The sequence below is a fragment of the Thunnus maccoyii genome, chromosome 14 (genome assembly GCF_910596095.1).
Source record: "Thunnus maccoyii chromosome 14, fThuMac1.1, whole genome shotgun sequence".
Taxonomy (NCBI): domain Eukaryota; kingdom Metazoa; phylum Chordata; class Actinopteri; order Scombriformes; family Scombridae; genus Thunnus; species Thunnus maccoyii.
This window is the reverse complement of record NC_056546.1, coordinates 12,536,119-12,679,463: the sequence shown is the minus strand read 5'-3', so window position 1 is coordinate 12,679,463 and position 143,345 is coordinate 12,536,119. Positions and strand designations below refer to the sequence as shown.

The 143,345-nt window shown below is 39.9% G+C and overlaps 8 protein-coding genes and 1 long non-coding RNA gene across 16 annotated transcripts; 3 read left to right on the top strand and 6 right to left on the bottom strand.

Moving 5' to 3' along the window:
- Positions 1 to 744: 744 nt before the first annotated feature.
- LOC121912222 lies at positions 745 to 4,675 on the bottom strand. Its single transcript, XR_006100034.1, has 3 exons — positions 4,617 to 4,675; positions 4,303 to 4,390; positions 745 to 2,392 (listed from the first exon to the last, which is right to left on the bottom strand). It is a non-coding gene; the product is annotated as an uncharacterized LOC121912222 (long non-coding RNA).
- A 32,564-nt stretch (positions 4,676 to 37,239) lies between these two features.
- hmx2 (H6 family homeobox 2) lies at positions 37,240 to 40,835 on the bottom strand. Its single transcript, XM_042434377.1, has 2 exons — positions 38,975 to 40,835; positions 37,240 to 38,268 (listed from the first exon to the last, which is right to left on the bottom strand). The coding sequence occupies exons 1-2, from the start codon at positions 39,246 to 39,248 to the stop codon at positions 37,721 to 37,723; spliced, it is 822 nt and encodes a 273-aa protein (XP_042290311.1). The 5' UTR covers positions 39,249 to 40,835; the 3' UTR covers positions 37,240 to 37,720.
- A 4,350-nt stretch (positions 40,836 to 45,185) lies between these two features.
- hmx3a (H6 family homeobox 3a) lies at positions 45,186 to 67,224 on the bottom strand. 2 transcript variants are annotated; one of them, XM_042434376.1, is made up of 3 exons: positions 67,165 to 67,224; positions 47,714 to 48,017; positions 45,186 to 46,770 (listed from the first exon to the last, which is right to left on the bottom strand). In XM_042434376.1, exons 2-3 carry the CDS (start codon positions 48,000 to 48,002, stop codon positions 46,148 to 46,150), a joined length of 912 nt encoding a protein of 303 aa, XP_042290310.1. In that variant the 5' UTR covers positions 48,003 to 48,017; positions 67,165 to 67,224; the 3' UTR covers positions 45,186 to 46,147. The 2 variants fall into 2 exon arrangements, with proteins under 2 accessions (XP_042290310.1, XP_042290309.1); XM_042434375.1 differs by having other exon boundaries at positions 47,714 to 48,205; positions 67,165 to 67,219.
- Positions 67,225 to 71,256: 4,032 nt separating this feature from the next.
- On the bottom strand, positions 71,257 to 74,709 carry LOC121911418 (tubulin alpha-1B chain-like). Its single transcript, XM_042432862.1, has 4 exons — positions 74,610 to 74,709; positions 73,304 to 73,526; positions 73,063 to 73,211; positions 71,257 to 72,439 (listed from the first exon to the last, which is right to left on the bottom strand). The coding sequence occupies exons 1-4, from the start codon at positions 74,610 to 74,612 to the stop codon at positions 71,459 to 71,461; spliced, it is 1,356 nt and encodes a 451-aa protein (XP_042288796.1). The 5' UTR covers positions 74,613 to 74,709; the 3' UTR covers positions 71,257 to 71,458.
- Positions 74,710 to 74,822: 113 nt separating this feature from the next.
- On the top strand, positions 74,823 to 80,276 carry ikzf5 (IKAROS family zinc finger 5). 3 transcript variants are annotated; one of them, XM_042432863.1, is made up of 4 exons: positions 74,823 to 75,796; positions 75,982 to 76,142; positions 76,969 to 77,142; positions 77,219 to 80,276. In XM_042432863.1, the coding sequence occupies exons 2-4, from the start codon at positions 76,010 to 76,012 to the stop codon at positions 78,181 to 78,183; spliced, it is 1,272 nt and encodes a 423-aa protein (XP_042288797.1). In that variant the 5' UTR covers positions 74,823 to 75,796; positions 75,982 to 76,009; the 3' UTR covers positions 78,184 to 80,276. The 3 variants fall into 3 exon arrangements, with proteins under 3 accessions (XP_042288797.1, XP_042288798.1, XP_042288799.1); XM_042432864.1 differs by having other exon boundaries at positions 75,955 to 76,142; XM_042432865.1 differs by having other exon boundaries at positions 75,952 to 76,142.
- A 127-nt stretch (positions 80,277 to 80,403) lies between these two features.
- cuzd1.2 (CUB and zona pellucida-like domains 1, tandem duplicate 2) lies at positions 80,404 to 88,484 on the bottom strand. Of its 3 annotated transcripts, none has more exons than XM_042432858.1 (21): positions 88,454 to 88,484; positions 87,080 to 87,154; positions 86,783 to 86,839; positions 86,432 to 86,491; positions 85,838 to 85,982; positions 85,460 to 85,653; positions 85,175 to 85,273; positions 84,748 to 84,786; positions 84,545 to 84,643; positions 84,291 to 84,332; positions 84,102 to 84,200; positions 83,848 to 83,889; positions 83,659 to 83,757; positions 83,527 to 83,562; positions 83,300 to 83,444; positions 82,885 to 83,090; positions 81,755 to 81,930; positions 81,397 to 81,627; positions 81,090 to 81,250; positions 80,737 to 80,981; positions 80,404 to 80,588 (listed from the first exon to the last, which is right to left on the bottom strand). In XM_042432858.1, exons 2-21 carry the CDS (start codon positions 87,144 to 87,146, stop codon positions 80,542 to 80,544), a joined length of 2,289 nt encoding a protein of 762 aa, XP_042288792.1. In that variant the 5' UTR covers positions 87,147 to 87,154; positions 88,454 to 88,484; the 3' UTR covers positions 80,404 to 80,541. The 3 variants fall into 3 exon arrangements, with proteins under 3 accessions (XP_042288792.1, XP_042288791.1, XP_042288789.1); XM_042432857.1 differs by lacking the exon at positions 88,454 to 88,484 and adding an exon at positions 87,924 to 88,112; XM_042432855.1 differs by lacking the exon at positions 88,454 to 88,484 and having other exon boundaries at positions 87,080 to 87,442.
- On the top strand, positions 80,950 to 94,965 carry agt (angiotensinogen). Of its 3 annotated transcripts, none has more exons than XM_042432861.1 (8): positions 80,950 to 81,033; positions 90,164 to 90,259; positions 91,638 to 92,092; positions 92,225 to 92,591; positions 92,969 to 93,093; positions 93,267 to 93,415; positions 94,036 to 94,192; positions 94,287 to 94,965. In XM_042432861.1, the coding sequence occupies exons 3-8, from the start codon at positions 91,676 to 91,678 to the stop codon at positions 94,461 to 94,463; spliced, it is 1,392 nt and encodes a 463-aa protein (XP_042288795.1). In that variant the 5' UTR covers positions 80,950 to 81,033; positions 90,164 to 90,259; positions 91,638 to 91,675; the 3' UTR covers positions 94,464 to 94,965. The 3 variants fall into 3 exon arrangements, with proteins under 3 accessions (XP_042288795.1, XP_042288794.1, XP_042288793.1); XM_042432860.1 differs by lacking the exon at positions 80,950 to 81,033 and adding an exon at positions 81,972 to 82,275; XM_042432859.1 differs by lacking the exon at positions 80,950 to 81,033 and having other exon boundaries at positions 88,685 to 90,259.
- Positions 94,966 to 95,974: 1,009 nt separating this feature from the next.
- cog2 (component of oligomeric golgi complex 2) lies at positions 95,975 to 107,385 on the bottom strand. Its single transcript, XM_042434414.1, has 18 exons — positions 107,232 to 107,385; positions 104,586 to 104,747; positions 103,864 to 103,929; positions 103,687 to 103,767; positions 103,344 to 103,447; positions 102,888 to 102,996; positions 102,346 to 102,525; positions 102,093 to 102,217; positions 101,550 to 101,676; positions 101,293 to 101,432; positions 100,266 to 100,327; positions 100,028 to 100,179; positions 99,697 to 99,882; positions 99,463 to 99,535; positions 98,967 to 99,109; positions 97,668 to 97,807; positions 97,139 to 97,322; positions 95,975 to 96,922 (listed from the first exon to the last, which is right to left on the bottom strand). Exons 1-18 carry the CDS (start codon positions 107,286 to 107,288, stop codon positions 96,824 to 96,826), a joined length of 2,190 nt encoding a protein of 729 aa, XP_042290348.1. The 5' UTR covers positions 107,289 to 107,385; the 3' UTR covers positions 95,975 to 96,823.
- Positions 107,386 to 108,637: 1,252 nt separating this feature from the next.
- Positions 108,638 to 130,457, top strand: pgbd5 (piggyBac transposable element derived 5). Its single transcript, XM_042432605.1, has 7 exons — positions 108,638 to 109,671; positions 114,627 to 115,057; positions 119,238 to 119,372; positions 122,914 to 123,094; positions 125,042 to 125,239; positions 129,094 to 129,199; positions 130,243 to 130,457. Exons 1-7 carry the CDS (start codon positions 109,278 to 109,280, stop codon positions 130,436 to 130,438), a joined length of 1,641 nt encoding a protein of 546 aa, XP_042288539.1. The 5' UTR covers positions 108,638 to 109,277; the 3' UTR covers positions 130,439 to 130,457.
- Positions 130,458 to 143,345: the final 12,888 nt, after the last annotated feature.

Below are 143,345 nucleotides of genomic sequence, written 5' to 3'. Positions count from 1 at the left end.
GCTCAATCTGGCTAATTGGTTTCGGCATTTTTTTTAATTGTAAGGTATTGATTACACGAGGTCATCTCTGTTTCACAAATAAGAGAGTCTGTTTTGTTTTGTTTGGAAACTTGTAACAGCTCTTACCCATTCAGACTTATGGAGAGGGAAACAGCAGTTCTGCTCATTAGCCCACAGACCAGCTGGGTTGTGATTTGCAGCCACACACACACACAGTCACATGTGCACGCATACAAAAGTGTGTTTGATACACACACACACACACACACACGCACACACATGCACACAAGACACTATCCCTGATGCTGTATGTGCTTAGAGCAATCGTCTTTTGGTTTTTTAATTAAACAGTCCAGTACAATGTACAACCTGGATGGAAGCTGCACTTTTAACTTCCATTTATTTCAGGCCAGTGGATGTTATAGGGAGACCAATAGCAAATAAAGGGAGAATCAATGGGGCTTCATTAAAAGCAGCAGGCAGTCTTTTGCCTGGACACGGCTTAATTACAGTTTCACTGGCGTTTGCTTTAATTGAGGGAAATAAAGGGAATGAAGTGGAGTGAATGGAGGGTATTAGCATATCTATCACTAGGAGAGGCCACAAGGCCCTGTCTAACCTGCGGCTGTGCGCCTCACCTTTAACCCTTCACACACACACACACACACACACACAGAACCACACACAATTTTTGTCAGTTTGTGTCTCTTCAACATTTTTCTTTCTTTTTTCCCCCTTTTTTTTGTCTATTTCTCTGACATTTCACAGTAAATACACACATTCACTGTTTCCTGGTGTCTGATAAACATAACTCATCAATCAGTTAATCATGAAAATAGATGCACAATGTCATATTTGTTCATATTGTTATTGTACTTTTGATGCAACCGTGATCTGTACAGTGTTTAGCCAGTAGCTTGTTCTATATTTCAATGAAATTCTTGATTTTGAGAAACTCTTTTAAAAAGCTCCTTAGCTTCAATATATCTTCAATATTTCCTGTAAAGGTGTATGTTTCATACATGGCCTGAAGACTCAGCTGAGACTTTTTTCACTGAAGTTAGAAAGGAAAAGTTTTTCAAAAAATGTTTGTACCTTTATTTAACTAGGGAGTCTCTTTAGATGCATTATCTCTTTTACAATAGGTGTCACAAAGTGACATAAAAACACATTGATTAACAACAATCACACTCAACACAACAGAACAGGATCTGAGAAATATGAGAAAAATAATATGTATGTATGTGTAGTACCAGTCAAAAGTTTGGACACACCTTCCCATTCGCTTGAATGAGAAAGTGTGTCAGATACTGTGTGTATGTATGTACAGTATGCATGTGGAAAAAGTGCTCTATACATGAGGTGGCAAATTATGTCACAATAATTGTGTGTTATTGTAGCAGTTGCCACACTGACTTTTTCTGCAGTTCTGCCACACTAAAGTGGTATGAGTCACATTGGGTGTCTGTTTGAGGAAGAAATAACTGTCACTGAAAACAGAAGGAGTCTATGTATTCTCTATGGGGCTCATATAAACAGGCAATGGAGGGATGTCTGTCTTTTTTGTTGGTCCACATCTGTGTGTACCTCAAAAGTTAAAATCACAGGAGGTTTTCTTTTCGGACTTTAGTACCAAAATATTTTTCAAATGTTCTGAGATAGTGAGGTCTGAGCTAGATGTTTTACAAGATGGAAGAATATCAGTCTTTAACAGTTTCCAATAGTTGAAAAAACAAGGACAGAAAACAAGATGGTGGTATTAACTGTTTACTTTTCAAACTAAATTAGCACTTAATTCTGAACCCACAACTAAGAGTTATTATTTCCTTTTGCTGGTGAACTAGGCTAGAATACTTCTTGTGATTACCAGAACCCATTATTCCTTCTGAACAGATTTAATTTGCTTGTGCTTTGTGAAAAACACCTGTCATCCATTTTTGCATGTTTTCTAGTTTAATTCTGTATGAACATGATTTTCAGCCCTGCTGCAAACCAGAAAAACATCTTATCATTGAGGAAAAGGTCATAAGGAAGTAACAGTTGAAGCATTTTGATGACTTGGGTATTAATTGTTGGTATGACAAACAATGACTGAAAACATTATTTCACCAAAGTGTATTCAAAAAGACAATTCATCGGGGTCTATGTGATCCCTCTGTAGCTCTGTCTTTGACAATGACTGATAGCCAGCCGGGATCAAACCCTCCTCAGCGCTGCTTTGGTGACAGGTGAGCGGAGACATTCTCTCCCATAGCAGTTAATAACAATTTGAAAAAGGGTTTAGGGTTAATAACACAATCATTACCTGGATGAGGATGGTAGACAGCTGTAAGCATGTATGTAGATGGACCGCCGTCATTAGTCCTTGTCAAACGAGCTGAATAGGCATGATCTAAGAGAGCACTTCAGGTTTTAGTCATGAATGAATAACAGCTGGGAGAGGACCTGCATTTAGCTTGTTTTGAGATCAGCTTGATCACATGATAGAGGGTGTTATTTTGGTTCTTATCTGCACAAAGTCAAACAAGAATATGTTTTTTGACATGTTTCATCCATCAGTAAGAATTCAGGTAAAAATGGTTTAGTACATACTGTACATGCTGTGCTGCTGCATGTAACAATAGATGTGACCGAGTGAACACACTGTGAGGTCCTTCATTATTGAAAAGATTGATTTGTAATTTGTAGTGTTCCCATCTGTCCTGGTTACGCAAAATTATGGCTAAACCAGTTAGTAAACACTTTGCCCCATTGTCTGTTGTTTTGATAATCACCCATAATAGCATCCAGCATCAGTATGGTCTTTAAACCTGATTTAGGAGTTAATGGAATAAGAGGGAGAGGCAGTCAGTATATGCACTGGGCCTAATGTCATTAGAAATGTTTGCGGAGGCTAAATTAAATCAGTCGTAAATTGTGCTCTCAAGTAAGCCAGAAAAACCCTGCCTCGTTGAGGAGAGGAGGGGGCGGCGGGGATTCATATTTTAACCTTGCGTAGAAAATGCACTTAAACAGATTAAAATAAAATAGGGACCGTGTGGATGGATGGGAATGGTAATTGCTGGTGCTTTAATGGTTTCCTGTTAGCCAAGTCGGGCTGAAGGCAGAGCTATTTTAAAGTTGGAAACCGTGATTGAGGTCATAACTTTGCAAATCTGGTGATTAAGCCAACGGGTGCATGTCACCAAACAGCACGTTACGCATCTAATGGGGCTTTGGCTGAAAACAGATGTTTATGGAGGGGTTTTTCTGTGCTCTACATGCAGAACGATGTTGCAGAGCAGGTGCGGGTTAGCGGATGGCTTTTGACCAAACAGTGTAGTAGGATGTGGACTGAGTGATATAGCCTGCCAAAATATAGAGATCTGTGTGTGTGTGTGTGTGTGTGTGTGTGCATGTAAAGCCCACCCGTGTGTGCCTCATTCAGTTTCCTTATTGCTGTCAGTGCAGGCGTACTGTTTGTCTGGTTGAATCAGGTAGCTCATCACACAATGCAGCCCAGACAGTAATGATAGCCGTAAATACTCTGGGAATTCCCAAATGTAGATTAAATTAAGATGGTGTCTTTCCCAAAATCTGACAAAAAGCTGGGGGAAAAAAAGCACAGTGTCCATATCATGCAGTATAATGTGGTTATATATCATACATGATGATGTTCTGATAAAGTGCATTTCTGGTCACTGCTGTGTGACGTATCTCCTTTTTCTGTAACATTACTCTACCTGTTCATTTGTATCCTCATGCACTGATTTTGCACTTTGTGTCACACTAGATACCTCAGATATTATAATACACAGACTTCACACATGTGTGCATGAACGTGTTTCCTTCCTTGAAGTCTCTGCTTCTTTCTTGCTAGTGTGGCTTTACCTTTCTATCTTGGGTTCACTTGTAACTCAGCACTGTTGGCTCCAGGTAAAACTGCGGCCCCATGCATGCTCATGTTCAGCTATTGTGTAAATTAACAAGGAAGAAGCTGTGCAGATTGAATGGCAAACATGCAGGTGATGACACATCCCCGGCACACACAAAGTATGTGTCATTACTCAATGCCAGTTAAGTTGTCAGTCAAACAACTGTCTGTGATATTCCTCTCCAATCTGTGCATTTCTTTCTTTTTTTCTCTGTTGTTCTCACTCACTCATACTTTGACTGTGATGCCCTCATTACATGCATATTACATGCTCTTTACGGGCAATCAAATCAGGAAAAGAGCTGTTAAGAGACGTTTAAGACATTAAGTCAGTGATCCAAAGATGAATTTGTTTGGGTGTGGAGGATGAAAATAATGTGAAAGCTTACCTATGCAAGAAACTCTATGCAGGCAGGTTTGGTTTCAGGTCCTGACCTCTTATCACCATATCTCCAGAGACCATTGTATTGTCCATTGCTACAATTGAAACCAAATTCAGAGAAGAGAGTGACACCGCCGTCCAAATCCCCTTAAATGTGGAGGCATCTTTCTGTTAACTAAAGCCCCTCTTCATTGATTGCAGCAGATTAGCTCCTGACACTTTTCTTTTTACCTAAATACCTGCATGAATTTTACCAAAAATTCAAACCCTGTTGAGGAAGGTCTCTTTATAGAAAGATAGGAAGGCCTTTTGGTTGCTCACCGTTGCTCTGTAAATTGAAACCTGGACATGGTTGTCATTGTGCCAAAGGTTGATGTCACTAAGTAGCACGGGGTGACAGAGACAGAGAGTACAAGTGTTGAAAAAGCAGGACAGGAGCATGTGTCGAATCACCTATGTTGTTCCCTTTGTGTTTCACGCTGTAGGGCACATAGCTCACTGGGTCACAAGTGTGAGCTAAAACTCTTTTGTCCGATGTCTGCGCCCCAAGGGTCCCGATCTCCTGGCAGGGAAACATATACGAATGCGCTTCTTTCTTTTTTTTTAACACTTTATTTTACCTCCACATTGCCTGTGGCTGAGGTGCAATACACTGAAGTAACCCTTTTAAACTTAAAGGATAACTCTGGTGATAGTGTGTGTTTTTTCTTAGAGTCAACAAATCCCATAAAGAGACCAAAACTAACATTAAATTGATCCTACTAAATCGTATTGCCTTTCTATTTTTGATGTGATGTCCCCAGGGTTTTATGTTTGTGATTTACAAGGCATGATGTGAATAATTTCCTGCCATCATTAATGCATTTGCTCTTCTAAAATCCTCTAGCACATAGGAATTTACTTGTTTTTACATTTAAGGCAGCCACAGCAGCTTGTCCAGTGTTGAACATACAAAGAAAAGAAGAAACTCAAACTTCTAAACCTTAATTCCTGAAAACTATGCCAAACCTGAAATGTGAAAGACTTGTGAATTACCATGGAAAATTTGTTCTTTCACATAAGGAATAGCAAACGTCTTGTTGTGAAGCAAAATCTTTTAACAGAGCAAAATAACTTTGACTCCACAGTATGTTTACATAAATCTACATCTAGATGGTGATGAAGAGGCAGATGTTACTTTCCGAAGAACGCTCACGCCGCGGGCTGACCATCGCTTCTGAGTCACTTTCTTCTTTCACCTTTCACACATTCTTACGCTTGGTGTTTATGACTAAAAAAATTCTCTCAGGTGACTCACGCTTCACAAACACCTTATTCAATAACAACAACCCGAGCTATGATTGAAGGCATGGGGAAATCCGCAGGTAAGAGTAGTCAGCCATCTGGTTCATGTCCTTTGGAACCAACCCAGACAATGTTTAGGCACACAGTCAACAACTCCTGTCCTTGCTTATCTTAAGAATGTAAACCTCTATAAGCAAGCGCTTCAACTGTAATTCTATTGTGAGTCGGCCGGTTGTCTCAAAGTGTCTGAATAATCTAATGTAATGCAAAACCAGCTTTGTCTGTGACATCGAATACTTGCGTTAACGCAGGCGTCTCGACTGTTGGCCTGCACTGTACGGAATTCGCTGGCAGACAGGATGGCTAGACCACACCAAAACCTGCCAGTTACATTCTTTGCGTGATTCAGAAGTATCTCTTTCCCCCATTGGGACCGACTTGAGAGGTTTGATCAAAAGACCCGTCATCTTGAGGAGCTGAGTTTGGATGTGAGGTTGGAGAAAGGAGGAACAGCGAACTGTTGGTTGTTGTGTTGTTGTGTGTTATTATTTCCATTTGTTGGGGAAAAGAGAGATGAATGGAGGGATAAATGGATGATGGGTGGGTGGTGGGGAGGAGGAAATTCCCTTGTCTAGATGGAATTGGATGGCGAGCTCAGGGATGGATGGAGGGAGGAGGGATGGGGGGCACCTGATGTAGAGGGTGCTGTCAGACCCAAGACAGCGGGGTCTTTGTCTTCTCAATAATCACTTGCCGTACCTCTTCTTTCCATTCCTTCTCTCCCCGCTGCCATTCTGCCTTTACTTTTCCAATTCTCACTGCAACTCTGGCTCATTGGTCAATTGTCCACAAAAAGGAAATTAATTCAAAGCCTTTAAAGTAACCTTAACTCTATAATCTTTCTTTCCATGCTTGCAACAAGACAAGTCACACTTAACTTTGCTGCACATGCCAACATTATAATTTTTTCAGAGAATGTTTAAGATACCATAAATACAAAAAAATAGAAGACGAAAATAAATATGCTGCTAAATTGAGTCCAAATCTAGACGTAATTTCAAATTAATTATAAAAAATATGATTAATTTGGGCTTTGAAGGTAAAGATGATACATCTGTATCAGGTCACTTAATCCAGGTGGGTTCATAGCTGGGATACTTGGTTACCTTATACTGTTCTTTCCATCCCAGACATGCTCTGAACAACCAGACACAACATTACTAAATCTGCTCATTCACACTTGCCAGGGAAATGAGCAAAAGATCAAAGTCCTTATTAAATCGATTAAATAGAGTAGAAACCAGTTATTAATTGTTCTGTTATCAATATGTTTATGTATTTGTGTGGTTGAACTCATTCTGGCAGAGAAATAAAGACCAATGAATATTCAATGTCATGTAATGTCACTGTGGTTTGGTTTTCAAGCTATTTAAAGAAGTTGTGGTGCATCTGCAGACATTTGAGGAATGTGAGCTTATCCTCCTCAGGTGAGGTGGTCGGATGGACAGCGGTAGTTAAAATAATCAGACTCCCATTATCGCACAACCCACAGGAGCCGAGACATAATTCATAGCCCACAAGAGCCAGAGAGATGACAGGTGCTTCTTCTTCATGAATGGGAGGACTTGTATTTGATTGAGAAATTCTTTGGGGTTTTGTTTGTCAAATAATGAGACATTTATTTCTGAGACAGCTTTTTCCTCTCTGTAATGATGGCTGTGGTCAGATGTTCTTGCAAAAGCATTCATATTCATGTGTTTGTGATGCAGTTTTTTACTTTCTAGGTAATGCCTTGAATACTAAGGTGCATTGTTTCTGACAAAGTGGCTTTTCGCATTTTGTCATGCCTCTCTTGTTACTTTGTATATTCCAGTTCTTTCTAAAAGCAACTTTTGAGCTCGCTCCTTACAGGACCAATGCCTCCTTCTTAAATTTACCAGACCCAATCAATTCACCTCAAGCTTCTCCAAGCCAATCGTAAATCATGAAAAAATTGCTGAAAAAAGTGACAACAGCGACAGTAAATAAATGTTTGTTGTTTCTTTCCCTTCCTTGTTTCCCACCCTCTTTCTTTCTCTACTCTTTGTAATGGATGGGGTATTGTTGGTGCTGCCCTCTGGGCAGGGAGAGTTGTTTACTTGGGTGTTAAGTCCCCCATCCACCAATGGTCTCTGTAGGGGATGTTCCTGTAGCAGCCTCACTCCTAACCTCCCTGTAGCTCCAAAAGTTAATAGCATGGAGGAGACGTGATTTATATCAGGCTTGCCACCACCACCAACAGACTGACTTCTTTGTGCTCATGGCCTGTTCAACCAGCCCTGTTCATCAATAAAGATCACATTTAGAATTCACTCCAAACTCAGATGGTGATTTGATTTCTAGAGTTTTTTTTTTTCTAAATAAATAGTCACACACAATTTGGAGTAACTTCAGGGAGTATAACTGAAATTTCACTGTTCCTTGTGTAAAACTTTTGCAAGAGGGGATGCAACAAGGTGGTTTCAGAAAAAGAAACAGAACAATGTGTGACACAAGTGCAGATGTGTTAGATGCTGTGTACTTTTAGAGGAAGTTGTCAATTTGTTTTAAGCCCTGCGACCAACAAACCCGTGAGGCATTTCAGCTGCCCGTTCACATAAAAGGTAATTTTTGTGTGGGTTTTCACATAATGAAGCACAGCTGAAGTATTGCCTGTTTGGTTTAGAAAGCCCTTCATTTTTTCCTCACTTTACTGTCATTTTAATTAAGCGAATGAACATAAAAATGCCATAAGACACATACATCCACATAAACCATACTTGCAACAACCTCAAAGCATTTTTTGCAGATCTTTTGTCAGTGTGCTTTATTGTTCATGTGTAAAGACATTGTGTTCCTGCGTAAATACACATATGAACAATGACACATTTTTCACATAGTCATCTGTCATGTAAACATGACCCCTGAATAAGATAAACAAATTAGCACATCATAAGCCGCTTGCATAAAGGTGTTATTTGGTTATCTACTATGACTGTATTGCACTTGTTCCAACAAGCCTTTTAACTGGATATCTTGAGTTGAGATTACAAGGTGTCTTGTTTAGGAATGAAAAATGAGGACTTCATGCTTCTTGGCAGTAATACTTTTCATATTAGGTTATTCTCTTTTTTTGAAAGAAAGAAAGGTCTCCACACTGACACTAATCCCTGTTGTGTCAGCCTGTGGTTGCCAAATGATAGTATATCATCTCCTTGTATGTGAGTGTGTGTGTGTGTGTGTGTACAAGAGTGCATTCTTTTCATTTTGGAGTACGCCAGCACATTTTGTCACTGTAACATAAGCTTTACCATAGAGAACCATAGCAGTGCTGCAAGATTCAATTTAACCACAACTGTTTACAGCTGTCAATATAGGGACCAACACCACAATAAATGCATTAAATTGCATCTGGCCTCATGTCACGGAAAATAAGGTGAGTGGACGGGCTGTGTAGGTGATGCTGGTTTTCAGTATTATTACATGGCTGTGTCTTAAGGGTTGTCTGGGCTGCTGTCCATTGGATTTAATCAGCCTCTATTACCTGCTACCCTTTTCACAGTTAAAATAATCACCCACAATTACTGACATAAAGGGGAGAGCTGACATGAGAGTCAGAGGCAGAGAAATCACACACAAAGTAATTTCTCTCCACCTTGGTTGCTTACGTGGCTTTTGATGTTTTGGGGTGTGTAATAAAAGGATTGAGGGGTGTCTGGCATGACCACCCCCCCTCTGCTGCAGTGTGAACAGTAGATATGGAAATACCCTTTAAAACACACACACACACGCATACAAACGGACGAGTAAACGTACAAAGATACACACATAAAATGCACAGTGCCACATAAACATACAGTACACACTCATATTTGCACTGTATGTACAGTATAAGAAGACGTAAACTAAATGAAATGCACAAAGACAGACACACACGAGTATGCATGCTCACACACATGCACGCAGTACACACAGGCGTGCACACACATGCACGTGGACACCCATTGCCACTGCCACCATTAACTAAAGAGGTCTGTACAATTTATTGTATGTTGCAGATGAAAGAAAAAGTGAAAATAATTTAATAATTGACCACCTCTAAAATGAAGAAAATAGAACCATGAGAAAAGGGGCATTGTGATCTACTTTAATCCTCAGCACACTGCTGAAAAATAAGAGACACCATTAAATGTACCTTTGAAATAAATGGGCCCAATTACCGAGATGGCTGGGACTCTCTAATGAAGCTTTTGTCAAGGCAGACAAACATGTTGGAGGGACACTCAAAAGGGGGTTGAGGAGCAGGAGGTAGATACGGGCGAAATCATTCAAAAATTATCTTTTACATGAAAGTTAAATTCACATAAATGTTAGCGGTAGCAGAGTTGTGTTGCAGGGTCCAGAGAAAACACTGAAACTGAAATTTGCCTATTGGGAAAGATAAAGAGTGAATGATAGCAGTCATAGCCACATAAGAGCGGTGAGTAAAAACTGACCCGCACAATTAAAAAAAAAAAACATGCAAATGTAGACAATATGAACATTAGTAGCAATCATTACCACAAGGGTTGCTCAGTTACATTAGCTGTTATGTGTTCAGGAAATAAGTCATGTTAAATGGGTTTAGGAGAGTTGTTTTGATAATGGTGTTTTGTCGAATCTCTCCTTTTTAATTACCGGGTCAGAGGGTAGCAGCTCAAACTCCCTCTCTTTCATCCCTCTTCACAACAGTGAGTGCTGCCGACCCTTCCCGCAGCGATACAGAGCGCGCTGTACCTCTGGTGTAAAACATAGCCTCAGTTACTTTTGTTGAAGCTCTTTTCTAAAAGCAATTTGTACAAAGAAATGTGGTGATAGCATGGAGAGCACATAAAACTGTTGTTTCTCAACTGACAACTTGCCTTTTCTGGAATTAAAAAACAAGTGTTCAGTTGAAGGATGATGAATTCTCCAAATTAAAGTATGAGAGCCACAAGGCAACGTGTTGTCTGATGACCTTTATATGCAGATGACCTTGTTCTATCCTCGCAAAAGTTCATTCCTTGTGTGTGATCGATCCAGGAAATGACCAGACCTTACACATGGAGCTCATAGATGGTTTTGGACACAACAGCTTGTCAAAGGGTAAAGGTTAAGGCCATGAGTGTCTGTCGAGGCCCAGACAGAGGTCAGAAGGTCTCAGTCAGGGTCAGGACACCAGATGACCCCAAGTCTGCGCCCACAGTTGTGTGTTGCATTAATGTTTCCATTGACTTCCCTTCCTTTCTTTGGTGAAGGAGAAAGTGAGTGAGACGCTATAGACAACTTCTGTTTTATCACCTTGAGACTTCATTATTTTTTCGGATCCTTTGAGAATTTCTTATAAAGATGATTTTTAACTGACGACGTGTTTCAGATGGCTGCTCCAGAAAGTGATGAATTACTTTTGCTTGTGATCTCAAAGATCCCAACAGTAAAACATTGTTAAATCGGATGTTTTTTTATATGCTATATATTGGTGATTGGTGTTGACTGCACCTTTAAGCACAAATACCCCTCCCAAATGCCAAATAAGTCCATTTGTACTTGTGTTATTGGAGTTTTAAAACTGTTTGCTCAAGGGTCTAATTGACCTTAAACATTAGTAATGTCACCACATTGGATAACACACTGTAGATTTCTTTGTCTGTGAATGACTGTCTGGCAGACAAAAGGAATATTTCTTCATGCATAACTCATATAGCTTATAAAACATTTAGTTATTTAGTGTAATAATAATAATGCTTTATGGTTATTTCCATATTTTGTCACCTTCCTCAAATGCATAAGCCCACTTTGTGGCAAATGAAAAGGTTACCCCTTCGATATATTTCTACATTTTGGGTTTTAATGAGAATAAGAAAAAAATAAACACTGTGCCAAGAAAACATAAGGGTCAAGATAATTTCATAAAATCGCCACATTAGCTTGAGAAATCACTTAAAGAGTGTCTAACAGGTTAACAAGTGAAATGTAAGCTGAACGCATCATCTGCAAAGCAGCCATTTCAGTCTCAGCTGGTGCGTTAAACATAACAGAGTGTAATGTGTACTGCCACCCTACTGTACTATTCATTCCTTCATTACTATTTTATATATGCGTATGATTAACACTCATTGCGTGGCTCAGCTTCCAATCTCTCTGTCGGAGGCCTCCACTAAAGACAGCTCAAGCTTGAGAGACTTTTTTTTTTTGCAGTCATTTAAATTTTTACACTTCCATTTACCCGCCTTTTAATTTAGCGTATAATGATGCCATTAGAACAGAATCCATCTGGAAGTTCTGTTGGGAGCGGTTAATGTTCCGTGGCTTTTTGCTGCTAATGCCATCACGGCTGCATTGGCAACAGATGCTCTGAAAGCAACAGATACATTCTCTCCCAACATCATTACAATCATGCCTATGTCCAGGATAAATGTTGCTGCTTGTTCAGGACTATCATACCTGCAATGAGACTGTAAAAAACAAAGGATATATAGCAGACTGTATCACTGCCAATGGATTCCAATTTTTCAAGTCATTTATTCACGAACGCAGGGTGTAAAAATGTATCTCTTGCCCTATACAAAGGTGAAAGGCAGTAACTCTTTGAGAAGTGAAGCTGAGGGAAAGGAATGAGAAAATGCCAAAATGAAAACTTGCTACTGTTTAAACTAAACAGTAGCAAGTTACATACAGTGAACTCAGATCCTTCTCCCATTGCAGCCATTTTAGTGAACCCTCTCCCACCCACCAACGAACAACCTTGGACAGTTCATCTTCTGTGATATGAAAGCTAGAAAAAGGGAAAAAATGTTTTTGAGTTGCAATTTAGGTGATTAAGTACAGTGGATAATTAATTGTAATAACAAACAATATCCTCCACGGAGGGTTACTGATTAGCTGTGCTCCCCTGCGCTGCCATGGCCTTTTTATCCTCTCTGCTTCAATTATGTTAATGCTAACTTTCTCTCCCAGAAATTACTGTGATTAATTTTCTCTTGTTTTGAATTACAATTGCACTGGCTGCTAGCACTTTAAAGCATTCATTAATTCCCAATTAGATTGGTGGGCTCATTTGCTCCAGTGCTGCTCGGTTCTGTAGCACTTTGTGTTTAATGTGCTAATTGGGCGAGATTAAAAACAACTAACCTCTTATGAGAGGAGAAAAGTTATTCAACAGCTACATTAGCATAATTTATCCCAGGATACTTAATTAGACATTGCCACAATAATCATGACAACCAACTAACAACTGTTGTCAACAGTTGGACACTAGAACTGAGGTAAGTTCAGGGTTCAGTCGTAATGGATGTACCGCATGTTGGCTTTCTTCAGTTCTGAACATCTTGCTAATGTGTTGTCTGTGCTTATCTCCAATCATCCAACATGTCTAAGACAGTATGGTGTTTTTTTTTATTTCTGCATTTTATGTCTCTTCAGTGCTTTGTTACAACCACTCGAGCAGCATTAACAGCTCAGTACTCCATTTACCCAAGACTTGGATTGTCTCTAACTCATTTACCACCATCAGAGGATCGACGCTTCAGGCAAACATGAGTGGGGTTGGATATAAGGAAAAAAGAATGCTTTCATGTCCCGATGTGATCTCTTCAAATGGGACCTGGAACCTGGGAGTGAAATATTGTTTAGCTGTGTGCACCGCACAAGCTTTTTCATCATAAGATGAGAGAGGCTGGGGTGTGTAAGCCCGGGAACTGGTCTTGAGAGGTTTGGCAAAGAACTGGGGTTGTCCAGATCAAAGGAATATAAACCTTGATCATTGCATCTATCAGAGCTCCCTATAGGTTCCTGCAGTCTGAACTCTTTTCAGATTAAAGAGGCCGTTCACCTGTAATTCAGTCTGTCTTTTCCTTCATATTAAGTAATGTCGTCATCAGAATTTACACTGTGGTTTGTAGGTAAGTACTTATTTGGTTGCAGTGCTTGCCTCCTTGCATATTTCCAACCTTATCCATTACTTGGGCTTCACACTTCCTTGCCTTATACTAACAAAAAAGGACTTAAGGTGACATCTCTTGGCAGAGAATTACATGCAACTCCTAATATCTTTCTCACTATATGTATCAAAAAAGGTGAAAAATACATTTGTTTTTTTTTTATTTTTTCCAAATTTCTACCACTATGAAAGGTTATCTTGGGTCATATAGATTTTATAAATACTCAATGGGTTTTAATAGTCAATGCATTTCTACAATATGCTCCATACAGGATAAATCCTAGATTGTACTACAAGACCTAAAAGGAACTGGATGTGGTCACAAGTGTGTATAAGTGAGTATAATGACATCTGGTGTGAATAAGACTGAAGAGGGGTACTATCATCTCAGTTCCCATGTTGCTTTAACCTCTTTCATGTCTCAAGTGCTCGGACACTGGCAAAATCTATTAGTACCCTTTTAGAATTACAATGCAATGAATATCATCCTATCTAGTGTTTTGTTCGGGTAATTCTTAGAGCACTTCGAACAATACTGAAGCATCAAGATGAAAACCATTGTGCCTTGTGTACAAATGGACACTTGCTTATTTCATTGCACACTTTTCATCTATATGGAAATGAAATGATGCGCTCTCAAGCCTTGTTTGCTTGTTTGTGTTGTCCAGCAGGGACAATGAAAGGAAAATAAGAATTGCCTGTGTGCTGGGAACTTTTGTAGAGGAAGCTCTCATGGCATTATTTCAGGTCAAGAGGAAACGAGGGCTTGATAAAAGAGATGTCTAGTGTCACAGGCAGCCTAAATTCTCATTTTGGTGAACAGTACACAAAAATATTTTTTTGAGAGTATGATTGCACTGTTTGTGCTCATATGTACATGCTACCTTAAAGATAAATAATAATTTGGCTGTATAAAATAAAATAACTGAGCAAATGATGAATTGCCAAACATTTTAAAGGGGATTTGATTTCATTTTGATACATGCCTGAATATGTACCAGACAAAAGATCTTCTGTACAAATAAGAATTATTAAATTTTATTGCCATATAGTATCATGATTTATTTACATAAGTTTACACAGTCACATTGTGGGGACTCGCCTCCCCTTTGGAGACTGAGTATAATAAGGCTACAACTAATATACTTAAGTAATAAGAAGAAGAATACATTTTATTAAGTAATGCCTAACTAATGCATGAGACTTGATGATTTCATGTATGAATTGCAGGATGCAATGCAAGATGTATCATGAATTTCTGTTGCTCACCATTATCAAATAATTAAATCACTATGACTATGTGATTAGTTAACACTTAATAGATACATTGATTTTTTAGTTAATAGAAAACTTAAGCTAATAGAAAACTTAATAGTCAATTAATGAATGTTAACTAACTTACTTCATACATTAATTGACAGTTTTTATACCCACAGTTACTGTGACTATAAGATTGAAGCATGATACAACCTGATCATGTACAATACATCCATCTCATGTTGCTAGCTCATAAATGTGGCAACTATTAAGTGTGAACTAATCACATAAAGTCATAATGACTTGATCATTTGTTAATGGTGAGTGACAGGAATTCATGATACATCCAGCATGAATTCATGCATGAAATCATCAAGAGCGTGGTTGGGTTGGGTTGGGTTGGGTTGGGTTGGGCATTGCACAATGACAACAATTTCTATTGCATAAAGACAGAAAGTACAGAAAACAATGAGGAAAACTAGTAAGACAGGCAATTCAGACAAACGAGCAGAGTGGAAGGACATACTGGGTGAGGACACAGATACTTCTGATAAAAAGGGCAACGAATAACCACATGAGGGAACATCAGATTGACAACTTGTTTAAGAAAAGAAGATATCTAGAGAGATCATTTCTGTTAAATATCTTATTTGCATGACGGTGCTCTGGGGATTCCCAGCAGCTTGTCATGGGTACACTTTGGGACACTAGAAGATAAAACACTTTACTTGGATTTTTGATGAACATACTTGATAAAAGAGCGTGTCTATTTACAGTTGCCCGTATATGTTTATTTACACAGGTGCATGCTGCTGGTAGAGGTACAGAAGCATCTTCAGACCTTCCATCTACATCTCTTTCATTCCCAACTCCATCTCTTCTATTTCCTGCCTCAAGCAGGGGACAAAGGGACCCTTGTCTGCTGGTTGTGCCCAGTGCCACTGGGAAGTTAAGGCGGGGAGAATTAGGAAGGGGCAGGAACAGGGCTCCCAACTACAAGGTAACAAGGGAAAACCAATCCCTCCTGGAATTATTCTGATACTGGAGACACAGGGCTCACCAGACAGCGGATCAATGGGTCTCTCCGGGGAGGAGAAGGGAAGGAGGAGGGGTCCAGAGCAGGATATTTCCCAAAGAAAGTGTGCCATGCTGTGTCCAAATCACCCACAAAGTTGCAGAGGATCATGTTACTTGTTCAAATGTTTTAGTTTGAATGTTCACTTGCCTATTTTGGCTGTATGCCCATGCCACACCTACCAAAGATCCGGCTTTGGAACTAGTATTACAGATTACAATGACACAGAATTGTCCAACAAGCTTTGTTCTGTTTAGGGCCACCACACAACATAAAACACAAGTCAAGCTGATGTGACAAAACTTATCTCGACTTATAGATAATTATAATATGAATCTAGCTACAGTTGAAGTGTAGTGTGTTAAAATTGTTTCAAATTAGAGGTGAAATTTCCACTGAGTTGCAGTTTCATCAGCCATAAGTTTGGAAAATAAGCAGATTTGGAAACAGATACAATGTGATTAAGATATTAACCTGAATAGACAATCAAACATCTTTGGGTTTGATATAAATGGAAGCTATTCTTGGTTTAAAAAATGTGTTGGTTTTCACAAATAAAGACCCCAAATTGTGCCTCAGACCTCATCATTTCTTCTGGTTCAAACTGTTGGAGTTCCTCTTCGCACATGTTTTTTAATGAAGTGATTTTTTCTGTTTGACGCCCGATAAGAGGCATCACTGATCACTCTTAACTGGTTATATTTACATAAAACATTTAGGAATAGCGCATGAAAAATTATGATTCTGCTGCTAACCCAAACTAACAAAGTTTTCTTTGTCAGTTTCTCCACCACTTCACTCTCCAGAGACTACCTGTTAACCTTCCAGTGCAACCACATTCAATATGACCGAGGTTAGCTTGTTTTCCTTTATCCAACGGCACACATCGTTCTTCCCGTCGCCTGTTGTCTGCCTTTATGAAAGCATTAGTTATCCTCTTTGAGCCAACACGCATTGGAAATGAAAGAGCAGAACACTCTTGGTACTCGCCCTCCCTGTCACCCACCACCATCCCACCCCTACAATGCACTCTTGTCTAGTGCCATATTTCGAGCGAATGTCATCATCCAACATCTATGAATGAGTGGTGCACGCCGCGTCACATATTGATCCACTCCCTTTGTGAGGTCTTCCAAGCTTGTGATAATTAGCATCGTCCATTAGCGACTTTGCTGAGCTAACGTGCCCATTAAGAGTCAAAGCCTCTGTTCTTTTCTGTGAACATTCATTTGGCCTGGATTTTCTTCTTTAAAGGGCATAATAAGGGAATGGTAAAAATATGTTGTGGACAGATGAAAAGTGGAAAATATAAAGTGGGTGTTTAAATGCATTAAAAGGCATCTAGATTTAATTAACACCCTGGATAGCTGGCAGCTTTGTTCGTGTGCTGTAAATGATCATCTTAGCAAAGAACAGAGCTATAATTTTGAGTATGTTTTTAAAAGGTGCTTTACAGAGACATTACAGAGGCCTTTTTCTTTTCATAGCCCAGATGCATTGCGCCTCTTTGCCCACTCTGATACCAAGAGTACCCTGTTGCACGTCTTTACTCATCCTCATCTTGTTTGTAATTTGCCTTCATTAGGCGAAGAATATGTGCTGTCATGAGGGATTTGTTAGCGACAAGCACACAACTTCCTGACTCAAGTCGGCGATATTCATTTCGCAAAAGTGTACAACAACAAATATAACAGGAGATAGAAAAGTTTGCTGATGACACTGTAATACTTTGGCAAGAATAAGGTGTTTGGAGATCATGAAAAAGCAGCTTCAAACAGAATATGTTGACACTTCATGGAATTAATGTTCCTTCGGTTGTCCAGACCTGAGTATTGATTGCAACACAAGAGGTTCACATCTACCTGTTTACTTTCTCTGTTTACTGTTTGCATTCCTCTGGCAGGCAAAGATATTATTTCTGTGTTGAGGACCCTAGATAAGCGGCCACCCTGCGCTCAGTGTTCGACCCCAGCACCCACTGTAGCACTACTGATATAATGAGAGACTGTGGAGAGAAACTACCGGTGCCAGTAGAGGCTCTTGGTGAGGCATCCAAACAGTGGCTTCCACTCTCACCTCTGTGGATGGCATTCTGGGATGCATGCGTGTCACGTTGACCTTACTGACCATCGGCTGGCTAAGAGGGGAAATGAGCGCAGGGTATGAGAAGGAGGGAGCACCAAAGTAAAGTGCTCACCCTGAGCCATTATGATTAACCATCAGCAGTTTTTGTGTAATCATCGGCAATGTGCACACTGCAGAATCCCTTATGGAAAGAGCTGCAGAGAAAAATCAATCACATTATATTACTGTGGACATGCTTTATTGACCTCTGTTGGTGTTCACACATTTCATACTTGATTTGTATCTACTGGCGGGCGTTTAGAACAATATGGGCAATTTGGGCAATGAGGAAAAACAGGGCAGCATTTTCGAGCTCGAAGCCCATGCTTATGGATTGAGTGCTACTTTACGAAAAAGAGCAACCTATTTAGATGCACTTCCTGCATACATTTTATGAAATACCCAGAAGCGCTGGATGGAGCTGTGCCCTCATTCAGGCCCATCAGAGAGTATTTGTAGTTTGGACTGACTTGCCGTATATATAGTATGTCTGCATAGAAGCCAGACTCGTAGTACAATGTGTGAAATCTCCCGAAACTCAGGCAGACAACAGTAAATAAGAGTTGGATGTCTCATTATCTGAACACCAAGCCATGACAGCTGCATTCATCCAAAATGTATTGTATCTAAAGGTTAAGAGTAGTTATGAGAAAAGTAATGTATTATATTTATACCTTTCGGATTGAAGTACCTTCTGATATATTTTCTTTGGTAATGAAAGCAGGATTCGGTGGAAATTTAGTAATTTGGAGGCCCATTTCTTCAAGCCTTTATTCCCCCTCTCCCACTTCAACGATTTATCTGGGGCGACTGAGGAGCTCACAGCTAGCGAACAGACAGTAAACATTTTGTTATAGTCAGAACCATCTCTTATTACTGGTTTTTCATTAAAAAAGAAAGCCTTTTGAAGCATTCAAAGCATTTCGGCGGATGAAGATGCTTCACAATTTTCTCCCTCTCACCCTCTTTCTCTCCTCACTATACCTGAATCCTTTCTCTTTTTGATGCTGTTAAGGGAGTAATTGAGTGCAGAAAATGGCTTGGCTTATTTGGACTGAGTCTGATCCAGAAATGATTAAAGCTAAAGGGGTTTGAGGTATTCAAAAAGAGAGAATGACAGAAGGAATATGGTTAATGTTTTTTTTTTTTTTTCCTTTTTCCATTTTGTGAGGAGAGAAGGAGATTGGAGGGGTGGTCAGGCTGAGCACCGAGCAGCCAGACAGGTTGGTGTGTGAGGGGAGGAGGGGGGTGGTTGCACAGAATAGCCCCTACTCATACCCCTATTAAAAGCATCAGGATTGTCAGAGATGGTAAAAAGACAGGAAATCACTGCAAGAAATGAACCTTCTTTTACCAATTACTGAATACCGAGTGCACACCTTGGAGCTCTTTGTCCTCTGTAGCACCAGTTCCTTGTCTCTCTCCCCCTTTCTCTCTCTTTTTCTTTCTTTTTTTCTTTCTTCCCACCTCTCTCACTTTCTCTCTCTTGGTCTCTCTCTCTCTCGCCGGCTTACAGCTTTTGAGTCAGATGCATTAGCACCAAGGCCTGGAGAAGAGGCAGCATTTTCAAAGCCCAGTTGGACTCACTTCTAGCCTGTCGTTGTGGCTCCTTTTCAGGCTTTTATTCACAGACAGTAGGGGCAGGTCTGAAAGAGACGCCCTCAACCTCTCCACTCAAACATTTATCTCTCCCTTTTTCCCTTGCTACAGCAGAGATGATTAGCGAAGGGAGCCATTTACTGATCCGCAGCGCCTTTCTGTGCAGCGTGTTAAAAAATAAAAAGGGAGCACATTCGGCTTGTCTGATTAACACACACCTACACACTTGCGCACATTCGAACATGTACTCTCAAAGACACAGCTAGTACACAAATACACATAAATCTGTATCATTCATTTCAAACAGTGTAGCAGTTGTATCTGTGGTTATGGATGACTGCAGTATTTTTTAACTAAAGTCTCTTTTATCTTATCAATAATTGATAGGATCTGTCGTGTTTGGATAGATGGGCTCTATCGTGCCCTCTCACCTCAGCCGTGACTCCAGGGACCTATAAACACCTTGCAGACTGGCTCTTCATCCCTCCTATTGACCAAGTCAGTTAATTACTTCCCAGTTAAAACAATACCAGATAGCTAATGTGCCCAGAAGAGACCATTTAATGCCTGTAGTTGTGTGTGGGTTTGTAGGCTGTTCATGTGTGTAACAGCACAGCAGCACTGCTCCACGGGAGCCATCTTAACGTGGTTTCACATTATGGGTTTTGTGAGGATTGTTGCTATGGATGCGGTTATGGTGATAGCCACTGGTAATGGTGTCGTTAAAGAAGATATAGCTGCCAAATTAGAGGTTCACAGAGCATATTTGCCGGGGCTATAGCTGCCTTCAGGATCCATAACGTTGTTAGTGAGTTTTCATAGACCATGCTGACGGATGCTGTCGGCTTGTTCTGGGTTTGCTCTTATCAAGACACATGAGGATATTATTATGTAAGATTACTCATTTTGGAGGAATTTAACTCAGGGTCTGTTCCTTAGCAGCCGCTCTCTACATCCCAACCCCACCCCTGCTCCACACCAATCTCTTTACATCGTCCTCACCTCATCTGTCATCCCCACTAGCAGACAGCAGGGGACACTTTTCAAATCACCCAGTGTTTTGCCACGAGCGCTGTTCTGATGTTAATAAGATTTTCATTTATTTGAAAACATATTACTTCATTTTAGCTCCCTGCATGAGTACAGGTATTTTTAATGGTTCGGGATTTTTGGCTTGGTGTTAATGTCAAACATCAGGAAGTTGCCAGAGTTGACAGCAAGGGTGTGTGAGGCATCGCTGCTCTCTGGCAGCCATTTGCAAGGTTAATGTTGTAGAAAACAACATCCATCTCCTCGCTCCCCCCCGTTCTCAAAACAGTTTCATTAGTCCTAGCGCTCTGACCCCTCTTCTTATAGTGTTGTCAGATGTGACATGCATCATATTATCAGTGAGTGATGCAATCAGTAAAATTTCAAAGTCCCCGCTGCTGCCAAGTTGCCTGGCCTGGTGTTCAAGTCGTGCATATTTTAAAACATACGGCCAGATTGTATTGTATATGCCGCCTGGCCCTCTCCCATTCATCCCCGGTTAGCTAATAAATAAGACAGGCTGAAGGCACTGTCTATCAATAATAATAACGGAGTGAGTTTAGTTTGGGACCCTATGATGAACGAAGCCTGCGTGCTTTTGTACAGCTTTGTTTGGTGCTGACACATTGGCATTCTGAGCGAGTGAGTCTCAGACAAACACTTTGATTCAGGGGATTACATTAGTTAAATAAATATCCAACTGAATCAAGACCGTGGTGCTCTCTCTCTTTACCCTATCTGGACTGTTCAGTATGCTCTACATATTTAAACCTCTTTGATATTAAATGATATGCAACGATCTATAGTCGTAGTCAGCCACATATCATAAAAAAAAGCTTCTCGGTTTCGTATAGGTAGAAATTTTTATCCTAATAATGAAAAACACCATTTTAGTTTATCTTGTTATAGCAACTTTTTCTCATTACATGGTGGTATGCTGTTATAAAAAATGTCATATATTTAATGTTATAATGACCAAAAGATGCATTCAAGTCTAAAGACACTGTAGCCTCTGTTGGTGAAATTAACAATAGCTCTTTAGATTAATTGGTTTTGTTTCAAGCTTGTGAAGAGACACAGTAAATTTCTGCTATTATTGAGAACAGTAGATGGTATTACCTTGGTAACGCATACACTAAGAAGAAATTTTAAATGTTTGTAGGGCTGCCAGAAAAAATAATCAGTCTGACCTCTAAGAGGCAGAGGAAACAAAAGGTTGTAAGGAAACTATAGTCCTAGTCCTTGATTAAAGTCTTTTCTACACTGAGGATTGTTCTTGGGACCACAAAAGAAAACTATGCTCACTATACAACAAAGCATGACATATTTCATATATTCAAAGCTGTATCATCTATAAAAAAAACTCAATAACTGATTATTTTTAAAAAGAGCACCTCTTTAATTTCTTAACTATAATGAAAAAACTAATGAATATTCATCAAACTGTATCATGCCTTATAATTTACCTTGCACCAAAGATCCATAAAACCATTCACTGCTCAGTAAATCTCATTAACAGATAGAAAAAGCACAAAAAACATCAGCATAGGAACAAATGCACACTATTGAGCACATCCACACCACTCACTCTATCTATAGTCTATAGACTACAATCTCTTTTCTTTAGGCTTTGACTTTAAGTTTCTCTCATTACAACAATTTACAAATGTTTCTTGTACTAACAACATATGAACTTTTCTTATTTACAAAGAAAAAAAATATTGAATAAATTAAAAGTTATGTTGTTATAACAAGTTCATTTTTAGACAATATTCTTTCTAAAAGAGAAATGTCTCATTTATAACATCACATATTTTGTTATAACCATAAACAGAACACAATAATCTGCCACAAATTTCAGTAATTATCAATCTTTGGGTTGTGGATTGATGGTCGGGACAAAACAATACATTTTAGGTTGCATCTTGTGCTTTGGGAAACAGTGATCAACACTACTCACAATTTTCGCACATTTTATAGACCAAATAACTAATCTATTAATCAAGACAATAATCAACAGATTAATCAATAATGAAAATATAATCGTCAGTTGCAGCCCTAATCAATAAATAAAACCAATATGTGAGAGATATGCACAGAGACATGCAGACATACTGTAACTGGCCTTTTGTATGAGCATCCATCTCTTTAAAAATCTAACTTACAGCCTGTGGGCTTCAGTGAACCGCCGGCTGGTCTACACACTCTCAAAATATTGATGCTGCTGTTTTCTTACTTTTCTGTGTGTCAAATGTATTTTTAAAATGGACCAAACAATGTAATGAAGGTCTCATGTTCAAAAAAGTTAGAGCCTGACACATTTATAAAATGACCTGTGGGTAATCAGTAAGTAAAATATGCTTGAACAAAAAAGCAATGATAAATTGCTGTGCTCATTGTGAATTCCATACTCAATTGTGGCATTTTCCAGGGTAAATGGAATTGTGCATTAAAGTCTGAATATGCCTGACTTTGGGGGAGTGATACATTTTATTTTCCCTCTTCTTTTTTTTTTTTACCACAGATGTGGCCTGTGGAAGCCACAGTATTGCGGTGCTTTCAGTGAAAAGGCCATCTTTAGGACCTCTTGATCAATCTGTGACCTTTAAGTACATAGCCATCTCGTAAATAGGAGGGTGCGCTTACAGAGACTTCAAAAGCAAGGGGACCCGATAATTTCAAAATGGAGCGGTGTGGAGTGGCGCTGGTGGGGAGTCCATAAAAGCCTGCCTTGTTCTCTACACACCTCCTCTTTGCTCCACAACAGCCAGTTAGGGTAATAGCTCAAGGGAGAAAGGGGAAGAGAGAGAGAGAGAGAGAGAGAGAGAGAGAGAGAGAGAGAGAGAGAGAGAGAGAGAGAGAGAGAGGAGGAGGGATGAAGGGACGGAGAGAGGCAGAGAAAAACAGGTAATTACTGGTAATCATTGGTCGAGGAAGAGCTGATGATCACTACAGTATAACAGATTGTACTGTTCCCTGTTGAAAAACACTGAGGAGACCGGATGTGGTGCTGTCGGCAGGTAACGACTGGGAAATTAGTCGGTAACCTTAAACTCCCTTCGCAATCATAGAGAAACTCTGTTTCCCTCTTCCTCTCCTTTTCTCTCTTTCTCTCTCATTGAGAGGAGTTATATAAATCTCAATGTTCCACTCAAAAAGTAGTGTATATAAGTAGGGACTATGGGTCCTTTATTATATTACAACCTTTTTTATTTAGATTGGACATCAAGTAGAGGCAAGTAGTTGCGGTTCAACAAGGAGACAGGGTGATACAAACTAGATCATGATACAATATTAGAATGAGAGACAGAAGTACTTGGAGTTGTACCTCAGTCTTGATTTTTAAAGCTGAAATGTATTCATGAAATACTTCTGTCTAAAACCTTTCAAAAATGTTTAGTTAAGACAATTCAGTTTGGCTCTGATTTAAACAAAAGCAGTGAGTCAAATTCAAACTGTCCACTTGGCAATAAAAGCTCTGCAGTGAAATGTGATTTTTTTTTTTTAATCCATTCACTGCAGTGAGATTCCCCCGTAATTCCCCTGTAAAGAGCTTTAGTTTTCTGAGCTGGGCTGTCCAGCAACATTGTCAATTTTCTGCTAAAACCATGTACGTTAAACAGAGACATACAAAATTAATTAAATGAAAGTACCTCCAACCATTTGGTAGAATGCGACTCAACCTTTTCCAGAAATTACTGTGCATTGATTGCTACCACAATTACGTTTTTTTTAAAACCCAAACAGCAGATTTTAGTCCCTTTACGGTAATAGATGAGAGAATTGCAATGCAGCTGACATATCCGTGAAAAGTGTGACCTTTGTTAGGTCACAAAAAATTATATTTCATGCCAAGGTGTGAAAAATAAAGTATATACCTTCTTCATCACCCCTAGGCCTGAATACATTCTTTTTTGTTTTTTCAAAATGTAATCAAATATTATTGGTGACTATTTGGTTTCAAATGTCTTGGAAACAAACTTCTGCAATTAAAATCATCAATGCAATTTTATTGTGGCACAGGGTATCGTTTCTATTTCAGTGATTTCTTACATTACATGACCCTCACATTCATAGTTATGTGCTGCTAGAAGTGTAGACTTTTTCAGACCCTGTGTCACAGGGAGACTTATTGATTTTGAGCAGTCTCTTCCTTGGGTTCTGTGTGACTAGACAGTGGCCTCCTCACAGTGAAAGTCTTTAGCGGATCAATTGGGAGCACTTGCTCCGCTTGTACCTGTTTGTAACTGATAAGACAACACTTCAGTGAACTGGTAATGATTAGCTGAGGATAAACACAGCAAATCAACATACTGAAGGAGTAAAAGGTAGAAAATATGAAAGAGAATTAGCCTGGGACATTGATTGTCTATTGTTTATACAAAAACTACTGTGTTATTTTGCTTATTCACAAATATTAATTCAGTTAGAGATTGGTGTATTTAACTGCAGACAAAGAATCACAATCCAAGTCAAGAACCAAATTCGTCAAGCTGAAAATGTCATTGCGAGAACTGCGTGAGAAGGTCATATTGTTCTTGTCACTTAAGACTCATGAGATCATTGCCGTTTCATCCACATCCCATAATGGTGACACGGTGAGCCCATATACAGATCCTGTCCCAGTTGAAAAGGAAGTCATGAGATCATTCAGTCTTGACCTAGATGCTAAAGAACCTACCGGAGATGACCCTGCCGGACACAATAGTTATATTTAATGCGGTTACAGTACACTTGGAGACTACCTTTTCTTGGTCGTAATAAAAAATATGTATATATACAAAGGAAAGGTCCATAAAATATGGATGAAGCCAGTGAGGGAGCAATGTTTGAGGCCGATGCCTCTTGTGTTGACATGTGACAGCACTGACTGTTGTAATGGGAAGCCCATCACTTAAAACAGGTCAGATCAAAATATGCCGCTGGGAGTTATGCCTTCCGTCAGTACTGCCAAACAATGCCACACCAGTGGAGGAGTAATTCTCACTCTCAGTTTGTTTTCAAAATTACAGTATCACTAGCACATCACCCACACCCATGCAGTATCCTGTTTTTTTGAAGTCCGCCTGAGCCAATGCATAGTTTTTGTCACAGCCATTCAAAAGGAATTACCAATAACACAGCTAATAATAAAAGGCTTGTAATGGATACATAGAGGGTTTGTCATCTTGCTACAGTTTAATCTGGCCCGCAGGTACTTCGACAGTGGAGGACAGGTAACGTGAGACTCAAAGATTCGCTGCATTAGTTCTGCTTAGCTAACCGTGAATGCTAATTGCAGGAAGAACAAACTGCTACTCTCCCCTCCTTTTCCTCTCTCCTCCCCTTCTGGCCAACGGTAGAGCCTGTTGAGAAGCACAAAGCGCATCATACAGGCCTGCTTGAAGAAGGAACAAAGAGGGTTGTTCTGCGAGCGAGATTCAATATGTAGAGGAAAAACACGGTTGGACATACAGCCACTGATTTCGCCTCAGCTTTTATGTTGTCCTCTGTAGGGCATTATGGCAGTGTACAGAGATAGGCTCAATGGCTTATCTGCATGATAACTCTATCCACCTAAATGGAAATCTTCCCTTTTTTAAGCAAAGGTATCAATTTCAACTTAACCATGTCAGGTGAAATACATTTATTGGTTGTCTTCTAAGTGGCAGCTTTTGAAAACCCTTGTCCCTTTGCTGCTCGTGTTATGCCCTCTCAGAGAGACCAACAGAATATTCCGATGTTTGAGATTTCAGGTATTATTAGTAGACGTAATATCTACTAATATATCTGCTATACAGATGAGGTTGTCAAAGAAAACAAATTAGTTAGTTATTTAGTCAAAATGTCAAAACCATCACCCCACACCAGTGATAGGCAGCCAAACTGCATCTAATGAAACCATCTTTTCAAAATAATCAAGTATTGGTGACCATGGTGACCAAAGAGATTAGAGGGCAAATTACAATCACTAAAGTCCATAGTAGAGGGCTCCAATCTCAATTAAAAGAGTGTTCTCCATTCAGAGGAACCCAACTGTGACATGCCTTTGTGAGAAAACAAGACAATAAAAGAAAGAGGACTCAGAATAGGAGCGTTAAATCCAGGACTAATACTGATACTGATACTAATCTGTGGGCAAGGTCAAAGACCCGGTTACACACCAGAGGCTATAAAGGCTCATAGGTGCTGGTCAGCCTGAGCCGCCAAAGCTGTGATCATTCTCTGAGGTTCTGACCTGGGCAAATGAGAGGCCACCACCCTGGTGGAAACCACTATCTCCTATCAGTCTTCTATCCAGACATCTATAGGCTACCTGCAGGGCCTTGGGCAAGAGCTATCATATAGCCACTGTACCAAGCACTCCTGTCTTTACCTTGCAGTGGAGATTTATTGTAATTAGAAGATTCCTTTACAAAAGCTTGGGATCAGCGTTTCTTCAAGGATCTCTGTGCGGTCCCATGGGGGACACCCTTTGATCCCGACCTTCCAACCCTAAGGGTTAAGCCTTCCCTTTGCAAATGAGTTTGACATGATGGACCACTTCCTAATTGGCCAATTGCTCTGTGCCATTTCTGAGTCCTGCTGGTTTAACAAGGGTATGTTTTCCTTTCCACTCTCCAATGTCTTACCACATCAACACTGATGGCTTTGAAGTGAGTCTCTTCCCCCCATATAGATTTATACACTTTTCTGAAGAAGTCTACAGTGTCATCATGCATGGAAAAGGTTCATTTGTGAGTAATATGCCATATGATAAGTGTAATAAGATACAAATGCTTTTGGGTTCCACTACGATTTTAGATGAAAACAGAGAATATTCCCTTGAATGTGTACAATCTCACAATTCAGTAAGGAATTAAAAACCTCTCAAAGTCAGCGTTGTTTGTGTATTCCTTTAGGAGTGTTTTCTCTCTTTTCTCTGCCTCCTAATGTGTGTCAGCCTGATAATTCTGAAGGTTATAGTAGCTCTTAAACCATCAGAAGCATTGGAGAAGAGGACTGGTGGTGTCGAGTCCCACCCTGCAGCATGTGGTTTGTAAGTCCCCCTTCCCACTCCTCCCCACCTCCATCTTTTTCCCAATCAGATTAGTTTGTCTAATAGTGAGAGGAAAGGTTGCTGCCAGTGGGCCCTGCAGGCGTGGAAGAACAGGTGGCCAAGTGGTGAAATGGTTTCTCTACATTTATCTGCAAAAAAGATGCAATGGTCTGCATCCATGTTAGGCTCTTAGATCACCAACATCTTAAAGTTTGTGCAATCATATAAGATCAGAGCTGATCTGTTTTTTCAGTGATACTTCTGTGATAAAATTTTTAATTGAATCAGTTGTACAAACTAATTGCAGTAATGTATTTAATAACCCCCATACTATAACAGGACAAATAAGTCATCTGGTTCCCTCACATCTCGACTACAGTTAGGTTCAACATTTACCTGTACCCGATCTTACAAATCTTCCTGCAGACCGTTACTCAGATGGATTACCTAGTAACCTTTCCCGATGACCTCTGTAGGGTTTGTTCACCTGCAGGACCATGGGAATCTCCCCTGCCAAAATACCTCCTCCCTTGTACACCGAGAACGTGCCTCACCAGCCGCCTAGCACCAAGACGGATTGTTTAGGGGTGCAGAATTAGTCAGGTCAGGGAATCCTTGGCCTCAGGCCGGGCTAATTACTTTCTAATGTGACGACTATTCTTTTGAAGAGCTGTTTTCTTGCTGACCAAATCTCTTTAAAAGCATCTTGGGGGTGCAAAAGGGGCCGAGAGGGAGTGCGCTGTGGCAGGCCACACCAGGGCCAGAGGGGGGGCTCAGATTACACCCTGCCTGCCGTGATGCTTTGTTGGTGGGACGCCTAGGCTCCAGTGCTCCCCCTCCTCCTCCTCAACCACCTCCATCCTACTCCTCTCAGCACTGTCCCTCCAGCTGGCCAAGAGAAGCTGCCGCAGAGCCTCGCAGAAACTCTGACACCAGTCCAGAGGATGCACTCTGCACATGAAACCTTACACTCAACTAATGGTTACAAATGTGTTTTCAAAGAAATCCCAGGTCTCCTGTATAAACCATAGACTCACACTGCTAGATGTGCATATATGTACACACACACTAACTGCACATACACACATTGGCAGACAAAATTGGAGACAATTGGTGGTGCTGAACTGGAAGATTTAAAAAGGACTATGAATCTTGAGATATGAGGTTCTTATTTTAATTCAATCTTGTGGGACACAAGACAGAGATACCAAAATAGTTTATATCTGAACTGTCTAATGTCAGGTCATTTGATTTTTGCCACCACAATGACAGAACATTAACAATTTACTGCAATGATAACCAAACATATCAGCAAGCTGACAGTGTTACAGTGTTCTCGTCAAGGAATTGCCTTTAGAAATTGCAGGTGGCTTCTGGCTTTGACTGACACTTCACACAGATTTCAGCGACCTCCTGCTTTCTTTCTCTCATTCCCTCAAAGACAATGTATTCCCTTCCAGGGGAGTGATCCCTAATTAGCTGTCAGGTGATAGCGTGCTGCTTTCATTGTGCTCCCTGCTGCTGCACTGCAGGCTATGTGGTCAGCAGTCAGTCTCAGGCTGAAGTGACAGAAAAGACAGATCATCTCTCTATACACCCTGCAGCTGAAAGAGACCACTTGGTCCTTACAAAGAGACCCCAACTCTCCGTATTAAAAAGAACTCAATATCAAATCTCATAACAAACAGATCACTGACCCAGCAAAGACAAGAGGATCACTTGAGAATCTGTCTGTGGTCACTCAAATAAAAACAATATGTTTGTGTCACACCAACAGACGTCTGATGACTGGATTCAGACCTGAATTATTTAGTGCCCCTTTGTGTTTGTCAGTTTTTTCAATGTAGGTGATTTTAATGGAGAAAAGATAATTCTTATATTATGTTCCAACATTCAGTGAATCCGATAAAAGCTTTTGGAAAACAACATTTTGCCATATACAGTAAGTGCGAAAATAACTATCCTTTCCTGTATTTCCCAATAAAAGCCAAATCTTCGAACTTCACAGGATATGGCAGGCAGGTCATTCCTGATATAAAAGATATGATTTCTTCCTGTCTGTCTGTTAGTTTCACTGCAGGTCTCCTCTAGACAGTTCCAGTATCCACCCAGGCAGCAGAGGGACCTTGTTTGAAGGTCATGTCAGCACCGGGGCGTAAACGTTAGACCTTTTTGTGGTCAGGGTAAATGTACAAGGCCGCCCTGCGGGAGCACTCCTTCCCTCTCTTTAATCGGCGTATAACAGGCCCTTGTAGAGCCAAACTGTCTGCGACACATCAGCACTTAGAAATAAAAACCCCTCAGCCAACCCTGCGACGGCTGCGGTTGGAATACGGCAGCTGGATCATTTCAGGGGGGAAACAGACAGGTCTGCCGGTGGAGGGGAAACAGGCAAAGGGAAAATCCACTGTGAGAGAGAGTTCATACATGTTATTTTCTAAATTAATTTATTCATTTATGTAGTCCCTAAGATAATAAATGGTTTACAGCGCTCCTTTGATGATATTATCAAGATGAAAATTAGGGAGCTGCTCTACTGGTTTTGTTGGCACAGTGACATTTCCAGGTGTATTTTATGACACTGTTGATGTCTGTATGCACTACGATAAATTAACCTTGTTTGTACTGTATGATCCAGTATTCATGGTTTTTAACAATTAGACTTTTTAAGGTTTTGTCCCTACAGTTTTATCTCTCTGATTTTAAACTTCTGTCTTTAAAAAACTTTAATGAACCATGTAAAATCACAAGAATATATAATATAAATGCTTTAATATTAAATAGTCATTGTATTTATCTGTATGTTGCACGTACCAGTCATTTCAAAACTGTGGACAATTTTTTAATGCTCCGACCTTCAACCGTTTTAACATTTGCTGTATACTCTGTAAATAAACAGTCTGCAACACTAGTGAGACAAAACACAGAATATACAGACATCTCTCTGTCAGTGAAGCCAATCATTTGAAGGAGCCGAGAAAGCAAACTTAACCGTTCTAATGCTCCAGCCGAGAAACTTAATTTACCAATTTGCAGGAAGACAAGATGGCAGGAAACAAGCCAATTTGCCACGTGTGCAGCGCACAACAAACCCCAGCCTTGCTCCTCGGCCTCATGAGAGGTAATTATCCCTAAAAAAGAATGCCATGCTGTATTAAGATGTAGTCCCATCAAAACGAGGGAGACAGCCTCATTACAAGTAATTATGAGGGAATTAGAAACATCATTTAACTAAACGAGCAAATAATGTCCAGGATATTGAAGAAGCTGCCTGCACTTCTGCCGACCGCTGCAAGTCCCATTACAAAAATTGTAGGTCTTTAATAGAATAATGACATGCTTTATCTTGCCTGCCTCTCTCTGAGAGGGTCTTGGAGGAGAGGGAAGGGTTGAAGGAGAGAGGGGAGGATGTGAAAACAACTGTTGCAGGGCTCTCTGTCCTCAGTGTGGTCTCACTCTTGAGTGTGTAGCATAAGGCCTTCAAGATAATCCCCCTATTATCCTTACAAATACAAAATGGAGAGCAGAAAATTGTATCTCACATCCATTATTGTGTCAAAGGTAATGCTAATGGACTTATCTCTAGAGTAATAGCTGAGTTCTCTTCACGTACTGTAGCCTATAATAGTTTGATGCATATTGGACAGAGAATGGCACTTCAAATCAGGCAGTTCAGGAAATCGCTGCCAAGAGTTTGGGATTTTAAGAAACAGACCTCGTTACATCTATAGAGGCTCACGCCGTGGTTTCAATGTGGAATTGCGGAAGCAAAACAAACTTGGGCGTCATCATTGGAAACATCGCCAGACTACCCTATACCAGGCGAGATGCAAAATATGGAGTGGATCACAGTGTACTACGGAGCACAGACTTCCATCCTCAGCTTTGTCTCCTGCCACCACGGAACTATTTAATACACTATCTCTCACCAATAAATCCCTCCTCATACACAACCACATCTTGGCCAAGGGGCTTGATTTCATGTGCCTGACTGAAACCTGGCATGAACCAGGGGACTATTCTGTGCTTAATGAGGCCTGCTCTCCTGGCTATTGTTACATGGAAAAAGGCCACAGCTCTGGCCGTGGTGGTGGTTTAGCAATCATACACCGGGCTGAGCTGAAACTGTCTCCTCTGCCAATGCCTGATCTTTCTTCTATTGAATGCCTTGCTCTAAAATGTAAACCTCCATACTCCATGACGATGCTTCTCATCTACTGCCCCCCCAAAACAAACTCATCTTTCCTCACTAAGCTACATGACCTCCTCACCTCACTCTGCTCCATGTCAACTGACATTGTCATTGCTGGTGATATGAATATACATGTCAACAACCCCTCCTGTCATTTTGCAGTGGAGTTCCTGAGTCAGATTGAGTGTCTTGGCCCGAGGCAGCATGTTGATGTCCCTGCTCACACCAGGGGGCACACACTGCCCCCATCAATAACCTACAGGTCTATGATCTGGGTGTGTCCGATCACAGGGTGGTCTCAATGGATTTGACATTCCCATCACCCCCTACTAAACTAAGCGTCAAATGCTTTTTCAGAACTGGAAAAGCATTGACCCAGCCATTATGATTATGGACCTCCAGTACATTGCCTGCCCAGCTTCTGCATCAGTGGATGAACTGGTGGAACTCTACAATACATCTCTGAGCAGCGACTCTAATCTTCACGCCCCTGTCAAGATGCATGAGGTCAATTTTTCATGCTCTGTTCTCTGGTTCACTCATGACCTGCGGAAAATAAAAACAGCTGGACATGTTCTGGAATGACGCTTCAGACACTCTGGCTCACTGTCCATAAACTGGCCCTCCATGAACATCAAAGGACTTACTCAAAGTCTCTTAAAGATGCTCAGTCACAGTTCTTCTTCAACCTAATTAATAACAATCCTGGCAACCCAAAGCATCTTTTTCCGCCATAAATCATCTCCTGAAGCCACAATCATCTTCCCCAATTGAGGCTAAAGAAGAGCAGTGTAACAGCTTTATTGAGTTTTTCAGAGCCAAGGTCAACAACGTCCACTCTCTGATGTCCAGTTCTTCCTCTCTGCCTCCTCCTGTCATTTTAAAAAAACTTCAATCAGGTTTTCGTTCAGCACACAGCACTGAAACAGCTCTGACATAGCTGATGCGGGGTCCCCTTCTCTCCTGATTCTCCTTTACCTGAGCGCTGCATTTGACACTGTGGATCACACGATCCTCTTACAGCACCTCCACACTACCATTGGACTGTCAGACTCTGCTCTTAAGAGGTTTGCAGTTATGTATGTCTCAGGAGGATGCAGATCTAGATCGCTCCCTGTTACCTGTGGTGTTCCACAAGGATCGGTCCTCAGCCCCATCCTGTTTACTCTCTACATGCTCCCCCTTGGACGTGTCATCAGCAGACAATATACAGCTGGGATAATACCCAGCTGTATATTGAAACTGCTCCAAGCCCTTCTGCAGACATGTCACGCCTCAGCACCTGTCTTAAGGAGATAAAGGACTGGATGAGCACAAATTTCCTCCAGTTAAACAGCAGCAAAACTGAAGATCTCCTTGTTGGCACTCCACACCAGTTTCAGTCATTCCCCATACCTCATCTTACTTTGATGGGCAGGACATCCCCCTTTCCTCCTAAGTCACTAATCTGGGTGTTAGGTTCAATCCTCAGCTGACTTTTGATGACCATATAAGCCATCTGTGCAAAACCACTTTCTACTATCTCATAGTCATTTCTAAAGTCTGCTCCTCTCTAACCCTCTCAGATGCAGAGAAACTTGTCCACACCTTTATCTCCTCAAGACTGGACTACTACAATGTGCTCTTCACAGGAATCCCTGGCAGGAGCATCCAGAAGCTCCAGTACATTCCGAACAGCACTGCCAGGATCCTGATGAGAGTGCGAAAACATGAACATACCAATTCTGTTTTTATTGCACCGCCTCCCTGTCTCATTCAGGATTGACTACAAACTCCTGCTACTCACATACAAATCCATCAACGGACATGTGCCTCCCTACCTACAGGAACTGATCATACCACAAACCTCCACCTGCACCCTCAGATCTGCCAGCAGCTTGCTACTCTGGGCACTAAGTACCAAGCTCCGCACCATGGGGGGATAGAGCTTTCTGCTCTGCTGCTTGAGGAACAGCCTTCCTAACCATCCAAGGGCAGCACAGACCCTAGACTCTTTTAAAAAAGGCCGACAAACCTTTCTATTCAGGAAAGCTTTTTCATCTTAACTCTCATTAATATTTTCTTTATGTTGTGTGTTCTATGCTATTAATACTATAGCACTTAATAGCACATTCACTATGAATGAAAACTATGGTATGAATTAAATGTATTATTTATTATTATTATCTAACAATGATGATTTTGCCATTAAAGCCCTAATCCAGATTTTTGGTTAAATATTGATCTTGGGGAGTTTAACTTGGAGATGGAAAAGCTTTCATTGTAGTTCAAATAACAGATCTGTTTGTGCTTGAGTTTGAGTTTTAAAATATATAGTCATGTTGATACTGTCAGTTACAATATCATGAGTTGAAATAAATAGATTTTAAGACTAAAAAAGTTCTCAGACCCATTCTTTGTTTTAGATTGTACCAAATGTATTTATATACATATTTATTCCATTTGCATAGGATTGTTGGAGGTACCTTAAATCATTTCCCCAAAAACAACAAAAGCAATGGTTTTACCATATTTTACTTAATATACTTTGTCTATATATTTGCCATTTCAGTGTGCCTGGTAGCATATTCCTCCCCTGTTAAGGAGAAGGGGTGGTGACTGGGGAATGGGGGGTGGAGGGGGGACAAACACAATTTCCCTTCAGCTCCTTCATTTCCAGTTGATATAAAACAGAATCATGAAAAATCACTTCTGGTCCAAGCTCTCCTTTTTAACCATTAACCCATAAATACAGAAGCTGGTTAAAGCCAGCGGATGACAGGGCCTGCCTCAAAAACCTTGTTACACTCCCCTCAAATTCATTTAGGGAGCAAACAGGTCTTGAGAGTTGTCTGGCTTAATGCATTGCGATCGCTTTTAAAACTCTTGTCTTGGGGCAGACCCGAGGCTCTGCATCTGCTCGTGGCGCTATACTTCATAACCTTCCAACTCTAATATGAAGCCACACATACCCTCTTTAAATCAAATGGCAGTAAATATGTTAAGAGATAGTTGAAAAGCCCTGGATGGAATATGTAAAAAAAAGAAAAAGAGTTTTTCAAATATTGGAAGGGAACATTATAAATAACCCAAAAGTAAGTGATAGATAATGTTGTTGCAGTCTGTTTAAATTTAATAGGGTCTCTATTAAGTTAGTTTTGATCTACATCGTTTTATCTCAAGATGTAAAAGAGGCGATATCCGGAGGTTTTAGTATAATTCATTATGATCCTGTAAATATGCTCTAAAAACTATTCTGAGAATCAATTTGCCGAGTGCTCTCTGTCTTTGCCTCTCCCTCTCCACACTGTGTGTAGCCCACAGTTTCCATTACTCCCATCATAAATTATACCACAGAGTGAATTACACTTGCTTTTCACCTTACCAGGCAGGTTTGATGAATCCTAAGGCACAACACATCATCTCAACAAATCTTCATCACCATGCCAGTCGCTGTCTCTTTGCAGTTTAAACCACTTCAAATCATTTTCATTGCCCTGCTATTAAAATTTGTAATTCACACCTGCCATTGCAGTGATACATAGTTACATCAAACCCCTCCTCCGCCCCCACCTATTCCCCTCTTTCACTTTCTCTCTCTGGCTCCTATTCTCTCCCGTGCTCATCGCTGCATCTCCACACATCTCTCTCTCTGCCTGTCTTGTAAATCAAACAACCTCAGGTGACAGGTCATGCAGATTTCCCTACAAGTCAGTGGGGTGCAAACATCCATCCAAAAGAGCGGCACATTGCCGTCACACCTGATGACATAATGACCACTTGGAAACTAATAAACAGCTTCATTCAACCAAAGCTATTGCTCCTTTTCATAAGCGTTACGGTCCCCCATCCCTCTCTCCCTCTTCCTCTCTTTTCTCTCCCTCTCCTATCTGTCACAAATTCATCCTCCTGCATCTCACCTCTTCGCTGGTGCTGGAGTTACCCATAAATCACCGCTGTTGTCTAACTAACGCTATCCATTTTCCCAGAAACACAGGGCGGCTGTTGCAGAAATTGGGTCAGGCATAATCTGCAGGGCAGCAGAGCCTAGCTAGTCCTGATTCTGCTAGGTAATGCAGCCATTAGCACACACTGAGAGATTGGTGGGATGGGTAGAGAGGATGGGTGGGGGGGGGGTGGGAGGGGGGTCCCTTGTACTGTACATGATGTGACACCCAAGAAAAGCTGGCAAATGACATGGTTTTATCGCTCCCCATCAACCACGGGACATTTGTGTGTGTGTGAGTGTATGTGTGTTTGAGTGCGTGTGTGTGTGTGTGCAGCCTCTATTCAGCCTTGTGTTTGATATTTGCATGTATTGAATTAATAAATTGAACTTTGACAACGTGTCGGTACACCGGATCATTTGAAAATCTAAATTGAATTAACAAGACATACTGCTGCTCTTTTCTCTTTTTTCACAAATGGAAAAAAGCTTCGATCAATGACGACAAGAATCTTGAACTTTGACAATATGCCTCTTTATTATAAGGTTTCCTCTTACAAGGCCTGATGCTTGAGAGCTATAAGACGCAGACTTCAAATGAGAGAAAATCCCGCCCAGAGGCATGATTGGCTTGTGATGGTGTGCGTCTCTTTTCCACCCTGGAATGTGTTTTACCTGCTTCTATAGTTACCTCTGCATTACCTTTATAAGACAGCAACTCAGGTCATCCACCTTTTGATTTACAGCAGAGCGCTGCGGCTACTAGCAGTGTTTATGAATTAAAAATGTACCTGAAAGCGTGCCTTAAAACTCTTTGAATAATGAAAACATCTGCAATTTTAGAAACACTGTGGTATTTTGTTCTGCTTGTATGCTAGTGTGCATAGGAACAAACAAATATGGAAGCTACAGTATGAGTCATGCAGAAAGAAGACTGCATTGCATCCTTACAAATGCAGCTTTTTCCCTCCACAAATTCAAGCTGCAATTAAAATCCACCTGTCAAGAACCATATAATATTATTTAATGTAATAATGAGATGTATATGCGAGCCAACAGCAAGGTTAATTAAGTTAATTTACATCAGTGTCTTCCATGTTTTTTCCACAGTTAAATCACAGATATACTTAGTTTTAAACACCTCTAATAAAAACCTTTTTTTAAAAAAACAAACAAACAAACAAAAAAACACCTTTCATTTCTGACTTCATGATTAGCTATTAACACATCGAGATAATCACACTGGACTATTACACTTGAATTATGTCCCATGTTTGTAATATAATTAATTTGTGTACTGTTTGTTTGCTCTTCAGTGTCAAGTAATGTTAGCCTTGTTTACAACTGCCATAAGTGTTTGCACATTTTGTGTTAACAAAAAAATTAACTATATCAATAGTTATTTTTTTATATATATAAGTACACAAAAAAGTGCATGAAATAAAACCAAGCAAACCCAATTTTCACTGAAATAGAAAATTTATTGAATGAGAAGGTTATTCTTGAAGGTCTAAATTACAGAATAGAAACAATGATGTTTTTCCTGTCAGCATTAGGGTTCATGTCAGGTGAAATAAAATGACTGATGCTTTGCAAAATATCTGACAAACCAATTATGGATTTTAAAAAAAAAAAAAACAGTGTAAACGCATTTCTTGTGATATGAAGGCTAAACTCCAATATTTTATCAGTAATGAGGAAGAGAACAAAAATAAAATAAAAAGTACAAAATTATTATAATTAATTATACACATGGTGTATTTTATACATATAGGGAAGCTTGATTGCTTTCTTGTGAGACGTACAGTTGCTGCATAATAAGAATTTCCTCAACAAATAAAGTGATACAATCAATATACAGGGGTTATGTCGAGACACTTATAGGAATGTATTGTTTTGTAATATGTTTTTACGTGGACTGCAGTGGTGAACATACTGTAGAGTCAATCAGTACTCAATCTTGTTATACAGGTTGTATAAAGGTAGCGCTGGCAGGTTGCTCCCCGGGTAGTACAGGGGCGTCGGAAAGGCGATAGACCGGGGAACTGGAACACGCAGTAAGGAGTTATCTCTGAAAACCAGCGGCATCCCCACTAGTGTCTGTGCGGAGGCGTGGGCCATGTTGGCCGCCTCCAGTTCAGCTGAGAGCTGCCGTTTCCATTTGTTCCTCCTGTTCTGAAACCACGTCTTGACCTGAGTCTCCGTCAGCTGCAGGCTGGAGGCTAAGCAGGCCCGCTCCGAGCTGCTCAGGTACCGCTTCATGTCGAAGGTGGACTCCAGCTGGTACACCTGACTCCGGGAGAAAACCGTGCGCGTCTTCTTCTTGGCCGAGTTGCCCTGCTTGTCCGCACCGTCTGTCTGTCTCTCCTCCGACAGAGGTGACATTTGATGGCACGGTCTCTCCTGCTCCTCCTTGTAATCCTGCAGCAGAGGCTGCGGCAGGTGCGGCCGCCGAGCGAGCCCGTCATTTCCAGACAGAAGTCCTTTAGCGGGACCTGAATGCCAGCAGGAGAGTAGGAGATGATGAAAATCATAAGCCACATATGTTTAAAGCATGCTTTTTAAACCAGGCGACAGGAGAAAAATCATTTTACTTTTTTTTTTAACATAAGCTACTCGGTTTGAGAGTCCGTCGAGTGTGAACTCTGACTTTCTGAAAGCCGGTGACTTTTTAAATAAACAATCCAGTACGAGTATACTCGGTGTACAGTAAACTATTAATTAAATCCCGCTCTATTTAACGCTCAATTGACGACGTGTAGTGCAGCCATTTTGGAAACATGTTTCATCAATTAGCAGGCTCAATTAAATTTGAAATGAGAGAGAAAGACAGAGGGCTAATTATTTGACCCTCCACTCTTCCGCTGCTGCAGCGGTGATAGCCTACACATGGCAAACAAGTGGAGGTGGAGGGGCTGCATGTGAGTGTGACAGTCACAAACACAAGCTAATGATATGTGAGCTGAAGTGCAAACAAAAACATAAAACGACAGGCCTGGTTATTTTTATTTACTTTCAGGCCATCTTAGACAGTAAATAAATCAACAAGAAGTGTGGTAATGAAAAGGTAAAGTAGTAAATTTAATTATTATTTTGTACCACTAGATATCATTCACTTTTCTGTAAAATAATTATAATAGCATAATAATTTAATAACAATAATAATAACAATAATAATAGTAATAATAAAATATCCCTCACCTAAACATGAGAAGTTATGGGCTTGGTGCTGGGTGCATGGCTCGCTGTGACCCGTGTCGGAGCAGAAGCAGTCTGCTGAGTCCTCCCCGCCGCTGCACTCCTCCTCTGAGGACACAGACAGGGAGCGCCTCCGCGGCGCCGGCGGCGCTCCCTTGGAGAGCTCCTTGGTCCCGGAGCGCGGCGCATCCGACGGCGTGCCTAAAATCGACTGGATGGTAAAGCTGGAAATCGGGCCCGACGAGCACTTGCTCCCGCTGTCTTCTGCGCTACTCATTCTCGCTTCATACCAGTATTGAAGTATTGACTGAATCTGTCTGTCCCTTGTATTCCGTTATTGGTTTCTACACGATTGGTGCGTAAAAAAAAATACGAACGCGTCTTTTGTCCTCCTTTTTCCCCCTAGCCTGTTTAATTGTGGAGTTTTACATTGGAGGAGTTGGAGGTGTTTTTTCTAGAGCTCGGGGAACATGAGTGTATTCCTGGTCCTCCTCCTCACGCTCTGGATCAGAGGCAGCAAGGCTGCGTTGCCTAATTTGCATGTAGGTAAGCTCCTCCTGGGCCAATCCCAGACTCCGACATAAGCCCGGAAATTTCAAACTCCTGTCAACGTTTTGTGATGGGATGAGAGCGAGAGAGCCGAAGAAGAGCAGCAGAGCTCATTCCTGCATTCAGTTGTGCTTACAACATTTAAATTATTACAACCTGTCAAAACACGCCAGAAGAAACCTTTAGGCTACTTTTTATTTTATTTTTTACTGCACAGATTCCATAAAAAATGCAATATAGGTTGTGTAAAGTATTTCAAATTAAACAAGAGGGGCAATGTCCATTACTCAACACTATTACGGACTAATATGGTTATGAAAAGGAATAATTATGCTAAAACATAACATTTATCAGTCTTGAAAATCATTTTTGTGGCTTAAATGTGCCACGCTGATATCTTTTTAAAAGTCTGGTGTGACTCGTGAAAATAACATGTCTGTTATCTTACCTTAACAACCAAAGAAAGGTTCACTCAACTGAGCATGACCTCATGCAAGAACTGTCATGTCGGCTTTTTCTATTATCCTATGCATGCTAAATTGTCCGGGTGACGGTAAAACGCATACAGCTTTGGAACTAATACAGAGGCCTAACTCATTTTTCCTGAAAATAATAAACTCATTCCGCGTCCATTATCTGCGATTAAGAATTAATTTGATCATTACTGAGCTAATCTGCCTCGTGATGACCGCGCGTGGAGTGGAGGCCGGCTAATTGATTGACTAATTGATTGGAGGTGGTGGTGGTGGGGGGGTGGGGGCTGAGGCGCACGCGTGTGTGTGTTTGAGAGAAGAGGGGGGCGCGCTTCCCACCACCGCCCTCCTCCCAACTTCACCACCCATACTCAGTGTGTCTCTCTCTCTCTCTCTCTCTCTCTCTCTCTCTCTCTTTCTCTCTGTGGTTGTGTCTGGCTGCGGGACAGCTGCGGGGCTTGAGCTGGCGGTTCGAGGCACATTATCCCTCTTTTACTGCTTTGTAAGGGAGCCCCAGACACATTACAAATGGTCAGCTTTAATCATCATGTCAGCGCCCCTTCCCGGTAGCTACACAACCGGCATTTGGTATTAAGAGAGGATGGGGAAAAAAAGGGGAGAAGAAGACGACGACTGTGGACGGTGGTGGTGCTGATGGTGATGATGATGATGATGTTGACAGCAGATTCTGTCGTCATCATCATCATCATCATCATAGCAGCCAGACTGAAGCATCTGGATCCACGCGTAAATATCGTCAACTGGCAGCGAGGCCAGCAGCTGCTAAACGATCTTAACAAAACGCTTACGCAGGGGAGGCTTTACTGAGAGGAAAGGGGGGGGGGGGGGGGCAAATATATGAGGACAATCAGGGTGGATGCTGGATTTATGGTGGTTACACATAAGGCGTGAAATCTGCAATGACAGTTAAATGGGTTTATTTTATATGCCGCTCTTTTCAAACAAAGACCTTTGTCAGTGCAGCCGCTTTCATCACTTTCAGACGACTTTTGCAAAGTGAGATTAGTTCATCATAGAGATAGTGGACATAGCAGGCTGCTATTGTGCTCCAGAGAATGGATTGTTGTAGGCTACACGTTGTGTTTTTTTTTATGTCAGAGTTAGCGTTTTATGGGCCCGGTCGCACAGGCCGAGCAGGCAGTGTATAGTTGCCTCTATTAGTATGGAAATGTTCATCCTCGACCCCCATGTTTTCACCGAGGCCTGCACAGCGAGGCCCAAACAGCGAGCAGCGGCCCTAAGTTCGTGCTCTATCACAATGATAGGTGGTGTATGGCCGCCCTACCGCAATAACAGAACAAGATCTTTACCAGGAGAGAAAGGTCTGAGAGAGACAGATGAAGTTATGAGGCGCTTTGATCTGGGAATCAAGCTTCGATAAATATTAAACAAAGACCCTTTACACGTGTGTATTATGATATATGGCGTGTCCAACTCTAGAATAAGGAAATTACCAGAGAAAATGATATCAATAAATTTTCTAAGTATAAACGTTGATTATGTTTCGATTTTCATTCAAGAAAGCGGGGCCTGCTCTTTTTTCAGGAGGCGGTTTGTGTGCGTCCTTGCGCGCGCATGTGTGTGTGCGCGTGTGAGTGTGAGGGAGAGAGAGAGAGAGAGAGAGAGAGAGAGAGAGAGAGGTGTAAACGCAAGCAGAGCGCCTGAGCCCTGGAGGTGTACAATTTATGTAATCTGAGTGTGGAAATGAACTGGGTAATTTATTGGAAAACACAAAGTCAGGAAGATTGGATCAGTACAGCCTATCCAAGGGCTCCTATCCATCAAGTTCCAATTAACAACCTAACCATTGAGTTTTAATGGCTTTCCAATCTACTGCCCTGATAGACTCATCAATTCCTCGGGGAGAAATTAAGAAAATCGACCGCCCCTCGGCGTTTCAGTGTCATTCTTCACAGCAACTATATGTCAAATTAAAAACACAATTAAAATTTAAACTGTTCCAATCAGACGGTGCCCCGCAACCTATGTTTCACTTAATAGAACTTTGATGAAAATCTGATGCTCGCATTCAATCAGGAAAGCAAATGATACGGGTTTAAAACAAGATTTCCTCTCCGAGAAGTGTCAAAAAGAGTTGTTCAAACACACGAGCCTTGACGCGTCACAGCAGGTGCACGAGGTGCTCACACCACTTCTGTTTGGCCTCTGATTATGAAACTATACTAATGATTTCTACCAAGGCCTGTATCAGGATCCATTTGCTCACGCACAGAGCCAACGTGAAAAAGTGTGTTTGATCTGCAGCTTTTCTTCACACACGTTCACTTTTTGGCACGTTTTTGCCCGAAGGAGCCAAAGGAGGATGCTTGTTGTTTGACATGATTTCTTAAATTATTCATATGTGATGGTGTAAAAATATATTTTAAACTCATATCTTACTGCTTCAATTGAAATATCACTGGAATCACATGGTTTCTGTCTTGGCAGGGGATCCTCTGCCAACCTCTCAAGGACCTCAGTTGGGGATCTGAACCTCATTTCATGAACCACTGCCAGAAATGGTTCATAACAGAATCCCCCCTTTGATGCTGTAAATAAATGCGTTAATCTTTAATGCAGCCTTTAAGTCGCGCTATAACATTCTTTAATTGTCCTGCACACATGTAAGCAGATGCCAGTGGCTGCAGAAAAGAGGCTAGCGTTACGCAAGGTGGTCGGGCCCACTTGTGTGTTTCCAAACTGGCACTAAAACCATTGATATGGCAGAAAATTACCCATTCAGCTCTCCATTTTAATGTAATACACTGAGCGCTGTCCCCGGTCACGTCCGTTTGCCCCCGTTCCTACAAATGTAGGCTACTTTATCTGATTTTGGCCCCGCTCCCTATTCTCCTTTACATAAAGATGTCGCACAAATGGAAATTATCGAGTGGTAATTTTTTCAATTTATGCGCGCAAATCAAGGTCATAAGCTGAGCCGAAGCGGCCTGTGAACGTTGCTCTTACTTGACGCAATGTGCTGCAGACGTTTACAGATCGATATGTGCCAGAGGAATAATGCCATACTAATCTATTAATTTGCAGTAATGGGGCCGTGTTGAGTGTGCATGGTAGGTACACGTCAATACTTGGGTGATCTGACGATATTTTGAATGAACCCTTTGTCTCTTGATGAGGTCATCATATGGAGTTTATAGCTGACTGATTCATTTCCAATAACTGTATTAGCCCACAGATGAAAACAGAAAATGGCCTTTTAGGTTCTGACTGAGAAATACACGTTGATTTCACCCACAAGCTCGTTTAAAATGGCAGCAAATTTCTTTATGGTAGTAATAATTTGAATGCTTGGACGATCCAGGTGCGATATTATGTATTTGCTGTATCCTGCAGGTAGACTGAACCTACAGAGTCTCTTAAAACTGTCCTGCGTGTCAAACACGCTCTGAGCGCACTACTGAATCAGGCTTTGTCGAGTGTTGGTGTTTTAATTAAAGGAAGCATGCACAGGCAGGTTGTATAGATTCTCTGCAGATGTCTACAAGTCTCCACCTGGACACCGTCACCTGTTTACAGTCTGCAGGTGGATGATAATCAAGCGTAAAGAAACGTTTAAACCGTTGTTTAAATAAAATATTATATCTTATGATTATTATTTATTATTTCATCATTGAGCAATTCATTGCTAATAGAGAAATGGTCAAAAATAATTATTACATTATTGCTGATTATTGCTTTTTATAGCTGCGCCCAGTTCAACAGAGGCTGAGTGTTCAGCCTCCTCCACTTGGATCTGCATTGCTCCCTTATAACTTTATGACAATTTACCCAGTTCTGTTTGAAGAAAACAAAACAAACAAACAAACAAACAAAAAACAGTATATACAGTAACAGTGCATATAATGATTGTAAAAATGTCATGCTTTAACTGGATCCTGCTATTATTTTGAAAATCTAAATGTGATTCTGAAACTTTTTTTTCTTAATATTAAGATCGGGATGGGGTAGCCTGTAATATTTTTTAACGCAATTTTATTAATTTCCATCGATCTTTTCAAATCACGCAGTATCTTGAATCAAAGTGGGAGGCAATTAAAATCCATCATATTCGCTCAGAGGTTGTTTCCTTGTTAAAGAAAAAATGCTGAAGCAGGATAATGTGTATAAACACCGGCAGCATCATCTTATTTTTATTCGTTTCTGACTTTGAACGTATTATTTACTTAAATTACATACACACCTAGACATGTCTCCAATGAGACAGTCGCATCAGGTGTCCAGTGACACTTGTAGGATCGTATGTGTTACAAAGTACCACTTTAATCATTTATCTCGAGTTTCAAATTTTACACTTTGTTTTTTTTTTCTTGTTTGTTTGTTTGTTTTACAATTTCTGGAGATAAGCCGTTAATGTAGGCTTTTACTGTGGGGTAAGGATATGGTGTTTTTTTCTATCTAATAGCAATTTAATTGGATTAAGACATATTTTAAAATGTGCTTAAAATACGGAATTTAAATAAAGATAAAGCTGTCAAACTGAGAGCTTGCTGCAACACCAAACAAATTGGAGGTGGAAATATTTGCCATAGATCTTTCCATCTCTCTACTGAACATACAACACACACACACACACACACACACACACACACAGAGTGAGAGAGAGAGAGAGTGAGAGAGTGAGAGAGAGAGAGAGAGAGAGAGAGAGAGAGGAGAGAGAGGAGAGAGAGGAGAGAGAGAGAGAGAGAGAGAGAGAGAGAGAGAGGAAAAATGTTAAAAGACAGCAGCTCATATTCAGGGAGTAATGTCCTCCTCTGAATACATTACTGATAATTTTGGCAAGATGGTGGCAATTACGCATCTAATTGACCGAGCCACTTTTTATGTAAAATAACGTTTTTAAAGTGCATAACAGTAAGATGATTACAGAAACCCACCTGCCCAACCTCCAAGTGTGTGTGTGTGTGTGTGTGTTTGTGCGTATTTTTTCTTCTATATCAGATTAAAGATGAATTAGTTGTATCATAATGTGAAGACTTTTTGTATGCCAATGCATGAAGATAGTGTAAAAAAAATGAAACCCGTTGTAGTGACGAAAAATTAAATATGTATTAATTAAATATGACTCATTTCACCTCCTCTGGTTTAAAATCTTCACGAACACAGTAGAAATTATATAGATCTGGGATACAGAGCACACGATGCTGCACTCCTAAAAATGTAAGGAATATTCTCCATTTATTTCACAACATGGTTCAGCAATACAATATCAAAACGTTGTTTTTTTTCTGTACAAAGAAGAAGCCGCAAGTGGCAGCTCCTCTCCCCGCTCCTCATTAAATATATACATTTACATATTTTGTACACCAGTGTAGTCGATATTTTTAGTAGATTAAGTGACAGTGGAGCTCACACTTGTGCTTGAAGGACGTGTCCGTGTGGAGGGAGCAGGAGTGAGAATCACTAAAACTAAACATAAAGCTACATGGCTATTTTTACAGTTGAGAGTGTCTTGATTGTCCCCCGTCAAGCGCTTTGAAAAGCAAAAAAAAAAAAAAAAAAAAAAAAAAGGGAAATATTACAAAAAAAGCAAAAGAGCCTCATCAATATTCCACCGTGGATGACAAAACATGGATTCATTCATTCACAGCACACCGTCAGTGTATTGCACATATTCGTGTTATCAGTTCTGGAAATGTAAATTAAACCAAATAACTGTCAGATGATAAGCAGGCCCGCGCCTCTAGGCCGCCAGGTTTTGTAAACAATGTAAATTTTCTTGTACTTTACACAACATTGTCCTGTCAACAACAGTCATGGTGTAGAACTAGGGAGAAAAAAAACCAAAACACTCATCAGGCAGTGTAAGCAGGTGGACTCCTGAGGTGATAATTACATATAATCATAATAATAATAATAACAATAATAATAATAATATGAAATTGAATTGTCGGATCACGTGTAAACTGCAACCTTATGGAAAATGACACAACATATTTGCCTAAATAGGTCCATGTAGGCCTGACAGTGTGTCTCTTTTCTTTTCTTTGTTTCTTCATTTAGTCAGTTGTACAAAAATATTAGGCTGTGTCCTTTTTTTTTTTTTTTTTTTTACTTTTCGCATTAGTTGATTTTGGAAATAGACACCAATTTGTGCCGTAAAACTCAGTTATTTTCAAACCGGTCTGAGCAGCGGCACGGATGTGACGATGGGGTGGGAGTAGTAGACGCCGGGGTGCGGGAAGGTGAGCAGCGGCTGGCTCACGGGTACGTTGGCAGCGGCGCCTCCGCTCTCCGAGGCCGAGTTCTCGTGGTAAAGGATGGGCACCCGGACTATCCTCTGCGCCGCGGCGTGGCTGAGGTTGGCGGCCTCCAGCTCCGCGGCCAGCTGCCTTTTCCACTTGTTCCTTCTGTTCTGGAACCAGATCTTCACTTGAGTCTCCGTCAGGTGCAGGGACGCGGCCAGGCCGGCCCGCTCCGAGCTGCTCAGGTACCGCTTCATGTCGAAGGTGGACTCCAGCTGGAACACCTGGCTCCGGGAGAAAACCGTGCGCGTCTTCTTCTTGCGACACGGCTTCTTGTCGTCGTCCATCTTCTTCCACTCCCCCAGCTCGTCTTTTTTGGCTTCTTCCGTGTCGCTTTCTTCCAGTATGATCTCGTCGCCGCTTTTGTTGTTGTTGTGCTCGTCGTCCTCGTCGTCGTCTTTGGCGTCTGGCTCGGATTTGAGCACCAGGTCCGGCGAGTCTCTGTCCGTGCCCGAGGTTGGAGAGGAGTCTCTGGCTCCTGGTTTCTCGGTGACTGGAATGGGGGACACAGGGATATGTGGTTATTAACACTGGGGCCTGATGGTGTCTGACTTTTTTTTACAACAGCCTGTTGATTCTGACAGCATGTGGGCTTTAGGAAAACCAGAGTGGTCCTAAATAGCACCAAAAACTGTCTTGTAACATCAATATCACCCATTTTTGGAGCCACACAGGACACCATGCCCAACTGACACCGTGTTCAAATATAGGCCTATTCAAACTATTATTTATTAGCCTGATAAAAGGAGCACTAAAGAAATAAACTATTCAACATCTAGGTCTGTGTTAGTTTTTATTTTAACAAATTGGTTATATAACCTCTCTTCTAACAAGGCAAGCAAAAAAAAAATCCCTTTTGACTTTGCATGAAGCCATGATAGTGCCGTTCATATCAGCGTGTTTTGAATCCCGCGTGAATAAATCACAGAAACGGGCAGGTAAAAGCTTGTCAGTGGTCAAACCTCTGGGGTAAGATGTTCAGAGTGAGCGCCAATAGACAAATCAAAAGCACGCTGCGCATCGTCACCCTCATCCGATGATTTGATGATGTCTACTTCATTTTATGCACAGTGTGTCACTTTATTGATCTATTATCCCTCGTGCATGGCATAACAAAATAGGCCTTCATACGGGACAAGGCGCCAGTTCACTCGGCGGTGTGGCAAAGACAACCAATATTATTACTCATCACCAAAACATCCCAAATCCTCCTCTTATCTACTGAATATCTGAGGAGGAAGTGCAGTGACATTACTAGATATATTAATAGACATGTGCACGTGGTCCGGAAAGGTCATCTAATGTGTTTGTTATTAAACAAACAGTTTTCCTTTAACATTCCCTTGCTATTTTAATGGTCAAGAAAAAGAAACTCAAAAATCAACACTGGCCATAATGTATAATAAATATTATTGTTTTCTGTCTGTCGGTCTTACCTTCGGTTCTGTGTAGGTGGGCGGATGAGCTGAGGGCGTAGGGGTACCACCACGCCGAGGTGCGCTCCAAGTAGTGAGCCGGTAGACTGAACCTCTGTGCGGGCAGGTCAAAGCGTGGAAAGTTGAATTCCCCGACCTGGGAGAGGGAAAATCCCCCCTCCAAAGCCGCCTTAGCGGCAGCCAGCACGGGTTTGGGTTTGGACGGTTTGTTATCACAGTTCAGCAGATTCTTAATGAAGAAAGGAGAGTCCTTGGCCGAAGCGCACGTCTCTTGCGTTGTCTCTGGCATCGCTGTGGCTGTGGTCTGGACGCAAAGGACCACGGAAGCAAGAAATCAAAAAGAAAAAAAAAACCAAAACAAAACAGCGAGGCTGACTTACAGTCTGCTGATATCCTGGCTACGATGACTCCCTGTTTTATTCTTCTCGACGATTTAACGCGGAGACTCGATTTCACACCCGGAGAGCGCGTCAAAACAGACGTCCTTCTAGGCTAGAAAAATAATAAAATAAAGCTGTTTGAGCGGTAAAAACATGTACAAACACAGGAGATATATCATCCCGGGCTCTTTCGTCAAAACGCAAACTGTGTCCACCGTGTCAGTCAGTCTGGCGTCTGATGCTAATGATGAAATAAAAATGTCATCCAAGTTAAATGCGGAAAGTATAGGCGATTGGGCATGTACAATGGCAAATGGGATTAAGGGAGAGACGGTGAGTACAGAGAGAGAGAGAGAGAGAGAGAGAGAGAGAGAGAGAGAGAGAGAGAGAGAGAGAGAGAGAGAGAGAGAGAGAGAGAGAGAGAGAGAGAGAGAGCATCCTCCCCTCTCTGTGCGCTCTGGCTGCAGGCTGTGTGCGCTCGCCTGTTATTGGTCTCATATAGTCCAATTAGGCAGCAAATGAACACAGGGCTGTTAGCGCCAAAAAGGAAGGTTTGGGATAAGCGCCTCAACACACAACTAACATTACAGCCAGCCACAGATCGACTGCATTAGTTTACTCATAATTCTGTGGGGTTTTTTCTTTTACATTTAGTGATAGGCTACATTTTCCATTCAGGCCGCAGGGGTTTTGTTGTTTTTTAAAATTTGGTTATCACTATAGATAAATATTATTTAACTTTCTAAAATTATCCCCAGAACCTATGCGGTTCAACGAAATAAGAAAATAATAATAGCCTACAGCTTACAGTCTACTCACAGGCCTACCTAAAGCTTGCATTGGTTATCCAGGTCTGCAATGTATTTGTGTCCGTCAAATAGATTAAATTGAATAAAAAGCAAATTATCTCAAAGCAAATCCTGTTGTGTGAGATTAACAAACCAGCCATAACAGCTATCCAACAGCACATATACTAGATTTAATACTCCAATTGAAAGCCATGTAGACTCATAATAGTAATGTTAACATAAATAGAGCAAAAGTCTCGGGAATCGCGCTCTATTTTAATAATAATAACTAATAGTAATAGTATTCGTTTAAATTTTGCACCCCAACACGCTGACAAAACGAATTAAACATCACCAAGAGTGTGTAATCACTGTAATCGTCAAATTATCTCCAAACTGTTGCTTATCAGACTCTCAGACACAATATGAAAAAGGCCTGAGATCAGGCTGCAGCTACTCGACGTGTCACCAATGGGCGATTAGATTCATATTTCTAATTCATTGATTTCCAGCGAGGGCCACTTCCACCATGTCTGCGGGTCGCACAGTCACTTATCCTCCCTAATCGATTTGGTTAATTCATCCCTCAGATTGCACTCTTTGTAAATGTGCTATGTATATTCGCTCATTGATATTAATTGACTTGTTTAAAAAAAAAAAAAAAAAAAAGCAGCCGGATGGTGGATGGTGTAGAAGAACGGGGAGACAGCGTCCTCTGTGGGCCGTGAGGAGGAAATGCAAGTTTGTGCGCATGTGTGAGGGGAGTGTGTGAGTGTGTGTTAGGATAAGTCACCATGCAGGGAATAAATACAAGTAAATGTCCTCTAAAGTGACAAAAAAGTCAAAAAATTGGACAACTTTCTTCTTTTTGTCCTATAAAATGTGATCACACGTGTGACCTAACTGAGATACTCATTCCAGTTATGAATTATCATCATCATCATCTGTTCCCTGAAGACATTCATTAGCCATGTGATATGCAGCCATAATGAGGGGTGTCAGTGACGAGGTAAGGGTTGTACTGAGGTGCCTTTTTTTTTCCCTCCATCATCTTGAGAGTTCCTACATGCGCCGGTATGTCCGTGTATTAACTCGTGTCATTCATTTAGTGTGCTGCTCAAGTGGAGATATCCTGTTACTGTGATGTAATTACCACCTTTCCTTACATGGTCACCCTCGCAGGTATTTCATGGCACACCACACAGGCTGTGGTGCAAAACGTGTATCTCTGGTTGGGATTAGATGCTTTGTGAATAAGGACAGTCTGAATCTAAATGGAGGTGTGATGGACAGAAAGCCTTGATTCTTACAATTGAAATTTTACATCCAGATGCAGTCATTTTATTTTTTTTTATTATTTTATTGTAATAGTGTATCAGGTGCCACTTATGTTTATATCCATAAAACCATTTTGGATACCATCAGTGTTCAACTCTGTTCACATTTAGTAGCATTAAAGGAACAGAGTAAATCCAGCTTTACACATATAACATACAGTAGTCCATATATCAAACAAGAAATTTTAGAACAAAAAAACAGACCAACGTGGTGAAATAAAGATAGTTATTATCATTATTAAAATGATTAAAATAATTGACAACTTCAACACAGTTTACTCAACCTATACTAATCCAACAGGGCAGAATATCTGTCAGTAAAGCAGACATTTGTGATTCACTCACATCACATCATCCGTCTTCCTTGACAAAGTACATTTTCTTCGTGTCAAAACTAAAAATATAGTTGTCTGAGATTATTGTAAATAATTCCAGTTGTTTAAATTTAAGTTATGGATGTGTCACAATATTTCAGAAAGATGAAGGTTCAGGTGGAGGGATGTCAGGAAATGAACGATGCCTGGTGAACATCTGTGTGACCAAGACGGTGCAAATAGAATAGTGCAGATAAATTACTCTCCTCTGTGTATTATTATTTAAACCGTTGAATAAAAGTGATTTTTTATGACTCGTTGTGTTTTTGAATAATATATCAATATTTACTCCACAAATAATACTTTACTACAAGACTTCTTATTGTGGCTAATGGCAATCCAACACATACATAGCTGGGGATAAAAAGAGCAAAACAGATGCTAACCTTGAAAATAAACTGCACAAACTAAGATCCTGTAGTTTGCACCTTAGAAAATACAGTTCATATTTTGCATTGATTAAAAAATGCAGTAGACATTGCCCAAAGGCCATATTGGCCTTCTGAATGCTCCATAAGTCTATTTTTGTTGCTCCTCGGGTAGGTTACTATGACTTTTATATTATTTATTTCAAAGCGCCCAGATATTGATTATTTCACAAGGAAAAATGACAAATGGCAGGAGGGAATGACACGGTCAGCAGGTTCTATTAGAGAAATGATAGTGTTGCTCGTGGTTTGTTAAAAGGTCCAGTTTAGATACTTTATAGGTTTACATCCATCATCGTCTAATGACCTATTTGATGAAAAACACGCGCTCTGGTGACAACGGCCCTGTGCAGCCAACTTCGCTTTGTAATTGCTCCCATATTAAATATAGATTTTTGTTTTGATATCTTGTGAGAATTCCTTTCTGTGGGTCAAAATTGTGGTGGCATGGATGCAATGGCAAAAGCTCAGGGAGAGAAAACTGGAGGGAAAAATGGAGAAAAAGAAGTGGGTATGAGATGTTGAAGGTGGAACTGTGAGTTCTGAGTGGTGGCGGAGGGAGTATTTAGATCCTTTACTTATGGAAAAGCAGCAATACTGCATTATGAAAATACTATATTACAAGTACGAGCACTGAAAATGTCACTTAAGTAAAAGTAAAGAATTATTGGTAAAAATGTGCTTATATCAAAAGCAAAAGTACTCATAATGCAGAAAAATGTTTTACTATCACAGTATACTGTATATTACAGTGTATTGTTGGACCATTACTGCTGATGCATTAATGTGTAAAAAGCATTTTCCTTTTGTAGTTAGTCAAGGTGGATCTAATTTTAACTACTTTTTATGCTGTTTTGTAGTTTAATCTACAAAAATGCATCTTATTTTATAAATGGTTGATAGTAAAATCCTAATCTTCAAAGTAACTAGTAGCTAAAGCTGTCAGTTAAATGTAATGGAGTAAAAAGTACAATGTTTCCCTCTGAAATGTAGTGAAGTAAATGTATTAAGGAACATGAAATGGAAACACTCAAGTAAAGTACAAGTATAAATGTGTGCTTGAGTAAATGTAATTACTTTCCACTGGTTCTGAGGTTGTGAGTCTTTGTACCAATTTAGGAAAATTTCAGTAAAACTGAAGAAAAAAAAGGGGGGGGTTTAATTTAATAAAAATGTGGATCACATTCTGCTGTATTACAGACCTTTGTTATGACACAGTCTAAACACAATCTTATACCGCAAAATGACTCTGGCTTGAGTAAACACGGATGTCAGCTGATGAAACACAATCTGTGCATGTAACCTTTCCGAACATGATGTTTTCAATTGGAATGAGGATTTGAAATGGAGAGTTTGTACAGAATCCTGTTGGACAACAAGATCTTAGTGTCAAACTGCATTAACAACAGACGGCAGCATTCATCACCGAGAGCTGTCCACCCCCGTGTCCTTCCTGGACTTTTAACTGGACACTCCTGTTGGGACGAGCCATTAAACCGGCGAAGGCCACACTGAGATTGCTTAGATTTAAGTATTGCATTTAACTTGTAAAGGAATTGGTGGCCCTCCACTGACCCGGCAAGCTTTAATTGGGATTGTGCAGGTATTGATTGTAAGTGGCCAGGCGAATCTTGAATTACAGTGTGATTGGCTTTTACTCGGCACCTTGCACCAGCCAGTCGAAGGAGCTCAATGTCATTCGGGTTGGAGCACTTCAGCTGCCACTTGACTAGAGGGAATCTTGTTACTTCCTGTGTAAACAGGAAACAATATGTATTTAAGATGAGGATGACAGCTCTTCTGGCAAATGTAACACAAGGCTGTAATACCTCCGATAAATATATGATCGCTCCCTTTTAGAAATATTCTGAAAACATGTCGCTTAGCATGCTATGAGTTGATATGGGCTCATAGAAGATGAATTCTCCTTTTTATCTCCCCTGCTATCATTTTATCTACATTTTATCACTCCTTCTTTCCCTTTATTGTTTCTCAGCAGAGATGATGACCTCTGTAGGGTTTGGATGGAAACAGTCACAGGAGCAATGTAGCCCTTTTTCTCTATTACGAGCAGCTTCGTCCAAGCCCTCAAGGCACCCAGCCTCAATATCCACTTTCTGTACCTCCAAAAATCTTCCCTGGATCGTCAGTGAGTCTGGGCTTTTTACCCAGCCTGCCTGTATGTGTCATTACAACTCAGTAATCTGGAGAGGGCAACAGAAAAGTTCTCATCAGTGTCAGCCTGAGATATAGATATGGGCTGGGTAACAAATGGCCAAATGCACAGGCAGCAGAGCAGACCATCAATAAAGCAATTTCTTGTGTCATAACAGCCGCGCTTTTCCTAAAGCCAACCTTTCAAAACTTTTCCCTCTGCAAATCGCTGCAGCCCCACCATTAGAGTCCTGCCTTGTGAATTTAATGGATTCCGTACAAATAATATTCCACCATAATGGAAAAGGTTGAAGTCACTGAAGACAGATGAAGTCATAAACACGTATAATTGAGAATCAAAGACCGATAAATTTTAAACTGCTATCCATTTTCTCTTTTTAGATGATGATCTATGTCACCGCGGCTGCAGGAAAATGGAAGAGATTATGGGGGAAAATTATAACAATAAATTTTCTAAACATACACCTTGATTATGCTTCGATTTTTTGGAGGGGTAGAGGGGCGAAGGAGGGGGGTTAGAAAGAAGGCTGGGATTGCTGAAAGCTTGCTGGCTAAATGGCACCATAAAATAGGTTCCCTGCTCTTTTGCCTGCAGAGCGTAGGCATGCCTGGAGGTGTGATTTCCCCCCTCCTCTAAATGGGGGGAAATGAATTGTGTAATTTATTGCAAACGTGCACACAGTGAGATTAGATCAGCATATCCCATCAAAGGAACAACAATCAATCAGCCTCTAGTTAACAGCTTGAAACACATAAACCAGGGCACCTAATGGCTTTCCAATTTAACAGATTGATAGACTTATCCGGTCCTAAGGGATGAATTAAGAAAACCGGGTACTTTCACACAGGCACTGGCACTTTTGACAGGACCTTTCCCCCCCTCTAGCTTACTTGCCATCTTTACTCCTGAATATAGAGATAAGGTTAACCTGAAAATAAAGAGAAAGTTGGTTTTCCCTCTTTCTCTTTTTTCCCCCCCCTCTTTCTGTTTGAGAAAGCACTCCACAGCTGATTTGTTATTCAGATGAGGCGGGAGTGGAAGTGTGTCAGATGTGGAGAATGGGCTCATTTTAATGACCTGATTATCGCGGGTCATTTGGAACTGTGAAATCAAGGGAGCTATTCAAAGCCACTTAACAATATCTAAATGTGACCCGGGCGACCCATTCAACCGAGGATGTAGTTTAAAAAAAAGGAGCTTGTTTGTTTTATATCACTTTAATCACATCATTGATTAGTAATCTTGCCAGCGACAAAATTATTAAAGAAATAGTTTGACATTTTGGTTAATACACTTAGTTGCTCTCTTGTGCAGAGTTACATGAGAGGAATGATAGGCTAATGGTCCTATTTCTGTATGGCAAATATGTTGCTGGAGCAAGCAGTTGGTTAGCTTAGCTTAGCACAAAGACTGGAAAAGGGGGGGGGGGGGGCACTAGCCTGGCAACTCTAAAGCTCACTGATCAACACATTATATCTTGTTTGTTTAATTCGTACAAAAAAAAAAAAAAAAAAAGAAGTGTGAAAACCACAATTCACCGTATTAATGGACCAGTTACTAGGCAACCAGCAGAGACTCAAGGAAGTTATTGCTCCGAGCCAAGGAATAGTTTGGCACAAGACTCGGAAAATGATGAACTGACATTTCAACACTTTGGTTGTTGGTACAGATTAAACAAACAAGATATAACATGTTGATCGGCAAGTTTTAGAGCTACCGTACAAACATGAGAGTAGTATCAATCTTCTCATCCAACTCTCAGCAGGAAAGTTAATAAGAATATTTCCCAAAATGTCAAACTATTCCTTTAAATACAGTCTCTTTTAGAAGATGCTGTTGACTGTATTTAAGTTCCACAATTTCCTAATATCAGAGGGCTAGAGGTGCTCAGTACATGTACGAACAAATCTTTAAAGACCAAATCTTCAAACTACAAAACTGAATCATTGCCATCACTGAATCAGTAGCTTTTAGCAGTGGAGTTCTCCTCAGCTGTTACTGAAAGCACTGTTGTCAGCTCAGCCGTGATACATGGTGTTACTGCCTGCTTAAAAGCTTACTGAATGACTGCAAAAGCCACATTAACAATTATGATGTGATAACTCTGTAACAGACAGGCGGCTGCTGAGCTATTAAACCTTATAAACAGCTCTCGCATGAGCCAGAACAGAACGCCACAGCTTGAACAGCCAACAGACTGAACATACTAATCAACTGCAGACAGTCAGTAGCAGCGCAGAACGACACGGTGTTATGAATGGTGATGGGTTTGCTTAGCTTAAAAAAGTGAACATACTACGAATCTTTGAACTGAAATGATTTAAGTCAGTGATTCAACATTTTTGCCTCTACATTCACATTCAAAAATGTTTAACTGGCAGTACAGTCCTCTAAAGAGCTTGGCTATGAACCCAGAGCCTTGACCCAGAGAACTGGTGTAATGAATCCTCAGTGTCACCATATTATCTTGTCCGTGTCCAAGGAGTCAGCCGATCTCTCTGTGTCACTGCATAATTGAAGAGCTGTTGCTATCAAGGATGTGATCCTGAGAGGGATGAGAAAGTGTTACACTAGACCCCTGCAAGCAGACCAGAGGAATCGACTCGAGTGAGGCCCGAAAAACAGACGGGGTGCATCCCTAGGCCAGACAGACATAAGTCACATCTACGTGTGACTGACGTGTGCACTCTATAGTAATGTGACGGAACTCCGCATTAAAGGAGGAACCAGATCCTCTCATCAGAATTAAGTAAAAGGTTGGGGTACATTTCGTCTTGACTCAAGACACTTCAGGAAATGGATTGAGATTCAGCTCCTGCGTCGGAAAATAGATTACTGATGGATCAATGAATTGGCTAATGAATAAGAGTCCATTACATGCCGATCAAAACTAATAGCACTTTAACTGCCTCTTTGTTTCTGCTTTTCCATCGGCTTAGTTCAGAACCTGCAGCTATCTGACACACACGATGGGATAAACGCTCTGAAACTGAAGAGGATAACAGAGGAAATACCCAAACACAAAACAGGAACAAGACTATTAAACTCAACAAGAGTCTCCGTTTCCACTCTCCGGGTCAGAGAACAAAAATTGTGTGTTCCTACTTGACACTAATACTCATGTCTTCCCTGTGGACACAACTCTGCTGACCCTCTTGTTTGGTCTGTTGGTAGCAAGGAGCGCATGATCACAAAGAGAGCCCAAACATTATTGCCCCCCCTCCCCTCGCCTCCTCCGCCTCCTCCTCGTCCTCATGACGGACAGTAATTGGTGTTTGTTTGCTCTCTTTTCTCCCTCTCTTATGTCGTGGGGTGGTAAAGAGTGCTATTACTGTCTGTCAGCTGATTAGTATGGCTCCTCTGCCTCTTCCAGCAGCTGTCAGGACTGCCTAATGAGAGGAAACTTGAGCAGAGACAAGAGAGGCCTGCGCGCACACACACAAATTTAAACAGGCACAAAGTGAGAGATAGACAGATTAATTTGATGTGTAGAGTTATTTCTCCTAAACATTTAGCTATAGTCAGAATAGATAAAGATAAAGACTATATGGCCAAATTTTTCATGGTGTGGGGTAGGTCCATTAGTAACAATTACGGGAAATCTTAAAGGATAGGTTCGCAATTTTTCAAGTCTGTCTTAAAACAGCAGTCCGGTGCCCAAATGAACATTGACAAATGTTGTTCTTGCTGTAATCATTCCTCCTGCTCCTAGTGGCTATTAATAGATCCCTTCATAATGCACTCTCAATGTAATCTACAGCCCTCCTTTAAAGCAAAAATGTATTTTAAAGTTAATTTGAAGCTTCTGCCATCCACATTAGTCAAATCAAGTCAACATCTTTCAAAGTTACTGTCTATTTAGTGCCAAATTCCCTCTTTTTATTACTATCCTTCCACTGCAGCTGAGCAGTATCCTTTAATGCTATAGCATATAATGATATTTTAGACAATAGTGTTCTTCCAATTTTGTGGAAACAGTTTTGGGGAAAACTCGTTCTTGTTTCGACATGAAAATACCCCCATGCACAAAGCCGGGTCTGAGTTAGATGTGGAAGGACTTGACCGGCCTGCACAGAGCCCTGACGTCAACCGCATCCAATATCTTTAGGATGAATTGGACCTGGCCTTTACTGCCCAACATCAGTTATTGACCTCACTAATGCTCATGTGGCTGAATGGGAGCAAATCCTTGCAGCTGAAAGCCAACTCAGAAGAGTGGAGGCTGTTATTGCAGCATGTTAATGGTCATGTTTTTGGATTGAGCTGTCCACATACTTTTGGCCATGTAGACATAGCTATATAGCTATAAACAGAAAAAACAGATATAAATATCATATAGATACTTACTCCCCAAACATGAAATTAAATAAAAATCGTTTGAGTCATATCATCATTTTCCTTGTTTAAGTAAAAGCGGAAAATGTATGAGGGACCAGAACAAATCCCTAATGGATCTCGCAAAATTGCTCTCCTAATACATCAAGCATTCACACCAACCCTTGACAACTCTATCTTCCTCACATCTTAATGCACCCCAAAGTCCTCAGGGCACCGGGAAAATTAACCATTTAATAGCAATAAATAACAGATTCTGACTCAAGGGGACTTCAGATCAGCCTCTCTCTCTCTCTCACACACACACACACACACCCAAACACACACACACACACAAATACTATCCTCAAATAGCTAGATTAACATCAAAAAGCCCAATCAAATGTTTTATGGCTGGGATAGCACACCATATGTGATGCCCATTTTTTCCCTATTCTCACAGTCCACATCCAGACTTCAGGCTTCTAGGATGTGACATCTTAATGGAAACTTGTATTTAATGGTAAAGGTAACGCACGCAGTTTGTTATTTGGAGGAAACAAGCATTTTAATCAAGAGCTGCAACAATTAGTCAATTAATCAGTTAGTTGCAAAAATGAAATTAATCGGCAACTATTTTGGTAATTGATTAAACATTTTGAGTCATTTTTTAAGGATATTTTCAGATTCCAGCTTTAAAAAATGTGAATATTTTCTGGTTTCTTTAGTCCTCTTTGATAGTAAACTGAGTATCTTTGGGTTGTGGACTGGTGCTCGGGACAAAACAAGACATTTGAAAACAGTTTTTTACCATTTTCTGGCATTTTATGGACCAAACAACTAAGCAATTAATCAAATAAATAATCAACAAATTAAATGATAATGAAAATAATTGTTAGTTGCAGCCCTATTATTATCGAACATCTTCATATCCAGAGAAATAACTGTAAACAGATATGATACTGTACAAAGGTTACCTGGAGGGCTCTGTAGTGCAACCACAATGACTCTCTACTATTTTAGTCTCGTTAAGACCACCCAGCACTCTTACATGCTGGCGTTTATCTTTTCTGTCAATAACATACCCATATATGCCTCTTACTTCTTCCCTTGTTTCTCTCTTTTTCCCCCCTCTCTGATGATGTACGCTGTTACAGGCCCTTGTATTAGTCAAAATGTGAGCATTGATTATTTGTAAAAACATGAGTGCAAATCAAATCAACATTGCGCAGGGACAGATGAGAGCTGCCTACCTGTGCACATGCAGGAAAAAGGGGGGGGGGGGGGGGGCAGTTATTGACCAATTGATTTGATGTGAAGAAGGGGCATTCTTTTCCCCGCAGTGGAAAGACCTTGACTGTACGGCGAGCAATCACTCCCCCACCTCACCTCCAACTACAACTACCTCTAACACCCAACTGTGTCCTCAATCTCCACTGTAACGGGCCCAGGTATGCAACTTTTCCGTCAGCACCGTTATGTATTTGGCTTTCTATTTCACTTTAATAGGGGAGAAATTGGCAACATATTCTTTTACAGCCCCCTGGCACCATTAGAAAGCCTGCTGTCATTTGGATTATTTATGAAAAACTATTTCATGCTTACTTACATTTGCCGCTTATTTTCCCCCAGTGTGACCTGCAGCAGATTTAGTTCCATTTCGAAAGCCTTAAAGCCAATTCTTTATGTCTCCAGGTCAGCCTTCTCGATTGAGCCAAGATTGAAATACCAGTGTGTAGTGGGAAAGGTATGGCAAGAGGAAACCAATAGTCTTTTATTGTGTAGAGGGCTATAGTGAGGAGAAAAGGAAGGGGGATATTGAAAGAGGAGGAAACGATAGAGGGGTGAGAGCAAGGGGGGAAAAGGGGGTGATTTTTAGCTTGATATAGAGCTGGAGACACCTGCAGAAATAAGAGGCAATGCAAAGGCAGCAACAAAAGTTGAGGAATGAATAGGCCACAAACATCCAGCTGCTCCTGAGCAGCAAAGACAACAAAGAGGGGCCAAGAACTGAGTCAGCAAATTGGCATAGAAAGTACAAACACAGAACACATAAAAAGGAAGTGGTCTTAAATCTACAATATTTTATATTTCATCCAAAAACATGTCAAATACCGTCGTTTGGGTGGTGTTTTACAAGGACTACAATGATAAAGTTTACTGGAGGTTTTTGTTTGTGATTTTTTTCCTCTAGAATCTATACTCATATCCTTGTCTGTACAAGAAAATTGGCAATCTTTGTCTTTCAACATATCAGATAAATCAAAATAAACTTCCCCACTAAGGAGCTCGACAGGCCAGGACAAAGCAGTCACACTCCCCTTTGGAGCATGCATCTATACTCATAATCCCATACTGTATGAGATGGGGTCTTTCACTCCTCATTGCACACACACACACACACACACACACACACACACACACACACTTTTGATCTGGGTTTGGCCTGGGCTTTATACAGTGACCCTAATAAACTGCGGCGTGGCCGGGCAGGTTTGTCACTGTCACAGGTAAATGATGTAATTAATGAGTGTGTAGCGGAGTGGATGGGAGCCGGGGTGTTAGCTTTTAAACACCTCTCCAGCTGACTGGGTTTGGGGAGGCCCAGCTGGACACAGCCAGCAGATCGATACGGGGTCAGGGGTCAGTCAACCCTCCCATTATGGCCATTGTAGCTCCCATCATCGTCTGGCTAACGATGCCTGCAGGAGGGCCGGAGACAGAGCCACTGCAGGGAGAGGAAGCAGCTCCTGGAGCTTGGATCTGAGGCTGATGTAAAAACAAACTACATGTAATCTGTGTTAATATTGTTTTTGTACCTATTTGTATTGAGGAGTATTGTAAAAGACAATAACAAGCATGTTTGCTGTGGTTTGAGACGCTCCATCCTCTGCTACTGAGAAATGTGGATCAGTTTGTTGGGTCACACTTGGTTGATAATGTGACATGTTTGGATTTTCACACACTGAAACTGAACAGCATAAATCCAGCAGTATAGTGGAATATTTCTTCATGTTGTTAGTGCAGTTTTCTCTGTTTCATGATTTTTTTTTTTTAATGTATGTGTGTTAAAACGAGACAGATTATGACAGATTGCTCAACTAGTATCAAGAAAATGAGTCTTCATTCTGCAATTAGTTGACTTGATTGGAAGCAGGTGAAAAAAATATCACCCCATAATCAGATTTATTTCATTTTTTCAATAATTCAAAATATGATTTTCTAAATAAATAATAGTCACCATTTAAGATGAAGATAGTAGATGATAGTAGAAGTACCGGAGCTGAGTAATGCTGCAAAACTGAACTGCATGTTACTGTTATCATTTGTAAAGTGCAGATTTTCATAAATTCTGTAAAATGGAAAAAATTAAAAACTATATCTGCAACGATGGCCTCTGGGCTGGCTGATGTCAATAATATCACTGACTGGAAAAGGACAAAGAGAACAGCAGGGTGCCAACGGAAATTGTTCTTGGTCAGACTGGTTTGATCAATACTATGAGTCTATGTACATCTGGAGGATTTAAGTTTATCTGGAAAAACAAAAATCAGCACAGCACAATATCTCTCCACGTAGGTATATACAATGAAAAACTGTAACATACTATAAGGAAACAAAGGCATATTCTTCCCTTATAGGTTTATCAATATTGTGCTGGTAAGACAGTTACTTAGTTCTGAGGTGTTATATTGAAATATCCTGAACTTCTGGTGTATATATTCTGTTACTGCAAAAGAATTTGATATTATAACAGTTATCAAACGCTGAATCAGCCCTTTAATGTTTTTCTTTGGTTTCAAATTAGACCTCATTCAGTAAAATATGCTTGTTTTTTGTTTTGTTTGTTTGTTTTTACCTAGTCCTGTAATCTGGTGCAGATTTGTCTCAAATATTTAGTGGGAAAAAGTTTGGACACTGCCATTAGATAGTCAATTATAAACAAACTCAAATAGGTCTGTTTCTAAATACGCCTTAGTTTCAATCCAGCAAAACATTATTTGCAGAAAACAAGAAAAGACGAACATCAAAATACTTGCTATAAATAGTTGTTGCTTTTTCTGTGGTTTTAATGTTGACATGTTTGTTTTCTAGAAAATGTCTCCAGATTCATTAGCTGTAATATTACTGTTTAGAGTGATGTTTATTTTTTATATCTAAAACAACAAAACAATATAACCTTGTCATTTCTTGTAATACTCCTGAAAAGCTATGTTTGACTGAACTGAATTAAAGCAATATTTCCAAACCATTCTGCTGCTCTAAGTATTACATTTTTTATGATAATTATCTGAGGAATGTTTTTTCTCTTTTATGAACCCCAGGCGTTTTGTTTTTATTCCTCTCTACAATGTAACTGTAAAATTTGCAATTTGTTTGTCAGCAATAAAACTAATAAAATTTCAAAGAATTTCAAGAGTTTGGCCTCAAAAGGGCAGAGGTTTCATTAATCTAAAACTTCCCTCACATTAGCAGCACTATCCATTGCAGGACACTCTTAACTCCGACTCAATAGCCACTCCAACAGATCCATACGGAGATCAAAACTCAGCAGCTCATTCAAAGTGTGCCTCACATTTTCTTGGAGCTTTGAGTTTTTATCCTGTAGGTGCCCCCAAGGAATACAGAGCCAGTTTTGTTCGTGATGTTGATACATTATTAATATTACAGCAGGGGAGCATGGGAAATCGTTCCTGGCCAGATTGGGTTTGATCAATATTCTCAAAGGGCAGAAGCCTCATTAATCTAAAACTTCCCTCACATTAGCAGGACTGTCCAATTCAGACCACTCTTTACTCAGACTCAATAGCCACTCCAGCAGATCCATACAGAGATCAAAACTCAACAGCTAATTTGGAGTGCGCTGGAGTTTTTAATGTTGTGAGCTCCCCAAGGAATACTGAGACCAGTTTTGTTCACGATACTGACGCATTATGATTACTAAAGGGATTCTTAATGTGCAAAAAGAAAAAGTAAAAACATGTCCACTCTTCAGAAAGTAACCAAATATATCCTTGTTTGACTGTGAATTATTGAGTTTATTCAGCACTTTGTGAAAGAATCTCGTGAACGTAAAAGGGTTAGTCTGGTATCCTACAATTTAAAATTACAAACCAGTTACCAAAGATTTTGCTTATTCTTCTTTCATTAAACTCAAACTCTGGGTGTCCTCATTATGGCACAGAAAGTTGATGTGTATAATGTAGCTCCTTTCAACAACAAGGTAATTCAAAGTGCTTTACTTAAGACATAAAAAGGCAATAAAACACAATGTTAAAAGAAACACGAGGTAATAAAGTGACAGATAAACAGGATTTTTAAGGAATAAAATAGAATATAAAGAATAAGGTAAAATGTAATTAAGTGTAATTAATTTATTGATGTTCATATTTTAGGCAGTACTCGTAAAATGAAGTGGGAAAAGTAAATGAAGAGTAGAGCTGAAATGATTAGTTTAGTTTTTAGTCTATTTTGATGATTGATTAATCATTCGAGTCATTTTTCAAGCAAAAATGCCAAACTTAAAGAATAATTTCACAAATTTTCAAACTTGTCTTAAAACAGTATTCAAATGCCCAAATGTACACTGAGTTTTTGGTTTCCTCCATCACTTAGCCTACACTGAAATCACTTTAAGAAGGGATATTTTGCAGCCAGTATGGACAGGACACCAATAACCCTTTTAATGTCAGCTAAAAAAAATGTAAGCTATCCTTAAATATTTTTGGGCTCTGGACTGTTGGTCTGACAAAACTAGCAATATGAAAACATCACATGGACTCTGAACTACTTTAATACACATTTTTCACTATTTTCCTACATTTCAAAGACCAAACAATTAAGTGAGACTAAAAAAAAAAGAGATCTTGTTTTGTTTTAGTCAAAACTATAAAGATGGCTAAGATCAGTACTGACTGTGTACAGCGTGGCAGACATGCTGAGAGTTGATACTCTTCGTGTGACCACGACCCATTGGTGTTTAAGGATGTGCCAGTGGGCGCACTATATTATCTTCTCATGGACAGGCTAATCCATTACCAGCCTTCTTGTGGTGCGAGTGAAATGCTCATATTAGGGCAACTGTGCGTTCAGAGGCATCATTCAGGACAATGAGCTATAGCCAGAGAGTGACAAGCTAGAAAAATGTCCCCACTTTTCAGGCTGTACAAATGACGTTTGGCCACGATAACTCACAACTGGACACTTCATTTCAAGTCGGGAGCTAGCTGGCCAGTCAAAAGCTATTATACCATCTTCTTTATTTGTAGCCCATGGTTTTGGTAGTCGGACCCTCAAATAAATACTGCTAAAATGCCACTTCAGTCAAAAATATTGGCCAATTCTTTCTGTCGTGACTGGCTCCGGATGGCAACCTGTTTCTGATGGTATAAACCTTTAAGAGTCAGGTGGTCGGGGCAGCCGGCATCCATCAGGCCCAGTAGCATCAGGAGTTAGTCTTGGATATATATGCAAGTGAATGGAAGTGACCAATGCTGCTGATCCCTTGCGGCCATTCTCAAAGCGTGATAGTCAAATGAATTGATTACCAATTTATCACTGGGGAATTGCTTGCTTAGAGGAATAATCACTCACCGATAAAGAAGAAATGGCTATGAATACATTTCAAGGATGACAATCTTTGAGGAGTAATAGTATAATTTGTCACTTGTGACAGTCTATTTGATTGTTCCCGATATTTCAGCCTGGTGGAATATTGGACAGAATCACGCCGGGTTGTCAGAGCCTAGCTGAGGTGTGTGTGAATGCGTCGAGTGCTGCTTTAATACGATAATAAGGCAGTCAGAGGAACACTTAGACCTCCTAAGGTGACAGCAGCTTTATCGCGCATCGCCTCATAAAGTCCCATCATATCTGTTCACCACTATTATCAAATGGGTGTTTAGCGTGTTTCTTTGTGTGTGGGTGAGTGAAATAGAGAGAAAGAGAATGAATGAACAAACCATGTTTGTGTATGTGTGCTGAAGGTGATGACATGAGACACAAAAAGATCAGCATGAAAAGAGGGTGGGGAGAAATACTGTCGAACACAACAGATTTTGAGATTTTTGTGTGAAAAATAAGCCCATCTTGCCACGCTGAAGTGAAACATTTCTCTTTTTGCTCCTATTCCCTCCTAAAGCCCAGGCAGCTGTGGTCAAACTTAGGTCAATAAAATGTCTGTCTGTCCATTGAGTTGCCACATTTATCAAAAGATGAAAGTTTGTCTTTAAAGGAGAGATAGAATTCAGCGCGGAGAGAGTGGGCCCTTTCTGCGAGGCATGCAGGAAATTAATCAAGGAAATGGGGTTTTTGGTGTGCCTATATCACATCTAATCTATCCTTTGTCCACATGTAGCCGGCTCCAAGCCTCACCAATCAAGAGCGACACGCTGGCTTTATGAAAAGCCACTTGTTCCCTGCATAATTGGGAGGTCTCATTGCTGAGTTAAATGGGAGGTGGAGGTGGAGGGAGGGGCAGTCTTGTTTGCCGATGTAAAGTGTGATCCAGATAATAGCATTCTCAATTACATTCATTACAACGGCGCAAGGCGCGCCTGCAAGGAAATTAAGTGGTGTGAAGAAAGAAAAGCTTAATATATACCTCCTTTATCCTATCCCCCACCTCTCAGTTCTTTTTCAAATGCTCCACGTGGAGCAGGGGACCTCAAGAAAGAAACAGTCTCAGTAGAAAGAGAATAAATCTTGTCAAAGTCCCCCTTCACCTTTCTGCCTCCAAGAGGCTCCCGTCTACCGTTACTATGGCTGCACTTGTCTAGGATTAAAAAGCTTTTCCAGAGGGGTAATCTCTAATGCAGCTTTTACACAAGCCCAACAAATGACACCAAGTCTTAAAAAACTGCTTAAGACCTTCTCCAAATTAAATTCCAATTTCTTTCAGGAGAGGAGGAGCAAATGAATTGTCTTGTGTCGCGTTAAACCACAAACAGCCCGTAGATCAAGCGGTTAAGAGGAGAAGGGAACCTTTTCATTCAGGCCTTTTAAATGTGAATCAGAGCAAGTGGATAACAAACCTTCTCAAAAGACAGGTGTTGTCCCTAAGCCTATTCTACATGCAGCAGTGTGTGTATTCAAACTCGCTCGTATAATTTGGATAGTCTTGTAAAGGTTTTGAGTTAAAGTCAGGCGCTTAAAAATGTTAAGTATATGAATAATTGTATCAAAACAGTCAAAAAGTGTTTGATTTACATTACATTATTACATATTACATAATTACCTCCATACCTTAAGGTAGCTAATTCAACATCCAACACAGTTTTTCACATAATAAATTTGTAGGAAGTCCTTTCTATGTAAGTTTCCATCAGTGTGACCACGGCATTATTGGGTGTAAATGCCAGCCCCAGTAATCCCTATTAGAGTATTACCTGCTCTCAGTCTGATTAATACATGCTCACTGCCCTTTAACAGAACTGCTTAATATATGGTGCAGTGGACATGTCATTAATGTAAAATTAAGTTTGACCAATTATTCCCCTTAAGTATTTTTAGGCTTAATAAATCCCTCTTTCACACCAAAGGCTGCAGCAGTTCTTACTGCAAGAAATACTTAGCAGAAAACACAACATAAGATTATTGTTTTAGTGATTTATATGATGAGAATCAAAAACAAAACTATTGTAACAAATGAGAGCACAGAGAAGTGTGCACTTTGTCTTTGCATGCCGACAAATCATTGTGGCTGTGTGTAAATTATTCAATAGGATCTGGCCCCAGTGGAAACCTGAGCATAATTAAATTGCAATAAAATAACATTAGTGTGGACAGGCTGTTCGAGCTGTTGGAAAGTGATGTAATTGGCTGCTCCGGCGGTCATGGTTCAACTGATGAGGTCGACTGTCATGTCTACCCAAGTCCTGTTCTTGTTGTCTCAGGGGACAGACAAGTGACACAGACACTAGCTGTCTGTACACTGAGCATCCTGTGACTGTACACAATGATAGCACGGCCATGATCTGTGTAATCTTGATTACAGCTGCAACGAGTAGTCGATGCACGATTAGTCGATTGACGGAAAATTAATCGGCAATAATTTTGATAATTGATTAGTAGTTTTAGACATTTTTTGGCTGGACCGCAACAGTAGGGTCAGTGCCACAGAGTATGAAGTTAGCAGTGCAGTGTGTGTACAGTTTAGGCTATTTTTTCAGACGAGAATAGTGCTACTATTACCGAGCGAAGTATACTGTTTTATGACACTTACGTGAGCGGAGAGGATCTGTGTGCCGTAGCCAGTGTAACTTCTTGTCAATTTCCATACGTCAAATGAAGTTGGTTCATCTGCGGACTCGCAGTATCTACATGACACACCATAGACCGTAAAAAATATGGACGTACTCACCGTGCCGGTCGTCACCCATTGGTTTGAGGACTGCCGTTTTGAAGCATGGATGTACATCATAGATGTATACAGAGATGTACATCCATGTTTTGAAGCCTCGAGTTTAGCTATTAGACCGCCGCCATCTTTGATTTTTGGAGCCAGATGGAGCTGATCCTAGCGCTAGCTGCTAACTTGGTTAGCACGGTGCATTTACAGCCTATGGTTAACGTTAACTGTAATAATGCTAATGCTAATGCTAATTTTCGCTAGCGAAAAACATGCCTAAAACCATTAAAACAAAATGTACTTACCGGAAAAGCCGAACAGCCGACTCCTTCGAAGGTTATCACAGCCAAACGCTGAACAAGACATTTCAGGCAACCAAAATGTGATTAATTAACTTCCATAAACGGAACGGAACACAACACAAACGGCGGCAGCGACATCTGTGCCCTATACTCTGCGAGTCTGCGGTTGCCATGATTACGTTACGTAACGTAACCAGCGTTGTCGCCGTGGTAGCGACTTGTCAATCACAAGGCAGCCACGCCCTAACGCATACGCTGCTTTATTGTCTATTTTACTTTAAATGGGATCATAGTTTACAAGATGAACATCAGGTTGTATTGCAGAACTAGCGATTGAGACCAAAAACGCATTAGGAAAGTGTTTACTGGGGGTAATAAATCAAGTGAGAAGTAGGGTCATTTTCTCATAGACTTCTAAATAATCGGACTTCTTTTTACAACCAGTGGAGTCGCCCCCTGCTGGCCATTAGAGACAATGCAGGGGGTTGTGGGTAGGTGAAATTATATTAAAAAAAATAACCCAAATCTTAACTCAGCCCTTCTTACAACAGCACCACATAGTCTACACTCAAAATCTGCTGCAGTGTTTTTAAAGTATTTTAAATGTTTTTCTTATGTTTACAGCACTTTGAGTTACAAGTACTATTTGAAAAATGCTATACAAATAAATAACTTGAATTTACATAAAAACAAACATCTTAAAAATGCTGCAAGTGACATCCTCCAGTGTTTCATACACGGCCCAGTCATATATTAGGCTTTGACCTAGTCTTGTGAAGCAAACATTTGTGTGGAGCCTGCATAAATTGCTATTATACCAAAAAACTGAAGTCTTTTAAACTCCCTACCAATGAAAAAAAATTAAGGACTTAAAAATGTTGTCTATATGATACAGTGTCCATGTGGTAAAAAAATATATAAATGAGACATCTTGTTCCTTTAAAGAGCGAATCACTGAACATAGGAGCTCCATTGAGAGGAATGATGTAAATTGTCCTGTTGCAAGACATTTCAATGAAAAGCAACATCACATTTCATCTCTATTTTTTATAGGCATAGAAGTTATTAAGTCAAGCCAAAGAGGTCAATTTTCTCAGGAAAAAGAGAGAAGCATTTTGGATTTTCTATTTCAAAAGTTTATTTCCAGGGGGCATGAATGAGGACTTCTCAATTAATGAGTTTTTATAGTGGTTCTTAAATATCTCTCATTTATGTAGTTTTATATAAAAAAAAGTTTTTTTTAATTAAAGTATTTTTAAAGTATGTCACATCAAATAGGCACATTTGGGGTTAAGGCCTCCTCTGTACAAACTGAAGTACCACCTCATAGTTGGATCAAATATGGTGTCACTCATCCTTATTGGACAATCTTCTTGCCTTTCTGCCAGTCTGGGACGACGATTGGCCTGAAGCCACATGACCATATACCCAACCCATCTTTGCAGGTGCCCCATTGGCTGATATGTGTGTGGATGTATATGATTGGTTGTCTTTTATATATTTTTTTACCTTTTTGAATTTTTTTTCTGCTTCATACCTACCCTATTTGAAAGTTGTTTGTAATATGTTTCATGATGACCAAGTTGTTCTATATATACTACAAGTGTTGCTGGAGTTTCAACTTCTCAAATGTGAAGATTTCAAGCTTTTCTGTCATACATTACAGTAAACTGAATATCTTTGAGCTCTGGACTGTTGATAAGACAAAATCTTGATGAGTTACATCACAACTGATGAACATTACTACATCTTGTAGCTTTGTATCTCCTGTCATGTGGAGTATATGTGTGTCTCAGGACAGTGTGTGATGTGTATGATGGGAGGTAGCTGAGTGTTTCACCACTGAGGCATGTGCACCATCTAGTGTCCAGATGTTGAAATGTACTCACACAGAGATGAGCAACAGCAGGTGTACATACAGGACCAAATGCACCTGTCAAAAAAAGTTAGAATAGTATGTTTTAATGCTCTATAATTTCCCAAAATGACACACAAACACACCATACACAAGCCTGATTACTATATTATAATATAGTATAGATAGACGGATAAATTGTCAACAGCAAACGAGTGACTCATGTTACACAGTTAAGAGTTCACTGGTAGCAGGTTTACATTACGGCTGTAACACTATTGCTCTGTCAGTGCAGTTGTAACGTGGTAAAAAGATACAGTGGCCTCACGCAACTTGGTCATTTATCATGTTCTCCTCCGTGTTTTTCCTACAACTTTGACACAAATAGGGCAATGTGATCTTCACCAAGGCACTTACTTGTAAATTATTGATTGTGATAAAACATGAATGAGTCAATAGCTTTTGAAAGTAATGCAATTGTTGTGCCTCATTTGCCACTTGCACATAATTGCAAGCTGTACATCTGTAAGTGTGTCATGTCACAGATGTCAATGGATAAGCTATCAGTTAACTTCATTAGCTGGCGGCGAGAGACGGCTGCTTCAAATCCACATATGTCTAAAAAGATGATCTGATGACAGGTGCATGTTGCAGGTGTCTCAGTCATGGTACAATTTTTGACAAATTATGAAACAATAACAATGTGTTTGATATTACAAATACATACAGCTTCATCTAAAATATGAGTTTCCAGAAAATAAATACATGAACAGTTAAAAGCTGATACTGATCAGCAACTACTGGAAAAGACCTCATGATAAGAGCTGTGCTGAGAACTAAAATTGTGCTCTAATCAGGCTTTAAAGGATGGGTTCACAATTTTTCAAGTCTGTTTTAAATCCCAAATTAACATTGAAACAGGTTTTTCTTGCTGTAATCATTCCTCCTGTTCATACTGGACATTAGAAGATCCCTTCATAATGCACTTACAATGTAAGTGATGAAGTGGGACTATTTGTAAATGATTGATTATTTAACAAAAACTGTATCTTACCAAATCCTCTGTAGGACCTATTAGTCGACAGTCACAAGTTGATAACTTCGGATAACTTTGGTCTTCAGACAGGAAAATGTTAAGTAGGTATGGAGACAGAAAACTGCATTTAAGTTTTGGCATTGAAAACAAATCCTGAACTAAAAAAAGAAACATTGGCATTGAAACACTTGCATTGAAAAACGTTGCACTGAACGGTCGTGTTCTGGCTCAATAAGTAGGTGCCTTGGTGATTTATATTGTACTCTGCAAATGTTTATTAATACTTTGTCCTTTGTAGTGTAGGATGTAAACAATCCTCCTCACAGAAACCTGTGACCAAAACTGACGTCATATGTTTTCAAGTTCAAGTTTCAAGTAAATCTTTGAGTCGGGATGGTTTATATTTATCTTTATGTTCTTGTAGTAATCTAAAGTATAGCATGGGAACTTTATATTATAAGGATGTACATACAGGATAGTCCTCTTCTTTTTTAATAGCAAAACAGGAACAGACAAACGTGTTGTACTAAACCTGACGAACAGGTAACATGGAGTTGAGTACAGCTTTGAAAGATTTATGAGTATCAAAGGTGTAAGTTGTGATCAAATAATAGTAGTTAAATAAACATATTAATGTAAAAACAAAATTCAAAGTACTCAAAACAGTGTCAGAGGCTACCTACTACTATGCCAGAAGCCCAAAAAATGTTTTTTTTTTTACAGAGGCAAAGTTTGTTTACAGCCAGGTCAGTTTAGTCTGTGATAAACAAGCATTTTTGTGCCTGTTTTTTCCATCATAAATTAATGTGGGAGATATTTTTTTATCTTGAGAGCTCCGGGGTCAACAAATGTAACTGTGTATAAATAAAGATATACAATATCTCCATCTAGTGATTATACAGGTATAAGTATTCAGTTTATGATATAAAGACGTAGCACCATGGCATCTATGTAACTATTTTATATCAAATATAGAGCTTTGTTTTCTATAAATCTAAGATTGTAAAAAAAACCACTGGAAATCTTATGAGGGCAGCCATAGCTTAAATACACAATCACAATTTAAATATGACATTTCATTATAAATAAATGTTAACACTGTGGGTACTGTATACACTTAAAACATGCATGTTTTGAAGATTTTAAAGGACTAATGAAAAAAATTTCCATCCCCCTCAAACAGATAGAGAAACAGACACACAGCTTCACATGTCACAGAATATATTTAGAATATAGCCCTCTGGACCTTCACATCTCAGGAACTTTAAAACATCCAATTTGATGTTTTGACTTCTTGTGAACATAACCAAACTAGTAATTTAAGAGAAAAATATTTCTATTCTGAATGAACTTAAGAACACATTAAAATAAACACATTTCTGTTCAGGCAGTGCTGTTATTCATTCTTAAAACTCCTCGCCCTCCTCCTCTCCCTCACCCCCAACAGAGTCCAATCCAACCTCCTCATAATCCTTCTCCAGAGCTGCCATGTCCTCTCTGGCCTCAGAGAACTCTCCCTCCTCCATACCTTCACCTACATACCAGTGAACAAAGGCACGCTTGGCGTACATCAGATCAAACTTGTGGTCAAGTCGAGCCCAGGCCTCTGCAATAGCAGTGGTGTTGCTCAGCATGCACACAGCCCTCTGGACCTTGGCCAGGTCTCCACCAGGAACTACAGTGGGCGGCTGGTAGTTGATACCGACCTTGAAACCAGTAGGGCACCAGTCCACAAACTGGATGGTGCGCTTGGTCTTAATGGTGGCAATGGCAGCATTGACATCTTTGGGCACCACATCACCTCGGTACAAAAGGCAGCAGGCCATGTATTTGCCATGTCGAGGATCACATTTTACCATCTGATTAGATGGCTCAAAGCAGGCGTTGGTTATTTCTGCCACTGTTAACTGCTCGTGGTAAGCCTTCTCAGCAGAGATGACAGGTGCGTAGGTGGCCAGAGGGAAGTGGATACGGGGATATGGCACCAGGTTGGTCTGGAACTCCGCAAGATCAACGTTAAGGGCACCATCGAAACGAAGAGAGGCAGTGATGGAGGATACGATCTGACTCATCAGCCTGTTCAGGTTGGTATAGGTAGGACGCTCAATATCCAGGTTCCTACGACAGATATCGTAGATGGCCTCATTATCCACCATGAAGGCACAGTCAGAGTGCTCCAGGGTGGTGTGGGTGGTCAGGATGGAGTTGTAGGGTTCCACCACGGCAGTGGACACCTGAGGAGCTGGGTAGATGGAGTACTCCAGCTTGGACTTCTTGCCATAGTCTACAGACAGACGCTCCATCAGCAGGGAGGTAAAACCAGAGCCGGTACCACCTCCGAAGCTGTGGAAGACCAGGAAGCCCTGAAGGCCAGTGCACTGGTCAGCCTGAGGACAGAGGAACAGACATTGATCAAATATAAGAAACACAGCACCCTATAGTGGGAATTAGAGCAGGGACCAACTGATTTATCACCAATTTGAACATAGAAATAAAATGTTACTTGACCTGACACAAGACACAATCAAATAAAAATGTGAAATTAAGCTTAGCTCTGTGCACTTATTCTGTGAGCTGGCCAAAATACAAAACAAAGCTTTGCTGTTTGGTGACATTAAACTTCCTGCTCATTGGTATCTATAACGTTATGCTCTGTCAAAGACAATTCCTTCAAGTAATGAACATTACTCTGCTAGCTTGATAGTTCTGTTTGCAGCTCAGTAGCCCCGGGGCTACAAGTTACATAGCCAATACAATGGAGGAGAATAGGATTTACGGGTCATGCTCACATCATTCGAAAAACATATCTTAAAAGTTCATTTAGTAGTGATGGATAATGATTTTGTGCCCTCTGCTGGCACAAAGGTAAACTGCATAATGTGAGTCTGAATTAATACACAGCATACTGTATATGTACTGTTATCACTTTCTTTATACATCAGTTATTTGGAATTGTCCCAGACTTTCAGTCTTATTAGGAAGAAACTCCCTCTGCTCTGAATTTACTCACTAGTTTACGGATCCTGTCCAGCACCAGGTCAATGATCTCTTTGCCAATGGTGTAGTGTCCACGGGCATAGTTGTTAGCAGCATCCTCCTTGCCAGTGATCAACTGCTCAGGATGAAAGAGCTGGCGATAAGTCCCAGTTCGCACCTCATCTGAAGACACAGGTTCGATCAGAAATTATTCAAAGGTTTGACTAACAAAATCAAGCTGTAACTATGGTTTCTATATTTAATCAAGAGTTTACCGATGACAGTGGGCTCCAGGTCCACAAAAACAGCTCTGGGGACATGCTTTCCAGCTCCAGTCTCACTGAAGAAGGTGTTGAAGGAATCATCTCCTCCTCCAATGGTCTTGTCGCTGGGCATCTGCCCATCAGGCTGGATTCCATGTTCCAAGCAGTAAAGCTCCCAGCAGGCGTTACCAATCTGGACACCAGCCTGACCCACATGGACTGAAATACACTCACGCTGGAGAACAACAGGCAATTTGTAACTTGACCTGTGACCTACTGAGGGATCGCAATTAAGGATCTCAAGGTGATACTGAAAATCATTTAACCTAAGCAGCCACATGTGATTCTTTTTGTGGTTTTTATGAGACAGTGCACCCTCAATGGTACAAAAACATAGGAGAGACAGACAGTCAAGTTAATTTGTATAGCCCAATATCACAAATCACAATTTTGCCTCAGGGGGCTTTACAATCAGTAAAGCAATACAACATCCCTTATCCTTAGACCCTAGATTCCAATAATGAAAAACTCCCTAAAACTCAAGACGAAGAACAGAGGAGGGATCCCTGTCCCAGGACAGACAGACAAGCAATAAGTTAGATGTTGAGTAACGTTATATATAATAGACCAAAATTACAGAAACACAGCATAGCCAAACAGGATGGCAAATAATTGATGGATTGATAACATCCATCTGAGAATGCTAAATTTCTAGAGCTATGAACCAAAGACTTAATTTACAAATTATTATTACTGATATTAACTTGTCTGGCCATTAAATGAGTCGTGTGTAACGTTAATAGGTACATTAATTTGCTAAATTAACACTTTTCAGTAGGGTTAATTGTTTTTTTTCAAAACTCGGATTTTAAAACGTCTTTAGCTTTGTGTCTGTTCAAGACATTTGTGACACACACTGCAAAGTACCTCCAACTAAGGACGTGACAACAGAACCGATTCCACAGTAACGTTACTCCCGCCATTGAGGATCCAACCGTTATTTGAGTTCCGCCATGTTGTCTATCTTTACAGCCACTATTACTAGCAGCCACAACTAACACTGAAACACCAAAAACACGATCGAACTAAGTTTCATTTACAAATTTACCAAACATGAAACTGCTATAGGTCATGCCTTAACGCTTGACTTTTCTTTCAGTTGACATGGCATTTCTTTCACTTGCTTTCACTTTGAAGCCAAATATTCGGCAAAAATCGTGCCAATTCAGTAAATTGATGGCTAGTTCAATCAGTCGTTGACGTCAATCGTAAACCTGGTTAAATTAACTACATAATACAACTACACATTCGTACTCACCATGTTTCTCAGGACTTTGTGAAGATAATGAAGACTTTGCTTGTTGGCGAATCGATTTAACGATAGTTGCTGCTACCTCGTTTTACACCAGGGCCAGGCGGAGGTTTTATACTGGATTCTTCTGGAAAGGCGCCGATTAATCTGATTGGTTGGCAGTCACAAGAGCTCTTTTCCTATTGGCTAAACTTAAAACAGTCTCTAACTGGCGTGTGTTGCTATAGCAACCATTCTTCTTGCCCTCGTCAGAGTTGGCCAAAAAACCCTCTTTCATATGGTTGAGGAAAGACAGGATAGGTTTTTATACAGTTTATGGGATATACACACTAGAGGATAGTTTAAGAAAGTTGGAGAGTGAAATTGAAAATGAGAACGAGGACATGAGAGAGATTGAAAATAACAAGAAAAGGAAGAAGAATAGATTAAGTTACCGAAGCAAATTCAGTCAGAAATCGAGAAAAGAGGAGACGTATCTCGTTGGGATGATAATCATGACAAACACAGACGGGATTTTCAAGAACCCACATGCGGTTGGAAAAACAGCAGTGCGATCGATCAGGATAACTAGAAATGGGATGGATGGTTAATACTGTGAAGTTGTTCCACTCCAGCAGATGGCGGTAATGCAACGTTTATTGTTGCCAGACGCCGTAAAACAAATCAGAAGAAGAAACGCAAAGTTGGCGCTCTTTCTTGGTGGGAACCTTTCTTCGCGGGACGGTTTACACCGGTGCACAAACGGTGAACCTTCACCCCTCGAACAGGTTTATTGTTTTGATTTAGCAGATTGTCTTTTCACGTGAATTGTAACAAGTGGGTCGACGGAAACAAATTTAAAAACCAGCAGCGCTCTGGACGATTTACTCAAACGCGTACAAACGATGTAAATAATGACCGTGTTGACGAGAAAACGGCGCTGTTGTTGACAAAGATGCTTTCTCCGAGATAAGCTAGTGTTAGCTGTGTGGCTAACGCAGCTACGTATCTTTGGTAACAACATGACGGTGATGAGGAGCAGCGGTGTGTAGGAGCGACCGACCACACACCTGATCGCGCCGATTTCCTTTTTGATTGCCAATCACTGATTTCCCGGATTGCTCCGTTTGTGTGTCTGGATAGCTATAAAACGGCTTTTCCAATCAAACAGAACAAAACGGATTACCTTTAACCAGCTGGTTATCTTCGAAGAGGTAAGTGTGCATCTTAGAAAAGCAGCTAGCTTACGTCACCGAGAGTGATACGTTTCTAAATGTAGTTGGTTGTATGTTTGTGATTTATGGTGTTCTCATATTTTGCTTCTATATTTTTTTACCTGACCTCCTGTCTATTAATCTGTGTTGCCCAGTAGGTTAATACTTGTAAAATGTGATTGCAGCGTTGGATATTTGCACCATTTCTTTTCAATGGGTGAGGAAAAGCCGGACACGCTGGACTTTGTGAAGGATTTCCAGGAGTACCTGAGCCAGCAGACTCAACATGTCAACATGATATCAGGCTCCGTCAGCGGCGTCAAAGAGGCGGACGAGCTGCCAGCCGGTAACGTTGACATGTTTACAGCTGCTCTGTATGAATTCAGCAGTTTGGTACCATTTGATTACGTTTATTTCAGGCAAACAGATGCCAGATGTACTTCTAACAATGACCTGATACGTGACTTCAGATACTTAACACTTGATGATTGTTATAGTAATGAATAATTGCTATAGTCATCTGTAGGGCTGCAACTATGTGTCGGTTAATAGATTAGTCGATTGACAGAAAATCAATCGCCAGCTATTTTGGTAACCTATACATTGTTTTTTTTTTTCATTCATTTTTTAAAGAAAAAAATGCAAAAAATTCTCTGGTCCCAGCTTCTCAAATGTGAATTTTATCTGGTTTCTGTAGTCCTTTTATGATAGTAAACTGAATATCTCTGTTGTTTGGAACAAAAAAAGACATTTTAGGTTGCATCTTGGGCGTTGGGAAACAGTGATTGACATTTTTCACCATTTTCTGCCATGTTAAAGACCAAACAGTTAATTGATTTATTGAGAAAATAATCAGCCTTAGTAATCAGGCATGGTCATCCTTATCCACATGATTCTACAATACATATGTGATCAGTTATTATTAGTTATGGTTACAACTTCAGTGCCAATGTCCTGCTTGTATTACATTGTGACATGTTATCAGCAATAAGTAGCATAGTGTAAGAGTGTTGTACCACAGGGTATTGTAAACAACTAGACTGGAACATAAATCATCATTGCTGGATCATATGTTTCTCTAGATAGTGAAGTAAAGTCAGATTTTGTATGGAATGTCATGTCCTACTTTCTTAGCATAAATTATTTACCTCTGTAAATGTCCCTGTATGCAGACTGCAGTCAGAATGGGCTGGATCACCCTGCAGTGGACATGTCACTGGAGGACAACTCAGGGATCCTAGTGGATGGTTTTGAGAGGACCTATGATGGCAAGCTCAAGTGTCGATACTGCAACTATGCCACCAGAGGCACAGCGCGACTCATTGAGCACATCCGAATTCACACAGGTAAGTGTTAATAGTTGACTTTCAGATTAATTTTCACAAGGTTTTATTATTTAGCCTGTTTTCTTTGATCAAACAGGAGAGAAACCTCACCGCTGCCACCTCTGTCCATTTGCTTCGGCCTACGAACGCCACCTGGAGGCCCACATGAGATCACACACAGGCGAGAAGCCTTACAAGTGCGAGCTGTGCTCCTTCCGCTGCAGTGACCGTAGCAACCTGTCACACCATCGCCGCAGACGCCACAAACTCCTGCCAATGAAAGGTGCTCGCTCACTTTCCCATAAGAAGATGTTAAGTGTCTTGCAGAAGAAGGCCAGCTCACTGGGCTATGGCCGCCGACTCCTCATCAACTTCAGCCCCCCATCTATGGTGGTGCACAAGGCTGACAATGTGAATGACTACTCCCATGAACTACCCCACTTACGTCAGGAGACCTATGATAATCAGAGTCAGGCAGGCGAGGACGGGATCTCCGCGAATCAAAATCATCATCACCATGATATGGTCATGGATAACCCCCTGAACCAGCTGTCCACCCTGGCAGGCCAGTTGGCCAGCCTCCCTTCAGAGTCCCAGGCCCAGACTCAACCTCCCATGTCTCCCGGAGCCGAGTCTATTGTCGACGAGAAGCCTTTCCTCATCCAGCAACCCCACCCTGCCACAGCTCCTGTGGCTGTCACAGCCAGCATGGCCCATGCCTCCTCCTCTTCCCCAATCACCCCAGAACCCCGAGCTCCGCCACACAGCAACTGCAGCCCTGGAGGGGGACCCTGCAGCGAGCACAGTGGGCGCACCAGTACCCCTAGTATCTCCAACAGCCAACCCAGTACACCAGTCCCAGGCCTGTCTGCCCCACTCCAGGACCCCCACATGCTGCATCACTGCCAGCACTGTGACATCTACTTTCCCGACAACATCCTGTACACCATCCACATGGGCTGCCATGGCTACGAGAACCCATTCCAGTGCAACATCTGCGGATACAAGTGCAAGAGCAAGTATGACTTTGCCTGCCACTTTGCCCGCGGGCAGCACAAGTAAAGTGAATGAATGAGGAAAAGAACTTTAAACGGACAGCTTTGTTTTATTAATTCCATAGTAATTTTATTTATTGGTCTTTTACTTGGCCTTGATGTAGCCTAGCCTTTTGAAAGTTGTACTTATACAGGAAAATTCAACATTCAGATGGTTTCTTTTGTATAATTAATGGTGCCCATTCAAGTGTATTATAAAGGGATGATCAGTGTTTTCCACAGGTTGAGAATTTACTTGTGGTGGTGAAGGGAGTCACTTTCATTGGCTATCAGAAAAACACCTCCCTAACTTGGAAGTTAGCAAGACTAATATTTGTCACCTTATTTAATGTAGTAAGTTACCAAATTTACATTAACCATTGGTTTTTACAAATCCATTCTTTAGAAGTGCAATGCTGTGCAAATGTTGGAGGGTCTCAAAAGCACATAATCTCAGCTGATGGGCAAACTGTTCAAATACGTCTGCATTTTTAAACACAATGCCATGCAGGCCTAACATAACTGACAAAATAAAGCCAAGCAGGACGTTTTTTTCAATCTATATGGTGATTTTAATACACTACTGAGGTCACTGGAAACCAGTGGCTGCAGGAAGGGGCTCATGTGGCTCAGGAGGTAGAGCAGGTCATCCACTAATTGCAGGTTCCCTGCTCCTCCTGTCCATATTTTGAAGTGAATTTGAGCACTTTCCTTCTGAGTGACTTTTGATGCACAAAAAATGCAGGTGTAGTCCTTTTTTTGATAGGACACACTATAGATTTTGACGAAATCAGACACATCCATTTGCTAAAATTAATGTTTTTATTGACATCCTTGAACATCACCTGATGGAGGACTGTAGCTCACCTGTGCCTGCCAAAGAAGTTAAGGGGCGAGGAGCTGCTCATATAGCAAAATGGCTCTTACACTCAATAGCATCTCCCATTTGAAAAACTACAAAATGCAAACAACAAATAAACAAATCTATATGAGTGGGCCACCCAAATAAATTCTCAACACTCCTGTAGCTATATCTAAAGATTGCTCTGATGATACTAACACAGGAGTGACACTGTTGGCCTAGAGTGATCTTACTTGAGCCTTGTTGAAATTATTTCAGTGCTTTGATGCATTACAACTATTTCTTTGCAGTGCCTGACAGATTCACTTTCTTGTGTGTCCAAGATCAAGAGGACTGTTACTTTGAAGTTTAACAGATATTATTACAATATCCTATTCTTCTTCTTTGCCCAGGACCATAAGAAGAAGGTTTTTGCCATTGTAGTTTTCTATGGTAGCCATGATTTTGCCAAAATTCTGCTCCATGAATGCTGCTACGTAACTTTGGAATCAATGCCAGCTGTGGCATCCACAGTAAAACCTGGCCAAACTTTATATCAGTGGTTTTTGGTCAGCCAGCTAACACGTTAACTAGATTGTATTGAAGTCGTATTATTTTTGTAGTTCCTCCACACAGTGCCCTTCCGTTACCAGCACGTTACGGCAACTTCACTGTTTTTTTTGTTAAATTATGTTAAATTACATTATATCACATTCTGATATTTTGATATTGTATGAAGTCACTTTGATATCCAGTATCTTCATGTTTAGGACAGAATCACAATGTCTTGTGTGACATGTGAACACTTTTTCAGAAATTGCCACGTAGCACAGGGGATGCCACGTTTTAGCCTTTTGTGATAACACACACTGAGATTCCCCATCGATCATATGGATCCCAGTGCTTTTCTGAATATTTACTGCGTATTGTATTCTGAGTGGTTGGATAGATGTTCAGTGTAAAAAGAAAAAAAAACATGTTGCAGTAAGACTGCTACTTTAGCAAGATTGTTCTTTGTCTCGGGTACTGTTGTCTGTTGCTTAGCAACATGTGTGAAGAACATAGTTACTGTTTTTAGGACCACCTCTTTGTCACCATGCTTACCAGTAATAGGGGCATCCAGTAATGACTGCCTTATGTTCTCTCAGTGTGTCGTAGGTTCATAGGTAATGGTGAACGTTGAAGCCTTTTGGCGATCACTCTCTCCCTCTGGGATGGCAAATCATTTTATTGTGAGATGGATTAATCTAACTAATTTATAAGTAAAGTGTTTTCTAACAGAGCTGTGCTGTCTTTTGTTTTCATTTTCTCCATCTGCTTTGCATTCATATCACAAATATTTATCCTGGGACATTAATACTTGAAGTTCATTTACAAGTATGACATAATGAAATACACAAACACAGATTGTCTTTTGATGATGCTTTTAATCAGGTAATGAGATAAAGAGAAAATGTTGAGTATAATTCAGTGTCACCATAAACACAACAACAAGAGCTGTAATGATTAGTAAAAATGATCGAAGCAGCTCATTGCAGTATGAAGTTACACCTTGTCCTCCTTATGCGCCCCGTCTTCCTTTTTCTTAAGGTCTAGAAATGACAAGAAATAATTGTATGATGATCATGTATGATTATCATTATACAATAAACACAGGAGATAACTTCTTGTTTCCAGCCCAACAGAATTCTTTCATTAATCCTCTATTGGTATAAAAACCAGGTGAAAATGTGTACAGACCTTTAAGTTTGATGGGACCCAGGACCAGAGTCTGGCTGTCGTGTTCTGACCCCAGGTCTCTGGCCTGTCGTCTGTTGCAGCCGTGGCGGCAGCGGGAATTGTAGTCAGAAGCTTGGCATATCAGGACCTTGCACTGGATGTATACAGACTCTGTGGCTCGCAGGAACTTGAAGGACTTGAATGCAAAACGGGCGTAGGGATGGGTACCAGTGAGGTAAGCCCGGTAGGTGCTGTCAATGGAACATCTGAAAGTGCAACAGAGACATTGTGACTGCAGAATACAGGTACTATGAATATGTAAGTAACACAGATCTCAGAAATCAGCCTATAACACTCAAGATCTTTCAGCTTACCCGTTACGGACCAGGTCGTAGGATCTGGTCTGGAAATCATGGGGTGATGGTGAGGCCACACAGGTGTCAAGGTAAACGACCAGGGAAGAGTCACCCCTTCTCAAGTCCACTTGGACATACAGGTTCTGGTTCAGTGACACCTCGTATGGAACTTGAGACACCTGACAGAAGAGAGTGTAAAAGCAATGTCGTTATGGCTGCTCTGTTGAACTGTAATGTGCATGTACATGTGTTATGAAGTAGTTCCAATATTAATTTATTTATGAACAGACACCACTTTACTACCTGAAGAAAAAAGTTTTCACACCTTGTAGTAGAAGCTGCTGGATGTGTAGAAAGCCATGCTGGTATTGAATCTGCCTGTGCCTGTAATGCTGCTGTTATCATGATGATTGACGACATACATAATCTGCGACACTGAGTCTTGCTCCATTCGACAGGCAACGTTCAGCTTTAAGTGAGTCTGGCGCGTGATCTCTCCGTAACTGGAGGTGTAGGCACGGAGAGTGTTGGTGTACACGGCTCTGCCATTCTCAAACTGTTCCAAGTAGAAGATATTGGAAAAAATGTCAAGATTTCTGTAATGTCTGCATCAAAGTCCCTACCATCACAGTAATTTGTGTGAGAATTCTTAGAAAGTTTTCAGAAGGCGGTGAGTTGTCTACCTTTCGAACGGTGCCACAAGTGTTAATGGGGAAACTGAAGACCACCTGGTATGAGGAAACCTGGGGTCTGCAGTGTGGGTCGTTCACGTACAGACTGTGGCCGTCATAGCCGAGAGAGTTCAGGTAGCTCCTTTGAATCACAATGTTCATGTTGTCTGAGGAACAGTCCACTCGACCTGACAAAGGACCATGTTCACAAGATATTTACAACTTGACTGATTTTCAGGATGAAGGTGTAAGATTATACAATGTTTTAAGTAGGGATGGCACTGGTGGTCAGTCAGTTGGCTGGATTACCACTTTTGTCAAAACTGAAATATCTCAATAACTATTGGATGGATTGCCATGAAATTTTGTATAGACATTCATGGTCCCCAGTGGATAAATTGATTTTGGTTATTCCTTTCTCACAACCATGAGGTTTAGATTTGTGGTTTTGAGCAAAAAGCCTTGACAACTATTGGATAGACTGCTATGAAATGTGGTATAGATATTCATTTTGCATCCAGTGCCACCATCAGGTAAACATGTTTAATTTGTCCAATACTGTGGTTTATGACCAAATATGTGGAAAGCCGACATCCTATTAGCCTCAGCTGTACTTTGTGTTTAGTGGTAATTAGCAAATGTTGGCATGCTAACACATTAACACACACACTATTACATGCTACACGTCAACATGTTAACATGCTAATTTACAGTATTATGGTTGATTTAAGGATGTACTACTAGGGTGACATTTAAAGTATTACTGCAATGATTGTTTTGCACTTGCATAAAGTTGAAAGAATCAAAACAGATTAAATAAAACGGTTGCAGCAAAGGCAAAAATATCCTAACTTTTAGTCACTAGAATGTGACTAAAACTGTCGTAGTACATTACTCCAAAACTGTTTAATCCTACATTTCCTACAATACAACCAATAGCATCTTTTTGTAAAATCCTCTCCACGTGGTTAATTCTTAAATCTTACAAACTTCTGTTATAAACAGTAGACATTATACAGTTATGACATGACAAGTTCCTCTTGAAATAAAATGATGCACAAGAGCTAAGTCAGTCCCCGACATGTAACACACATATAACAACTATATCAAAACTAGACGTCTTAAATCTACCACAATTTTACCTGAGCTTGGTTGCAGAGAGCTCATGAACTCAGCCTTGAATCCTCGGCCGACCACTGAACTGTCAGTGCGGAAGAGCACAGTCATGTAGTTGGAGGAGGAGTAGAAAGAGCTCTGACTGTCATTGCACACTTTTCCCAGAAATTGTGAATTAACAGACGGCCCATCATAGATTGCAATGTAGTCACAGGTGCAGCAGTTCTCCAATCTGTTTTTTAAAAAGATGATAAAAGCCATAAATCACTGACTTATTGAAGTAAAACTCAAAAGAATAGTTTAGTTGAGAGCCTTATTCTGTAATTGGTAGGTATTTTTCCCACAAGTTAATGATATTCTTGAAATATAGTACGTGATAATGCCACTTATTTATAATAATAAAGTATATAAAAGTATAAAAGTAGTCTACTCTTCACTCACTGCAGGTATGTGAATGCCAAGTAGATTCTTTGGTCATACGATGCTCTGAGCTGCCAGACACAGTAGGCATGGTCGTGGTAGTAATTGGGATGGTTGGGGCTGGAGATGTTACCAGAGCCATACAAGTGGCCTCCACAGGGTGTTTCTGAAGAAGCACAAAATTACATAAGAATCACTGCAATTAACTATATTTGCTGCAGGCTAATTTTGTACACTGAGGATCCTACCTGTGCCTGATATGTCGGTTGTATATGAGCAGTAGGCTGTTTAAAAAAAAAATTAAAAAAAATATGGATTTCATTAGTGTGATCATAGTGAACAGTGGCTTCTCTGCCGAGCTTTGAGGGACATATACTTACAGTAGTAGTCATAACAACAGTTTCCATTGTATTCACAAGAGCTTGAGCAGGAGCAGCTTCCCAGGTGCCTGCCGCAGTTGTATTGACATGAGGGCTGAGCTGGGAGACACAGGAGGATATGAAAACATTTCAACAATTGGTGATATGGTTTATTCTTTTATATTTAGGTTGTTGACAGGGTTTTCTTACCTGTGGTTTCAATGGGTAAGTCAGTGGTTGACAGGCAGTAAGCTACATGACAGAGAGAGGAGAATAAAGTGATCACTATCTCTTCGTACTGTGTAAAACACACATTCCGATACACCTACTGTTTATTCTGCAACTGTGATTAACAAATATTATCACATCATGTCCACATAAGCAGTGAGGAATTTGACGGACTTCAGCAAGAGAGGGACGCAGAACCTGTAAATGCTGTTGATTTGTTAGGACTTGACACTTACAGTAGTAGTCATAGCAACAGGTGCCATAGTATTGACAAGAGCTCGAGCAGGAGCAGCTTCCCATGTTGTAGCCGCAGTTGTATTGACATGAGGGCTGAGCTGGGAGACACAGGAGGATATGAAAACATTTCAACAATTGGTGATATGGTTTATTCTTTTATATTTAGGTTGTTGAGAGGGTTTGCATACCTGTGGTGTCAATGGGTAAGTCAGTGGTTGACAGGCAGTAAGCTACATGACAGAGAGAGGAGAATAAAGTGATCACTATCTCTTCGTACTGTGTAAAACACACATTCCGATACACCTACTGTTTATTCTGCAACTGTGATTAACAAATATTATCACATCATGTCCACATAAGCAGTGAGGAATTTGACGGACTTCAGCAAGAGAGGGACGCAGAACCTGTAAATGCTGTTGATTTGTTAGGACTTGACACTTACAGTAGTAGTCATAGCAACAGTTGCCATAGTATTGACAAGAGCTCGAGCAGGAGCAGCTTCCCATGTTGTAGCCGCAGTTGTTTCGACATGAGGGCTGAGCTGGGAGACACAGGTTGATGTTGACATTACTGCTTATTACTTAAAAAACGTTACATATCAAGAACTTTAAGGTAAATTAGGTGTAGCTTGAGAAGTTTTTATACCTGTGATGTATGGATCCATAGTAGTTGTTGAGCAGTACGCTGCATGACGGAGAGAAAAATAAAGGTTATTCCTTTCTTACTTCCTTTTTCTTAACATATTCACCATGTACTCACCAATCACTTTATTAGGAGCTGTGCAATCTAATGCAACCACCATATTAACACACATGAGGGGAGCAAAATACTAGGAACACCTTTAAATATAATGCACTCCAGTACACCACCACCACCCACTATTACCTCATTAATAAACATAAAGTAGAATTATTACCTTTCTGACAATATCAACAAAACCGAAAATGTATGAACTTCATAAAAGTAGAATTTATGGCAAAGCTGTTGTATTGGATTGCATTAGATTGAACAGGTGTTCCTAATAAAGTGCTTGGTGAGTGTAGACCATTTTACTGCTACAGCCTGGTTTTACCTCCATAATCTGGACAACAGTTCCCACCGTATTCGCAGCCTGAATAACAAGAGCAGGTTCCAACCTGGTAGCCACAGTTGTATCTGCAGGAACCTTGAGCTACAGAAAGAACAGATAAAACAATTCCCATCACTGAAAACACATAGTTTAGGTTGATCTCTTCAGGGTTGTAATAGGATTTCTTTTGGTTTTTATTGTTATTAAAATTCTAGATATCATTAAAATGGTGATACTACATATTTTGTAAAATGCATAAACATCTTGATCATAATCATTGTGACTTACAGACAACATGGTAGTTAGCTCGAAATCCTTTGTCGTTAACACTACCATCAGTCCGGAATCGCACAGTTAAATAAGCACCGGTGGAGTGGAAGGTGACATTGTTGTCACACACCTTCCCAAGAATCCTGCTACTGGTACTGGAACCATCATAGACGTAAATATAATCAAAAGGGCACGATGCTTGATTCTCCATTCTGTGATAAGAGCAAAAGAAGAACAGAGGATTGAACATAGAGCCACAAATGATATAGCAGAAGCAGTTAGAGATTACAGGGGAATGTTTTTATCACATTCATCACAACTTTCATTAATCTTTTAATCATCCAAACCACATGTGAACCAACACGCATCTGAGTTGATAATTCTTGTTGGACTTACTCTATAGAAGGGAACTCCAGCTGTATGATTTGCCTGCCTGGTCTGATATACCATGTGCAGTGGGCGTTGTGTGGGTATGGGTTTGGATAGTTGGGGCTTTGAAAAGTGCCACTGCTGCCATACAGGTAGCCGCCACAGTCCCAACCTGAAGAAACATAGGATCATGAGAATGAGATGAAATTACTCATTAAGAATGGAAAAATGACAAATGACCAGAAGAAAGCAGATCACATGATACAGTGATGAAAAATGCAATCATACAAGTGAATTATTATTATTATTATTATTATGTTTTTTTTGTTTGTTTTGTTTTTGTCTTTTTTTTTTTAGAAAATTGGCCAATGAAGCTAAGAGGATTTGTCTCAGGTAGCACAATTACACAACAAAGGTCTGCAAGTTATCCAGACCTGTAAAATTTGTTTTCTTTTCTCTTTTTATAATGTTGTTGTCGTTATTGAATTGAATTTTCAGCCTGGAAAACCTCGGCTTTCTATTGGTCAGTATTCTCTGGCTTGATAGTTTAGAAACAAAGCCAAGTACACCCAGAAACACAATCTGACACTATACTTCTCGTTTTAGTGGCACTTAGTTTACCTGCGTCAGTGGTCCAGTAATAATCATCAGTCACACCAAATGTATATCTTGCATCCAATTCTGGAAAAGTTAAAAAGAGGAAACTCAGAGAGTACATTTGACACTTAAATGCAAGCGAAAACACATTCTCACTCAAACTGAAAATCATTTAAAAATAAGATAAAAGATATTTTAGGTATCCTGATAACCGGAAATCTATCTTTCCACCTTGGACACACTCAGTAAATGCCACTGATTTAACTGAAAGTGTTGGTTAAAACCATCTGAAAGCAACACATCAAGCCATTTAGATTTCACATTTTAGATGTATGCTGGATAATTAAAAATGTAGTTTTTTAAGTAACTATGTACCTTGAGATTTTGGTGGTGCTGTATTCGCCTCCTCAGTTGTTGGGGGGAGACCAGCACCTGATGGATTATGACAAAAGCAAACCAAAAAGGAGTTCATAGTACATATGTCGCTTAAAGACCAGTGACAGCACAAGTAAAAATATCTAAAAAAAAGTACAACCATATAGACAAAATATCAAAACACATACTGAAAACTGCTCAAACTAATGTTGCCCAGAACTGCCCTAAAAATAAAAATGCAAAACTGATATTTTGAATGAAAAATACACAAACCGATAAGAAAGTAGTGGACAATACCTTGCACTCCATGTGAGGTGATCACGCTGCAAAGAACCAAGAGAGTCCACATGGTGAATTCTTTCATCTTCGAACCTGAACATGCAACAATGCTGAACATGACAGCTTATATACCCTGTAGCCAACAGAGACTCTGATGTAGCACCCATAAAGTTTCTTATGTCACTGAATGTTATAGATTACTCAGTAATCATTGGGCATGAGAAACACACAGTTGGTTAACTATCATAAAGAGTTTGCAGTACATGTTCACCTCTAGTTTCAGGATGTGTTTTAAGGTATTTGCTTAAGATATACAGTGAAACTTCATAATGGGTTTTGGGAACTTGCAATTGAGCAGCTAATAAAGTATACCCAATAATGATCTTACATGTGTAACTGACATCTGCTACACTAATTGTGACTGAATATTGTCATTACACCCTGTTGCATAAGTTGCACCATTTTACAGTAAAATTGTGTGCTCATATGGGCAACGCTTCACTGAACTCCAAACATTTGTACATTTTTATTTTAGAACTAGTACAAAAACTATAATACAGATGCAGCGTAATGTATGTTAAAGCCCTTCAAATTAAACCTCACCATTCAGTAGCCTGGGACAGTCCTGCACACGTATTGTATAAGTTAAGGACTTGATTTTTTAATGATAAAAAATGCATCATTTTTGCAGCTGAAGATTCACATATTCTTAAAAAAAAACTGTTCTTGTGTTTGTGTTTCAATGGCAAATTATGTCATAGTTATCAACAGTCAAAGGACAAAATTATATACATTTATTTTTTAGCCATGGTAGTGTGTGTCTCTCATGTTGGCAATTAAGCTCAGTCACTCAGTCACTCACCACTTTGGCCTGAAATATCTTAGCAACTATTGGATGGACGGTCAATTTTCTACAGACATTCATCGTCCCCAGAAGATGAATCCCTCTTATTTGAGATTGACGTTTGTCTTTGGATGAATTGCCCTAAATTTGGTACAAACATCCTGCCCCCCTCAGGATGAATTAGTGCTATCAGGTCCAAATTTTACACTTTTGTTTACAACCAAATACCTGCAAAATTACCGACATTCAGCCTCAGCTGTAGTGTTATAGCGCTAATTAGCAAATGTCAGCATGCTAACACACTGAACTAACATGGTGAACATGGTAACAATTGTACCAGCTAAACATCAGCATGTTAGCATTGTCAGTGTGAGTAAGTCAGCATGCTAACATTAGCATTTAGCACTGCTGTAGCCTTCATAAGCCTCTAAGAGCCACTAGCATGGCTGTAGACTTTTAGTCTTGATATTTTAAGTCAGTAGTGTTTACTGAAAATCAATATTTTTAAATATGTATATACAGTAGGCTATATTGGCATATAAACTCACCAAGCACTTTATTAGGAACACCTGTGCCATCTAATGCAATCCAATTCAACAGCTCTGCCATAAATTCTACTTTTACGAAGCTTATACATTTTCAGTTTTTGTCAGTAAAAGTATAAAATATTTAAATAAGTATATGAAATATGGTGTATATATAAACACACCATATACATAAAAGTGTTTGAAACACTCCAAACACACATTATTATAATACATCTTAAGTACTATAAGTTGATGAGAGACCAGAAAAGATGAATGAATATTGTTTTATTAGTTTTACATTGTTAATAGATTAAATTTTACAAATATCCATCTTATTTCATTTTTATCTTAAGACTCTTCACTTAGCGTTATGACTTTATTAATATAACAGTGTTTAGAAAAGATAAAATCGGGGCCATAAAACAATCGACACAATACACTGTTTCTCTTTCTGATCAGAAAATCTTGTCTACCTTGCCTTGTTTAATCAGGTGTGTGTGAAGGATTTTCCCTGTTACATTCACGGATGTCCCTTTTTAATAGCAAGCGTGAACTGCGTGGCATAGTACACATGTTTACCCGCCTATAAAGAACATTTGAAAGCTGTTTGCTCTTTTCCCACGACACATTTCCAAATCCATCTTTTGAAGAGTGTCAGTTTGATTGTGACACGAGAGAAAGATAAAGGGAGGATATAAGAGACATTGTTTTTATTTATAAACATACATTTGCATTTATTGGACATTTCATTACTTCTTGATTTAGAAGGGGCTCATCAAAATAAAAATGCAGGTCAGCAAAATGGTTTAATGATGTAAAATTATAGTAAACAGTAAAAATGCACTAATGACATGGAATGAATAATGTGATAAGTACAATAAAATAAAATAATATCCACATGAAATACAATACCAGTAAAAAGTTTGGACACATTTTATCATTCAAGTGAACGTGAAAGTATGTCCAAACATTTGATTGGAACTGTCAGAAAGTGAAACACAAGAGAAAGTTAATAGAGATGAAGACAGGATAACTTAACTTAGTAACATAATAGCAATATTAGCAGAAAAATAAATGTAAATCGTATTATTTACTAAGTTCTTAATTCATTTTAACTCCTGCAGTTTTGTTTTTTAGGGAGTTTTTCCTTATTTGAATTGAGGGTCTGAGGATAGAGGACGTTGTATTGCTGTACAGATTGTACAGCAACACAACGTCAACCTGAGGCAGTTTTGTGATTAATGATATTAGGCTATACAAATAAAAAATGACTTGATGTGACTTTTTGCCTTCCATCTCATAAGAATATAAGTAATTCAGGTTTGCTGCGAGACTTGAGACTTGTTTACTTGATACGCGTTCAACTCCTTTGTTTGTGCAAAATTACAAAGAACATACGTAATTTATCAAAAGCACTATTCCCCCATCACAAAGAAACATCTCCACAATATTGTGACATTTCAGTGAGTCACTCTCAAAAGACAGCAAACACAAACAAGCCAGGCTCTCCCAATGCTTCCCACTCCTCCTTTGTTGAAGTTGAGCTCTCCTTTCACCCCCTCCAGGATGTGCTTGCATCATCCTCCTAAAGTCAACATGTAGAGGGACATTGGGTGGTCTCTCTCTTCTCTCTGTCAGACCTATTTATCTATAGCAGTAGATCGTCAGTACAAAGCGGACTGTGAGTCATGGCAGCAGAGCCCCTGAGTCAATGCTGTTTTGGTTAATCAGTAACCAGAATGGGAGCACTGCGGCTGGCCGCCGAGGATTAAAGTAAGGGAGCAGAGGAGTCGGGACCTCACTCAGCAGCAGCAGCAGACACACACGGTAAGAGCAAACCTTATCTCAGTAATTGCCTTTTGATTGTGCAGTACTAACTTGTCAGGGATAAAGGAAAAAATGTGTTTAGAGTCCTATAATTGATAAGACTGATTCATTATATTCTTCATTACCATAAAATATTCTAAATGTCTAAAACTGTTGTGCAGCAAAGTGTGTCTTTTCAGCCTTTTCCCAGATAAGCTGAAACTTTTTAGTTTAATTTAAGGGTTCGCTACTTCATAATGATAAATAGTGCAACTTATTTCTGTGAAGTTACTACTTGAAGAGAAGTTTATTATGAATCAGATCATATGAAAAATTTAGTCTAAACTCTGGAGCTTGATAGAAAACATCTGTGATCATCAACCAGACTGTTTTCTGACCTCTGTCATCTTGTCATTGGGTACATAAGTAACCCACTTGCTTGTGTATCTGAGCATTGGAGTGTACAGGTTTCATTGATCAGGGACCAAGGCCATGTCCTGGGTGCATGTCCAAACAGAGGAAAATCTAGTGTTTGCTCATCTCCTCCAAGAGTCCACCAGTCCACATTTCTGCACGTTCAACTCAAAGGATAAAGTCCCATTTTTACATAAGAGCACTCAACCCAAATTATCTTCCTTCAAGTTAATGCATCCAAAATTATTCAAAAGGGTGAGAAAGTTGTCAGTTCAACTTAGAAGGAAAACTACAGTATTTTAATGAGTGTTGACTCTGCATTTGTCAGGAGCTCCTGTGACAAAACTATGAACTTGTCAATAGTCAAGCAAATTATTTATTTTCATTTTAATTTCATTTCATACAATTTGTATGTACAATTTATGATTTGAAACTTACATTTATTCATTCTACATATGTATTTATTTTGACATTGGTCAAAAGTGGCAAAATAAGTATCATATTTTCCAGTCACAGTCTGCACTGTGATACGTTCAGCGTGTAAATTTGTTTGTTTACTGTCTGAGCATGCCCAGATTGAGTCCCCAATCTGAGGATCCAAATAAACAATCAACAATATCCAAATGAGACATTCGTCTTATGTTAGTGAGGGAACACATACAAACACACACAGATGTGCGTAGATGCTCTTCATTATCTATGCGACCTCTGCCGTAGAGGGTAATGCCTGCTCTCATTCACTGACCAGCAGGAGAAAGGAAACACAAAGAGCAATCAATCAATCACTGACATGCTGCTCTATGTTCAGTGTTCCTGCCAGCCAATCCTGTCAGGGACAGAAAACCAGATCCAGCCAGATTCCTAACGAAAGCCACACTAATAGTGATGTAGCATTCACAGACTCCCCGATACTAAGTGATCTCATGCTCACGAAGGCTCAAGAGGTTATACATCTTAAACTAGAAATATCTGTCTTCCCCCACAGAAGGAATCATTTTAAGGTGACCACCAACAAAAGGTAAAATGCAGAGCCTGCGGTCGCCTATTCTAGTCCTCCTACTTGGCTGCTACCTATCAGGAAGTCAAGCCAACCGCGTCTACGTTCACCCCTTCTATCTCTTTGCCGGCGAAAACGTCAGCTGTGAGACCCTGCAGACCCAGACTGCCAAACCTCTGCAGACACTTCCTGTGGCACCCCTTGACATTGAAGTCCTGACACCGGACAGCAGGGATCCATCAAACCAGGATGGCCAGAGGCAGAATATCACGCAGAGAACAGCGGTTCTGGCAGAGCTGCTGAACTCTCTGGGCCTGAGGATGTACCAGGATCTCAGCAGCAAACAGCAAAGCACCAACACCCTCCTCTCTCCAGTCAACACCTTTGGATCCCTCGTCACCTTCTACTTGGGGGCCTCCAAGAAGACGGCAAGCTCATTCCAGGTCTTTACTTTTGATTTGTTCTTGTTGAATGAAGAGATGATTAATTCAGTCCTAACCCATTTATCAGATTATCAGGTCTCGTACTTTAATTCAAAGACACAAGCTTTTCCTAACCCACTTCTATTTTTCCAGCTTCTTCTTGGCCTGAGCAGTGGCACCGACCGAGAGGACTGTGTGTCCTTAGTGGACGGACACAAGGTTCTGAAGACCCTGCAGAGCATTAACTCTCTAGTGGACGATGGACCCAAAGATGAAATCACTACCCAGGTGTGGGCCTTCACTCGCCAGGACGCTCAACTATCCAAGGACTTTATTCAAGGCACACAAGACTTCTCAGACGCATCGTTCATCCGCGGCGTGGACTTCTCTAAACCACAGGAAGCTGAGCAGCTGATGAACAGCTTTGTGGACAAGACGTCAGACGGGAAAGTGAAGAGCATCTTCAAAGATCTAAACTCCAGCTCCAACGTTGTGTTCCTTACTTTCTTCAACTTCCAAGGTCTGTCTCTTCCGTCTCTCCGTCTTTTCTCTAGACTTCTGTAAAGTTGGGTTTTTTTTATAGCACATACATTTATAAAGACTTGCATCATAAGACTTGCTTCAATCTTAACCACACTGCCAGGATGATAATACTGAATCAACTACTCACTCTTACTTTAAATACAGCTGAAAAGTACAGTATGTGTGGCACCAAAAAATCTGACCACTTATTATCATCACAATCAGATTTGATTACTTTTACTATACAGTATAAAAGTACTGACAAACATACAGGGATTTGACTTTGTGCAGTTTGCCTTGATCTGTTCAAACAACAAATTGAAATCCTACAAAAATGTCACCACCTTACTTGATGGTCTGGTCGTGTGTGTTCAGGCAACTGGAGGACAGCCTTCCAGCCAGAGAAAACCTCCTTGCAGGAGTTTCACGTGGATGAAACGACCACAGTAATGACTCCACTGATGACCCACACGGGTCAGTACCACTACCTGAATGATAAGGTAAATCTTAGTTCAGGAGATCTGTCTTAATGTTGATTTGTTGGAGCTATTTTGTGTATTTCTACTTTACACATATTTCCACCTATAAAAAAAGTGAAATATTGGCAGAGTTTGCTCTTATCTTAATGACCGCACGCATCTGTAATAAATATTTTTGTTTGGTTACCATGAAGGTGCGGCGGTGCACAGTTGTGAAGCTGTCTCTGAGCAAACGGTCCTACATGTTGCTGGTCCTGCCTCACGAAGGGGCCAACCTCCACGATATAGAGTCTAAGCTGCGCACTGAAGTCATGTCTGACTGGCACCGGAGCCTCCAGGAAGGGTAAGAATTGTGCTTTTCCAAACTTTATCACTAAATTCAAATCAAGTATCACCCACAAATCATTTGACAAACTGTAAATCAGAATCATATCTTGTCTTGTAACCATTTTTAAAAAAATTTATCAACTTAATGTGACTTGCAACATTGCAACATTTCAATGGACAGTAATTGTGTAATTTCTGTTCAAATGTCACTTTTTCTTGGTGAATAGCTCACTTTTAAATACTGGATGTATTACAACTTATTGCATGGGACTTCTCTAATTATTACAATTTCATTTTTGATTATTTGTGATAACTGATCAAACCTACATACATCTAATTTAGAAGATATTAGCAATATTAATTACAATTGTCTATGTTTCTAAGATCTTTTTGGCGTTTATTATTTTTCATAATTTCTCCAAAACAAAACTTTTATCACTTTTGGTTTTTGACTGTAGAAACAGATCCAGGATATACAATATTTGCCATTTTATAGGTTAGTCAATCAATGATGTGTCATCATATCAAAGTAGAGCAAATGAGGCTAGGGATATTGAAGAATCAGGTACAATCCCATTTCAGTTCAAATACTTTTCATCTTAAATTTTAAAAGCAGTTTCCTTCTCATCCCTCCAGTCTGTTGGAGCTGTCGCTGCCGAAGTTCTCCATGTCCTCTGTGACTGATCTGCGTGACCTGTTGACCAACATGGATCCAGAAATAGAGGCCAAACTGTTGGGCTCCCAGGCTGAGTTCAGCCAACTCAGCAACACTAAACCTGTCACTATAGATAAGGTGAACAGGCTGCGTTGTCAAGTTGTCAAATCATAGTAAGAATCATTCACTGTGTGCATCATGAAGTTAACCTGCCGTCTCTGTCTCCTCTCAGGCAATCAACAAGGTGTCGTTTGAGATGTCAGAGGAAGGTGCGGAGCTTCAGGACAAGATCCAGGAAGAAGGCGTCCCTCTGAAGCTGTCCATCAACCGGCCATTCCTCTTCACTGTCATAGAAGGAGATTCTAACGCCATCCTCATGCTGGGAAAAATCACCAATCCGACACTCTAAAGTCATATCGTACTTAAAACCAACAAAAACCTCTGACATGAAAAATCTGACCTACTAGACCTATTTCTTTACTAAGTACTTTATCCCCTGCAGCTTGCGTTCCTTTAGTGGCTGATATCAATCATTTGTTTTGATCCTAACCTTGTTGTTTAACTGAATTAAAGGCCACATACAGTATATGAGGAATGAAGCACAGCCTCGTTCAAGAAGGATATTCTACAGTATTATTGTCTTTCACCACTGATCTCTCCACAAACTCAAAAACTGTTGGGAGTCACTGGGGAATCCTTTCTCAGTATTTATGAAAACTTGTTACTTTAAGCTGAGTTGTTTTCAAGCAGCTGGTTAAAATCCTAATTTTTTTCTGTAAAATTTATTATAGCAGAGTTCTGTACAGTATTTTTCAGTAGAGTAGGTACAGTAACCATGATTCTCTATGATGAAGACTAATACGTTGTATATTGTAACTAAGAGTTTATTTTTGTTTTGTTACGATTTGTGACTGCTGAAATAAAAAAAAAAGATTTCTCAATATGGTTGAAATGTCAAATGTGTTTATTTCATTGTTTGGGAACCATTTCAAAGCCTCTAATGAGTCTTGTATTAAGATTCATCACCACCTAAACAGTTCAGACGTGAGCAGCCTACAAAACTGGACTGCAGGAAAATGCTGCACTAGAAGTCATTTAACTTTCTGATTACATTTGTAGCTGATAGTATTAGAACTGAGAATATATGAAGAAATCACTAAAATTATCCTTCTGACAATTATTCATTTTGGTAAACATCATATTTCAATTTCTCAGTTGTTAAAACATACACAGTCAGTTGAGTGTTTTCCTTTTGTCCTGTTTCTGTATCTTGTGCTTTGTCCAATATATTATGAGCATTAAAAGAAAGAAGAGAGCATTAAATATTTGAGAATCCTGGAGAACGGCTGCTCTTCTTTCTCCATCATTTTTTCGGGGGGAGTTTTATGATGCTTGTGTGTGAAAATTTGATCACTGCTGTAGATCATTGGTTCCCAAACGTGTTTTAGACCTCAGCCCCCCTCCGTACATTTTCTTTTTGTCATTGTGTCTCTTCTTACTGCTGAGCACCAGAAAAACTCACAAGCCACAACAGTTGTAACAGGTGTGTTACTATGACAACCAGCAACCCTAAGTTGTCATTAGCTGAGGTGTTACTGCATATTTTTAATACTGTGGTTTTAAGATTTTTTTTACCTCTTCTCCTGTTTTAATATATTTGAAAATATAACATAAACAATGCATGAATCAATATAAAAAGGTATCAGTATGACAGAAACAACCCAGGCTAAATCTGAAAGCAACATTTGGCATTGACTTCTACTTGTTTTATGCTTATCAATTTATAGCTAAGTTTGAGTCCTTTAGCTTTCATGGTGGTGGTCTTCAGGGGAAAAGATGTATGCGGTGCAAACAGATGTGTCTAAAGTACTGCTGCTTGTAGCTTACTAATGACCTTTGCTTTACAACACACAAATCAAATATGGTATCCAAAGTTCTTTATTTTAATCCCAAGGTAATTATGTCAAACATATTATATTATATAAATCTGATTTTAACAAAAATGTACATGAGACCCACAAACAGACTTCCTTATCTTTGCTTTATCCTTCACCAGGTAGCAGAAAACAAACAAATGTTGTCTGACTGACTTTACAACTTAGAAACTATTGTTATGCAGCATTCTGGCCCAACATAAGATCAGTATATTAGTTTGCATAGAGCAGTGCATATCACCAGCATTCAGCATTGATTATTATGTGGAAAACATTTCATGAACATGATACCACGCAACAATCCATTTTAGTCACATTTCCTACAGTAGATCCAATGATAATTCAGTCTCGCAGACAGACAGACAGTACTGTCTCTGCTGTGTTTCCAACAACACTTTAACACTTGATCAGACAGATTTCAGTAGTGTCCAGTAGTACTTATCCTACTTTTGTTGTGGTCAGATCATTGTAACCCAAGCAATGACTTCGGCCTGGACTAGGACTGTGCAATATGACGATATATATATATCATGTGATGATAGAAAAAACATCTATCATTGCATATTATGCTCTATCGTTTATTCCGTTGTGTCACAACCAGACCAATGCATTGCACATCAGAAACTATTTATTCATTGAATTTACAGAAAATGTGCTATATTGGGATATGTATCGCTATCAGGATAAAAAATGACTTATGGATATGAGATTTTGGTCATATCGCACAGCCCTCGCCTGGACTGGGACCATTTTTTCTCCTTCACACATCCTGTGGAAATGCAAGGATGAGCGCAGCATATTAATGGGTTTCAGTTACTATGGAGTCAACCAGAGTCTACTGGTTCTGATCAGCAAGCTCTCGGGCCTCTTTCACCAAGTCCATCAGAGTGGAGAACATCGAGATGTCAGTTGGCTGAAGACCCATCTTCTGGATCTGAGACACACAACAGTACAGAGCAGGTTAAGAGAGAATAATTAAAGGTATCTCAGGTGACACTGTGTGCGTAACGCAATTTTGTAGGTTTGTGTATTCAGATAATTTGTCTATATATATGTTTTTACCAGAGAAATCTTCATATGATTGTTACATGTGCATATCTGTCACCGCACATGTCTGCATGTGTTTGTGCACCTGTCAAGCACCACCCACCTGTTCCCCGAGGTATTCCACATCGAGCGCCAGCTGAAGGCGGATCTTGCTGTCGTCTGTGGGTCCGCCGTTTGCTCCTGCTGTGGTAGTCGTGGTCGTGCCCTTCCTGGCTTGCTTCAGACGCTTTAGACTCTCCTCCATCTTCCTCACTGAGCTCAGCACCTCAGAGATGGTCTCATAGTACCTGAACACAAAGCACGGACACATTAAGAAAGATGGAAAATGGCAGTGATTCAAACTCGGGTGCGGTTGGAAATAAATCTTGATCAAATAAAAAAAAAAATAGGCTACTACCACTATACTGACTGGAATGAGAACAAAAAATATTGTATTGTAATTTCACCTGGGTACATCTACTAAAATTCCGTCAGTTTCTTTTAGTCAATATGAAAGGACATTTTAAAATGAAGCTGACGTTCTTTCATTTACATTTAATGGATGAACGTCACACCGCAGGCCTTGGTAAATACTTCTTTAATTCTTCTCACACTAGTACTATATTTGGGTGTATTTGTGTGTGTGAGCTCACCTCTGTGTGCAGTCAGAAAGTGCAACTCGCAGCCACTCTTGTGCTGTAGCAGGCGTGACCAGCCCCGTTGAGTCAGTCAACACCTGATGTAACGGACGTAAGGCGTTGTCCATGTACGCTGATGCGCGCACCGGCAGATCCTGTCCAGGAAGGAAGTAGACTGTTGTATTCAGAACAATCTATATGCTACTGATTGGTGGCGAAGATATACATTTGATATGTGATTTTGTTCATGTTGGAGATGAGGAGTGGCTGAAATCATCCGAACCTTCATGTCACAACAGCTCCAGCCTTACTACCCTTTCTATTTAACTATTAAAAAGAAAGAGCATGTTGTAGGCTTCATTTTCTCAGTGTAGAGCTATGCAGTTGTTGTGATAAGTCACAATGAAAAGTCATAATGAAATTGCTTTACCAGATATAATGTGCATTGTACAGCTCAACTGTGTAGGAATATATATATATATATATATATATATATATATGTGAATACAGAATCAGTCTCATATATCAGCAGATACTCAGAATCACATTCAGGGGCAATAAAACTTTATCAGGATCAGTTTTTCCTTTATATTCACTCTGCAATAGTGACTCCCAATAGCAAGGACTTTGCTAACAATGCTACAGAACATGTTGATTAATAAGAAAACACAATATCATAGATGCAGCTATACACAGTTCAGCTGCAAAGCAGTGATGCTGGACATTAGGGGGCAGACAGGCTAACCGTGAGTGGATGAATGAATGAAAGAAAGAGTAAGATTTATGAATACATTTGACAAAAAGTTGTTGGCACGAGTTCAACTTGAGTCCAGTAAGTGGACCTTGAATTTTTTTGTCAAACTGCCATTTACAAGGTCAATAATGAACCTTCAAGTTCACTTAAAATTTTCTTGGAACTGATGTGCTTCATATATCAATATCTTAATAGTATGTCCATCGTCACCCTGAAACATCACTTAGTTTATTAATAGGCTCAATGTTAGAGCCAATAATAATAAAGTACTCCACTTGCATTTGTTCGAATGCCAGTGGAGTACTTTATTATTATTGGTTCATCTCACCAAGTTTCATTAAAATATGACCGGTCAATGCATTTCAAAGCTAAAATTCTGACTTTTAATTATAGCATGTCTAATAAAAAAATAGTCACAACACAGTTCCAAGTGAATCAACCCTCAAGGTTTTGTCAAAAGCAGACAAGTGTCATGTGCTGTCAATGTTTGCTTCAAGAAATGTTATCTGATGTAATATAGGAGAAACATGTATGTGTGCACGTTGCTAAGCTTCACTGACCTTATTTGTCCTGCGGTAGAGTCGTGGAACCTCAGAGGCACTCTTCAGGAAGCGACAGCAGCGTTCAGTCAGATGCTGGGTCATCCTACTGTTGAGAGTGGGAATGCTACTTGAGAGGCAAGCCTTGGAGTCCGCCAGAGCACCTGACATAGAAGAGAACAATAGTAAATGCACAAGTATCATACACACACAGTCTGATTTATCACTGTGTTACAGACAGGGATGGAGAGTGACACACAAAGAGGAAAGAATGGCGTCATTTTCTGACCACGATTTTGTTGACGAAGATGTCATGTTAGCCTGCTGGAGTTTTTGAATGTTGACATTTTTTTAAAAGTCAGTGAACACTGGCATTTAAGATTGCATCACCACTCTAGTCTTTCTGCACGTTTCTTCCACAGTTTATGACCAAACAGTGCAGAGTGAGATCAAGCAAACACTGCACGTGAAGTGAAAAGCTAAAATGATTTCCACACGCACTGCATGGTTCGTTTACCTTCCACAACAGCAAAGTTCTTGAATCCAATGGCTTCTAACCGCTGTCTGACCATCTCTGACAACTCTGGTATCTAATAGATAGACAAGAAAACATCACGGAATCATTGCAAAATACTCAAAAAGTGACAATTTGTCATCTATGTAATATTCAGGCAAAGGTCAATAACAACTTGTCTAAACTTGTGAAACAGCTGTGCTCTGATATGTTAATTTAAACGTTCTGTAGCTGCACCTGCTCCTGTAGTTTTTGGATGTCCGCTGCGATGTAGACCAGCTGTTTGGTGGACAGAGAGGTGGGACTCCCGCTCTCGCTGCCGGCCTCGTCCATTGAAGTTCGACTGGAGGTGGACGAGGCTGAGCTCGGTAGAGGCCTGGTGGGCTCTTTAGTCACCTCAGGGGCTGGAGTTTTAGTTAACACCTGTGCATGATACCGATCAACATGAGGAACAAGATCAAGTAGCAGCAACATGTTTATTAAATTTGATGCTGCTTGTTTGGACTTCTTTTTCTTAATAATGATTTTTAAATCATTACAATCCTCTATCTGTTTTATTGACGTTTACCTCGTCAAGAAACTTGGCGTATCGTGAGTAGAGCTGCAGCGTGAGCTTCCAGAAGCGATGAGCCAGAGGTGAAAGGTAGACTTTGTCTGACCAACACTTAACTAGGCAGGACCATAACACCACAGACACCTGCAGGTGATACGCACTGCCAGCTGGTCATAAACACACACAGACAAAGTGTTACTGTGGGAGAAGTATAGGTGCACACTGGTGTTCATGAGAGAGAATAAATGAGTACCTGGTGCTGCCTCTAATCCATCACTTATGGCGTTCTCCAGACTTCCGGCTACTTCCTTGTACCTGAAAAACAAAGAGAGACATTCAGAGGAGAGAAGGACAAAACAATCAATGTGTTATCAGCTTATTTCTTGCTTCAGCTCTGATATACACATGCTCATGACATGAAACAACACTGTGTACTGGAAATTATGGACTTTCCAGAAAGGCTGAACTGTGCAGGTTTGTATTGTGAAATGAGGACACGGGCTCTAATCTTTGTCTTGACGTGCAATGGTGAATCTGTCCACTGTGTACTTTACAGTGTGCGTGCATGCGTGCGTTCGTGGGGGCAGCAGGTTGACAAACAGTAGACGACACAGTGTCCAACTTCTCCATGGTTTCACACAGATCAATGGCTATTCTGTCAAGGTCCAGTGTCATGTTTATGGGCTATGTTTAGTAATACGCTGACACATATTCTCAATTTACATTTTGCTTCTTTTCATTGTTCAGCATTAAGCTCACACCAATAAGCAGTTTTCAAGATTCATATAAGAATGGGCTTTGTTCAACTTTTGAACGTCTGCCAACTTGTCTTTTTTCTCCTAAAAAATGCTGACAGGCTGGATGCATTTTTAATTAAAACTTGTCTCTTGAGCCCTTAAAGTCAGATCAAGCAGTTCTTCAAAATACATGCTGTGCAGAAATCCCACCTTCATCACTGTCTGAACATATCAATTTAAGCTGAGGGATCCAAATTCAAAAGAGAAAAACATGTATTGACTGAATGGATGCAAAGATGATTATTAAAATAAGAAAAGTATTAGTTAGTATTTTATTATTAGTTATTTAGTATTTAATTAGTATTTTGTATTTGTTAAAAACTATGTTGGGTTTCCAAGATTAAAGACATTATCCAACTTTTTCAAAGACTATAGAACATGATCATTGGTAATGCCTGCAGTTTACAATATATGGAAAGCGATGGTGTGTGTGTGTACATGATGTAAGACAGAGTTTGTAGGTTGTATTGAGGAAATATGTACCGTAGTTGAAAGTAGACAGGCAGGTTCCATTTGTTGTGGAAGCTGGTGTATGAAGGATGCACTCTCAGCCTCTTTACACTGGCCTGCGAGCTGCACTGGCGTTCGAACCTCCGCACAAACTCCATACTCACGCTGTAACGCTGGAAAAGAAGGCGCCCAGGTGAGACTACAAAATCTAACATTGAATCATGTGACAGCGTATGATACGCAAAACCAAAGTGAACGCATCAGCGCCCGTTGTGTTACTGTGGATGTACCTCGTAGAACATGTCGGGGTTTCCGGGGTTGAAGAGGTAAGACAACCTCTCCTCTATTCCTTTGATCATCTCCGGCCACACAGAGTTCACCAGGAAATCATAGCCTGGCACTATGTCAGCTTTGTCACTGAGGAGAGAAGGAACAGCAGCACATTTTAAATATGTTATAACATATTGTCTACTGTACTGTTGGCTCTACTTAAGCCAGTATAGCTTATGTGCATGATTGTAGAGGAGAAGTTGTGGAACCAGTAGACAGAAATTGTCTAAAAGTTGACACTCTTTATGAAAGGAAAGCAAAATGTACAAATCTGTTTGTAATGGTGCATGATAATTATATTAATATATATTCAGAAAACAAAATAAATACATATCAAAGTGTGTGAAAGCAGATCACACAGCTCGGTCAATACTCAATAGCTCAAGAGATGAAAGCAGACAATTTGCTTTTCTAGTTGAGACAAAAGGATTTCAATACACAACAAAGAACTAATTGATCTATGAGTGTTTTGAATCAATTTGCCTCCAGAATGATATTAATACCTGGATATCGCTCCTCCAGTCACCTCTCTGAGGAGTCTACAGTGATGAGGAACAAACTCCAACAGTCGAGTATACATCAACTGGAGACCGTTTGGATTGGACTTCACCACTTCCTCCACTATCACCTGAAAGGAGGAGCGGAGATTTTCATGATACAGCATTCATATCAAAGCAAGATATAATGTTCCAACATTTAGTTGAGGAAGCTCCGTATTCAGGTAGTAAGTTCTCTTGTTGTCAGCCTCATGTTTACCTGGTCCATGTATGGTTTGACCAGCACCTGTCCTACCAGGGCCTCAGCGTCTCGGGTCTTGTCAATGGTGGCGTATGTCCTCAGGCAGTGACGTACCATGTCCACGTTGGACGTCTGCAGCCCCTCGATCAGCAGACCCTCCAGAGACTGCTGCAGCATGGAGGTTATACCTGCGATACGCTGGCAGAGTACAAAAGCTCGTCACATACGCAGTTAAACGAGTATGGAAAATATACTGAGAGTACATTCCAGGAAACTAGAGTGAGCGAACCATGAATCAAAATGAAAGCTGGGATCAATTACTTTAGAGATCATTTGACTGTGCAGGATGCGGTGCTGCATGGAAACAGGAAAACGCTTCTATATATCCTGCATACTTAGTGCCTTTACCACTTACCGGAAGGACTGTACAGAAGCTGATCATCTTTGTCAAATAATTACAGGACTTACGGATTGAAAGAAATGCAGGCAGACACACTGATTGACTAAATGAGAGGCTATTGATTTATCTGCTGTCTGACTGATTCACCCATAATACTTACAGGTCTGACTTTGTCCAGTAGGGGCATGCCTTTACTCTGTACAGCGTGGAACTGCAGCTGGTTGAATTCTGTAGCTATCCTCTCCAGGATCTGACCTGCTAACAAGGGGCTGAACACAGACAGACAGAAGTTAGACTAACAAACTGTTCTCTAGCACTTTTATTCCTGTATAGCTCTTCATATCAACAATTTGGACATTTGCCAGAGAATGGTATGAAGTGCACAAGATGACAAGACAGAAATATACCTTTGGACACTGCGGCTTGAAAAAAATAGAAATGCAAAATTACATCTAAGACATGTTCCATCTACTTTAATTTTCTGCAGTCTGTTGACGGGCACTGTGCATGTAATGGCTGGTTGAGTAAAATATCATAATTCGTCCATCTGCCCACATTCAACTGCAACTGTTATCTACCAAAATGATGCCAGCATGTTTATTGGCCTGTTTCCCACCTGCTGATTTCCAGAGAGCTGGATTCCTTGGAGTTCTGTGAGTGGAGGATTTTCTCAATCTTCTCCACTGAGCGCACCACTTGGATCAGCCTCAATACACATACCTGACAGATGGGATGATGTAAGGATGATGATAATTTATTGAGATCATCCCACAGAGCAGGAAACTACAATTACATATCTATATCTACTACTGCGACAATATCGTTGCATATTATCCTCCGCATTAAAAGTTAGAAAACCAGTGTTTCATTCAAAAACAGGTTTATCTTCTGTACGGAACCAAATATAATTTGCTGAAACAACATTAAGTTCAGTCAGACAGCTAGACGAGGAGCCAAACCTTTTTTTTCTGCAGATCTTCCTGTTTGGACAGCTGGTTGTCTATAGACTGAATCACCTCACTGACGCAGGACCGCAGGCTCTGCAAACAGATAACAGCCAGCAATATGCATGAACACTCAGTAGCAGGAATTAATACAGTAGTAAAAAAAACAGTACACTTCATCAGAAAACATACCATAACCTCCTCTCGTAACTGTCCCAAGGGCACAGAGAGCTGATTGAGGGCCTTGTCCATCCCCACCTGAGACAAGAGAGAAGAGGTGTGAGATGAGAAACAGTCTATCTGACGTACTTTTAAACATTATCGCTGTATTGTTTGCTCCCTTTATTATTTCCAGGGTAAACATAAAAGCATGTTAAGAGCCCAACTGATACTGGATTTTTGAGGCTGATGCTGATATTGATACTTGAAAATAATAAAAATCCATTAACAGTCAACCGATACTCTTCTTCTGACATAAACACATAATATAAACAAATATTTTGGGGCAGACACGTCTTTGTGATGATATTTTTACAGTTGAACAATAAACTATATATAAGCTTACTGTCCATTTTGAACAACGTGCATCATGGATGTTTAACTCACGTGAATTAACAATAAATAAAAACACACTATGTTTCAGTTAAATTAAGACAAAATTCAATCAAATATGTATTAATAAAAACTACCAGTAAAACATTTATTGCTGCATTTTCTCTTCCAACATACACACAGAGACATATCTGTGATGTTCTCATTATTATTTTCATTATTATAAACGGGCTTGAGATTCATCAAGCCACTTAATTAAAAAGGTCAAGCTTTCCTTTTAGACATTATGAGACAATATTTCTGCCCTCTCCCTGTATCCTGTGGACTACATGCTGCTACAGGCGACAATGACAACAACTGACCAGGTTGGTGGAGAGGTTAACAAAGTCTGCATAGTCCTTGTTGATGAGCTCCACCATGGCTGTTTTCAGCAGCTTGTAGTAGAGCTCCAGGTCCTCTCTCATCTCCTCCAGCTGGACCTGCTTCCGACACTCCGCCACAAACTGGTCAACGTCAAAGTCATCCTGCAGAGACAGAGAGAGAGAGATATATAAATTAGAACCAAAAAGATAAACCATACCAGACCTTATTCAGGCCAACACCACCAATAACTGACTTAGAGACCAAACAAATACTTGAAAAACTACTAAATATGGAATTGTTAATCAAAGACAACAAAACCCCCTAGATTTCCCCATTACTATGAACAATTTGAAAACAGCATTGAAGACCCTCAAAAGCAAAAAAGCACATGGTCCTGATGGAATATTAAACGAAATATTCAATCTAAAAAAATATTCAATCTAATTCTGAGTGTGGGATATTTTCCTGAGAGTTGGAATAATGGTTGTATTACACCTATATTTAAAAGACCCTCAGAATTACAGAGAGATATGTGTCACCAGCTGCATGGGCGAGATGCTCTGCAACATTATCAACTCCGGTGTAGTTGAATTCCTCAATGAGCACTGGATAAAAGTCAGCTTGGATTCATGCCTAACCATCGCACATCTGACCATATCTTTACCCTCACCATTCTCATTAACACACATGTGCACAAAAATAAAAATAAAATGTATTCATGTTTTGTAGATTTCAAAAAGGCCTTTGACTGTATATGTCATCATTTATTGATTATTAGAGAGTGGCACACGGGGTTCTACCTACGATTTAATTTAATTAATATATTTGAATAACAGATGTTCAATTAAAATTGGAAACAAAAGAACCATGGGGTGAAACAGGGCTGCAGTTTGAGCCCAACCCTTTTCAACATATATATATATATATATAAATACATTTGCAGAAATCCACAGCCTCTGGTGTGACTCTGCAGGACACAGTCAAAGGTCAAAGGTTCAAATGTCTGATGTTTGCTGATGACCTGATTCTCCTGTCTCCCTCCGGAGAGGGCTTACATCCTCCACAAGTACAGTCAAACATGGGCACTAAGCGTAAATATGAAAAAGACCAAAATATTGACACCGACATTTTGGCATGGCTGTGAATGAGCTGAAAGAAAACGCAAGAAGGGCTTTTTATGCCATCAAAAGACAAATTACAATTGACATTCCTATTAGGACCTGGCTCAAAGCTGTAAATTCAGTAATAGACCCAATAATGTTATATGGTAGTGAAGTGTGGGGTCCATTAACTGGCCAAGAACCTCCCAAAATGAGAAAAACATCCTCTGGAAGCGCTGCATGCAGAATTGTGCAGGGCACAACTTGGCCAATACCCTTTAATAATAAAACTTCAAAAGCGAGCCATCAAATTTTATAAACACCTCCAATCTAGCGACCCCCACTCCTACCAGTACAAAGCCCTTCAGTGCCAAGAGTTGAACAAACGTAAGAGTCCCCTCTGCCAGCTGGTCCTGAAGCTCTGCCCACACACACCATGGCTTCAGGACAGACACCAAATAATCTGGCCCAACCAAACCATCTCAAAACAAAAAGAAAATAGTATCAAATAGTGGAACAAAACCACGAAATCACAAAGTAAATTAGGATTCTATTTGACCCTAAACAGAGAGTACATGGTGGCAGAGTACATGACCACCGTGACTGATAGAAAACTAAGGAAAAAGGTGACAATGTACATGCAGAAACAGGCCGTCACAGGCTGAACAGGCCACCCAGGGAGGTCAGGCTGTGTTCACTTTGTCATGAAAAAGAGGCAGAGACAGAATCTCACCTCCTACTATATCATGAGAAATATATGGATTTGAGTTTTCTTTGAAAAAATAAATAATATATATCCCAAGTTCATCCATCTCCTCGATCCTTAGAAACTGCTCTATCTATGTGGGGAGAAAAGTCAGTGTGTAGTCATAGTTGCAAAATATGTTACATGTTGTCTGTCATACACTAAGAGAAACAAGCTCTGTAGTAAATGTTTCTGAGTGATTACATCAGTAAAAAAAAGTGTATTTTATTATATTGTATTTGATATGATTGTTATTTGCATATTATTGTATATTAATTGCTAATCATCTGTCAATATTCATATTTTTCTGTACTGCTTTGGCATCACAGGTTTCTGATCTGTCATGCCAATAAAGCTTATTTGAATTTGAGAGAGACAGAGAGACTCACACACACACAAAGAGAGCAAGAGAGAGAGTGAGGGAGAGAGAAACAGGCAGAAAGATGAGACAGACAGAAAGACAGAGAGATAAACAGGTAGAAAGATGAGACAGACAGAGAGAGAGAAACAGGCAGAAAGATGAGACAGAGAGACGAAGCAGAAGGATACAGAATTATAATCATAACAGCTGCACACAATAATCAACTTGATACCCATAATCTAATCCATACTGCGATTAAAGCTAGAATGCATGCTAAATTGTTTAAGTATTCATACTGTCTGACAAAGAAGAAATGTTTAAGAAACAGGATTAAGAAACAGGATGAACTACACCAACACGTCAACTAGCTAATGCTAGCTACTTTAACAGCATTACTCTCGTTAGGGCGTCGACAAACGAAGCGTTTACGGATTCTCACCTTCATAAAAACATCTTTGTCGAAGCACAAAGAGTCTGGTCCCTTTGGTAAATTCATGTTGAATTATAAGACGTCGCTACAACATTCACAGCGATGAGCGACAAGCCTCCAAGCAGCTAGCTGTGTAGTAGTGACCGAGCTTCCGCAAACATGGCAAGCGCACCACCGAGGAATAATACTACAGCGCCCCCCGCAGGCCGCCAGAGGTAACTGCACTGTGATGTTTACAGCCTCTTGCATTGATTTGGTCTTTTAAAATATTAAATTATCACATTTAGTAGACTATCCGCACTTAAATGCATTATGAGTTATTCCACATGACATGTTGCTGTCATATTACCTGTTACATTTATCCTATTTACAGTTTCACCGTCATTCCTTGTGTATATTTCTGAGGATTGCTGTGTTGTTATTCTCTATAGACTAAGTATACTGGGAGCCACTAAACCAGAGTCAAATTCCTTGTGTGTGTAAACATACTTGGCTAATAAAGATGTTTTATTTAGAAATTGTCACATATTTAGGTCCACCTCAGGCAAAGTCTATCTGACCAAGACACACCACCCCCCACCTGTACCACCAGCAGTTCCACCATAACACAGAAAAAAACCCAGTGATGATACTGGTAACTCAATTCTGTTTTTTTTTTCATCAGGTTCTTTTAAACTAAATTTTTAAGGAGTTGGCTGCAGTTATTTATTTAGTTGTTATATATGTGTATACCTTTTTCACTTTATACCTTTAAGTTGTTTACATTTATTTCTTTAATATTTAACAGTGTTTCTATTGTAACTAAGGCATTTATTACATTCTATAAACACTTTTTGATTAATATCTGATTATTTACTAGTAGTTCTGGGGAATGTAATGGCAGTGAAAGTCAGTCAGAAGGGCTTGTGGGATTTTCTGCCTGGGACCCCATCAGGTTCTGGCTTTCAGTGCAAAAAAGGATTCTGAGTTTTGAAATGCTTGTATTTGACAATCATTTGCACATAGTGTACATGCTAATTGAAATGCAAAGAAAGGAAGACAGTGAATAAAAAAGACAGACAGCTTAGTGCTTTTTATAGCTTATAGATGACTCACTCCATCCGGACACTGATCAGGTGATGATTTGAACATTCAGATGTCACAGAATTGCCAAATATGTTTGATGATGTTCGGATGGTGCATCTCATAAAAGGTCAGGAGAACACACTCCTACAAAATCATCATATTTGTTCTTTTTGTTGATCATTGGCTCTGTTTTTTTTTTTTTTTTTTAAATTTTGACTGATAAAATAATCTCAAGAGAGAACAGCAAAGCCATTAAATAAGAGTGCAAAAGTGATATTTTTTTCTTGAAAAAAAGGCCCATGACACCATGAGAAAACATATTCTTATATGTTTTTATTTTATTACATGCATTGCCTTTTTAAGGGGGAGTTCCTCATGACAATAAACTCGAGATCAGGGTTTCATTTTCATAAGCTCTTTCTTGAGTTATAATTTTTGTGTTTCATCCTAACATTGGGCCTATGTTGCTATTAATTAATTATGATTTATTTCTCCAATCAGTCGCTCCTTTCTGATTTTGGATGATAAAAAAGCATCTCATTGGATGGCAGGGCAGGGCTGTGGTGTCAGGTGATGCAGCAGCAGCCACTACTCTCTCTCTCTCTCTGTGGAGAAATCGCTGGTCTCTCAACCCGGATGCTGTGCCATGACTATTGATCATTTTGCCCAGTGCGCAGCGCTGTAGGCAGAACAGGGGGGCGGATATATTTCAGTACCCTTGAAGCGGACAGCTCTCCCCGGATCCACACGCTGGTCACCGCCGGGCTCCAGCATCCGAGCCTGGAGGGGCAGAGGGGAACCACAATTCATATCTCAAGATAGAGGGAGGGTGCAGCCGCGACATTAAAGGCAAACACCTCCTTCTTTCCAGGATCGTGACCACTTGCACGCCGCTGAAGCCGTAGCGGAAGGGTGAGAAAGAGGGAGGAAGAAAGCAGAAAAAAAGAGGGGAGTAGCAGCATCACCACAGAGAGAGAGAAAGAGAGAGAGATGGCTGAGTGCGGGCGGAAGGCGCTGTCTCTCCTGGAAGCGGCCCGCTCCCGGTACGAGAGCCTGCAGATATCCGACGACGTGTTCGGCGAGTCCGGGGATGACAGCAGCGACAATCCCTTCTACAGCACCTCCGGAGACTCCGACTCCGACAACTGCATAGCCGAGATAGGCGAGGAGGAGCACCACCACCACCATCATCACCACCAACACCAACACCACCACCAACAAAAGCGGGGCGATAAGGAGAGCGGGCACAGCGGGGGAGCGGGAGGTGGCAGCGGCGGAACCGGAGCCGGTCCCCCGGGTTCTCTGTCCCGTAGTCAAGCAGAGGAGGAGGGCTGGACGGAGAGTCTGCAGGATGTCACCGTGCCGCCGTACAAAGAGACATATGGTGAGACATGCTGCACGACGAGATGAATAAGGTCATTTTTTTGTGCAACGGGGAAGTGTTGCCCCTGGGTGTGAGGTGATTGGATGGAAACAGACAGGAAATAGTGCAGTTCACGTTCATGTTTTTTTTCAGGTCAGGCAGGCCATCACTGTGGCTCTCCCATCTGGTGCCAAAACAGAACACAAAAGGCTATTGCTCTGGTACAACTGGATGCTTGTTTCACCGTGCATGCATTTCCCAGTACGTGTCTGTGTGTGGGTGACAGTGAGACGCATGACACTGCATCGTTAATTGATGTATTAAGTTAATGGCAAACGCTTAGCCTTTGATACTTCACCCCTTGGTGCTGTTATACACATGCTGTCCTGTGTGTGTGTGTGTGTGTGTGTGTGTATGTGCTCATGTTTCAGGGCAATGCAGAGACATGCTGTTTAATTTAGAGAAACAGTAATGTGTGTGAGCCTCCTGGCTCACACACATTACTGTTACATTACATATAGTGAATGCATGCAGAATACATGCACACGTAGTCTTTTATCCTCCTGCAGTGAGTTAATTAACAGAAGTGGATTGGCATGAGACTTAAGGTCAAGGCACCCCGATTTTGGCTGCACACTTTATAATAGAATATGTGTGTGTGTGCGTGCAAAGCAGAGACGCACGCGCGTGTGTGTTTGTGTGTGCGTGCATGTGTGTGTGTGTGTGTGTGTGTTTGAATCGTGACAGTTAAACAGCACCCACACTGCTCTGTCTCTTTCTGTCTCTCTTTGTCCCGTTCTGTCTTTGTGATAAATGTACAAAGCCATCATCCCACAAATTGTTCTCTCATTGTTTAAACCCCTCTGCTAGCCAACTTGTACCAAGCTGTTGCTGTCTCCTAAGCAGTTTTTATCCATTTATCTACCACTAAGTACAGTATGCATCATGGAGCGGAAGGGGTGGGTGGGGGTGTGGGGGGGGGGGGGCAGCTCCTCTCTCCTTCTGTCAGGCTTCATTTGGATCTGTTCTCCTCTCTCGTCTCTTCAGCTGAAGCCAAGGCGATTTTTGGGAATGCCATCCTGTCCTATATCCCTGCATCCACTGTGACATGTTGTACTGTTGCACCCTTGGTGGTGAACCAGCATATGGCTGTAGCAGATATGGACCAAACCCCAGTCTGCTCACACACACAGGAACCTTCATATACGCATGAATAAAAGCACGAAAGTGCCAGAGATTCGCAGCAAATTAAGCAAACTGAATCGATTATATGCTGTTCTAATACCAATTGAAAAATGTACTAGAATTATAATGAAGATCACGAGATGGAAGTTTTTAATGATTGCATCTACTGTTGAAACTGTGTGGTGCCTAAATTGAAATCCGTGACAGCTGGGGCCTGTCTCACGATGCAGGATTACTGAGTAAACAGGACACCAAACAAAAACTGGAACAACTCTGTTTACTTCTGTTCATGCTCCAGATTTGAATGGTTTCCAGGTTTTTACTCAGCCCAGTTATCCAGCTAACTTCAGTAATCCTGCTTTGTGAGACAGGGCCCAAATATGGAGTGGCGCCGCTTTCACTTATTCAAAAGAACCTGAACCAATCTGAGCCAAGCTGGGGTGCCAAAAAAAAGGTTACAGGATGTTCTTTGCTCCCACATTCAACTCCGTCCTGCTCTGTTTGACTGTGTCGACTCTGCTGACCAAAACTAAGGAAGCAGCAGGTGTATCTGTCTGCTTTGTGTGTTCTGGCACACCGGCAGGCGTGTTTGTTAAAATACAGCTAGTGTCTGTTTGTACAAGCACAGCCAGTGTGGGTGTGGTCCCGCCATCCTGCATCAGGGTTGGGATGATTTAGAGCTGCATGGCTGGATGGATGCAGGACTGCCAGGGAACATAATCACACTTCAGACCTCAAGTAGCCAAGACTGTAGTCTGATTTTATCGGCCTGAACAGTATAAAGACTGACTGGATCCTGAGCCTTATAAATATGTTTCTCCTCCGATTTAATGGCAGGGGATGGGAGGCAGCTTAAGCTGGATGAGGTTTCCGCTAAGTCTGCCAGTGGCGGACACAGTGGAAATATGGTTAGTGATATTTTTTTATCAGTCAGCATGTGTCTGGATCTGTCAGTCTGTCCATCTGCCTGGTTTGTCTTTTTGTCACCTGCCTGTCTGTCTGTATCTCTGTCCATTTCGCTGTCCGTGTGTCTCACTGTCTGGCTGTGACAGTGCTGACACAGACATAGCGTTGATTTGACAGCTCCTCTCCTCAGAGACTGTGCACCCTCCTACATAAATCATCAGCCACCATCAAAGAGCATCGAGTCAACCTCATGCAAACTCTCAAAGATTCCAACTAGTTTGTGTTTTGGGTTTGTTTACAGTTACTTTACTCCCTCTTGGTTTTTGAACCTGGAGGTTTTGAAACCACTCCTGGTTTTTGGCTTGCATGAAAATGTGGCTTACTCAAGGTCAGGTTTATAGGTGATGTGTTATCTTCATGACAGTGTGAGATTGCTTCCTATGCAGGGCGAGGGGATTGGCAAAGGACCAAGCTGAGGATTATGATGCATATATCCACATCTCCGATTATATAACCACCTTATCGTGATGTTGAAAGGAATTACAGAGCTATTTATTCATTCACTTTGCTTAGTGCCTCTTATAGATTACTGGTACACCCCATATGTCAGTTTATCTGCATGTCTGACCCTATATTTCTCACTGTTTATGTCATCTCTTTCTCTGTCCCTCACCCAAATATGTTGCAGTGTATCATTGCAGACCTATATGGAAAAAACACACAGGTACACAGACTCATGCAAAGTGAATCTGAAGTGAACTGCTAATTACAGTAAATAACCCATCCTGTCTTCTTTTCCAGGTTTTTGGGACAAAGTTAGGAAATCAAAAAACATGAAAAATTTTGATCATCTGTACAACAGAATATTAAATCTTAAATCAGTCAAGTACTGTAAAGAAACAGGGACTGATAAAAAATATCCCAGTAAAAGGTAATGAAAAACAAACAAAATGAGTTGTTGTATGTTTTCCTTCTACAGATTATTCATATGCATTCTAAATATCTTTATATACTGACATCAGAAAATTATTCATATTCATATTGTGATAGTAATTTCAGCCATAGACAAAATAGTCTAGAAATCAGACTCTGAGTCTTTAATTTCCTTTCAAAACTGAGCTGAGAGCACGCAGGGTTTATCCACTCCAAATACACTGTAATCTCTCATTCTTACAGTAAATCCATGGCTATAAAAGCAGGCAGATGTTTGTCCCATGACAATAGAAATACAACAACAGCTGATAATCATGAGGGATTATACGTCTGTCTGTATGTGCAACATAGGTGGAGTTCGGTAATGAGTAATGTGGGGAATTAATATTTGAAAGCTTCCCTTGTAGACCAACATCAGATAATATTAGCAGTCTGCAGTAAAATTCTGTAAATGTTTGATGTAGTTCTATCAGAGTCATATAGGCTAGGCTGAAGATCAGCTGGCAGGAATGCATTAAAAAAAAAAAAATGAAGGAAGGGCATATTTGCTCAGCAGCAGATGAAACAGTTTCATTATCTGTAAAAATGATATGTCTCTCCTCAGGTTGTATTTTTGGCACACTCCTGAGGCGAGTCATTTTGCCTCAGCGGACCTTCCATCTGAATTTCTGATGTTTTTATTGAGGAGTGGCTCTCTCCGAGGAAGTCACGCTGGATTTTACATTCAGCTTTCAAGTCTAATGGAATGCAAATGAGTGGATTTTGAGCCGAGCCCCGGTTACTTCTGCTGTCTTGGCCACAAGCATCGGCTGTGTGGGCGTGCTTATGCTGTACTCGCTTTTTTTTTTTCCTTCCTGTCTTGTCCTCTCCTACATGTTGCTTTGACAGAGCACCATTTAAGTTCCCGTCTTGTACATGTTGTCTTTAAATCAACATCGGAAAACTGAAAAAAATTCCTTTATTATTTCAGTTGCAGCCGGCCGATCAGGAGTAGAGACAGGACAGATAAAGAGTGAAAACCTTGTTCAGAGATAATGAGATTGTGTTGTTCAATTGAGCCTGAAGTTGTTCCGCTCGACATTCAGATTCCCGCTCACGTTTTCCAACAACCACAGAGAAAATCTCTAATTTACGAGAGCAAACACATCAACCCAGTCACTGCATTGTGTTCTGACTGTGTGACATGAATGCTAAATACCTACAAACTTCTAAATGAGAGGTAAATGTCAGTAAACTACTGGAAGAAAGGAAGAAAAGTTTTTAAGTCCAGCCTTGTTGGTTGGGTCGATTAACAGGTTTTCAAACCCACAATCTCTCATCAGCTGATGCTTTACTGACAGTATGGCTTAAGAGGCCTTTCATTCATGGCTCACGTCTGACTCCACTCCATCAGAACAGGATTTTTGACTCATTGCCTGCCATAACGCTAAAGCAACGAGACACTGAACCTTCCGCAAGCATGGAAACGCCACGCTGTGACAAGGATCGCAGTATGGTTGCTGTCAAGTTGTGTAAACTTTCGAAGCGCCGCCCTGGGCTTGTGACATTCACACCAAAAGCTGCAGTGCCTGATTCACGAAGAAGCCCAGAGATTAAACGTGAAAGTAGTATGTTCTTAAACTTCTCATGTTCTCTCTGCTACTGGTTCCTCTCATCTTGAGCGATAACAGTGTCGTTTATTTAAGCAAAAAAAACAGTTTGCATGCTTCCCACACAGCCTTGACAGTGACAGCTCGACTAATTCAACTTTCATCCTGTCTTGCAGTGTCAAAAGAGACAACTTTTATTGAGCAGTCACTCAAAGTGAAGGCCTGGTGCCAAAGTTTTAAAAAACTTGGATTAAGTGACAGCTGCGTCTATGAGTTAGCCCATATGGGACTCACTAACTGTCAATCTGTCTGTTTTCCTCCATCATAACGTTTCACTCTTTTCTCCTTCCTGTCCTGATCCAGGCCCTGCTCAGAAGATGCCGGCCACCGCCACAGCTCTGGACTTCTTCCAGCTCTTCGTTCCAGACAACTGCATCCAAAACATGGTCACCCAGACTAACATGTACGCCAAGAAGTTCCAGGAGCGCTTCGGCTTGGACGAGGGCTGGCGCCCCGTCACTTCCCAGGAGATGAAGGCATTCCTGGGCTTCGTCACCTCCACCAGTGTGCACCGCTGTGAGTCGGTGCTCAGCATCTGGAGCTCGGGCTTCTTCAGCAACCGGAGCATCGCCTTGAAGATGAGCCAGGCACGCTTCGAGAAGATCCTCAAGTACTTCCATATCGTGGCTTTCCGGCCGTCGCAAGGAAGCAACCAGGGCCTGTACAAGATCCAGCCCTTCCTGGACTCGCTGCAGCAGTCGTTCAGCTGCACCTTCAGACCTTCACAGACGCAGGTGTGTGCAGGATTTCCCTAAAGCCTCTTATAATGCTTGCAGACAGCTATGAGTGCTCTCTTATTCATTTATTCATCACCATTCACTGGTTTGACAAAGCTGGCATAGCAGCTGCAGCAACAGTTTTAAACACCACAGCAAACTCTCAGCACAATTGACATCATTGCAATGCATGCATTGTATCAATTTAATATCTATAATTAGACATACAGTTAAGTTTTAACGTTCCAAGAAAAGTTGCAAGTATGAAACAACCTGATAAAAGTATAAAATACATCTATGTAATAACACAGTGTTGCAACTTGCAGAACTCAACTCATTTGCTTCAAGTTGTCAGGTCAAGTTGACATAAACTTAAGTCTTTAATGTACCAAGAAAAGTGACAAGTATGAAACAACTCAACAACAAAACAATTAAAAACCTTTACGGACAGAATATTGGATACAAGAGATACTGTCTGAGAAAGTGTGTCCAAACGTATGACTACTGTATATTTCTTTTATAGACATGCAATGTCAACACAGTAACTAAGAAATTCTCCAGTTACCTTGTAAAATAAAAATGTAAAGCTTTCTTTCTCTTGAAGTATAGGGCGAACCAACTAAGTGGCTCCCACGAGGAGGAGCTCCAGTCTGAAAACAGTCTACACAGCAAGTATCTGGGCAAAGCACTCATTTTTCAACAGACTTACCCTCCAGAAGACTTTCTTACTGCAGCTTGTTTTCAGTCGCTCTGTATGCATCAGATCTACATTAATGCAACTGGGGCAGTGGAGCGCCAGCCTTGCTTCTCTATTTTGGGTGGACTGGAGTTAATTCAGCCTTTTTCTGTAGATGAACAGCAGGACAGCAGATTTGAAAGTTGAAGACTATTGAAATCAAAATAGCGCCATCAGTGTTATGCTCCTATCCAACTTGATTACTGTATTATCTGAAAGTGATGGTTGAAAGAAAAAATAAAAAGACATTTGCTCTTCTTGAGCAAAGAGAGACAGCAGCAATCACTCAGCCAGCCTTATTTACTTCAACCTGATTAAAATCACATATAAAACGCGTCTAATTAATAGCAGAATGTTACAATTTGCAGAAGTCAAAGAAATCATGTCATTTGCTCCTGAATGTCAGTTCAACTTGTCTTCACTCCAGAATTATAAAAGAGCAGTGACACATGGAAATTGTTGCCATAAAAGTCACACAAAATAATGAGATTTCAGCTTAAAACTGTTTAATTTGCTTCCACTTCATTTACGCCGTCATGTTCAGAATCTGCAGCCACGATTGAGCTCTCAAAAATTAATGACGCATTTCTGGGAAGTAGTTGATTAAATTGCTTTTGGTCTTTCTACAGTACATGTGCCATAACTTCGTCTTTGTGCCATTGTGAAATATGATGTTAGTGCTGCGATGCATTTGGGGATACCGGCTCTTAACAGCAAGCCCAGACTTCTATCACATCCAAGTCCACGTGTAATTTTACAGTACACTAAAGCTCTCTATCTACTTAAATCTAAAAACAACTAAACTGAAACAACGAGGGCAAACTGTGTGTGTGTGTGTGTGTATGTGTGTCATTAGCAGTGACGGGGGTACGTGTGTATCTAGGCCAGTTTGTTTTATCTGTTAGATTTCTGTGCCAGGGGCAGAGAGTGGACCCAGATAGTGAGAGTGGCACAGACTGAGACTGTTGCTCCACAGACAGCGCAAAAGTAATCAACCCATTTAATAACGACTGACTCAGAAGGAAAGAAGGTAGAAAGGAAGGTGATGTACTAGTTTGAGTCGGGCCTGCAACTAACCAATTCATCTGTTGATTATTTTCTCCATCAGTTATTCATTTATTCTAATTTTGGTGCATAAAATGTCAGAAAATAGTGAAAAAAATGGCAATCACAAGACCAAAGTCCTAAAGTGACGTATTCACGCTGCTTGTTTTTTCTGGCCAGTAGCCTAAAACCCAACAATATTTAGTGTGAAGACAAAGAAAACTAGCAAATATTACCATTTCTGAGAAGCTGGAATGATAAATGACAAGTTCAGTTATCAAAATAGTCAACATTGATTTTTTTACCAACTAATAAATTAATTGAAAAATAATTCAATCTCTAATTTGAATGTTTAAGAGATGAACAAAGGGAGGAAACAGTAACGAAAATGTTCAAATACAGGATATATCTTGAGACTGACTGTCTGCGTGTGACCTGGATTCGTCTGAGAATCAGTCGACATGATGCTGTGTGTCTGTTTGAATATCAGCGCTAATGTGAGAATAATATCAGGGCTGAATAAAGCAGGTTATGCCAGCTTCTGCTGACGGTGATGTGTGACATTTTCTGTGTCAGTCTGGCAGTTTTGCAGTCGCTAAGATGATCTGTTGACACTGCTTTGTATTGATTTGCAAGTGTAAAATCTTTAAGAGCCCATGTCGCAGCCTTCACACAACATCCACTGCAAGACAGCCAGTGGATAGATGGATTTTTTTTTTCATTCACATACAAATGTAACTATGTATATCAGCTATTAAAATAGAGAAATATTGTCAGTTTTTCTGCACAACATACAAAGAAGCACACTGCAGTAGCAATCGCTCTGCTGATGTGTGGCAGTTACAGGATGAGATATTTCTTAAAAGGCCATTGTGGTTTTGGGTGATGTCATCCATCCAAAGGCTAGATAGCCTCATTAGTCTTCCGCTTGTATAATCCATAACTCTACATTTGACTGGGAAATGGCTTGTTGCTCTCGTTCCAGGAGCAGGAAAGAGCTGTTGGTCGGTGCTCACTTCAGCTTCAGTCAAATCATGATGGAGAGGGAGGAGAGGAAAGCACCAGAGGAAAGAAAATTTGAAATGCAAATATTTGTTGTGTGGTTGGAAGCATCTCCAGGGAAATATTTGGCCAGGTTTGAGGTGTATCATGCCAGTTTAATTGTCGAAGAAAGGGTTAGAAAATGTTTGTTATGTGTGTTTCTGTTAATCCTTCTTTTTTTGTATGTGTTTGGATTTGTTGATGTGTGTCAGTTTTTTGTATTATTTTTATTTTATTATCACTTTACTATTCCCTGTTGGGGAATTCATGCTCTGCATCTCATCTGATCAGTGAGCAGACATTGCACAGCACTCAGGAAATAATAAATATACAGGAGGAAAACTATTCTAAATATACTTCTTGCATTAATTCCATCAGTTCGACGGTAACACTTGCATGTCGACATGCAGCCCTTTTGATGATATCCTTACCACAACTGCAAGCAGCATCGATTTACATAGTAATGTTTACTTGTTTGGGGTGACATCTTCTCGAGTGCTTGTTTTTCGAGATGGAGAATCATAAAAACATGTTCCAAAACTTGGAACTGTGTCTCTGTATTATATATATTATAATACATATATGTTATATACGTATTATATTATATACACACACACAAACACACACACACACACATATATATATATATATATATTTTACCATTTTAAAATCTTAATCCATTTCCACCAGGCTCAGCATCCAGTAGAGTCTGCACTGTTCATGATAACCTCTTTGCCACAAATACCCACAGACTTTCTTTTCCCCCAAGGCCCACCTGGCTTTATTGCATCAGTCAAAATTCACACTCAGGTTGAAAAATTAAAGTAACATTTATTCTAATTTCATGCCATCTATGTTTTGTAGATATATGTTTAATTTGTCTATATTTTGTACGGGGTTTGGTCTTATTTTGAAACAGTCAAGCACAGAACATGAAAGAAAACTGTCCAGGCTCATAGTTTGTATGGAAAAATGGAGACAGAAAAAGAGAGAAAGAAGGAATACATCTTTAGAAGATAAAATATATATACTAACATGAAGGATATCTGCTGAATTAATGGAGGGAGAATGAAGCTGACGATGGAGAAGTCATTTTTCTGCAAGGTTTTGCAGACAGAACTGTATGATACAGAGTGTTTCTGCTTAGAGGTGTTTTTTCTCTCTCCATGGTATCACACACAAACACATACACAACTTGAGAGGATCTTCGATTGGCTGCCTTCTCTCTATAACCCTCAGCTGTAATGTTACATCATAACTAACCTTCAGGCCAGCTATTTTTCCAGCAACACATTTTGTACTTTTCTTATGACGCGGTTATATAAAAATCCACTCAGACAAACTCACGTGTACAGTAACTTTGCGTGTATGTTACAGGTTCTTCATGAACCCTTGATAGACGAGGACCCGGTCTTCATCACCACCTGTACGGAAAGAGAGCTGAGGAAGAGGAAGAAACGGAAGTTCAGTCTCTGGGTTCGACAGTGCACCTCCACAGGATTCATCTGTCAGGTAGCAGCAACACTCAGCTCGTAGGAGTTTGTTATATTAGTGAATGAATGAAAGATGGGAAACATCAATCAGCAGCAATCAGAGTCACAATTGTCAGGTCCTGTGAGTGTGAGAGAGAGTGAGTAGATGAAAGAGAGAAGAGAGTTTGCTTGTGAGGCTGTTTGAATTTGCTGCTTTCAAACTTTATAGCAGAAATCTAATATTTTGCATCAAAAATGTAAAAAAGTATTGACTGAAGTAAAAAAAAAATCTGTCATGAAAACATCAGAGACTTTGATCTCCGCCCAATTTGGAATCTTATTCTCAGGTTGTCAATGTTGCATCATTTTGCATTCAGCCAATTATGTGTCGACACAACAGAGAAGAACATTTTTTTATAAATTTATTGTGAATATTTGTGAGCTTTACATGCAGAAAAGTTTGACTTTATGAAATGATCAAACTGAAACACCTTCTGGGCAAAAATATTGGTTGTCAGAATCTCCTTTTGATGCTGTTTCAGAGCAGAGTAGCTTCTGACTCATCATTAGATCTGTGTTTGATCTGTGTTAGATCTGCTCACTAACAGCCTTGCCCTTACCACAACCTTCCACTCCTACACCGGTAACTTATATAACACTACTATTTGACTGTGGCCCAGCACTGCAGGACTGTCAGACCTGGATAACATTCTCCATCATAGAGGTCGTTACAGAGAAAAAAACAACTCCAAAACTGTAAGAGTCTTCAGTATTTATTTTGTATTCTTAAATTGGTGACAAGTGCATGAGGCAACCTCTTAACCTGCCAGTATTTGTGATACAGGATGGCAAAACTATAGGTGATACCACGAAATTTGCAGGTTGCAGGTTGTTAACATGTTTTTTTTTTGTTTCTTTTTTAAACTCGAACATAGATATTGTGCAGGTCTTCCATCCAGCCACCCACACACATGCAGGCACACACAAAAACATGTGCAGTGCTCTACCTAAAAGGACATAATGCACTTACCTCCAGTGGTATCTGGCCATGCAGGCTTTCTTGACAGCACTTTTATGTGTCCCGGTTTTGAAATATCTGTCTCTGAGATTTTTGCTTCCTCAGTGGAGGTGAATACCAGCATGTCTTTCAAAAACAGTGTCCCTGACACTGTTTTCATAGGGACTATTCCCTTGGTGCAAAATGGTTAAATCACAAAGTGAGAGCATATGTTTATTATGGCCCTTCAAGTATTACAATAACATGTCTAACCTCAACTCTTACCCTAACCTTAACCTAAACCTTATTCTAACCATAAACCCTAAAATAAAGTTTTAACCTTCAAACAGCCCTTTGAGGAAGTGAAGTCTGGCCTCATGTTCCAAAAATATCCACTTTTTCTGGGTCTTTTACTGAAATTGGTCCCCACAAAAACAAAGTTACAAGAGCACACAGACATACTGTATGTGTTGTAGCATGGCCTGGTTTTACTGACAGTTTATTAGCAAACTGTGCATGGGCTACTGTGGGCTGTAACCAATGCCAAAACAACAAAAACAGTTGCTGTTAGCTCTGAACTAGCCTCCTGCTTAGACTCCCGCAGCAAGGATACCTCCTGCCCCTGAACCGAACTAGCAGGAAAACTAAACCCATTTCCTCTATGGTCCTGTTACACTACCTGTATCTCACACAAGTCACTGTCACAGGTTGCTGAATGACTGACAGGCTTTACAGCATCTAAACTGACCACATGTTTACACACTCACTCTCATAACTGCATAACAGTAACTCTTACCATGCCACCCAGTCCGTAACAGTATATATAACTGGCATGACACTAGAAATAGACTAATGAAGAAGAATAAAGCATGTTAGCAGTTTCTTAGGTTTCTCACTGACCTGCTCAAGGACAAACTTTAACAGGCTTTTGGAGAAATTAGGTAGGATGAACTGCAATAAAATAATACAACACTGTAAAGAACGCTGTAAAGGTGCTTTACGCTGGACAGAGTCCATAAATAGACAGATCTTAGGCACAGGACTGCTGGAGGAGCGTTTCCTTCTTTAGTGTGGATGTAGTCCAGAATCATATTAGTGGAAATAGGAGTAACCATCAGAATTAGTTAGAAGAATTAGTAGTTATCAGTCGTTTATATCAAATAAGATAACAGACAAATGTAATGATTTATAAATGTATTAAATATTAAACTATTCATCATTTTGTTCCTTGGCAAAACAAGAAATATCACAGACTCAATCATTTAAAGCCATATTCCATTATCTCATCCATTGAACAAATAAGCATTAGCATTCATACTGACAGTGGCCATTTAGCAATCACTCAGTCTTTACCAGTCCGCTGTACGCTGGCGTGTGTCAGCACTGAGATCTTCTTTCTCTCAATGAGTTGTGTCAAGGGGGAGAAAAAAAAGATCTAGGAAATAAAACGAGTTAATGGAGTGAATCAATGAGATTCCATTAGCCAGGGCAACACACGAGGATACACACACACACACACACACACACACACAAACACAAACACACACACAGCAGCATGGACTGACCACTTAGTGTAATAGCCACAGGCCTGGCATAGATGTTGGTTAATCAAGCTAATGCCATTCAGCTCGTGAACAACAGCAGAAAGGTTAGTGCAAGAGGATACCAGACTTTAATAAAGTGTGTATGTTTGTGTGTATTTGATAATGGTTTTCTTTGCCAGCTGAGCTCTTCTTTATATTTGAGACTTGCATTTTTAAGTGCATGATGCACCAGTGTGTTGAACTAAGAAGAACAGGTCAGTCTGTCCTGATCCAGAGCAACATCTCAACAGCAACTGAACAGATGCCCAAACTTGTCCTTTAAAAATGTATTCAAATGTAAAGTGAAGATTACCATAAAATTTACACTCCTACCGACAGGATGATGGTTTTCCATCTTGGACACTTGTGAGTTTTCTTAATGCACCAACATCAGACCAAAATATCTTCTTTACACACCAGATATTTCATAATAGAACTGCAACAATTAGTGGATTCATCAATTAGAAGTCAGAATTGACAGAAGATTAATCAGCAGCTATTTTGATAACCGGTTAATCTTTTCAGTCATTTCTCAAGCACATATACAAAATAAATCTCTGGTTCCAGCTTCTTAAATGTGAGAATTTGCTGTTTGTCTTCAACATATATAATAGTGAATATCTTAAGATTCTGTACTGTTGGTTGGACAAAACAAGCAAATCAAAGGCATCACTGTAGGCTCTAAGAAATGGTAAATGGCACTTTTTCATAATTTTTTACCATTTTACAGACTAAATGAGACAACAATCAGCAGAGCATACAAGTTGATTTCAGCCAACGCACTGCTTTTCCTCTTGTGCCGCCTCTGGACAAACTCTTTGATGCATAATGAACACTGTATTCTCATTAACGTTAGACTCGTTACTGTAGGATTTTCTGAACTAGAGGTCAAGTAAAGGGCACATATGTTAAGCTTTCATATAAATTGAAGCAAAAATTGCCTGTTTTCCACTCATTTTATTTACATGTCTTGTTTCCCCCCCCCCCCCCCGACTCTGCAGATCTCAGTCCATCTGAAGGAGGGTCAGGGTACAGACGGTCTGGCCACCCTGAAGAACAAGCCTCAGCTCCACAGCCTCGTGGCCAAGCAGCTCTGCCAGAACATCTCCGGCAGGAACACCATCATCTTCACCGGGCCGTCCATCACCAGCCTCAGCCTCTTCACCGAGTTCAGCAAACAAGGTACACAAGCAAGCTGCAGCAGCAGATATTATATCTTTTGTTCTGTCTGAGTCATGCTGCCTAAAGAAAAAAAACACCTTTTCTTCCTCTGATTTGTGTTTCATCATATCTCTCCTGCCTCTCTGCACTCCTCCTTTGTCATGTCTTGTCCTCTCCCTCCTTCCTCACCTTCTGCTTTTGTGTACTGCTTGTAATCTCTCTCCTCATCTCACATGTCCCACCCATTTCTGCAATTTTTGTTTGTTTATTTATTTTTAATCATGGTGTGATGATAACATCCCCGGGCTAAACAGCACAGAGGATGACTGTAGTCTGTTGCACCTTCACAGCACTACAGTATGCAGCTAGAACGCTCCTTTTTTATTTTCTTCAGCTGTCCTTACAATGTGAAACATGACCGCATATAAATATGCTAAAGCACAAGCATGCCTCTGTCATACTTACTGTATATGCTGGTAGACTGTGTTTGTATTTGTCGGTTCATGTAGTAACTTCTTCTTTTCTCATCTAGAAACTTGGATTTTTTAAATTAAATATAATATCTTAAAGAAAGGTTCAGTTTTGCAAAAAAATAGCCGTTTTAAGCAGTGATTTTGCCTATTAGTAAAACAAACTAGTGCAGCATCTTTTCCTGATATACATCAATGTGTTTCAAGGATGCTGTAGAATAAAGTGTAACTGAGTTTACATCAAAGCACAAAGTTGCCTCATTCTGTCATGTTAAAAGGAGAACTCGTTCTGAAAAGAAGAAGAATTATCACACTCTATTTTTTCTTGTAAAGAAAAAACACATCTGAAGACCGAATCTCAGACTATGTGACTTGTTAAGATGGATGTTTTTTTGCTTACCAACCAACATCGACCATAACAGCCCCGGGATGAGCAACAATAGACCGTTTATTGTCACAATAAATCATGGGAGATCCTGTAGGGAGTGTTTAGCCAGGTCACAGCTCAAAGAAATCAATGAGTTTTAAGTGGACATTTGCTCAGAAACACCATTTAACACTTGGCGACTTGAAATAAATAACTTACAAATATCACATTTTCTGCATATCTGACATTTTGGAGGAAATGGTGATATTCTATGCTGATCAGCAGCTCTGATTTTCATGCTTATTATGCCAAAGCAATCTTTTGGTTATGAAAGCATAATCCGATTGTGGAAGGGTGAGTCACATTTGAATTCTCTTCAATGACCTGTTTCCTTCTTTCATAATAACAGCGGATGTGGGACAATGTCATCATATCAAATAAGCTTAAAAAACAAGTGAATTTGTGAAGGCAGAGAATAAATAGTCGGCCTAACAGATTGTGCTCCTTTGACGATATCATCAGCACAGCGTGGAAAAAAGTTTTTATCACAAGTGCTCTTTCACTCAACAATAACAGTGGAGCAATTTTAAACTCAATCGGGCAGAGCTACAGTACAGCAAGAAAAGAAAAACAAGTCTGGAGATATAATCAATATTTTGTCATCCTAATTGGGTGAAGCTGCCATGAGGCATTCAGCCAAAAAAAAAAAAGCTCAGCTCTGTGCTTGTGAAGGCATTATCCGACATTTTTCTTTCAAATTTATCATGCTGGATTAATTAGCTGAGTTAATTACCCTGCACACACACACACACACACACACACACACACACACACACACACACACACGCTCTACACAAAGAGAAATCCTTCTCCAAATTGAGAACGGTAACAAATCAGCAACAGTCAGCAAGCCAGAAGTTTAACTTCTGCTCATCCATGTAAGAAATAAAGAAAGAAATGGGTGAAAAGATATGAATAAGAAGAAAAGATATAAACAGTCTACAATAGTTTGTTCTGTAAGTTTTGGTTCAAAGCCGAAGCAGAAAACACGAAAAGCACAATTAATGCACCAGAGTTACATGTGGGTAGAGAATAGAGAGAGAACATGTCTTTGTATTTGTCCCTCTGCAGATATCTTCTGCTGTGGTCTGCTGAGCACCAGGAAGAGCGACTGCACAGGCTTACCCCAGAACATGCTGGTCTGTGGCTCCACACCAGCACAGCGCGGCCAATCACGAGTGATGATGAAAGGCAGCATGTCACTGATCAGCTGGTACAACAAGGGACACTTCAGGTTCCTCACCAACGCTTACCCCCCAACAAAACAAGGTAAACGCTGCTCTGATGCACTTATGTAATACCCACATTTTGGCTGAGACTAGAATTGCATAATTGTAGGAAATTTGTCATAATATTAGAAAAGACTTTGGACTTAATTTCAAATCTCAGAAATCAGACATTTTTAATGAAAAGAAGATTAACCACAGTCTGGATACAAGTTACCATCAGGTGAAATTGGCACATCGTTAAGCATTCATGTCAGGGAAAATCACTGAGAGCTGCTAATCCATGATAATCCATTTCCTCTTACAGCATAATCCACTCTCAATGTAACAGTTCTGTTTTGGTTTTAAAGGTTCAATGTGTAAGAATTGGCCACCTGATCCAAACAAAAAGGGGGCAGCACATCCTCCACCACCCTTTCCCCCAAAGAATGACCCCACCACCATTATCACTCACTGAATATAGTGTAAAGCTTACTGTTTTCAGTTAATCTGTTCATTGTCATCAACATTTCAAAATCCTATGGAGACATTAGAGCCAGTGGTAAATTACAAAAGAGCTGCACAGTTTAGAAAGCAGTTGCACCACAGAGATAAATTACAACATAACACTAAGTAACAACTAAATAGATACACACATGCCCCAAGGGTAGGTGTAAATCATAAAATACAACAGAACTCATTAATGGTAAAACAGCAGTTTTTCTGCCACACAGCATGTTTTTTTCATTAATTGCTGCCATTTTACAACACAATCATCTAGTAGAGACCTATTTTATTGATATGATAATTCAATATCGATCCAGCTTACTACGATGTGCTACGATGCCAAATGGCCAGTTTTCACATAGCTGGTGCATGTCAGTGCAGTTCGTTGGTTCAGCTGATTCCACCAGGTGGAGCAAGGTTACATATATATGAGAGGAGTTTACCCAGCATGGCCTTGTATGCAAAAATATACAAATGAAGTTGTCTACATATATTTGGTTACGGCTAGTCTACCAATTCAGCCATGTAGTAAAGTGGGTTTGTCGTGTGAGTCTGCAAGACTGCAGATAGACCCTTCTCGAAATATTGGCTGTTGGCCCAAGAGGCTAAATCATTATCAGCTGATAGCTGATGGGTTCCGAGATTGATTGGATGGTAATTGTTAAGATCTGAAGGATCTCAGAAGGGAAGGACATAGGCTGCCTTCCATAATTTTGGGGTCAAATTTGTCTGTAGACTGCAATTTATGTAGTCTACAGATTGCATAGGCTTAGCAATAATTTCAGCTGCAGCCTTGAATAGGAAGGCTCTAGGTTTTCTAGTCCTAAGGACTCTCTTGGATCAATAGCTGTAAGAGCAATACAGATGTCCTCTTTTGAAATGGGTCTAGAAACAAAAGAGGCTTCTCATGAACCAGTTCAAGGTGTCACAGTGCTGAAGTTAGAGCAATGAGAGCCTGATTTAGACTCATTGAAAATACAGCCAGTTGATACAAAATGTTTCTCAAAGAGCCCAACTATATAATTTTTGTCATTAATTTCAACTTATATGCAAAACATATCTTCAGGGAGACCTTAAGAAGAGTTGAAACAGGACAGTTCTTTAATTTGCTTCCAAAATTTAGATAACCTGACACACCAGATGGTTTGTTACACAGTCCCATCTGAGAAGTCGTCCTTGTAAACTGTCTGGAAAAGGGCAGACAGGTGATTGGATGAACCATCTGTCTGTCACCATCTATCAGCGTCTTACCTTGCGAGGCAGCTGGATTCACCAGATCACACAAGAATCCTCATATGATGCTGATTGGTCCAAACCACCAGTTGTTCGGACACAAGCACATAACTTGAAGCCTGACAAGATGGATCCTCGTGTGATGTCATAATCTCGCAAATCCAGCTGCCTCATAAATTATTGAGATTTTCTGACAGTTTTTAGATAATAATCTGATTTAGATTTTCCGGTCATGCTTGTGCATTTCTTAAAGTTCTAAAAGCAGACCAGTCAATAGCAGAATTTGTGGCTCAAGCTTTGACCATTGAAACATTTCTTCCTCTGATCATAAGAGCCAACCTTTCAGCGAGCCATAGACCTGCCACGAATCCTAAATTTCTTTAGATAAGCATGCTTATTACACATTGCTGTAAAGGTATTATGAAAATATTCCCAAGTTTTTTCAACATTGGGTATCAGACAATGAAGAAAAGTCTGTAAATCAAAACATTTAAAACATCTTTGGGTAGTTTTGAGTCTCTTATACAAGTAATAGCACAGTGATCACTGACATCATCGCAAAATACAGCAGATGATGTTTACTTATGTGGCATATTTGTAGGCACAATGTCCAACAGCGTCGATTAGCTATGATCTCTCAGGTTGATTCTAGTTGGAGGGTCAATAAGTTGTGTGAGATTTAGAGAATCAAATAGGTCTTTAATAATATCAGAGGAGGGAGAGAGCCAGTGCAAGTTAAGGTCACCCAGGATAATTAATTCAGAGTCATTAAGGTTGAGTAGTACATCAGAGAGAGAGGAAATAGCTTCTTTTGTGGCGGATGGTGGTCTGTAATAACAGTGAGGTCCTTGGATAAGTTCACCCTCATCACCAGTAGTTCAAATTGTTTGGCTTTACTTCAAGACAATATCACCAAGCTCCAAAATTTAGATTTAACATATATACAGTAACAACTCCGCCTTGCTTGCCTGAACGATTTGTTCTGGAAATATTGTATCCATCAATGGTGATCAAATCATTGAGACTTGGCTGTATGTTCCCAGATAACAGCAACAGCAATAAAACAATAGACTTGGAATTCCCTGGGAGCTTTTCATCACAAACACTGCCAGAAAAGTGTGAGGAGACTCCATATCGCACAGTGAAACAGCCATTTAAGGTTTTCAGAGTTTGCAGGTATAACAAGGGGCTCACTCATGTTTGAGAGTGTAGATGGTGATAACTGCATGCATCCTTGGTTAGAGAGTGAGATGTTAGAAATTCACTCACCCAGTTATGTCCATGATTGTACATTGTATTCCACAATTCCTCAATGGTAATGTAAAAAAGGTCTATGCATGGTGATAAATGCTAATCTGATAATCTTATACACACATAAACAATATGGTATAATAGCAGCTATTGGGCCTTGGTGATGTTTTCATTTCATTTTTATCTCTTATATCAACGATTGCATGATTAGAAAGATGGCCGTGTGCAGCCATGACTACATCTCACAAGTTTATATTTAACCATAAGACTCAAGTCTAAAAACATCCATTCAAGAATCGATTCAGCCTGATTACACACAGATTAATCAGCAAGCGTGTTTACATCATAGCACAAGTGCTCGGGGTATTTCTCATACAAAATTTGTTCAGGAACTGATTTTGGCAGATAGTTATGGAGAAATTTAAAGTGCCATGTTTTTCCAGATTAGAAATCTGAAGCAAAGACCAGTAATAGTCCAGAAAGTAGAGCATAAAACTAGTCAGGAAATGTTATTAGTTACACATCAGTGCAACTAATAACATTAATAATGGCATTATTCTATTTATGTGTATCATTTCCAGGGTCCTGGTATCATGCATAATGGCACACTGTCATGGCTTACTGGGATTTAAATGGAACAGCACCATTGTTGATGTTATTAGTTACACCTGTGCGTTTCCTTGCTGTGACAAGTCAGAATGTGTGTCATGAAAAAGGCCCTTTAAACATAGCAGCCCTCCAGGGACGAAACAACAAAGAGACCAGCTAAAAACACAAGTAGTAACGAGGCACACCCGTACACCTCTTTTCCTCTCCCATGTCTGGTTGTTGGCCAGGTGACCACTGAGAACAGAGAAAACGAATCCCTTCAGTGGGAACTTGTTTGTATTCTGTGTAACTCACCTTCAGTTTGTGTGTTTGCGGCAGGTATGATCATTAAGAGAAAAAGTGGGGAGATTCCATGTCCTCTGGCTGTTGAGGCGTTTGCGGCTCACCTCAGCTACATCTGCAAATATGACGACAAGTACAGCAAGTATGTACATTATTTTACAAAAATACACTTGATTCAAGACAGTACAATTAACTTGTAATGTTTAATTTGCTTTCTTGCGTTGGGTTCATGGTGACTAGAATCTTGAATCAGTCCCATCTTAGGGAGACATTATAACATGGCATATTCTGCTTTTCAAGATTTGAAATACGAAATATGACATTTTTTCTTTTACTGATGAAAAGTTGAATTCATAAGCAACAAAAGGCAGCCTTGCTCATTTCAATTAAGTCACTATGGTAACTAATGTTAGCTAATATTAGCAAACTTCGGATTTGACATTAGCTAACGTTGAGATGTTATGACACACAAGTAAAGTTATGTTTGACTGAATCTTTGTTTTGGTTCCTTTGGTGTGAACCTAGTCGTGGATATTTAGTCAAAGTTATTGAAGACTGAAAAAGACAGAAGAGAATCCACAACACTAATGTTAGAAACTTTTACATTGTAACGTTAGCTAATATTAGCAAACTTTAGACTGAATGTGAGCAAACGTTAGATAAACGTGGCTGTTTAACTGACATTACTTTGTCAGTTTGCTGACTTAATGACTTTTTTCTACTTGAGCTACTGTTACAGTACATTTAATTACTACTACGTTTAAATGTATTTTAACACACATCACTATAACACCTCCAGATAAAAAGAATGATAATATAGTAAAACACAATTGTAATAATATGCCTTCATTGGAGAGAAATACTGTACATTTACAACACTTAAAATATTTGTATTAAATATCTGAATACTGCTTATAAATACTAAATAGGGGGACCTAAAGTCACACACGCTGTACCTGAGCAGATTTATTGTTGTGCTTGTGCTCCCAATTTTATTCACTCTTAGTCAGGTCACCTGAAACATCTGACTCAAGGGGATCTTGGGAAATGAAGAGAAATTGTGTATCATTAACCTGTTTGTAACATTTGTGGCTCAGCAAACTTTTTATTTTATTTAAATTTTTTTATTGACTCATAATACCTGAAATAGAAAACCTGGAGTAAAAGTTTATTTTTCTCCCCCAGGTACTTTATCTTCCATAAGCCCAATAAGACCTGGCAGCAGGTGTTCTGGTTGAGCATCAGCATCGCCATCAACAACGCATACATCCTCTACAAAATGTCTGACGCCTACACGGTCAAACGCTACAGCAGAGCGCAGTTTGGAGAGAGACTGGTTAGAGAGCTGCTGGATCTAGACGACTGCTCCCCCACACAGTGAGGAGGAGGAGGAGGAGGGGGAGGAGGAGGAGGAGGAGGACAGCAGGAGTACACAACACATGCACACAAACATACACACACACATTTAAACACACACAAACACAACCCTCACACACACATTCATCACACATCACTCTTCATTACGGTTGTACAGACTCTGCGGTCTGTGTCTATGTGATAATACTGAAGCAGTGCCAAGCCTATGTCTCTCTTCCTCTAGTTGTTTTTTGTGGTACTGTAAATATTCATTAACACAACTGCACTACAAAATAGAGAATTATGAGCCATGGGGACAGTTCACATGACTCAACTGCAACTTTTAACACAGATTTACTAAGGATTTGTCAGCAGGAGCTATTTCAAAAGCAGAGATGAAGGCAGCAACAATGAAACAATGAATATTTCACTCCTAAATGATGTCAGCTTCAAGTTTTAACTCTTATCAAAGAGTTAAATAATTGATATGAGCGTGAATCTCATATGTGAGTGTTCAACTATGTGCTCGTCAGACAGAAAGGCTACATGTAGCTCAATATTTACACTCTGCAAAAACACCTGTGACCCTGTAACAAAAGCTTAGTAAACCAGGACTATGGTGTGTTCACACGCTGCATGCATAAAGAATCTGGATCGTGATGTTCTCTTGTGAAGATGATTTCTGCTCCAGGTGGGTTTTGAAACTTTTTGTTTGTGTGTGTGTATTTAGCAAGTGGAACTGCTTTTCTGCGCAACTTTGAGGATGTAAATGTAAGGCTACTGTGACCCAGATGTGTTGTTGTGTTGCTACATACTGTTCTCGCTAGAGGAAGACTGTCAGGTGACTTAAAGCCACACGCAGCAGCGTGACACCAACTCAAAACTATCAAAAAAAGGCCAAAAAAGGACTTGGTTACAGATTTCTTAACAGAAACAATAAATGCCATTAAATGTGCAGCCAATTTTGCACCAATAACACTTTTATAAGCAGATAAACTCATACTATTCGTCTGTTTCATTACTTATGCAGTTAATTATACTTTGGCTTTGCAGGGAAGACGTTCAAAAACTCGTTGATTGAATGTTCAGTAAGCCAGCGTTGCTAGGCAGCGAGTACAATCTTGGCCAGTGGACAGAGGTTTTGATAATATTGCTTGGCAAGATTTGGGTCCAGGAAGTAGAAACTGAATCACTGGTGGATTATTAGATGTCCCAGAACACATAAAAATGTTGCAACAAATCTTAATGTGGTTACAAGACTTTGGGGCTGTGAGATATGCAATCATTTTCTTTCTCACGCATTCCACTCAAACTGGTGCCCAAATCTCATCAGGAGCTCCAGAAGTAAACTGAGGTGAAATGACTGTGATATTAGGGCTGCAACTAATGAATATTTTCATTATCGATTAATCTGTCAATTATTTTCTCGATAAATCAACTTGATTGGTCTATAAAATGTTAGAAAACAGTGAAAAATGTCATTCCTAGTTTCCCAAAAGCCAAAGATGACGTCTTCAAATGTCTTGTTTTGTCCCAATCAACAGTCATCAATTGAAAAATATTTAGTTTAGGACTAAATAAACCAGGAAGTATTCACATTTGAGGAATCGGAATCAGAGAATTTTGTCATTTTTTTCTTTAAAAAGACAAAAAAATAGTTTTATTATTAATTTTGTTACTATTAATTCTAATAGCAGTTAAAAACACAGCACCATCTTTTACAAAAATGACACACAATTAACTAACTGGATAGTTCATATTCAAGAGAACATTTCCAAGTAATACTACCTGCATCTATCATACATACAATAATAATCAATAATCAGTGAGTCAACTAATATCTCCTTCCTCAGAGATGGAAGCATTAATACATTTTGGACAATTAATGTCAACGTTGCCCTCTTCCAGCGGCACATTTCTTGCCAAGTAACAGACCTGCCGTCTCTTGTCCAGCCATTAGAAGTGTGAGTGAAGAGGCGAACGTTTATCTGCAAAAAAAAAAAAAAAAAAAAAAAAAAGCACTTATCGTCTCTAGACATATACCACACTGCTGTCTGTAGCTTTAATCAGGCCAGTTTGCTTTGCTTAACATGCAGTCAACATGTTACTGTCATGCTGGAATCATGTTATGAAGATTTGAAGTGAAAGGTATTGATGTATGCTTGCTCCATCAGCATGGTTTGATGTGTGAATACGTGTTACTGTAAGATACAGAGCTGTTGAGTGGTTCGCTGGCAGGACTCTTGCACTTTGTAAAGTGTTTATTAGATAATCCTTTTAGTTTTGATTTGAACCCAACAGTAGAATCCACTGCTCTCAGAAAATAACTAAAAAATATGAATAGATAAGTTCTGTAAATATACATAGATAAATGAAATGGATTATATGAAAAATATGCCAATCAAATAAGATAGAAAATGAATGACTATAACCAAAACAGAAAAAGGGTTTCCACAGTAGATTTAGAGTATAAGGTACAGTATGTATGTGTATATTTTGTTTACAAATTACTGAGTGTATATCCATGTTCACTCTTGTCACTGAGACTCAAGATTGTGATTTTTTTAACTTTTTCACTAATCCAAAGCATTGTTGTTGTCATTGTTCGTGTGTGTGTGAATCACTGAATGTCGTCGTCACGTGTCTAATCCCTGTTCACTTCTCAGTAACACTGTTAACCTTATGAGGCACCTCTGTCATGTCATGTAGTTATCACCTCCTGTTTTTAATACAATATTTCATATCAACTAAGGACGCGCACATTTAGTATGAAATTTATGGGGTTAATGATTAAAATGAAGTACAGCTGCGGCCGTTTTAGAAACCCATCCTGCACCTCAGCCTGCATATTGTATGTCCTGTGTTGTTAATTAAAGGAAAAATTCACACCACTGAGACATTCTTAACGCATGTTTAAAACAGTTCTTGATAATGCAGCCTGCAATTCTTGTTTCTATTTTTTTGGTAACACATTATTTTTCAGGTTCTTTAATTTTATATTAATTTCCTGGAAATTTTCTGACTATTTTGCAGGTATTTAACAGGTAACTTTTAGGGCATTTTACAGAGAGGTTGCTGCAATTTATAACGAATTATAAGAAAAAACAGAAAAAAGCGGTTGAATCGGTTTAGTTGGTAAGTGCTGATTCATTATATTTGGGTTCATTCGAGTTGTTAATTTGCAAAAAGTCTTAATAATTAGACTCTTAACAACTCTGCAACTGATACTTAGTTTTCAGTTTTCTGTTGAACTACATATTAACTTATTAGATTGTTTCTTTAAAACGCTATAATGAGCACATTTCCCAGATAAATTGCATAACCCTGTCAAAGACATGTCCTAAGAATTACCTGTTACACAGCAGCCACGTTTAGGAAATTATTGAAAAACCTAATATGCTCGTTTTGACACACAAAACTGCAAAAAACAATTAACCCAAATACACTGAGTGGGTACTTACAATTAAACCAATTTAACACTTGCAATTTGTACCAAATTATAAGGAAATTACTGTAAAATTAAGGGACCTGTAAAATAAAGAATTACCTATTTTTATTATTCCCATAAATAACTGGCTAAATATAAACAATAATATGTTGCATCAACATATTCCCAGTTCAACTTCAGTGATACTTGATAAGAAAAATGTTTAAGCTACTAAAAGTATCAATGATTAACCAGTAAATTCTTTAAAAAGTTTATTCCTTCAATACAAAAAGCAAAAGCCTCCCTTCCATCGATTTACACCAACATTTAACTATCATACAGGGAGAGATCCTTCATATAAAACGCAGAAAAACAAATTTCTCCCCTCAAACTAAGCTCAGAAGGTCTAAACACACAGCAGCTGTTAGGCATGTTGCCGTTTGTGCAAGAGGCATGAATGCAATCATCACTAAGTGAAGCAAAAATAGACGAGGCAGGTTGAGGGAAAAGTGACTAGAGCAGCAAAATAAAATCCAGCTCTTCAAAGCAAAATAACCCCTGGACTGCATCATAAATTGATGAAGCTCATATAACTGTGTTGAGAGTATCCTGGTGTGAATTTTTCCCCTTCAAGTCCTTTAAAGTGTGTAAAGCATGTAGAAAATTGAACCTCTATGAAGGCTGCATTTGTAAATGGGCGTCTAATCCGCAGCCGAGGCAGGTGTCACACACTCCGCCAAGGATGTGTGTGACATCCGCAGAGCTTTTCTGTAGTGCTTACGCTGCTCAGCTCAGACCACAAATGAGAAGAAATTATGCAGCGGGGACTCTGCAAGGCCACGGTTACTTGGCAACAAATTATAGTGTGTGTGAGTGAGAGACAGAGAGAGAGAAGGGGAGCAGATAAAGAGCTACGCAGCTTCACGTCATCTCTTTTCATCATCAATCAGAAGAGACGGGCTGAGGATCCTCCCCTCTGATGCTTTTGTTCATTTAGTTCAAAGCAGGGTCGTATTTTAGCCCTTACAGATCAAAAACATCATTTCAAATTCTCAGGTTGATCTCTGAAAAAAAAAAAAAAAAAAAAAAAATCTGTCCAACCCCCTCTATTGATCAGCCATGAATTAAATATTTCTATAGTGCCTTTTTCCTCTCATTTTCTCCTCTCACTGCAGTGGTGTAGAGTTGTGTTGATGTGAATGTGAAATAGAGTAGATTTGAAACCATAGACCCTAACAAAATGAATATGGTAGAATCCTGTCCTGCATGGTGTGAGTAATAGAGAATAGAGGAATAAATCTGTCACCTCCACAGCAGAGTTTTTAGATGCTGAGAATATATTTTATGCAGCCCGATGCCCTTTTCCCACTGCTGTAATGACTCGCCTCAAGTGATATTTCACCCGAGTGGAGTCAACACGACATCTTTTCCAGTAATATGACTTCTTATAACACATCTCAAAAACATATGTGGTTGGATTTTGGTTTATTTTACCTGTTTGCAAAAACTTGTAGTGGTTGAAAATGAATGCTTGGGGTGACAGCAGATCCCAGTGATGGTTGGGGGATTTTTTTGTTTACATGGGTAAACTACTGTGTAGGAACCTAGTTTTGATGTCGGACGGAAAAAGAGATGAGCGAGGGCTACTTAAGTCAGAAAGCTTAACATCCCATCACCAAATACAGCCTTAAAACAAATAATAATCACCAATATGAAAACTTTGATGGGTCTCACAGCCCCCCCCCCCCCCCCCCCCCCCCACCTCCCCGTTTCCCCACCATTTCTCCTCTCACAGATAGCAGAGATGTCTGAATGCTCCAGGCTTTTACTAATTCTCATTCACTGGGAGGAAACAGGGGCCAGATGAGAAGGAGCTAAATACTGTGCAACCACTAAGAAAGAAATAGTTGTCTTTCATCCATCTACAAAACATTAACCTTGAATTATTATTACAAAAATGAATCACCCTCACTGTCAGTCTTTTTGTGGTACTGAAATGCAGTGGTGTATAAGGTGATGTCCATGTGTGTGGTGTGCTGTATGTTATGATGTGTCATCTCTGTACAGTGCTTCACAGATGTCTGTGTGTGTGTATATCCAGTGAGCGAGACAAGTACAGAAGAGTGAGTAAAGATATTTACAAGTGATTAGCTTTGGATGTGATAAAGATGTTAAAATGGCTGACCTCAGGGCTTCATAACTAACTGCTGTATAATATATTAACTTATCTGAAGTAATGTACCTAAACAGACTTCTATAACCTTATCAGGTGCTACAAAACACTGTACAAGTAATAGTAGAATTAGACTTGTTGTTATTGTTGCGAGCTCAGCAACCAAATAGTGAGCACCAGGGTCATATAATGCAGGAGTTGTACCACTAAACACAAGTTTTTCCTGATTGAAAGTGAAAAATATTAGTGTTTTCAGACACTAAATGTAAAATTTAACTGTCTAAGTGGTAAAACTCTTTCACCTCATATGATTCTGGTTTGTAATAGTGGCTGCAGGGTGTTGAATAACTGCAGGCTGTCGTGTTATCTAGTTTCACAGACGGGCCAGAAGGGTGTATGTATGTATGTGCATGTAATGTTAACATTGAGTTGAGTTAATATGTGTACAATAACTGGTGTATGCTGGACCAAATAACTTTCTAAAAAATGTGTGTGGTGTGTACAAGGTTGTCGTGTAAATGTGTCTTCATTAAAACTCGCCACATGTGGGTGCTCCACTGAAGACTTTGGAGAAGCTTATTACTCTGTAGCAAATGATCGGACGTCATGTGGAGGGCGTAAACCTTAGTGTCAAATGGTACTTTTCATGATTTGAATGCAGAGCCTGTCTTTACTGAGCCTCTACGATAAGAAGAAGTTTGCTAAATGTTCCTTTACAACAGATAATCTTTCCACAATGCTGCTTTTATGAAACATTTAAGTTTTATTATTAAACATCTCACGGTAGAGCGGTGACCTAGAATCTGATGCACTTCTTCCTGTTCATATTAATTGGACAAGATTATCCAATTGACCACTGATTGGAGACTATAAATTGTGCGTTTGCTTCTTGAAAGCTGGCTTTAAAACATCTTGTACGCACACAGCATGCAAAACTAATGTGTAAAATGACTATTCTATATTTAGCTGCCATTCAAAACAAAAAAATAACATTTTAAATGTTTCAAATGTGGGTTTATCTGTATTATATGTCCTGGAGGCTCTCTGCACTGGTCATTTAATTATGAGGATGTGCTGCAAAAAGCCTCTGACTGTGCTGACATTTTACCTACAGCACTCGAGGAACCATATCTGTAAGTTACAAGGCTTGAGAATTTGTTTGCGAGGCTATGACGGGGCTGGTCTCCACGCCATTTCTCACTTTGTTCGACCTATGAACTGTATTATAAAGGACTGACTCTGCTGTGTACAACTCCCTCTGTCACTTGTGCACTGACCCCAGCTCCTACTCTGGTGTTAGACTGATGTTGTTGTGACGTGTGTTTGCTCACCTTCTACTTCCCTGTGAGTATTTCTCTTGTGTGCACCTTGACAGCTTTTCACAAGGTAATGCTCGATGGGTTCTGTCGTGTCTATCACCCACTTCTAGTTAAAGCTCTGTAGATTTCGCCACCGTTTTGCACATACAGTATCTAATAAATGTTCCTGGTTTGGTACACCCGCCCTGTCCGGAGACATGTTGTGTTTATGGAAGGTATTTCATGTGTTAGACTTGCATGATGAAGAGAAATGATATTATTGATGCAAACTGGGTGATATGGACAAGTACATACACGAAACTCACACAGACAGGCCCCACAAATCATCCAAATGGTTTTCTTTCTTCCTTTATTTTAAGTTTTAATGTTTATAGCACAAGTCTTTCATTGAAAACATGACAAGTAAAAGGAATAGTAGAGGAAAAGCTGTGGGGATGAGATAACACAAAATAAAGGCAGACTGTGATAATCCAGTCCAGTCTTGGTGCCCATTCATGTAAGAAATTAAATAGTGGTGCAGAACAAAACAATAAAATTTAAAACACAGCAAACAGTCAGTTTTCCAAAAAAAAAAAAAAAAAAAAAAAAGGAAAGTATTTATTATCAGCACTCCAGCTCCAAGAAGTGAGCACACTCACTCAGGCATTTCCCACTTCCTGCTGTGCTGTGCAAAGAGGGTTACAAAACCTGGCATGAATTTATGCATAACATGCTTAGGGGAGGTTACAGAGAAGTATGCGCTCATAACACCCCCCCACCCCCACCCCCCCACAGCAATATGTCAAGTTGTTAAGGATTGATTAGACTGACAGGACAAAGTGAAGAGGCAGGTGGGAGAGTCTGACAAAGCGGTTCAAGGCAGTGAGTTAAAACCACAGACCACCCTCCTCCAGCCTCAGGCCATTTGTAGAGTGCTGAGAATGCTAACCAACAAATCACAGTACAGTTAATAGTAATAATAATGTTACAATTCATCATAATAGTAATAACTTAAAAACATGTTACAAAGTGCTTTACAAATTGAAAATGTGTGATAAAATATAAATACATAAGATTAAAATAAAGTGCAATTTGACAGATGAAAAAAGCAGTAAAACCACAAACTATTTAGGAAAATGCAATTCTAACATCACATGTTTTCATGAGAGATATAAATGAACATTAAGAGCTAACTTGCCTGATCTCCTCTAGTTTGTAGTCCTGACACAGACCTACCAGGATATCAGGCCATATTAAGGCTTGTATGTGTTAGCAGGTCATAAATATAATCAGCAGCCTACCACATACATGCCTCACAGTCACAGAGTGTCTAAAAGCACAGATGCGTGTGTTTTGGTTGTAATATTTAATGTATGAAGGAGTTGCAGCTGCATGAACAACTTTGTGACTCCAAAACAAACATCAGAGTTCAACAGAACAAAAAGAGTTGATGTCATTACAAGATCAACAGAGAACATACAGTGTTATAAAGTGAAACATTACTGTTATATGATAATATAGACTACACTGCTGTTTTTCTCTAATGTTTTTTTGAATGGGAGGAAATGTACTCTCTTACTATTGAGATATACTTTAGTGCATATATTCACTCTGTATTTTTGGCTCAAGTGCACTTTGGGGTTCTTGAAGAATTTGATTTGTAATGCTTTTATTAATTATTCAAACTTCTTAGAGCAAAAACAAGAATGTCAGTGGAAACTCACAAAAATCTGTTGGGCAGATTTCACCATCACTCTTTATATTAAAGGGCCAAATAATGACTGTTGTGGTGAATATCATCAGTTAGATAAATCATTACAATAATCAGTCAAAGCCATTAGGGAGGGCAACAATGTTTGAACTGAGGACCCTGTGATGTAAACGTAGTGAGAGGCTAACAATAGATTTGCTTTGTCACATATTAGCAGTAAATTAAAGTGTAGATGTAATACGAGACAAAACCAATAGAGGGCAGCAAATTACAATTCTCTTAAAGTCCCTCCGGTCATCAGCTCATTGATCATCCTCTGATGGTAAATGGATTATAACTGGCCCGATCACCAAAGTGAGACTGTGCAATTGAAGTATTTAGCACCTTATTGATGACATGTTCAATAACTGACTGACTGGCTAACCTCCTAAAACTGGAGGTAATTCAAACCACAAACTCCAGGAAGAGACGACTTGGCAAAAACTAGCAGCATGCTATCCAAGCTGCAGAGTTCAAGAACCTCTCAGTGAAAATATTAATTGCTGCGTGTGTGTGTGCGTGTGTGTGTGTGTGTGTGTGTGTGTGTGTGTGTGTGTGTGTGTGTGTGTGTGTGTGTGTGTGTGTATGTGTGTGTATGTGTGTCTAAGAGAGAGAGAGAGAGGCACGATGAGCAAGAGATGGAGAATGAAGCAGGCTTGACAAACAGAAATCTCTATTCTCTCCCATGCCTGAAGGTAAAACTCTTAATAATTTCCACAGAAGAAAGACCTGTGGAGAAGTTACACAATAGAAAAGAGATCAGCAGGGCTGCAGCTCGTCTTTGGGGCTCACACAACCACCGAAAGCTCCCCATGGATGGGCAAACACAGGAGAAGTCTGATAAGTGGAGAGAAAGAGAGAGAGAGAGACCATTCAACTGAAAGCCACACATTAGGAAAAATGAGCAGTAATCCTGATACACATTGTGAATAATTATTCAGTTGTTATTTATTATTATTTGAATTAGTTGATTGTAGTAAGTTTAATTGACTTTGCCACCTCCGTCATACACACTCTGTGCCAATGAAACAGCTGCTGAACTCAGTGAAGAAAGACACATACAGTATAAAGAGATGAACTGTACAATAAATACCCTCCTACTAAAGTAATTTAGGATATTATTTAGCCCAAAAATTTTATTTTTTACAAGAAAAGAGGAGGCTCTTTATCCAGAACCTGCAAAAACATGTGGATGTGTGTGCCCCCACTGATATTTACAGGAAAATAAGCACACAAAAAGCTTATCAACTGAGATTATGTCACCTGTCTCCAGTAAATCAACAGATTTAAATAATGACTGTGTCTACAAATAAGTTATATTTTCATAGTAATGCAGCAATCTGCTCATGCAATCTTGTTTCAAGATGTTGACACCCATTTCTTGAAAAATCTTGAAACTTAAAGTCCCTCTCCACTCAAAAATGTGTTTTCTACTTGTTTCTACAGTTGGATGTTTGAGCTTCACTGTGCAGAGTTTGACTCTAGAAGGATGTTTTCACATTCATCCGCTAAAGAGGAAATGTTCTCCGTGTTCAGTGAAAATCTGATTTGAGGGGGCGGGCGTATGAGCAGGATTTGTGACATCACAACTAGTTTGAAAGCCACGTACTGGTCCAAAATTCAACTTACATAAGTATGACGTGAAAAGGTGAAGCCTCCAGTGCACAAACACTGAGAATGGACTTTAGAGTGAAGCAGGACACATCTTGTGTCCAGCAATGAAACTTTTATAATGAAAAATATTTACATATTCAAAGACTTTTTTGATGAGGGAGAAGGAGTTGATGTCATTTTAAGGATGTTGAAGTGGTTATTATAATACAATAACACATTTTTGGTGGAAAAACCAGATCAGACGCATATGTTTTGTTCCAAGCAGAGTATTTTTATGTCTTAATACATGTCTGGAGGCGATCTTTTAAGTTTTTTGAAAAAAAAACTGGAGCAGGAACAAGTTGAAAATAGAAAAGTATGTTGTTCCAAAGGATGTTTTTGCTTTATAAAAAAGACAGGTTCATCATTTTTATTGCATTATACTGGAATTGCTGTGTGCTGCTCTCAGTTTATTAAACCACTGAACTAAAATATTCAAAAACAGAAAATTAGAGGTCATATCTCAATGCTTAAAACTATTTAAGTCTGTTTAAAAATGTATTTTAAAGTCGCTGTTGCACTGCAATATTCAGTTCCTTGTCGCTTGCAGTGAATATATACTGTATATAACTCTACAATGTTACAGTAACAACACTATAAACGTTATGTTGTTATTAATGATGTATAGTTTTCAGAGTTACATTATAACGTAAAACATTACTCATCTGAAATATAAAAGAAGACTGACAATGGTGTTTCGTGAGAAAAGTCTTTCCCAAGTTTATAACCTCTGTCTCCACAGTGTCTGGAGTCTCCACCCTTCCTATGTGTGCAAGGTTATGACATTGTCAGCCCACACTCTTTCAATCAAACTTAACCCTGCACACTCACGCACCTCCACTGTATGTAATTATGTTGTAATCAGTGGGTATATGCAACACCAGACTAATGATTATACTTACGGTTTTCTTTTGATTTCTCACCTCAAAAGGTCAGTATCGTGTCATAGTGCGTCACCTGTGGGAAGATGCACCATTTTTCCTGATTGTCCATTTTTGGAAAGAGTGAAATGACATAAAAGGAATTTTTATCAACTTTTGTCATTGTTTTGTTTGGGTGGTTATACTAAAAATCTATTTGTCAGAGAAATGAGTCCATTCTTGATGATGTGCAATCATTAACTACAGTCTATATGTTTCTTTTTATACTCCGGCTGCTGCCCTGTTGCAACACGTTTACACGTGCCATGGGAGGAATTGTTTGGAAAATGTTAGCCACTCATTTTGACATGAAATATAATTTTACACACACAGCCTTTGTGCTTGTAGAAACCCTTCTAGATAAGACTGCTGGTGGACTTTTGACACAAGCATGGATAACACTAATTAGTCTTTTATAATAATGGGTTCTTCTTTACACAAAGGTGTGGAGAAACTTTCTGCAGGGTGCATGTAGTCTTTTTCCAGTCAGGTGTCAGAGTGTGTGTGTGTGTGTGTGTGTGTGTGTGTGTGCATGTGTGTGTGTGTGTGTGTGTGTGTGTGTGTGTGTGTGTGTGTGTGTGTGTGTGTGTGTGTGCGTGTGTGTGTGTAAGGGGATCTAACACCCCTCTGTCATATTTCCTGGCGGTTGCTCAACCGTGACTCACCATCTTCTGGCTGCATGAGTCAGTTTGGCTTAGATAGATAGATAGATAGATAGATAGATAGACATAGATAAATAGATAGACATAGATAGATAGATAGATAGATAGATAGATAGATAGATAGATAGACATAGATAAATAGATAGATAGATAGATAGATAGATAGACATAGATAGATAGATAGATAGATAGATAGATAGATAGACATAGATAAATAGATAGATAGATAGATAGATAGATAGATAGATAGATAGATAGACATAGATAGATAGATAGATAGATAGACATAGATAGATAGATAGATAGATAGATAGATAGATAGATAGATAGATAGACATAGATAAATAGATAGATAGATAGATAGATAGATAGATAGATAGATAGATAGATAGACATAGATAAATAGATAGATAGATAGATAGATAGATAGATAGATAGACAGATAGACAGATAGATAGACAGATAGATAGATAGATAGATAGATAGATAGATAGACAGATAGATAGACAGATAGATAGATAGATAGATAGATAGATAGATAGATAGATAGATAGAAAGATACTGTGAGTAAAAGTAACAATACAACAAGGTCAAAACACTCCTTAACTAGTAAAAGTACAAGCATAATGCACACTCAAAGGCTTAATTCAACATTGTGGGAAATGTGGTAAAAACTAATGAGATATAACATATTAATGCTAAGCTAAGCTACTTGGCTGCTGGCTGAGAGGCATTTAACTCCTCATCTAACTCTCAGCAGGACAGCAAATAAGCATATTTCCCAAACTATTGCTTTAAAGATACAATAAAAGTTTATGTTTATTGCAGCAGAGCAGCCTCTGTCAGTGTTACAGGATATCTTTACCAATGCATTTGTAAAGATTTATGCAGTAACAATGCTTCATCACGTATAATTTGAATACGTTTTAGATAGATAGATAGATAGATAGATAGATAGATAGATAGATAGATAGATAGATAGATAGATAGATAGATAGAAACCATTTCTTTCTCATGGAAACAATGGCTCCCAGCTGTAGTGTGTCTGT

What these genes read in the sequence shown, in the direction of transcription:
- hmx2 (XM_042434377.1), bottom strand. Translation starts at nt 39,248, where the DNA reads ATGAGTAGCGCAGAAGACAGCGGGAGCAAGTGCTCGTCGGGCCCGATT. An exon ending in CCATAACTTCTCATGTTTAG is followed by an intron (nt 38,269 to 38,974) that starts GTGAGGGATATT and finishes GCTGGCATTCAG; the next exon opens with GTCCCGCTAAAGGACTTCTG.
- hmx3a (XM_042434376.1), bottom strand. Translation starts at nt 48,002, where the DNA reads ATGCCAGAGACAACGCAAGAGACGTGCGCTTCGGCCAAGGACTCTCCT. An exon ending in CCACCTACACAGAACCGAAG is followed by an intron (nt 46,771 to 47,713) that starts GTAAGACCGACA and finishes CCCCCATTCCAG; the next exon opens with TCACCGAGAAACCAGGAGCC.
- LOC121911418 (XM_042432862.1), bottom strand. An exon ending in CCTGGAGCCCACTGTCATCG is followed by an intron (nt 73,212 to 73,303) that starts GTAAACTCTTGA and finishes CTGTGTCTTCAG; the next exon opens with ATGAGGTGCGAACTGGGACT. An exon ending in TGGACAGGATCCGTAAACTA is followed by an intron (nt 72,440 to 73,062) that starts GTGAGTAAATTC and finishes CTCTGTCCTCAG; the next exon opens with GCTGACCAGTGCACTGGCCT.
- ikzf5 (XM_042432863.1), top strand. Translation starts at nt 76,010, where the DNA reads ATGGGTGAGGAAAAGCCGGACACGCTGGACTTTGTGAAGGATTTCCAG. An exon ending in GGCGGACGAGCTGCCAGCCG is followed by an intron (nt 76,143 to 76,968) that starts GTAACGTTGACA and finishes CCCTGTATGCAG; the next exon opens with ACTGCAGTCAGAATGGGCTG. An exon ending in GCACATCCGAATTCACACAG is followed by an intron (nt 77,143 to 77,218) that starts GTAAGTGTTAAT and finishes TTGATCAAACAG; the next exon opens with GAGAGAAACCTCACCGCTGC.
- cuzd1.2 (XM_042432855.1), bottom strand. Translation starts at nt 87,179, where the DNA reads ATGTTCAGCATTGTTGCATGTTCAGGTTCGAAGATGAAAGAATTCACC. An exon ending in AGCTAACTACCATGTTGTCT is followed by an intron (nt 85,274 to 85,459) that starts GTAAGTCACAAT and finishes TTCTTTCTGTAG; the next exon opens with CTCAAGGTTCCTGCAGATAC. An exon ending in TATGGATCCATACATCACAG is followed by an intron (nt 84,644 to 84,747) that starts GTATAAAAACTT and finishes TGTGTCTCCCAG; the next exon opens with CTCAGCCCTCATGTCGAAAC.
- agt (XM_042432861.1), top strand. Translation starts at nt 91,676, where the DNA reads ATGCAGAGCCTGCGGTCGCCTATTCTAGTCCTCCTACTTGGCTGCTAC. An exon ending in AGACGGCAAGCTCATTCCAG is followed by an intron (nt 92,093 to 92,224) that starts GTCTTTACTTTT and finishes CTATTTTTCCAG; the next exon opens with CTTCTTCTTGGCCTGAGCAG. An exon ending in ACCACTACCTGAATGATAAG is followed by an intron (nt 93,094 to 93,266) that starts GTAAATCTTAGT and finishes GTTACCATGAAG; the next exon opens with GTGCGGCGGTGCACAGTTGT.
- cog2 (XM_042434414.1), bottom strand. Translation starts at nt 107,288, where the DNA reads ATGAATTTACCAAAGGGACCAGACTCTTTGTGCTTCGACAAAGATGTT. An exon ending in AGCTCTCTGGAAATCAGCAG is followed by an intron (nt 102,997 to 103,343) that starts GTGGGAAACAGG and finishes GTCTGTGTTCAG; the next exon opens with CCCCTTGTTAGCAGGTCAGA. An exon ending in TACTGGACAAAGTCAGACCT is followed by an intron (nt 102,526 to 102,887) that starts GTAAGTATTATG and finishes GTACTCTGCCAG; the next exon opens with CGTATCGCAGGTATAACCTC.
- pgbd5 (XM_042432605.1), top strand. Translation starts at nt 109,278, where the DNA reads ATGGCTGAGTGCGGGCGGAAGGCGCTGTCTCTCCTGGAAGCGGCCCGC. An exon ending in CCACAGGATTCATCTGTCAG is followed by an intron (nt 119,373 to 122,913) that starts GTAGCAGCAACA and finishes CCGACTCTGCAG; the next exon opens with ATCTCAGTCCATCTGAAGGA. An exon ending in CACCGAGTTCAGCAAACAAG is followed by an intron (nt 123,095 to 125,041) that starts GTACACAAGCAA and finishes GTCCCTCTGCAG; the next exon opens with ATATCTTCTGCTGTGGTCTG.